We start from the raw sequence: 115875 nt of genomic DNA on the forward strand, positions 1-115875 counted from the left end.
GTATGTGTGTATGATGCTCTATGATGGGGGAATCTGATATTATTAAAGGGAAATGCCCCTTTTAGCCTTAGCATGTATACTCAAGACGGGTTGCAACACCTCACTACTCTGAAGGACTGGAAAGCAGCAAGGAGAAACATCATGGATACCCCTGGGGGAGAGTGGAGGCTCACAATTTGATACTGATCTGTTGACGTGAGATCAGATCTGTTGATCAGACAGTTGCTTTCACCACTTAACATGTTTTAGATCCTCAAAGTGGCACCCAGTAACTTTCTGACAGATTTAACCTGAAAGAAAAGACGAGACTCCAAGAAGGGACGTTTTGCTCTTAAATGGGCAGCATATAGAGTATTAGAACTGGAAGCAACCTTGAAGATTTAGTTAGTCCAACCTCCTCTGCCCCTGCTATTTTATGGGTAGAGATTGAGGCTCAGATAGGCGAAGGAACATGTCTGAGATCACACAACCTGCTAGTGGTAGTAACCAAATTATCTTAGCAATGATCCAACGCTCTTTCCATTATGCCAGACTGCAGAATAATACACTATAGAGTTGATGGGAAATGAGGAGGCTTATGCACGGATCCCAAAGTAGCAAACATGGCTTCATCTAAAACAACACTCTGACCCTGTGGAAATTCTGAGTCCATCATTTCCCAGAATGAAAATAGATGAAATAGTGAAATTATTATGTCAATATGCTTGAGGAGAAGAAGCACAAATTGTTCATTTTTCTAATGCCTTCCCACCTCACCCCAATCTCACCTCACACTTCTCTCAAGAACCACACCTTGCAGGGAATGGGGAGTGTGTGTAGAGGGGCATTGACTAGTATGCTGGGATCAAATATGATGAGTTAATACTAAGTGAGCAAATAAATGTGAAATAAAATAATGAATAAATGAATTATCTATATTTTCTTTTTACAATTTGAATTAATATCTTCCCAAATTCATAAAAATGAGTGAGTTTTCAAAATATAAATATAAGAAAAAGGTTTTCCACATTTGTCCATTTCTATACTGATATGTAACTTTTTTTACATATTCAGATGATATTTTATATTCTTAAATATTATTTTATATGTTATTCATATAGGTCATATAGGTTCATATATTTTATTATACTTATTCATAAGTATTTTTTTAATTTTTAAAAATTTCAAACCTAAAAACTAGATAAAAGGAACACCTAATTTGCCCTTCATCCTAGATTGATTGATTATTAACATTTTACCACTTATTTAGAGGCTTGTTTCTAGGTTCCTCAGGGAAATTCATGAAATATTAATATTAGACTAGCTTTGGAGAGGTCTGGGAGCTGGAGAGAAAAGACAATTCTTGTTTATTTAAATATATATATAACATAACTTATTTCCATTTTGTGGAAGTTTCTTGTTTTAAACCAAACAGAGCAGAACATCATGCAGACATATTTTTCACATTAATGTTGAGCACTTATATGTTCTGTTTTCTGAGGTGGCATTTCTTATTGAGGGTGCTAGTAATGCTTCTTCCAGTTTCCTGTAAATGCCACCATGGGCTCCACTTAGCTGGTTGTGTGAAACTACAACTGAGTGGCAAGGAAAGGCACAGTGATACCAAAGAGAGAGAGAGAGAGAGAGAGAGAGAGAGACGGAGAGAGACAGACAGAGAGAGAGAGAGCAAGTACATGAAAAAGCACACCAAAATAACTAAATTTGAAAAGGCCACAAAATGAAACAAGGGTTGGTCATTCAGTAAGAGAGACTAGCAACTTTAAAAAAAGTTAACAAAGTTGACAGACACAAGGAAGTAATTTGCAACCTCTAGCAAGCATCCTTAGAACACTCTTATCTTTGATATAAGCAAAATAACTGAACAAGAATTTAGAACAATAATTATAAAATTAATCTCTGGTCTTGACAAAGGCATGGAAGACATCAGAGAAACTATTGCTACAAAGACTATGGAGCTTAAAAATAGTTGTGATAAATTTAAAAAATGCTATAAATGAGATGCAAAATACAATGGAGGCGTCCAATGCACAGATGGAAGAGGCAGAAAGGAAAATATGTGATTTAGAAGACACAATTATAGAAAAAGAGGAAGCTGAGAAAAAGAGACATAAACTGATCCAGGAATACTAAAGGGGAGTTCGAGAGCTCAGCGATACAATCAAACGGAATAATATCCGTATCATAGGAATTTCAGAAGAGGAAGAGAGAGGGAAAGGTGCTGAAGGAGTCCTTGAACAAATTATATCAGAGAACTTCCCCAATCGGGGGAAGGAAACAGACATTGAAATCCAAGAGGCACAGAGAACTCCCCTCAGACATAACTTGAATCGATCTTCTGCACGACATATCATAGTGAAACTGGCAAAATATAAGGACAAAGAGAGAATTTTGAAAGCAGCTAGGAATAAAAGGGCCCTAACATACAAAGGGAAACCTGTCAGAGTGGTGACAGACCTATCTACTGAAACTTGGCAGGCCAGAAAGGAATGGCAGGAAATATTCAATGTGATGACCAGAAAAAATATGCAACCAAGAATCCTCTATCCAGCAAGCCTGTCATTCAGAATAGGAGAGATAAAAGTCTTTCCAAATAAACGAAAATGGAAAGAATTCGTCACCACTACGCCAGCCCAACAAGAAATCCTGATGGGGACTCTATGAGAGAAATGTTGCAAGGAACGCAAGATACCAGAGACACCACCACAAGCATAAATCCCACAAAGGACACGATGACTCTAAACCCATGTTTTTTAATCGTAACACTGAATGTAAATGGACTAAATGCCCCAATCAAAAGACATAGGGTAGCAGAATTGATTTAAAAAAAACACACCAAAATCCATCTATTTGCTGTCTGCAAGAAACTCATTTTAGACTGGAGGACACCTTCAGATTGAAAGTAAGGGAATGGAGAAATATATATCATGCTACGGGAAGTCAAAAGAAAGCTGGAGTAGCTATACGTATATCAGACAAACTGGACTTTAAAGTAAAGACAGTAACAAAGAATGAAGAAGAGCATTATATAATAATTACAGGGTCTATCCATCAGGAAGAGCTAACAATTANGCTCACTCTCTTTCTCTCTCTCTCTCAAAAATAAATTTAGAATGTATTTAAAGGGACGCCTGGGTGGCTTAGTCGGTTGAGCGTCCGACTTTCGCTTAGGTCATGATCTCGCGGTCCGTGGGTTCGAGCCCCGGAGTCGGGCTCTGTGGTGGCGTCTGTTTCAGAGTCTGTATCTCCCTCTTTCTCTGACCCTCCCCTGCTCACGCTGTCTCTCTCTCTCTCTCTCTCTCTCCTAGAAATAAAAATATATATATAAAAAAATAAAATAAAATAAAATGTATTTAAAAAACCACATAGGGTAAATTGGTAAATTGCCTGGAAAAGGTCATATGCATTTTATTTATTTTTAATTTTTTAATGTTTATTTTTGAGAGAGAGAGGGAGACAGCATGACCTGGGAGGTGCAGAAGGAGAGGGCGACACAGAATCTGAAGTAGTCTTCAGGCTCTGAGCTATCAGCACAAGCCTGACATGGGGCTGGTACTCCATGATCTCTCACCAACCATGAGATCATGACCTGAGCTGAAGTCTGACACTTAACTGACTGAGCCACCCAGGTGCCTGGTAACATATGCATTTTAAATTTTGACAGCCACTGCCCACCATTTACTCCTTCCACCAGTCTCACAAGAGACTACTGGGTAAACTTCACCAACACCAAATTTTATCAAGCTTTATTTGGCAACAGTACTATAAAGACAGCCATTTATACTGCATTGTTATTTTGATTTGCATCTCTTTATGAGTATAAAATCTGTTCCAGGTGAGGTGGCTATTTGCATTTTTATTGCCTTGAACTAGCTGTTAATAGCCTATTTTTAATAGAATTGTTTACTTTTTTCTTACTTATCTGACAAAGTTCATTGTACAGTAAGAAAAATAGAGGGGCCCCTGGGTGGCTCAGTCGGTTAAGCGTCCGACTTCAGCTCAGGTCATGATCTCATGGTTCGTGGATTCGAGCCCCATGTCGGGCTCTGTGCTGACAGCTAGCTCAGCGCCTGGAGCCTGTTTTGGATTCTGTGTCTCCTTCTCTCTCTGACCCTCCCCTGTTCACACTGTCTCTATTTCTCTCTCAAANAGGAAAACGAAAAAGTAAGAGAAAAGACGGAGAAGGGAGGGCGAATAATATAAAGTATAAAATACATAAAAGGGTCAAAAAGGAGAAANTGGTGTGATCCAAGCGTCAGGGGGGAGTTCTGCCTTGGCAGTTGTGGGGAGGAGAGTGGCGGTGCTCCAGTCCCTTCTTGAACCAAGCGCTGCACCTCGCTATTTTGGGTGTGTAAACTCCCCGTACCGGGGGCGCAGCCAAAATCGGTTGCGCTCTTCATCCCAGGCCATTCCTAGTCTCCAAATCCCAGTCCGCGCGCCCAGAAATTGCCTTAGACACAACTTCGCATGCAATCCCTCAGGGCAATTCCAAGCCTCCTGCCTAGCTTTGGGGGTGGAGTCAGAATTGCTGCTTCCTTCTCTGGGTTGGGCTGACGAGCATGGGTGGGGCTTGCCTGCCGTGTGCTAGGAGCCTCCTGGAGTGAGGAAAACCAGGTCCCTCTGTGTCTCGTCATCCGAAACACGAACTCGCAGGAAATCTCCCAGTTTTTAGCTCTTTGCCTTCCCTCTAGAGTTCCAGCCAGCCAAAAGCCCGGATGCCCAGTGCTGACGTGCGGCTCTTCCAGGGGCCGAAGCCCGCCAGGAGGGCAATGGCGGCAGGCACGCAGCTACTCTAGAAGTCCAGCCAGCCAGGAGCAAGCACAAAGAAGCAGTCCACGAGCTCAGCCCCTCCGGGATGAGTTGGCGTGTGGGGACCTGGCGCGCAGGTATTTGGCGCACATGGTCTTTCTATGCCCCGAGCGGAGGTTTTTCTGTTTCGGACTCTCTTTCTTTCCCCTCTCACTCCCCGCAGAGGGGGATCGCCCCCATCCCTCTGAGTCTCCGATCCCTGCCCAATTTTATCTTCCCCAGTTCGCACTCTCGTTAGAAGTCTTTCTCAGTGGATTCTGTGTCCTTTTTTTCCCCAATCTCTCGGGTTTCATAAGGTCTCCTATGGCTTCGGATCTTTTCCGTGTGAGGTATGGGCGCGAGTGCAAGTATGGAGGTCCCTACTTCTCTTGCCATCTTGCCCTGCCTCTCACAGGCAATTTCTACCAAACGTTTAAAGAAAATTTGATACCCATTCTTCTCAAACTATTCCAAAAAATATAAAAGGAAGAAAGGCTTCCAAATTCATTGTATGAGGCCAGGATTATCCTCATATCAAAACCATATTTAAAACACACACAGACACACACACACACACACACACACACACACACACACACAGAAGAGAACTACAGGCCAATATCTAATACAATGCAAAAACCCTCAACAAAATACTAGCAAGCTGAATCCAATAACACCTTTAAAATATCATTCATGGGGGATCTGGGTGGCTCAGTTGATTAAGAATCTGACTTCAGCTCAGGTCATGATCTCACGGTTCATGAATTCAAGCCCCGAATTAAGCTCTGTGCTGACAGGTCAGAGCCTGGAGCCTGCTTTGAGTTCTGTGTCTTCCATTCTTTCTGCCCCTCCCCAGCTCACACTCTATCTCTCGCTCTCAAAAATAAATGAACATTAAAAATTTTTTTAAAAATTATTCACCATTGTCAAGTGGGATTTCTTTATTCCTGGGATGCAAGGGTGTTTCAATATTCACAACACAGTCACCACAATACATCACACCAATAAGAGGATAAAAGCCACATGTTTATTTCAATAGATGCAGAAAAAGCACTTGGCAAAATACAACATCAATTCACAAAGAACTTGGTAAAAAAGATTGTGATTCTCATATTATTTCCAAGGTATTTGAGCAAGGAGAGAAGGTAATCCACCATTTTATCCTTGTGACAGGCTTAATTCTTTTGGGTTTTTTTCTTTTGTTATTAGGAGATGAATTATTTCCCCCCTCATTTACGTTAAAAAACAAAAGCTAACAACCAATAACAACAACAATAAAAATACCCCTTAAACTTGCATTTAAACTTCAGTGAGAAAAACTATTTTAACAAAGTTAGCATTTTCCTAGTATTGCCTCATCTCAGGATTTGTGTTTTTCAAAGGCCATGGGCAGTACATATCTTTGTAAAGACTTAGTAGCCTTTGCTGAATGTCTTTTTTTTCAACTATATCTCAACCACCTCTGCATTGTGAAATTTTATTTATCAAGCAGTATCCATTTCTAATCTATATTCAGTCTAGAAGATTTGATTGCACAGAAATGATCTAATTTTCTTAACTCAGAATGAATATCTGAATTCATTCTAAATGCTCCTCACTATTGTATGATTAATAGGACACCAAAAGAAGTCTCTCCACGACCTGGACTCTGGCTTGTGTTTTTACAGTTAACTGTGTACAACCTTGGGATAATTTTAGAAGTCTCTTACATTCTCTTGAAAGCTGTTGTTCTTTTATCTCCATGAAAATAATGCATGATTACTGATGTCTAAGGTTTTGAATGAGCCTTTCAAATTAATTGTCTATCTTCCTCCTTTGGCATTCCAAATTCTATATTAAATTTTGCCTTATTTATTTACTTACAAACTTGTTATTTGGAACAATTTGAGAATGAAGAAATAGCACAAAAGATCCCATATTTCCTAAACCAGGAGTCTGTACATGTTAATATTTTATTAGATTTATTTATGTTACTGGTTTTAACAAAGCAGTGATCTCTAGGGCAGATTACGGAACATGGGTTAATCAAGTGACAGGCAATTAGTTAACACTAAAACGTTAAGTGCTAACAAACAGCTTTGTTGCTATTCAAAACTCATTTCCATTTTTCTTTTCTTTTTAATGTCCATTTATTTATTTTGAGAGAGAGAGAGCGAGCGAGAGAGAGAGCGAGCTGTGGAGGGGCAGAGAGAGGAGAGGGGATCCCAAGCAGGCTTCACAGTGTCAGCAATGTGTTCTAAAATTCTTGTGTGTAATTCCAGAGATACTTTAGATGTTTATATACATATAAGCAAATATGTATTATGTGTGGTCTTCTCTTCTCTCTCTCTCTCTTTTTTTTTTTTAACCGAAAGCATACTATACACATTTCTTCACTTTTATTTTCTCACCACCATGAGAGAAAGATGGTGGTGTTATCTAGAGAAACTATCTAGTCTGATTACTCCTGAGAGGCTTTGTTATACCGCCATTAACAGTTCCGCTGGTCCTGCTTCCCTGTTGTCGGGGGTTGAGTGGAGGGTGGGGGAAGTGCCGCAGCCTCAGATCCGCTGGGGTCAAACAGCAATACAACCTGAGTGTGTCTGGGGAACTTAGCAACTTCAGGTCCACAGGTCCGCGTTGCCTCACCCCGCTGCAACCGCCTTACCAGCCGCCGCCGCTTCAGCAGGCAACTTTTCGCTCAAGCAGCTGCCGCTTCACCTGGCGCCAGCGGCACCTCACCGGGTCGCTGCCACCACCATTTCAGTGGGCCGATGTCGCGCGCACCACTGCCGCTTCACCTGGCGCTGGGACCGCCGCCGCAGGTGTTGCTGCTGCTTCACCGGCCACCGCCACTTCAGCAGGCAACTTTTCGCTCATGCAGCTGCTGCTTCACCCAGCGCCGCTTCACCGGCCACCTCCACTTCAGCAGGCAACTTTTCGCTCATGCAGCTGCTGCTTCACCCAGCGCCACTTCACCGGGTCGCAGCCACTGCCGCTTTAGTGGGCCGATGTCGCAGGCGCCACTGCTGCTTAACCTGATGCCGAGACCGCCTCCGCAGGCGTTGCTGCCGGTTCACCGGGCCACCGCCATGGATGGTGCCGGGCGCACAGCAGTTCAGTTTTTCCTGGCGCCTTCTGGGACCAGGGCACCTAGTTTAAAGTCAGCACCCCAGCCAGAGCTAAAAAACACTGTCTTTCCAACCCGAGGTTTTTCTCTTCTCCAGGGACGGTTCTATGAGAAATCTCCGCTTTTCTTTCCTTTCCCCTGAACTTGCTGCGGCTCGCCACCACTTGCCGGTTTATCACTCACCACAGCTGCATGCAAGCCTCCCCTCCTTCCGTGTTTCTGGGTCATGTCCCACTTTTATCTTCCCCAGTTCACACTCGCACACCTATGAGGTTTCCTTCCCAGTGTACTCTTGTCTCTTTCTCTTCCCAAACTCCGGTGGCTCAGTGTCCTACGACTTCTGCCTTCTCTGTTTGAGAGATCAGTGCAGGCAAAATGTACGGTGCTTCCTGCCTCTCCGCCATCTTGCCTCGAGTCTCCATACCACATCTTCTTGATCCATTTATCCGTTGATGGACACTTAGGTTCTTTCCATGTTTTCGATATTGTTGAGAGTGCCGCTATGAACATTGGGGTACATGTGCTCCTATGCATCAACGCTCCTGCGTCCCTTGGGTAAATTCCTAGCAGTGCTATTGCTGGGTCACAGGGGAGTTCTACTGTTAATTTTCTGAGGAACATCCATACTGTTTTCCAGAGGGGCTGCACCAGTTTACATTCCCACCAACAGTGTAGGAGGGTGCCCGTTTCTCCACATCCTCACCAGCATCTAGAGTCTCCTGATTGGTTCATTTTAGTCACTCTGACTGGTGTGAGGTGGTATCTCAGTGTGGTTTTGATTTGTATTTCCCTGATGAGGAGGGATGCTGAGCATTCTTTCATGTGTCGGTTGGCCATCTGGATGTCCTCTTTAGAGAAGTGTCTGTTCATGTCTTCTACCCATTGCTTCATTGGATTATTTGTTTTTCAGGTGTGAAGGTTGGTGAGTTCCTTATAGATTTTGGATGTTAGCCCTTTATCTGATATGTCATTTGCAACTATCTTTTCCCATTCCATCAATTGCCTATTAGTTTTATTGATTATTTCCGTTGATGTGCAGAAGTTTTTTTATCTTGATGAGATCCCAATAGTTCATTTTAGCTCTTGATTTCCTTGCCTTTGGGGATGTGTCAAGTAAGAAATCGCTGCAGTTGAGGTCAAGGAGTTTGTTTCCTGCTTTCTCCTTTAGGGTTTTAATGATTTCCTGTCTCAAATTCAAGTCTTTATCCATTTTGAGTTTATTTTTGTGTATGGTGTGAGAAAATGATCTAGTTTCATTCTTCTGGATGTTGCTGTCCAGTGCTGTCCAGCACCATCTATTAAAGAGGCTGTCTTTTTTCCATTGGATACTCTTCCCTGCTTTGTCAAAGATTAGTTGGCCATATATTTGTGGGTCCAGTTCTGAGTTCTCTATTTTATTCCATTGGTTTATGTGTCTGTTTTTGTGCCAATACCATACTGTCTTGATGATGACAGCTTTGTAGTAGAGGCTAAAGTCCGGGATGGTGGTACCTCCCATTTTGGTTTTCTTCTTCAATATTGCTTTGGCTATTGGGGGTCTTTTGTGGTTCCATACAAATTTTAGGATAGTTTGTTCTAGCTTTGAGAAGAATGCTGGTGCAATTATGATTGGGATTGCATTGAATGTGTAGATTGCTTTGGGTACTAATGACATTTTAACAATATTTATTCTTCTGATCCATGAGCATGGAATGTTTTTCCATTTCTGTGTGTCTTCCTCAATTTCCTTCATAAGTTTTCTATAGTTTTCATCATACAGATCTTTTACATCTTTGGTTAGGTTTATTTCTAGGAATTTTATGGTTTTTTTGTGCAATTGTGAATGGGATCACTTTCTTGATTTCTCTTTCTGTTCCTTCATTGTTGGTGTATAAAAATGCAACCAATTTCTGTACGTTGATTTTGTACGCTATTTCAGGAAATTAGAAAAAACACAAGTACAAAATATAACAGCACACCTAAAGGAACTAGAGGGAGAGCAACAAGAGCACCCCAACCTAGTAGGAGAAGAGAAATAATAAAAGTCGGGGCAGAAATAAACAATATAGAAACAAAAAGCAAAACAAAACAGTTGAATAGATCAATGAAACCAAGAGTTGACTTTTTGAAAAAATAAAATTGACAAACCTCTAGCCAGGCTTCTCAAAAAGAAAAGAGAGAGCACTCAAATAGACAAAATCATGAATGAAAACGGACTGATTACAANATGAATTCAACAGCATATTAAAAGAATTATCTACCATGATCAAGTGGGATTCATTCCTGGGTTACAGGGCTGGTTCAATATTTACAAATCAATCAATGTGATACATCACATTAACAAAAGAAAAGATAAAAACCATATGATCCTGTCGATAGATGCAGAAAAAGTATTTGACATGATACAGCATCCCTACTTTATAAAGACCCTCGAGAAAGTGGGGATAGAAGGAACCTACTTTAACATCATAAAAGCCATCTATGAGAAGCCCTCAGCTAACATCAACCTCAATGGGGAAAAACTGAGAGCTTTCCCCCTGAGACCAGGAACATGACAGGGATGTCCACTCTCACCACTGTTGTTTAACATAGTGCTGGAAGTCCTAGCATCAGCCATCAGACAACAAAAGGAAATCAAAGGCATCAGAATTGGTAAAGAAGAAGTCAAACTTTCACTTTTTGCAGACGACATCATACTCTACATAAAAAACCCTAGAGACTCCAACAGAAGCCTACTAGAACTGATCCATGAATTTAGCAAAGTTGCAGGGTACAAAGTCGATGTCTTCTGACTTTGATAGCAGGATAATGCTGACCTTAAAAGAATGAGTTAGGAAGTATTCTCTCGCTGCTTTTTTTTTTTTTTTTGAAGAGTTTATGAAAGATTTGCTGTTAATTCATTAACTGCTTGGGAGAACTCAACAGTGAAGCCATCTGGTCCTGGACATTTCTTTGTTAGAAGGGTTTTTATTACTGATTCAATCTCTTTACTTGTTATAGGTCTGTTTATATTTTATATTTATTTTTCTTTCAATTTATGTAATTTTTGTTTTCTTAAGAATTTGTCCATTTCATTAGGTTATTTAATTTGATGGTTATAATTATTCATAGTATTATAATCTTTTTATTTCTGTGAAATCTGTACATTATTGTGCCGTCTTTTTCCTTGTCAGTATAGCTAAAGTTTTGCAAATATTGATATCTTTTCAAAAAACTAACTTTTGGCTTATTGATTTTCTATTTTTCTTTCTTGATTTTACTAATCTCCACTCTAATTTTTATTATTTTCTTCCTTTAATTTTGCCTAAGGAAGTTTAGTTTTCTCTCTTTATAGATCCTTCAGGTGTAAAGTTAAGTTATTAAATATAAATTCTTCTTTTTAAATGTAGCCATTTACAACTACATGTTTCCCTTTTAATATTGTTCTTGGTACATCTCATGTGTTTTGGTATGTTGTATTTTTTTTTATTTACCTCAAAATATTTTGTAATTTTCTTTGTGATTCTTCTTTGACTCATTGCTCAAGAGCATTTTGTTTAATTTCCACATATTTGATTTTTCTCATTTTTTTCTTTCTTATTTTGTTTGTTTGCTTGCTTCTAGTTTATTCCTTTGAGTTGGAGATGGTACTCTGTATTATTTCAATTTTTAAAACTTATTAATAATTATTTTGTAGCCTAATGTATAGTCTGTCCTGGGAATATTCCATGTGCACTTGAGAAGAATGCAAATTCTAATGTTGGGTGGGGTGCTCTATATGTGTGTTAGATCTAGTTGGTTATAATGTTGTTTGAATTACCTATTCATATTCATAATCATATTCTTTCTCTATGTTCTATCCATTATTGAACATGGTATGTTGAAATTCAACTATTTTCATGGAACTAGTTCTCCCTTCAATTCTGTCCATGTTTCTTCATATATTTGGGCCTATTTTGTACATATATTTTTATAAATGTTATTGACCCTTATGCTTTTGCCGACATAGTGCTAACAAACTATCATCTCTGCCAATGTGATTGAATTTTTCTTATTTGAATTTTTCTTATTATAAATCCAGCTGAGCATCCTTTTTACATGCTGAAAATGTCATTTTTTCTTTTCTATAAACTCTTTGTTCATATCCTAAGCTCTTTTTTTCCTCCTCTTTTTGTACAATAACCAGGGATTCTTGACTCAAAGTTTGCTTTGAAAGCTCTTTTTCATTTAAAAATTTTTAGTACTTTCTGGCTTTATATTAAAAAAAACACACTTATTATTGAATAAGTTCTCTTAGGAATGCATACTGGTAGAAAATGTAAGACAAAAATCCATACTTATTTATATTTCTAGATGGCTCTCCAGTTATCCCAAACTGTATATTTACAAGTCTATCTATTCAACTAGCTTTGATGTGACCCAACTTTAATAATTTGATGTTCTGTCTGATCTGACAGAATTCCATTCACCACAGTATTACCAAATACAAGCTCTCCTGAGAATGTAGCTCTGTCTAATATTTTAGTACCAAGTTGTCCATAGAAGAAGAGACGTCTTGGGATCCCTATGGTAGATAATTTGCCAGCACTCATCATAATCTGCTGTGAGAATACCCCAAGACCAACCATTTATCTGCTTAGTGGTATCTCTGTATGTTGATTTCTCAGGCCTCTTATTGTGAAGCTCCACAGGAAAAAAAATATTTGTAAATCCTGTATTTGATAAAAGACTTGTAAGGAGGGGTCAAGATGGCAGAATAGCATGGAAGTTTTTTTACATCTCTCATTCCTGAAATGCAGGAGATCAACACTAATCCATCTTGCACACCTAGAAAACTGATCTGAGGATTAACACAACAATCTGCACAACCTGAACCACAGAACTCAGCAGGTACACAGTGTGGAGAGATGAACTAGGTGAAAGAGAAGCTACGGAGGGCAGGGAGCTGTTTTTGCTTGCAGAGAGAGGACAGAGATGGGGCAAAGTATGAGAAAAGCACTCCCCCATAAAGCGGCTGGAGAGAAAGTGGAAAAGTGGAAACAGCTATAAGGACTGAGCAAAAAAAGGGAGAAAGGAGAGGGTTTAAATTCCATTAAGACTCAATAGAGAGGGGGAGTGCAGAGTCTGAAACTCCACAGCTTGATAACTGATGGGGCTCTGGTAGGAAGGGCAAATCCCCAGGAGCAGAGAGCAAGGTCCTAGGGGTCCAAGGGGTACACAGGGAGTGGTTGATCCCCTGCCGAAAGGACATTTGGTAGGGGCTGTGCCACCTCCTCACAGGTAAAGATCCCAGAGGACCCCAGAGAACAACCTCATTTGCTGGTGTTGGAACAAGGACATTAAGAGGGAAGGCTGACACTAGATGTGTGTTGTGATTTTCCATAAACCCTGAAATGCTGCTGCTACAAGATTGTGCAAACTTTTTCTGGGGTGAGCTGCCACCCATCAGCAGTCTCTGGGCATTGGCAGCAGTATGGTCTCGTGAATAATCCTGGGGGCAAGCTGGCACTCAGACATTGCTCAGCAAAACCCTCCACTAGAGGATCTGAGTGGGTCAAAGCGGCAGTCCCTCAGAAGTGAAGGGTTAGAGGGAGGGGCCAACATGGTGGAGAAATAGGGGGATTAGAAGTTCCCTCGTCTCTTAAACAAAGCAATGTTGAGACCAAAGGACTTTGAACTCTAAGAATCTGAGAGGCAAAAACAAAACAAAACAAAAACAAAAACAACAAAAAACAAAAAAACCTCAAACAAACAAACAAAAGCCCCAAAGGGGCCGAAGGTGTGTTTGACCAAATCATAGCTGAGAACTTCCCCAATTTGGGGAAAAAGAAGACATTGAAGTCAAGGGGGCACAAAGAACTCCCTTCAGACATAACTTGAATCGATCTTCGGCATGACATATAGAGAAACTGGCATAATATAAATATAAAGAGAAAATTCTGAAAGCAGGTAGGGATAAATAGACCTTAACATACAAAGGTAAGCAAATAAGGGTAGGAGCTGACCTATCTACTGAAAGCTGGCAGGTCAGAAAGGAATGGCAGGAAATTTTCAATGTGCTGAATAGGAAAAATATGCAGCCAAGAATCCTTTTATCCAGCAAGCCTGTCATTCAGAATAGAAGGAGAGATAAAGGTTTCCCAAACAAACAAAAAAATGAAGGACTTAATCACCACTAAACCAGCTTTACAAGAGATCCTACAGGGACTCTATGAGGGAAATGCTACAAGGAACACAAAGTACCAGAGACATCATTATAAGCATGAAACCTACAGATAACACAATGAATCGAAACCCATATTTTTCAATAATAACACTGAATGTAAATGGACTAAATGCTCCAATCAAAAGACATAGGGTAGCAGAATAGACCAAAAACAAAACAAAACAAAACAAAACCAAAACCAAGACCCATCTATTTGCTGTCTACAAGAGACTAATTTTAGACTTGAGGACACCTTCAGAATGAAAGTGAGGGAATAGAGAAATAACTATCATGCTCCTGGAAGTCAAAAGAAAGCTGGAGTAGTCATACTTATATCAGGCAAACTAGACTTTAAAGTAAAGATGATAACAAGAGATGAAGAAAGACATTCTATAACAATTACAGGATCTATCAGGAGGAGATAACAATTATAAGTGTCCATGCACCAAATTTGGAAGTACCTAAATATATAAAATGATTAATCGTAAACATAAGCAATCTTATTGATAAGAATGTGCTGATTGCAGGGGACTTTAACACTCTACTTACAGCAATGGATAGACTAAGTATACAGATAATGACTAAAGAAACAATAGCCTTGAAAGACACATTGGACCAGATGGACTTGATAGATATATTTAGAAGTCTACATTGCAAAGCAATGGAATTCACTTTCTTCTCAAGTGCACGTGGTACATTCTCCAAGATAGATCACATACTGGGTTACAAAGCAGCCCTCAATAAATATAAAAGAACTGACAGGCGCCTGGGTGGCTCAGTCGGTTAAGCGTCCAGCTCCAACTCAGGTCAGATCTCATGGTTCATGGGTTCGAGCCCTGCATCAGGCTCTGTGCTGACAGCTCAGAGCCTGGAGCCTGTTTTGGATTCTGTGTGTGTGTGTCTCTCTCTCTGCCCCTCCCCTACTCATGCTCTGTCTCTCTCTGTCTCAAAAATAAATAAACTATAAAAAATTATTTTAAAAATAAATAAATATAACAGAATTGAGATCATACCATGTACGCTTTCAGATCACAATGCTATGAAACTTGAAATCAACCACAGGAAAAAGTCTGGAAAATCCCCGAAAGCATGGAGGTTAAAGAACACCCTACTAAGGAATGAATGGGTCAACCAGGCAATTAGAGAAGAAATTTAAAAATATATGGAAACAAATGAAAATGAAAATACAACAATCTAAACCATTTGAGGTGCAGCAAAGGCAGTCCTAAGAGGAAAATACATTGTAATCCAGGCCTATTTCAGGACACAAGAAAAATCCCAAATACAAAATCTAAGAGCACACCGAAGGAACTAGAAGCAAAAGAGCAAAGCCACGCCAAACCTAGCAAAAGAAGAGAAGTTCAGAAATAAACAATATAGAATCCAAAAAAAACCCCAAAAAACAAAAACCCCAACAACAACAGTTGAACAGATCAATGAAACCAAAATTTGTGGTTTTTTGAAAAATTAAACAAAACTGATACCCCCTCCCCAAGCCAGACATCTCAAAAAGAAAAGCGAGAGGACCCAAATAGATAAAATCATGAATCAAAATGGATTTATCACAACCAATCCCTCAGAAATACAAGCAATTATCAGAGAATACTATGAAAAATTATATATCAACAAACTGGCCAATGTAGAAGAATGGACAAATTCCTAAACACTCACACACTACCAAAACTCAAATGGGAAGAAATAGAAAATCTGAACAGACCCATAACAAATGAAGAAATTGAATCAGTTATCAAAACTCTCCCAACAAATAAGAGTCATAGGCCAGATGGCTTGCCAGGGGAATTCTACCAGCCATTTGAAGCAGAATACTTATCAGTCTCAAGCTGTTTAAAAAAATAGAAATGGGGGCCGCCTGGGTGGCTCAGTCGGTTGAGCGTCCGATTTTGGCTCAGGTCATGATCTCATGGTTCGTGTGTTCGAGCACCACGTAGGGCTCTGTGCTGACAGCTAGCTCAGAGGCTGGAGCTTGCTTCAGATTCTGTGACTCCCTCTCTCTCTGACCCTCTCCTGATGAGGGTCTCTATCACTCTCTCAAAAATAAATAAAACATTAAAAATTAAAAAAAAAAAAGAAATAGAATGAAAAATTCTGGACTCATTCTATGAAGCCAGCATTACCTTGATTCCCAAAACAGACAGAAGCCCCCTCCCCCCAAAAAAGAACTACAGGCCAATATCCCTGATGAACATGGATGCAAAAATTCTCAACAAGATATTAGCAGATCAAATCCAACAGCATATAAAAAGAATTATCCACCATGATCAAATGGGATCATTCCTGCACTGCAGGGATGGTTCAATATTTGGAAATATATCAATATGATACATAATATTAATAAAATAAAGGCTAAGAACCATATGATCCTGTCAGTAGATGCAGAAAAAGCATTTGACAAAATACAGAATCTTTCTAAATAAAAACACTCAAGAAAGTCAGGATTGAAGGAACTTGCTTAAACATCATAAAGCCATTTATTAAAAGCCCATAGCTAATATCATCCTCAATGGGGGAAAAATTGAGAGCTTTCCCCTTGAGTTCAGGAACACGACAGGGATGTCCATTCTCACCACCGTTGTATAACAGTGCTGGAGGTCCTAGCATCAGCAATCAGATAACAAAAGGAAATAACAGGCATCAGAATTGGCAAAGATGAAGTTAAACTTTCACTTTTCATAGACGACATGATACTCTACGTGGCAAACCCGACAGACTCCAACAAAAGTCTGCTAGAACTGATACATGAATTCAGCAAAGTCGTAGGTACAAAATCCATGTATAGATATTGGTTTCATTTCTATACACCAATAATGAAGTAATAGAAAGAGAAATCAAGAAACTGATCCCACTCACAATTGCACCAAAAACCATAAAATACCTAGGAATAAACCTAACCAAGATGTAAAAGATCTGTATGATGAAAACTATAGAAAACTTATGAAGGAAATTGAAGAAGACACAAAGAAATGGAAAAACATTCCATGCTCATGGATCGGAAGAATAAATATTGTTAAAATGTTAATACTACCCAAATCAACCTACACATTCAATGCAATACCAATCAAAATTGTACCAGCATTCTTCTCAAAGCTAGAAAAACTATCCTATAATTTGTATGGAACACAAAAGACCCTGAATAGCCAAGTTAATATTGAATAATAAAACCAAAACAGGAGGCATCACGATCCCAGACTTTAGCCTCTATTACAAAGCTGTAATTATCGGGGCGCCTGGGTGGCTTAGGCGGTTAAGCGTCCAACTTTCGCTTAGGTCACGATCTCGCAGTTCGTGGGTTCGAGCCCCGAGTCGGGCTCTGTGCTGACTGCCAGCTCAGAGCCTGGAGCCTGTTTCAGTCTGTGACTCCCTCTCTCTCTGACCCTCCCCTGCTCACGCTGTCTCTCTCTCTCCTAGAAATAAACCAAACATTGAAAATAAATTTANACCAAACATTGAAAAAAAATTTAAAAAAAAAGCAAAGCTGTAATTATCAAGACAGTATGGAATTGGCACAAAACAGACACATAGACCAATGGAATAGAATAGAGAACTCAGAACTGCACCCACAAATGTATGGCCAACTAATATTTGACAAAGCAGGAAAGAGTATCCAATGGAAAAAAGACCAACTCTTTAACAAATGGTGCTGGGAGAACTGGACAGCAACATGCAGAAGAATGAAACTAGACCACTTTCTTACACCACACATAAAAATATACTCACAATGGATGAAGGACTTGAATGTGAGACAGGAAACCATCAAAACCCTAGAGGAGAAAGCAGGCAGCAATCTCTTTGGCCTCAGTTGCAACAATTTCTTACTCGACACAGCTCCAAAGGTAAGGGAATCAAGAGCAAAAATGAACTATTGGGACCTCATCAAGATAAAAAGCTTTTGCACTGCAAAGGAAACAATGAACAAAACTAACAGGCAACTGATGGAATGAGAATAAATAGTTGCAAGTGGCATATCGGATAAAGGGCTAGTATCCAAAATATGTAAGGAACTCACCAAACTCCACATCCAGAAAACAAATAATCCAGTGAAGAAATGGGCAGAAGACAAGAACAGACACTTCTCCAAAGAGGACATCCAGATGGTCAGCAGACACATGAAACGATGCTCAATGTCACTCATCATCAGCAAAATATAAATCAAAACCACACTAAGATGTCACCTCACGCTGGCCAGACAGGCTAAAATGAACAAATCATGAGACTATAGATGCTGGCGAGGATGTGGAGAAACAGGCACCCTCTTACACTAGTGGAGGTAATGTAATCTAGTGCAGCCACTCTGGAAAACAGTATGGAGGTTCCTCAAAAATTAACAATATAACTCCCCTATGACCCAGCAATGGCACTGCTAGGAATTTATCCAAGAGATACAGGCGTGCTGATGCACAGGGCACATATACCCCATTGTTCATAGCAGCACTTTCAACAATTGTCAAATCATGGAAAGAGCCTAAATGTCCATCAGCTGACGAATGGATCAAGAAGATAGGGCTTGTATCTACAATGGAATACTACATGGCAATGAGAAAGAATGAAATCTGGTCATTTGTAGCAATATGGATGGAACTGGAGGGTATTATGCTAAGTGAAACAAGTGAGGCAGAGAAAGACAGATACCATATGTTTTCACTCATATGTGGAACAGAAGAAACTTAACAGAAGACCATGGGGGAGGGGAAGGGAAAAGTAGTTAAAGAGAAGGAGGGAAACCATAAGAGACTCTTAAATACTGAGAACAAAAAGGGTTGGTGGGGGTGGGGGAGAGGGGAAAAGGGGTGATGAGCATGAAGGACAGCACTTGTTGGGATGAGCCCTGGGTGTTATATGGAAACCAACTTGACAATAAACTATAAAAGAAAAAATAAATTAAAAAGACCCATTCGTTGCAAGAACTCTCAAAATTCAGCCTTTCTCATTTTCCAAGCCCATGGCTTTGGGGAACCATTCTCCTTGTATATTCCCCTGTGTATTCCTCTCTCTCTTTCTCTCATTCCCCTCCTCTCCCTTCTCTGCGACCATGTCTCCTTCCCCTCCATAGCACCTGTGATCCATTTCTCCCCTAAATGACATCTCCATACTTCTTACCATCTTCATTGTGGTCTCTTCTCTCCCTTTAGTTGTGGAGTTTGTTCTGTTAGTCTTCAGATCTATTCACGTGCTATTTAGGATGATATGATTGTTTTTCAGTTGTGTTCATGGGACAAGGTGAGACTAGGGTTCTTCTACTCCACTGCCATCTTCTTCACCCAACCCATTTCCATAACTTTTTATCATCCCCAAACAATAACTCCCCATACCTTCCTGCTCCCAGCTCTGTAACCTCTATTACACTATCTCTATGAATTTGTCTATTCCAAGTACCTCTTATAGGTGGAATCACACAGTATTTATACTTCTGTTCTGGTTTATTTTACTTATAATGTTTTTAAGGTTCGCCCATGTATGAAAATTGCCTTCCTTTTAAGGTTGAATAATATGCCATTGTATGTATATACTACAGTTTGTCTGTATATTCATCTTTGTTTTTGTAACTTTCTTCTAAGTGTTTATTTGAGAGAGAGAGAGAGAGAGGTTGCAAGCTGGGGAGGGGCAGAGAGAGAGGGAAACACCGAATCTGAAGCAGGTTCCAGGTTCTGAGCTGTCAGCACAGAGCCTGATGTGGGGCTCGAACTCATGAACTGTGAGATCATAACCTGAACTGAAGTTGGATGCTTAACTGACTGAGTCACTCAGGCATCCCAATTCTATTCATCTTTGATGTCATTTGGGTTGTTTCTATGTTTGGGCTGTGGATGTTTGTGAATAATGCTACAATAAACACTGGGGTACAAGCTTGAATGCGTACTTTCAATTCTTCTGTATATATACTCAGACATATAGTATCTATCTCTGGAAATGGGATGACTCTTCAAGGGAGTTAATTCAGGAAGTAGAGTCAATCTGGTCAGGAGTTGAGTTGAATTTGGGTTTTGGTTATTTTCAGTACACCACTGGCTTCAAATGCCTCTGGTATTACATTGTGCTTAGGGTGGAATCTCAGGTACTAGAGAATTTTCTTCAATGTTTCTGCTCCATCCTTAGGTTTGGGCCTTCCCTGGGACCTCCACACCACAGACAGATTCTCCATGCTTGCCACTTCCCAGTTTCCTGAGTGTGAAATCTGGCTGTAGCCATTTTTTTTTTCAACTTCTTTGAGCCTAATTTTCTTATCCATAAAAAAAAGAACACCATAAAAAAAGAACAAACCTTCCAGGATTGCTAGGAGGAACTAGAAATAGTAAATTTTAAAAAATCTGGTGGTGAAAACAATAACAACAGTAACATACATCTCTTACTATGGGCTGAGTAGTAATTGCTTTATTAATATTAACTCATTTATTATTCCAGACTTAGTTTGAGGCACCTCCATCAGGTCACCTTTCTTGATTTCTCAAAACTTAATTAAATGTCTTTGCTGATTATTTTCTATTTGTCCCTCGAGATCTTACCATTCTCTATCTTACAAGTGCCCTGGGAAACTGTACATATGGAACACATCCCTTGGGCACCTTTTCTGGCTTCCGTGAGGGTTTGGCTTTTATGTGAGATCAAAGAGCAGTTGGAGAACAAGGCCAGGATGCCTCTTCCCCATGGGCTTACTGATTGAGTTATGTTTCTAGTAATGGCTGTTTCCTTCTCCGTAAGTTTGCTAGGGCTGAAGTACCACAGAGTTGGCCAAAAACATCTTTCATTTCTTAAAACAACAGACAACTTATTGTCTCACAGTTCTGGAGGCTGAAAGTCCAAGACCAAGGTGTCAGCAGGTTTGGTTCTTTGTGAGGCCACTCTCCTGGCCTTGTAGATGCCACCTTCTCCCTGTGTCCTTATAAGGTCTTCTGTGTGTCTGTGTCCTAATATTCTCTTCTTATAAGGATACCACTCAGATTAGAGCCACCACAATGAGCTCATTTTACCTTGATTACCTTTGTAAAGATCGTCTCTCCAAGTATAGTCACATTATAAGGTACTGGAGGATTAGGGCATCAACATATACATTTTGGAGAACACAATTGAACTCGTAACACTTCCCAACTACAGCTCCAGTCAAGTGGCCCACTGCCATGGCTCCAGCTTCTAGTAGGCTCAATCAATCTAGTCTTCCTCTCCCTGATGCAGGCTTAGGGATGACAACAGCTTCCACTGTACTGGTCTCCAGCTACCTCAGCAGTTTTCTTGGGTTCAGCAGTTATCTTGGGTTCAGTTAACCTTGACACACCTTTCACTAAGAAATTCTTCACTGCAGTTACTTGAATAACCTGACTGGATTCCATTTCCTGCTGATATACTGTTGTGGTGCCTTCTCTGTGGATCTCCTTATCAACTTCCCTCTCCTGCTCCCAATACCTAACACATTATGTGCCAGTTGTCCAACTCCTTGTCCATGTGCATTATGGAACTGCAAGTTCCTTAGGGGTAAAATCCATGTATTTTCATTTTTGTATATGTAGGGCCTAGTCTGGTATCTGGTGTATACTAGGTGCTAAATGTTTGCTGTACAATTAGTCATTGACTAATGACTCACTTCCCCCCACTCCGACCATCACTCTCTTTCCAGCATTACATTTATAGAACCTTAATACATCATCTCTAGACTATGAAAACAAAACACCTTCCTAGTGGATCTCTGTTCCACCTTCAGAACTAATGACAGATTAATCTTCCTAATAAGTGATTCTCAGAGAGATGTACCATTCACTCAAGGCATCCAACTCAACCTTAACCTACCTTCAGTTTCTCATTCTCCTACTATGTGCATAACCACCACCCACTTCCCAGCTGCCAGACTTTGTGTTATAGTTCACATGAAGCAGTTGTTACTCTTTCTTCAGCTGAGATCTCATTAAGCCTTTAAGGGGTGGATGTTCATAATATCCCTATATCATGGTATTGTAAAAATTGCATAAACAGCTTGGAGTAGGGGCAGGGTTTAAAGTCCTAAAGACTCTAAGTTGTGCCATGGGTAAATCTAGTTTCTATGTAGTCGGAAGTTTGAGGAATCCCAGAGGAGGGGACTGGGTAATGAGAGGGCAACCTGGAACAGCAAATAATTTCTGCTACTGCTTATCTGTGTGCGCCTAAGAAAATAATTTAATGTTTTGATACCTTAGTTGCCAAATGTCTTAGACTAGAATCTGATGATATTCAAAGTCTCTTTGAGTTCTACAATTCAATTTTCTTTAATATATACCAAATGTGATTTGTTGATTTAGCTCATTACCAACATCTAGCTCTTGAGGCCAGGTTTTCCTCACAAAGTATAGGAGAAAAGGTTTCCATTCAAAAGGCTGAATATTTCCCAACCCTATGTATGTATGTATGTATGTATGTATGTATGTATGTGTATAAAAATATGTATATTTACATAGACACTTATATAGATACACACACACATATATAATTAAGCTGCTTTTATTTATTTGCAAATTCTCTGAAGTTCAAAGTCTTCCCTTAAAGATGTTACCTGTAAGAATGTGATAAAGGACAAGGTGAGAAGGTAGTAACTGGTGAGATGTGGGAAGCCACTATAATCAGTTTGGCTTCTAAGCAAGAGCACATTCTGGCACTGCCCTTATTATGTTTAGACAGAAGGCATATGCATCACTTCCTATAATATCACCTTTTGGAAATGACACTTTATGAACCAAGAGTTTCAGGACGTGGAATTAAGACAGGCCAATCTTATATTACTGGCTGTAAATAACCAAAATCATTGTGCTTGAAATACACATGAATTCATGTATTTGTAAAGGACTTGCATACCAGAAATAAGAAAATACAAGAGCCAACTAAGGCAGTTCCATCAGTGCCTTTCTATAAGGTCCCAAAGCAAATTTTACAAACTCAAGTATACCACATTACATGGAAATTATTTATATATAAGACCTTTCCCATGGACTTAATAAATAAATGTGCATTAAGTGTGAGGCAGTTTTGGGGAATCTAGGTGGCTCAGTCAGTTAAGTGTCTGACTTTGGCTCAGGTCATGATCTCACTGCTTGTAAGTTCAAGCCCTGTGGTGGGCTCTCTGCCAACATCTCGGAGCCTGCAGCCTGCTTCTGATTCTGTGTCTCCCTCTCTTTCTGTCTCTTCCCTGATTGTGCTCTGTCTCTCTTTGTCTCAAAATTAAATAAACATTTAAAAAAATGTTTAAGTGTGGGGCAGTTTTGTTTATATTTCTGTATCCTCAGCTTCTGACATAATGCCTAGAATATAAGTTTTCAATAAATGTTGGTTGAATAAATAAATAAGCCACCTCAGTTCTTGGAGATTGGGAATGTGAGTGAGGACATCCAAGATCATATCACCTGGAGAGCAGTAACTGGACTCAGGGACAGTAGACAGTGAGGGGACTTAAGCTATGGAAGAGGATTCATTAATGTATTTATGTACCAAAACCCTTCACTTTATGAAAATATAACCACTTTTAGAAGACTGTCCATTTCCTTTGAAATAATTACTCATTCTTTCAAGCATTGTGATATCTTCAATTTAATATCATAAGGAAAATCTATTAGGCTCTCATAGTTATTCTGAAATAGTTTGTAGGAATTATTTTGGGAAACATCAAAATGTATTTTTCTACAGGGAGAAATACTAACATTGGCTTTTCTTCAGCCAACATTTCCCTCTGAAAAGTATCAACTACCCATTACAAACCTTTAGGAGAACCCAGTTCTTGCCTTTTGTGCAGCTTTCAGAGCTAAAATTAGTCTGGCCCTACCCAGTGATGGGATGCATCTGCTCCTTTTCAACATAAAACATATAGAACTATTTTTAAATAAAGAAGAAGATGCTTAAATGATAATTATGTTATTTATTCTTATTTAAAATTAAATGATAATTATGTTATTTATTCTTATTTAAAATTAATTCATATTTCCCCAAAATACACCATAGCTGTGGGATAATTGGATGTCCTGCATTTCCCAGGACTAAAAGGCTTCTGGAGACAAAAGACTTTCAGTCTTTTTTTTTTTTTTACACATAGTTTATTGTCAAATTAGTTTCCACATAACACCCAGTNTGGTTTTGATTTGTATTTCAAAAGACTTTCAGTCTTAAAACCAGCAAAATCCTGGGAAACTGGGACAAGTTGATCACCTCACATGACAGATGCTTTATACCTATTCAGAGAACTCAACTGTCCCCTCTTTTTATGTGATGACGAAATATATTAGAAATAAGAAATTCTGCAGATTTAAAAAGAACAGAAAGTGACTAATGCAAAAAAAAAACACCATATATTTCTTAAAGAAACATGTAAAGAGGGCTAAGGGATTATTATCTTAAATCCACAAAACCAGTACACTTAATAACTGGAAGCAAGCATAGTCTGTTTCAAAGTAGTTCTGCAACCACTTGATTAGACATTTTACCTCTGCAGCTCTAAGACAGACAGCTATGTAATTCTGGCAATTAGAATCAACACTTAGACTGATTCTGAAGTTCTAGACTTGCTATTACTCAACCAAAGAAAAACCCACAAACATACTTTTATCCAAAAAGAAGGTTCATACATGGTTTGAATAAAATAACCACAACACAGAGAGCTTCCTGCCCCATATGCTTGGTTGTTACGACTTGAACAAAAATAGTGAAATTTTAGAAGCAAAAGTTCATTTTAAATTGTTCACATCTTAAAAATCATTGCAGTGAGGATATACTGAAAATATCCACATATCACACTGTCTTATATATCAGTTATCTAGCTATCTTTCTACCCATTTACTATACTTGTCCACCTGTTGGGCTGTCCAGAAAAACCTTACGAAGCAAGAAGAGGAACTGCCATTTAAAAGTCACAAAGTGGGGATAGATTTCATATCACCTTCGAGATAAACTATGCCTTTGGTAGGGAAAAAGCACCATCATGGACCTTTTTACAAGAGAGGTAAAATAAGTACTCCTTATATTTTGGAGCAGAATAGGAAAGAAACTGTCATTATAAAGCCAAATATAAATGTTTTCAGATTAAGACATTGTTCTAGTCTGTACAGTATGCAAGTTGTGTATCAGTGAAGAGGGGAAGCTTTGCCTTCAACTTTCTTGCCCTTTTTAGGGGTTACTGAGTGTATGAGAGGTCAAAGAGAAATATACCTTAACTTCCTCTGAACTGAATGTACCCATGCTACAACAGCTTGAACCTCTCTGCAGCTGTGGTTCTTGCACAGATCTGAAGCTGAAACCCTGAATAGAAAAGGCACACAGGTGTGACATCAATGGTAAAAAGTACAAGTCCACCAGCACTTGAAGGGTACTAGTCTTTGAATAACACGATGTGGCTCTAGGTGAGATCTTCTTGCCTGGGGGCTGGGGGTATTTTGGCTGGTGAAGAGAAGGTATAGTCTCCTGCAGAACAAGTTTTCAGTGAGAAAATATCCTCGCTTTGGTGCAGATAAGAAAGAAGATCATCCTGGTCTGTAATCTAGCACAAGCAGCTCTTTATTTACAATGGTTTTCTCATAATTCATAGGGTTTTAATGACAAATGACTAATCAAAATAATAATAAATATTACCAAATGTATAATCCAACAGAATGTTAAATAATGACACCATTATGTCGTATGAAATGGACTTCCCCTCTCACAATTAGTGACATTTCTCTTGGGACATTCCATTCTCTGAGGAAACCCCCTCCTCTCTCCAGCCCCCTACCCAGACATTTTTAAGTATCTTCAGGTATTGTTCAATTTCTGTTTCACACAAAAGGGTAAAAAAACAAACAAAACAAATCAATGCATAGCTCTTCACTAGAGAAAAACTCTGAAGTAATATTTAGCAGATGGATGTTATGTTTGCTGAAGAGAGCTGTTCTTGCCCAATCGTTCCTCAGAGTTGGGGCTTCCCTTGCCATCTTCCTTTATATCTTCACTTCTGGGCTGCCCCAGGCCCCTACAGGCACATGAAGAAGCAGAAGTGTGCCTTTAAGAGGGTGGCTGGCCATGCAGGTGTCATAAGTGTAGACAGATGGGATCCTTTGACCAGGGACATTTAGGGACCATCCCACTTCCCACTAGATATAAGGTCTTGTGGTCACTTTGAATCATGTTTTATGAAGATTTAGAGGCCATGAACACAGTACTACATAGAAGGTAACTGGTCAGAGCTCTTGGTATATCATGCCCAGGTGAGTTAGGGTAAGAAAACAAGGCCCAAGCTATATCTTATATCAGTACTGTCAGGCAAATTAAAAAGATGATTATTCTACTGAATCTAAAAAGACATTAGTGATTCAAATTTTAGTAGCTTTGGGCTTGTATCATCAACCATGAAAAAGCTTTTTATTTTAATCATGCAAAGTTTTTTAAAAAAATGTTTATTTATTTTGAGAGAGAAAGAGGCAGGGGGTGGGGTGGGGGTGGGGAACAGAGAATTCCAAGTAGGCTCCATGCTGTCAGCACAGAGCTTGATGAAGGGCTTAATCTCATGAATCATGAGGTCATGACCTTAGCTGAAATCAAGAGTTGAATGCTTAACTGACTGAGCCCTCAGGAGCCCCTAAACCATGGAAGATTTTAAAGAACCTGTTTGTTATCTCAGGTAGACCTTTCTTGGCAGATACAGGGAAGAACATAGGTCAAGGCAAATCATTCCATACAAGGAAAATAACCATAGCCAACCTGAAAGATGGGTGTTCAAAAACCAGGAATAGTTTCTTAACCAAAGCTCGTGATATCAAGGGCAAAACTGTAGAAAGTACTGGGCTCACCAGCTACAGCTATTGGCTGCAACTCAAGCGGCAGAGTACAAGAGTACAATGCTGAATGCATTGTATGCAAAGATTCCTCTCTCACACACATACTTTCTCTCTCTCTCTCTCTCTCACCAGTGTGTACTGCATTATTTCCAAAAACAAAGGACAATAGGACTTTGGTCATCCCTAGAGCAAAGAGCTATCCCACATGGAAACTATTCTAAAAAAGGAAAAACAGGTAGATGAGGTGTTGATAGAATATCTAGCATAGAAAAGAATGAATTATTCTTGAACCTCACATCTGGAAAAATGCAACAACCTCCCAGCTGTGTTTTCTCTCTTTAATTAAAAAACACCCGAAAGTTTCCCCACATACTAGGAACTATTATAGGTACTAGATACAAAGATCGATGACAACAAGTCCCTGCCCTCATGAAGCTTAGAATTTTAGAAGTTAGGTGTACTCACAATTCACATGCATCCACGTTATGACTTGTAGGCTGACAATAGTGTCACCTTCTACCTGATTTTTAGGAACCAGGGCTCTTATTTCCTCCTTTGCCTGATAGTACACTCTATAAACTCCTTGATAATCCCATTCCTCCAACACTAGTCTTACCTCTGCCGGCCCTCCCAGGAACTCTACATGTAGCAGAATTTATTGACTCCCAACTATGTTTGCTAGCATCTCTCCATTGGCCTCTTCCCAGATTCTCCAACCCCATCTCTGTGTCCTGCTTACCTACCTGCATGCCCATTCCTCTAGCTGTTCTTCCCTGACCTCACCAAATGTCTGTGTTCTGAGGTCTGGGCACTCCAAACCTCATAAGGGGAAGAAGGACACCAAGTTCATAGTCATAATAGTACTTGGAGGGATGGAAATAGGTGGCCTTTTAAAGGTTGAAGTCATTTAGGAGCCTATCCCTATAGCCAGGCTTCTTGGCATGGCCCCAGTCAACTGGGTACCCTCTTTCTGGACAGTTTTGGAGAAACAAAGAAAATGTTTTCTGCTCTTGCTTAGTAATTCTAGATTCCATCTTTCTTCTTTCCCGAATTCATTAGCTTTCTTTCACTTTCAGTAATGCTTTGGTTATATTAGCTCTTCATTTCAACTTCTTGTTCTTAGTTTTTCTTATTTGACAGCATGGCTGAAGAATTCTGTGGAGGATTTATATTATCTAATAGTACAGATTTAACTTGTAATAAAGTGAGAGAGAGAGAGAGAGGAAGAGTGACAGAAAGAAAGAGATTTCATCTCTAAAAGATCTTACCCCTGTGGCCCCATCATTCAGATAATGGCAGAGAGTGCCATTTGCTCTCCAAGGACTAGAGATATTTCTGATTGTCATGACTGAGGGAATGTTACTGACATATAATAATAGAGACCATGGATATTCCTAAATACTCCATAATGCAAAGGATGGCCCCACAAGCAAAAAAAAAACAAAAACAAAAACGAAAAACAAAAAACCTAACCCCAAATATCAGCAGTGTTGAGGTTGAGAAAGTCTAGACCAAGAAGGCCAAGGAAGATTACATAATTCCTTTTCACTTGGGCAGAGTTTATTTCAATTCTCTGAAATTATCAGTAACACTCCTAATGATTTGGCTGACTCTAATGACTGAGCTTCTGCTTGTGGGCTTTTGCATATTACTACCTTAACATTGAGTTACTGCTTACTAAATACACCATTAACTGGTTATCCTTCACCACATGTGTACAGACTCAGCTTAATAGACTACTCTCTGTGAAAATGTGAAGGCTTTACTTATTTGGAGTCATTACCAAAATTTGTGGTTTGGGTTGTGTTGAGAGACAGGAAAATGGCAAGACGGAAAGTGGAAGTAAAAATCTTACACGGAATGAAATTCCTCTAGGCTTATGATGACTTAAAAATTTTTATGAGAGAGAATGTACATGAATAGTTTCTGTTTTAGATGTGAAACTTGCCAGCTTAATCTAGGAGTCTTCTATCTTTCCTTCTTTCTATAATCTGGAGCTATGAACAATAAAAGAAGGAAGACAGGAAGGCACTTGGAAATGGGCAGATCACCTGTTCAGCATGAAAACTGAACCTGAAAATCTCTGAGGTGTTGCTATGAAAACGAAGAGAGAGAAAACCAGGATGTGTTGTCAAATTGGATAAGACTTTCCCTTTTCCATTTTAGCCCTAAACTTGCAAGATATGATAAACTGTTAATTATTGTGTGCTGATGAAGAAAAGTAGGGTTAGGTTCTGTGACAGGATGGAGAGTGCAGGGAGATAGTCTTTTGTGGAGGAAATTCCCCCTCCCAAACACACAAGAATACATTTTAAAGATCTGATTCTTCTTTTAAAGATCTGATGTTAATAGTCTCCTCTTTCTCATTTAACCAAAAATAAAAGCTTGAAATTTTGAAATGAGTTCTGGGCATGAGGATCTTGTGGGGCCACACTGATTGCAGGCCAGCGCACTCTTTTTGACTGTTAGGAGATAATCACTGCAGGTTCTGAGCCTTGGAGTGGTTTTAAGAAATGAATAAGAGAAAGAAATTTTCCAATTGGATTATAGTCGAATTGGGTATGGATCTGCCATTTATGGGAAAGTACCAGCTTATGAACTGGTTGTGTTCTTGAAAGTTCATCTGACTCCTGGAACAACAGCACCAGTAAAGTAAAGGGAAAAAGCAGTAGTTCATTGATTGTTGTATAGTATATTCAAAAATTCACAGTCCAATGCTCTCATTTTAAGGAGAAATAAAATGGTTCAGAAAAGTTGATTATTTTGCCCAAGATCATTCTGAGATTTAGGAACAAAGGTTGTTCTTGGGATTGCCCAGGCAGTCCGTTAACCACACTGTGTTACTGATGAGCAGGAAAGCAGTAAAAATAGTAATGGTGAAGAGCAGAGGGCTAGGAATGACTTCCAAGTGACTGGAAAGTGGAGGTGGTAGAGAAGGAAAACTCCAGAAGCAAGGGACAGGAAGGATGATAACTGATCTGGGTTCTATCCCACCTTCGGGAGCCAGTTTGGGTGTACGCTGAGTGGGGGCTTCCTACGTGTGAGGTTCTGGTCCCTGCTATTGCCCAGAAGATATGGAGTACAAGGAGAGAAATGACTTAGATGGAATCTGGGAAGTTCTTTTGAAAGTGTCAGCATCCCTCAGAATATAACTACTGTCTTCTCAGTCCCCTAGAATTCATTAATTTATTCATCAAATATCTACAGAACCCCTATTTTGTGCCAGGTATTGTCCTAGGCCACATGGCTATAGTAATGAATGGCACAGACAAGGGCCTTTTCATCTGGAGGCTGCTTTCTAGTGAGACAGATAAAACATAAGCAAACAAATACGATAATGTCCAATTATGTTAAGTGCTGTGAAGAAAAGAATACAAGGTAATATGACTGTGACTTGAAGGATCTACTTTAGATTGGGTGGTCAGGAAAAGCCTCTTTGAGAAGGTGACATTTGGGCTGAGACCAAAGCCAGCTTTATAAAGAGCTAGGTCTGTGTAGGAGGCACAGTCCATATAGGATGCAAGGTCCAGCCTGGCAAGTTGAAGAGGCCCACAGAAGGCCAGAGTGGCTGTAACTTAGTGAGCAAAAAGAAGCAGATGAAATGAGGTCATCAGGGGTGAGGCCGGCCATACTAGATTGGTGCATAGATTGGTTCATTTAACAAACACTTAAGCACATATTGTGTGCAGAGCACTGCTGAAGATATACAAATAAAGCTGAGAAACCCCTAACTCAAGGATTCCATCCCCAGGAAACAAAATAAAGAGTTTAGTAGGGGTGGGTGATAGAATTCTCAAAACAATTCTGCTACGGATTAGAAAGTGTTCCACTCCAGACAGAATCACGGTGCAGACATTACTACACTGTATCGCAAGGACAGGGGCTCTCCAGAGGCAATTATATCAACACAACCAGTCAGTTTACAATCTGAAGATGGGCACACACTAGACGTCCAAAACCATGGTAAGAAGTCTGAGGTCCCGCCATCTGCTCCCCCAGGGTAAGGAGGTTAAGTCATCCCAAAGATGAGTCACTAAGCCCACCTTTCCCCACCCGGTGAGCCTTCTCGGTCTTCGTGGGTGGGGCAAGGCCATAGGAATCCCCCAACCCGGGCCTAAATCTGTCGCACTCAGAAAACCCAGGCAGGGGAGCCGCGAAGACCAAGGTTAGCACCTGATTCACCGAGGGAGTCGAGGCAGGGTGGTGACTACTGGTAAAAGGCCCCCCGAATCTCCCCAGGGGAAAAGGTCTGCGGCAGTTTTGGTGACCCCATCCCAGGGGACCCGGCCCAGTGACGCGCTGCGGCCGGGTAGGGGCGGTGCTGCGAGACCACCAGACTCCGCCCCCGCCCGTCAGTTCATCTCCCGGAACGCGCACGGCCGCGCCTCCCGAGGCTCGCACTGCGCGTGCGCCTTGGGTTTCGGCTCTGGCCGCGGAGAAACCGTGGGCCGCGAGGGGCGGGGCGAGCGGTTGCAGCTGCCGGGAGCCAGACTACAAGTCCCAGGGAGCCGACCAGGGAGGGGCCCTGGGGCGCACCAGGGAGGTGCACTGGCAAAGCAAGACCATTTCCCGGCAAGGGCGCCAGTTCCTCAACTCTGCTCGTCCGGAAGTCCGGGGCGGACGAGCAGAAAGCCCTAGCGTCCAGCCCGGCTCCCTGGAGCAAACCCAGTGGCCTGGACTTCCCTGATTATTATTGTTGTTGTTTATACAGCGAGCACGAAATTCTTCCCCAGGGCCTCCTCCCCCACCCTCCCTACCTGCTCCTCCCTCCTGTTGTAACATGTCTTTAGTGAGCCTGCGACCTCATTACCAAGGGTGCTAGAGTTCGCATTCAGCCACCATGGGGAATGGGATGAACAAGGTAACGTGTCTTTCTTTCATTTGTGCTGGTTTTGCTTACACTTTTCAGCCTTCCCCGAGGCTGGTGTTTGCTGGGCAAAGAGAGCCTTCGATGAGCGTCCCGCTCTCGCTCTTTGACCTCTCTGACCAGGTTGAGTTCCATAGCGACTTTGACACTTGGTGCGCTTTCCTCTTGTGGCAGCGGGAGGGAGGGGCGGCGCGCCTGGCGTGGTGCTCGTGATGTTTTTGTTTTTGAGGTGCCCCCCATTTCCAGGCCTCCTACCGGCTTCTGAGTAAGAAGTCCCCCGCACCTACCCTGCCGGCCAGTGTGCTCTGCGACTGAGAGCAAGTGGTGCCCGTTAAAAGCGTTGACATTTGTTCTGCGGAGACCTCAGCTGAGCTCAGAGGGGTTGTGCTTTCATTTTCTCCCCTCCGCTCCACTCCCAAAGTCGGCTCTTGAAGCATCACCACCCACATTATTGTAAACTAGAGTAGATAGATGTCTTCTGTTATTTAATTTCCTGTTTCTCTCTTCTTCTTCTTCTTCTTCTTCTTCTTCTTCTTCTTCTTCTTCTTCTTCTTCTTCTTCTTCTTCTTCCTCCTCCTCCTCCTCCTCCTCCTCCTCCTCTTCTTCTCTTTCCTTCTTTCCTTTTTTTTTTTTTCCATGCGAACAAAGAAGTTGACAGAGACCTAAGTCCTGAGGTGTTACCGGGCAGGGGTGGGAGTTGTTGAGAAAACTGACTCAGATCTGATTTATCCTGGATTATATGGCTTCTGAAACAAGGGGAACCTGCTGGCTGGCTGCTTGTGCTGATTTTGCCTTAAGGAAAATCCGTTTCGGTCTCTTCTTTTCGTCTTTGTTTTGGCCCCACCCTCTACTCTCCAGTTTCCCCAGAACCCCCTCCCCAGGTTGTGGGATAGTCTGTGTCTTTGCTGACAGTGGAAGATAGCAGATTTTAGCCCTTGCAGTTGAGAGTTGCCTGGGGTTCATGTCACCCACAAGGTTAAGGATTTTGTGATCTGATACTGCTAATCTAAAGGAGAGACTTAAAAAACTTTTAAAAAGCCCTCACCAAAGAGAAGTACCTCTTCATAGGCCTTTAATGGTCTGCCTCCATTGTATTCCACAAACCCACATCTCCACACAGACTCAGCTTTCATATTTGGTGGATAACAGTGTCTTTCTTTTCTTTCCTTTTTTTTTTTTTTTCTTTGTGCACTGGGGTCAGCAGTGGTTTGGTTCTTTCAGCTAGAGTGTGAAGAGGGATGGGGAGTGTTAGAAGTCAAGGTTGGGAAGAAAAGTTCAGTCAGAGGTAATCCTGTGTATGCAGTTTTTTCAACTGCCTATTTCATATTTATTGTGTTCTGCAGACACAGTTTATGGAAGAACTACTGTGTGATTTAGGCCTGCATATCTGAGGCTTTTTGGTAACCAGAACTGTATTCCTCGTGTGTATGTGTTTTTTCTTGGGGATAGAGGAGGGGGGTGGACAGTGATCAAGATTGGAAACAGACTATTTCTCTCTTGGATAAATATTTGCATTATGTCCCCATTAGCACTGAAATCCATCAGCACCATGAGCCTTCTGCTTGTTAAATAAAAACAACAATAAAGGTGCTTCCATAAATTTGTGGGCTCTTTTTGCCTTCCCACTAATTGTAGTCATACCTTAGCTTTCCTTTAATTCCTTATAGTTTTTTTCCACTTATGTTCTTCACTCTCCACCTTCTTCAACATTTAATTAGTAGTATTTTAATATTATAACTCAAAGAACATACTTAATACCAATGATTGCCCAAGGGTTCAAGATTAATTTAAGGCTGTTCAGCTAAAACAGTCATATTCATGATTTTTAACTTTCAAAGAAAGTAATACATTTCTTTTTGTTGTTATATTAACCATGTCGTGTTGTAAATAAAGCCACTATATCTAATGTGCTGTGCTGTGGTAGTTGTGAGGGCAGAGGGAGAGTATAATGGTAAATGACACAAAGGTTCTTCATAGAACCATTGGTATAGACCAGCGATTGAACCAACTGATGTATTTGTCTCCATTGCTACAAGCGAGTTTCCCATGAAATCCAGGGATAGCTTCATTTCCACTAGGCAGGATGCTTTTGGAGGACACAGAGCACTGAGGAAAGAAGAGACAATCAGCTTGGGCAGCTGGGTTATGAATAAAGTAAATCAACCTTGACAGACAGTGGGGGGTTAAGACGTCAGAACCAGAGGGTCCTCACATCCTGCCTATAATGGTAGTGCTTTCTTCATCCCAAATTTAGGTCAGTAATTCAGGTTGATCAAGATAAAAACATGCACATGGAGAAGCATTTAGAGTGGATTTCTCTGACACACTGCTCGGTTAGAGAGACGGGATTTTTGTTTTTAATGGGTTATAATAGAACTCTAAATTAATAAGACAGGATAGGAATTTCCATTATAGGTCCTCACCCAAAAGAGTAAGGGATTCAGACCCTTGATAGAGCTTTGTGTCAACTGGGAGTTTTCAGAGACTCCACAGAAACATGACATTTTCATGCAACAGGCTGTTTAGTTTAACCCTAATCCCACTAGAGATGTTTAGTAGATTGATCTTTAGCAGCATAGTGAGGCAGTCTGCATTGTGGCTATGAACCAGACATCTGGCTTTGAGTCCAGGCTCTGCCACTTACCAGTTGAGTGACTTTGGGCAGATGATTTATCCCTTGTGTAACTCATCTGTAAAACAGGGATGAAAACAACAGCACTTGACTTCATGGAGTTATGGTGAAGATCAGATGAGTTACTCTGTATGGTAAAGTCTCAAAATAGGGCCTGACACATCAGAAACTCATTAGTGATTACAGTTTTGGCCAATTCAGAGGATCTGTTTGGGTATTGTTTTAGTTGCCTGCCTTTCTCTCCTTTTTATGAATATCAAACATGAAGGAAGAGAAAAGGTGGCTTTTCCTATTTTGCAATTAACTTGGAGCTCTGGGGAGCTTTATCAGGTTATTTTTCAGAGTCTTTAGAATTCACTTGGGATAAACTGCCATCCTAGCACAAAAGAAAGACTTCCACTACCTTCACAATCAATGGAAACTAGGTTCCAAACCTATCATTAGGAATTTAGTCATGTTACTTAATATCTCTGAGGGTCCATTTCCCAATCTGCATAAAGAGAAAAGACAAACCTCCCAGGGTTATAGTCAGGCTTAGATTTTATATGCTATAGGCACATGATAGGAGGCTCAAAACTAATAGATCACAAATGCTATGTCCTCTTTATGTCCTCACATCTTTAACTGGCCAGAATACAGAAGCCTCATTCCCTTATATTGCCTGTGTAATATGCTGTGTCCACCTGAGACATGACATTTACCACACAAGAGACAGGAATGTATTGATGATAACATCTTCCATGAGGACATGGAATGTAAATAAAAACTGCTATACTTGAAGCAGTCAGAAGAAAATCTACATTGTTTATTTCCTAAGTTTTCTTTTGCTCTGCTGTCAGCACAGAGCCCACTTGGATCCTCTGTCTCTCTGTCTCTCTCTCTCTGTCCCTCTCCCAGCTTGTATGCATGCACTCTCTCTCTCTCTCTCAAAATAAATAAATAATAAATATTAAAGAAAATAAAATGTGGCTAATTGCAAATGAGATGTGATTTAAGTTTAAAATACACACCAGACTTTAAAGAGTTAGTACCTAAATTGTAAACCATTTTATGAACAATTTTACATATTGGTTACAGAAATACATTTATGTGTTGGTTGTATATTATAAATATTCTAAATATATTTCAGTTAAATAAAGTATATTATTAAAATTGATTTCATCTGCTTTTTACTTTTTATGTAGCTACTAGAAGATTTTAAATAATATATGTGGCTCACACTGTATTTCCATTGGGCCACCACTGTGGTAAAAGACAGAGGGGCAGAGCTATCACAAAGCCTGATATGGGGTATCTCTACCACTCTACTGCTTCATGGGTATGATCTTGAACAAGTCACTTAATGTTTCTGAGCTTCAATTTCTTTACCTCCTTTGATTCATAGAGATGGTGGTTAGCTTATCTAGTCTCCTGATTTGCTTTAAAACAAATATGATGATACCTCCCCCAGTTACAACTGAAATTCTTGAGAGAAGCAAATGAGAATTCATTAGAAGACATTCCTGCAAACTGTAAAGTATAAATATGTACTGCTATCAGTATTCTTATATTTGTCCCATTAATAGTTATAATGATAACACTGATTTAGGAAGGCTCTGTTCTCCTAAAGATAAGGGAGTATAGTTGAGAATTTAGTTCAAGGGGAAAAGATCATAGACATGAATATGTCTCCCTAGGCATATGGCACGGTTCCTCAACTTCTACACTATTAACATTTGGACAGAGTCAATTTTTGTTGTGGGGGCTGTCTTATGCATTGCAGGAGGTTTAGCAACATTCCAGGCCTCTACCCGCTAGATGCCAGTTGTACCTTTCCCCAATGTGACAATCAAAAATGTCTTCAGGTATTCCCAAGTGTCTCCTGGAGGGCAAAATCTCCCCCATTGAGAGCCACTGGCCTAGGCTTCTCCACTCAGAGGAGGTGTGTGTGATCTAGAATTAGATTGTTATCAAAAGGTGTAATAGAGCCTTAAAAGTTAAGCTCTTTTTGTACAGTAAGGGTCTGGAAGGCTAGACACCCTTGTGCCATTAATGCTGCTGTTTCCATGTGACAGCATCTGACTTGGCCACCTTTATAATTTGTTTATCTGTCTATCCCCCTGCTTATAAAATTATATTATCGAACACCTGCTATTGTCAAGGCACTGTGCTAGAGTCTGTACTGGGAAGTGAATGTCAAAGACAAGAAGACCCTGCCACCCTGGCCCCGGCAGCTTTACAGAGGACTACCTGTGTAGTGAATATAGCATGTACACAGCTGTACAGATAAAAACTACTCTATGCTGGTAATCTCTGTCTTTGGTCCTCTGTACTACCTTCTGGATATTTTTTCTTTTCAACGTTAAATTTTTATTTTGTATTGAAGGAAAGATGCTTAAGTCAATGTTCTAAGTGCATACAAGAGTATTCTCAGTTTCATCCTTTTGTAAATGCCAACTGGTTAAGTCCATGGCCAAATGGCATTAAGAAAGTCTGTGAAATTTAACCCTTCAGAGAATCCACCAAAGCTCTCCCACTTTGAAACCCAGAAAGTTCTTTCTGACTTAGGAAGAATTAAGATTCTCCTACCCCCCACCACCTTGTACTGCTGCCTGATCGGGAATTTTATCTCTTAAATCTGTTCAGGTGGTGTTCTTAGACTCCAATGGTATCCTGAAGCACTAAGAGAAATGTTTAAAAAATAAACTCAAAAATATGTACTGCCTTAGAAGTAATAAATATTGTTCATAAGTGCTTTTTTGTGGCTAAGGATTTGGTTTTATGTATTTCTGTATGGCTAGTGTTACTATAGTGTAGGCGTGAATGATATTGATCAAGAGGAGCCATTAACCATGGAGAATCTTTAGCATAGTCTCAAAGTATTTTCTGCAGGAGTCTGCTTTCATTTTATATTTGCAGTCTTTTATCAGAAAACAAGAATCTTTTTTGACTAGGGTAGTGTAGACAGCATTTTCCATTGCAGTTCATGCTGTGCTCCATCACCGTTTATTATCTCTTCATGTGCCAGACTCTGTCATAGGCTTTTGAGACAGAGGAGGGAACACAACAGAGACCTTCTTCAAGGTCAGTCAAAAAAGCAAGCAAATAATAAAACAATTTTAAGTACTGATAAATAAATTGAAGAAAATGACAGAGGGGTGTGATGGAGGGCGTCAGAGAGTTTAATGGTCAGGAAAGACTTCCCTTAGGAGCTGTCATCTCATGGAAGACCTAAATGACAAGGAGCCACCCAGGTGAACAATGGGGGAAGACCATTCTCAGCAGAGGGAGAGAAAAATTATTTTCTAGGAGGCCCAAAGATGATTAGGATCAATCTGGTTCTTATTATTTTAGAGTCATAGAACATTCCCAAACTGTATATACACACTTCTTTCCTTGATCTCTGCTTTTCTTTCCTCCCAGTTGGTAATGATTTTCATGTCTCTGTGTTCTTGCTCCTGGCTTTAGCTCAGACTTCATGAATTAACTGACTAGTCAGCCACTTTGTCCCAGATGAACATTGTGCTCTTCCACGGTCTCCTCTACAAGCCATTTTTATGCTGGAAAATGATTGCATTTCATTGTTCTCTTTCTCTGTACTTAAGGATTACCAGCAACAATCATATCAGGGAAGTGGATGAGTCAAATGTTTTAAGTTTCAAGTTTGAATTATGAAGCTGACTGGAGTAAAATTTTAAATATTCATGGGGTTTTTATTCTTCTTGAAAACAAAAATATAATTTCTCTTTCTGCCAATGGCCAGTTCTGCAGCCTTCCTTTATCTTGTTTTGTAATTCTATATGGAAGAAACTACAGAAATGGATTGAGCTATTCACTTTCTGTTTCGAGCCCTTGAAACATTAGTTTACTCTCCTGGTCTTGAAAATGGAGTTAAAAGTTTACTGACTTATCTCTGTCACCTCTTTGCATATGTGGAATTTAAGAAACAAAACAGATGAACATGGAGGGGGATAGGAAGAGAGGCAGATCAGCAAACAGACTCTTAACTCTAGTGAACTAACTGAGGGTTGCTGGAGGGGAGGTGGGCAGGGGGATGGGTATTAAGGACAGCACTTATTGTGATGAGCACCAGGAGTTGTATGTAAGTGATGAATCACTAAATTCTATTCCTGAAACTAATATTACACTGTATGTTAACTGAAATTTAAGTAAAAACTTGAAAAATGGAATAAAAAGTTTAAATGCTTGCAAAAATGTGCATCTTAAATTATTTTTAGTAAGTTAGCTGTTTGATTTTAGTAACTTTAAGCCTTTGTCTGCCAGCTAAGCCTTGGCATCCCAAAGGCCTCCAACACTGGCCCCTATGCTACTGGTGTGGTCACCACAATCTCTGTGGAAACCTGTCCAGGACAGAAAGGTATAAAGCTTGATTTCTCAGGCTTTACTCACTATTGTTTTTCATCTCTCACCTTTTCTTGATTTGCCTCCTCCCACTCTATTCACGTTGTCTTTTTGTTCATTTATTCATGGAAGAAACATTTTCTTGAGTACCTACCAGTTAAGAGAGAATCGTTGAAGTTTAGAGAAAACATATTCACAAATATGATGCAGGCCACAGATAGAGGTCATCAACTAGATGTTCATGGGCTATATGTGTTTTATTTCTTCCTCACAATATTTAAGGTGTTGTTTTTTTTTTTTTTTTAATGTAGTTGATAGCAGTTGAAAATTGGGCTTTTTTCCTTAAAGCCTGGATGCTGGAATTGGGGGTTCTGCTCTGCATCTTTGTGTGGTCACCTCTTCAGCTATGGGGAAGTTTGGGTAAAGAGCAGGCATGAGGCTGTGGCTGAAGGCATAGCAACCTCAGTCTTTGAAGGTCTCTTTTGATGAAGTGCCAGATTTAGATTTCATGGTGATAGCTACTTGGAACCCTGAGAAGGTTTTAATCTGAAGAGTTTCATACTCAACTTTGTGCCTTGGAGGGAGGTTGAGGATTCCTTTGGAGGGATAAGTCCAGAGGTAGGGGGATCTTTAGGTGGCTGTTACCATAAGTTAAAGGGGAGGCGCTAGGAAGCTGAAAAAATGTACTAACCAGAAGTTTCAAGAGTAGCAAATAAATTGGGGGAGCTATTGAGGAGTAGAAGTAAATCTTAATGAGGTGCTAATAGAGTCCAGAGGAGGGAGGAATCTCCTGTCAGAGTGACCTCTAACTGATTGTGGGAGTGCCAATGGTGCTGCTATTTACAGGGTGGGTAGAACTTTGCTAGTCTGTGACTTGCCTAAAGGTCTGTGCAGCTCATTTCCATTTATGCATTTTGTCTGGATTGAAAGGCCTACATCAGGGGCTGTGATTGTAAGCAACAAAGACACATGTGGTTGCTTTGGGTATAATAGGTAGGATGGCCAGGAAGACCGGAGAACCAAATTGAGGCTACCCTACCAGAAGCAGATCCTAAAACTTGTCTGGGGAGAGCATTTCTGAGGCTACTCCAACATACTGCTGCTGCTATTGTTGGGCTCCAGATGCGGTACCAGCCTTGTTGCCCCTGTTGTAGGAGAGAATGCCCTGGATTATCTCTGGTTTCCAGTCTGGAGCAGCTGTGGAGACCTCTTGCACTTAGCTCACATTTCCATGTCATAGCAGCAAAGGCAAATACAAGCAGATATCTGGTATTTGCAGTTTCTGTAGTAAAAGCTAGGCTGTGCTTCCCACCACTCTAAAGTGTGGGTGGTGGTGGGGGGGTGGATTCCTCAAACATAAGAAAGGGCTTCCATGGCTAAGAAACCAATAAAATAAAATAATCGTCCATTACAGTGTTTATAGTTTTTTACTATAGCCAAAGGGAATGAGGGACCCGAAATAGGGACTATTTCTCCGTTTAAAGAGAATATTGAGAGCAAAGAAATGTGATATTGCGGGGTAGGACCAGTAAGGCATAATAGGAAAATGGGGGTTACTTGACTTGGCTACATATTACTGAGAAATAGGGAAAATCCTTCAGGGGTAAGTTGGAACCATCCTGTGGAAGCCAAGTTGAAATTTTCAGTTTAAATTCAGTTTTGGCTTTCTTTTTCTAGAAAAGAAATGTTTTGCTACTAAACGTTATCTAGAAAATGACCCAGTGAGAATATGACATTTAAAAATTAATTTGATGGGACAGAGAAGTTAGTTCAATGGATACTGCTCTAGCCTATTTATGAACTGAGGCTCTGGTCTGGGGTGGGGTCTTTGGGCCAAGGAGCCAAGACTCTTCTGGGACTTTGTAAGTCACTGGGGAGAGAGAGAGGCACTAAGGAAGGGAAAGGGAGGTACTGTAGTGGGAATAGCCTCTAGGTTTTCACTCTTGGTGACTTGGAAAAGGTGACACCATCAAGAGACTTGAATTGATCATGTGGGCAGGAAGATAATGTTCAGTTTTAGATAGGCTTGCAGGGGGAGTGGAAACCAGACTGGAGCTGGCTTCAAAGGGACAGATTTAGGAATCATAACACGGGGGCACTTGGGTGACCCAGTCGGTTAAGCATCCGACTCTTGATTTTGGCTGGCTCAGGGCATGATCTTGCAGTTTGTGGTTTCAATCCCCACATTGGGTTCTGCGCTGACAGTGCAGAGCCAGCTTGGGATTCTTTCTTTGCCTCTCTCTTTCTCTCTGCACTCTTCTACTTGTGCTCTCTTTCTCAAAATAAATAAACTAAAAAAAAAAAAAAAGCAATCATAAAACCATGGCTCTTAGAGCAAGGAAGAGAGGTGATCTCATGTCCTTGCTTTATTTTATTTAAAAAAAAATATGAAATGTATTAGTTTATTTTAGTAGAGAAAATAGTAGAAGTACAGAAAAAAAAGAAAAAGAAAAACTGGGCCATAATCTTTTACCCAAATAACCCCTCTTGACTTGAAAAGAAAAAAAGTAGGGGCACTGGGTGGTTCAGTCAGTTAAGTGTCCAACTCTTGATTTCGGCTCAGGTCATGATCTCATGGTTCATGGGATGGAGACCCATGCTTGGGATTCTCTATCTCCCCCTCTCTCTGATCCTCCTCTACACATGTGCACATGTGCTCTCATTCTCTCTAAAAATAAACTTAAAAAAAGAAAAGTAAATTGAAATTATTCTTTCATGCAGTTAGACCATCCAAACCATATAGAAAAGTGCAAACAGAAATACAAGTATCCCTATTTGGTAGCTATGTTCTATGGTTCCTCAGCTTGGCAACTTCTCTACCCCAGCACAGAAGCTAACCCTAGACCTGTATTGTTGTGTTCCAGCAGGCTGCCTTGACAGTGCCACAGTACCTTCCCCCTGCAGTGACTTGCACAGATGCCATCAATTTTTAGCAAGGCAGCTGGTTGTCAGGAAAATGCTCAAAGAAGCCTATGCATGTGAAGAATGTTACTACATGCTGCTTTCAGCTTTCTTGATGGGAGTGGATAAAAATAGGGAGTGTGAAGCAAATGGGGCTGAGTAGGGTATGGGGTGGTAGTAGTACTGACAGGAGAGTGTCACCAGGGCACCAAGGGTCTGCAGTGGCCAGTATTCTGTATGCACTTGAAAATCATGTCAGCATCCAAAAGCAGTGTCTATATTTGGATTTCAACCTCTTCATACAAAGTAATTCCAGACAAGAATTAGCTTTGTATTTTACAAAGTGGGGATTTGCATGTGAAAATCCCTGTCCCTGGTTCATATCTCAGATTTACTGAATTATTCTATATGGAGGCTGGGGCTAGGGCTTATTCATAAATCTGAATTTTTAACAGCTTCTGTTGATTCTGATGGATTGTCTTGTTTGAGAACCACTGCCTTAGGAGAAGTAGACATTTTGGAGCAAATGTAGGTTCTTATTAATGTGTACATTTGAACAGTTGATTCATACATTTAGTAATTCTTTGTTGAATAGAAACCATTGACCGAGCCCTGGGTCAGGAGCTGGATATATAGCAGCGAGTGAGAGGATGTTTGCTGTCCAAATAGCTTTTTAGCCTAGCAGAGGAGACAGACCTTCACCTAACAATACCCCTGTGACATCATCACTACAAGAGAAGTACTGAGGAAGGACTATGGGTGCTGAAACTGGGGCCTATGCCAGACTCTGGGCTCAGGACAGGCCTCCCCAGGGTATGAATCAGCGCTGAGACCTGAAGGATGAAGAGAGTAGGAGTATAGCTTCTAGATTTGGAAAGAGCATGCACCAAGACCTCAGCAAAGGGAGGTTTGCTGGAACTATGCAGGGGATGTTTACGGTGTTATGAGAAAAGGAAGAGTAGAGGGGGAAGGGTAGGGAGGAGTGGTAGAGGGCTGGGGGCCCTTGGGTTTGAGGCTGGACTCTCAGAATGCCAAGGAGCACTGAAGGGCTTAAGTGAGCAAAAACACATGGCTATCTGTGAGGATCTGTACTGCGATTCTGGTCTTTAAAGTCCCATGAGCTGATGAGCACCAACATGTGGGCAGTCATAAGCTATTTGTGAATGCTTCCTAGTGACTGTGGGCAGGGCCAGAGCCCTGGAAACAAGGATACAGGGTCATTTGTGCTGTCCATCTAGGAAGGTGCCGGGAAGTGGATATGGCAGGCAACAGGCCTGGGCTGTGCTCCCATTGCTATGGTGAGGGCCCAGCCTCTGTGTACTTCAAGTCTGTAACACTCACATTTGATCTATGTCTCCCCCCTAGATCCTGCCTGGCCTATACATCGGCAACTTCAAAGGTGAGTTATCTTTTCTTATTGTGATAACATATGCATAATATAAAATGTGCCATTTATGCCATTAAAATTTTTTAAAATATTTTATTTATTTCTTTTTTTTTTCTTTCTTTTTTTTTTTTTAATGTTTTATTTATTTCTAGGAGAGAGAGACAGAGACAGCATGAGCAGGGGAGGGTCAGAGAGAGAGGGAGTCACAGATTGAAACAGGCTCCAGGCTCTGAGCCGGCAGTCAGCACAGAGCCCGACGCGGGGCTCGAACCCACGAACCGCGAGATCATGACCTAAGCGAAAGTCGGACGCTTAACCGACTAAGCCACCCAGGCGCCCCATTTTATTTATTTCTGAGAGAGAGAGAGAGAGAGACGCATGAGCAGGGGAGGGTCAGAGAGAGAGGGAGATACAGAATCTGAAGCAGGCTCCAGGCTCTGAGCTAGCTGTCAGCACAGAGCCCAACGTGGAGCTCGAGCCCAAAAACTGTGAGATCATGACCTGAGCCGAAGTCGGATGCTTCACCAACTGAGCCACCCAGGTGCCCCATTTATACCATTTTTAAGTGTAGACTTCAGGTGGCATTAAATACATTCACATTGCTCCGCAACCAACCATCTCCAGAACTCTTTTCATCTTCCCAAACTGAAACTCTGTGCCCATTAAGCACTATTTTTCCTGCCCTCAACCCCTAGAAAACCATTCTACTTTCTGTCTATGTGAATTCGACTGCGTTAGGTACCTCAGTGAGTGGAGTCTTGCATGCAGTGTTTGTCCTTTTCTGTCTGGCTTATTTCACTGATCATAATGTTGATTCATGCGGTAATATGTGTCAGAATTTTTTTCCTCTTTAAGGCTATATATATATATATATATATATATATACACACACACATACATATATGTGTGTGTATATATGGTACATACATATGTGTGTGTGTATATATATGTATGTATGTATGTGTATATATATTGTTTTACTTTTCATCTGTTGATGGACATTTTGGGCTGCTTTCACCAAAGGTGAGTTTATTTCCTAAAAGATCAACTTGAGTCTTCTCAAGCATGATTGAGTCCAGGTGTCGACTCAGTTTATACAAAATGTGATCTGGACATAGCCACCACTTTTGTTCAGGGTCCTTGCTGGGCCCTCATACTTGTGCTCAACCCCTTAACCAATGACTGATAGAGTGGTATGGGGCCACATAGGTTCCAACTTACCTCTGATCTTCATTTTAATTCTGCATGCTTGCTGGAATATTATTATTATCAAAAGAATATGGCTAAAAGTCACATTTAGCAGCCATGTAACTTATCTATAATCTTTTATCATTTTTATTTTCCAGTTATTGTTAATAAATGTTCAGAAACCTGAGAAAAATAAGTGATAATTTTATCTCTGGTAGATTATTCCCTTCTTGTGTTGACTTTCTTCTTACACATATCTCTGCAGCTTGTTCAATATGTATTGATTCACTGTTAGCTACTGACTTTATTTTTAGTTCATCTGTCTCAAAATGGTCTTTAGTGGTAGAGGGGTGAACAGGCTATTGGCTTCCAGAGAGGGGCCTTGTTCCGCTTCCATGTGATGTTCTCAGTGTGTTTAAGTGAAAACACTGGTTCCTTAGCATTGGAGATACATATACTTAATAGGATGGAGTAGACCTAGGAACCTTGCAAAAACAAGCCTGCCTGTTGGAGAGAGCCAAACCTCCCCATAGGCATCCGAAGTTCCTCCCTCCTGGAACAAGCCAGAACACATTTCTGTCTGTTTTGAGGTTGTTGCTTAAGTGTGATTTCAAGTTCAAAATTGACTGTAAAAACAGTCTTTTTTCCCCCAGTATATTTTAAATTACTTTCATGTCATAGGAAATTAACCATTACGATAATTACTAAAAAATGCATAAAAGGACACCTACCTTTCATAGTCAGATGATGACTATGTCCACAACTCATTTAACTGTGAGATCTCATTACTGTATATCTATTTCCCTGTGAATCTGTATCAGGTTTTCTCTCCGCAAACAATTCTGCACTAGTAAAAAAAAAAATGCTATAGCATGTTATATTTACTCATCAAAACTGTCAAAAAAGAGTTACCTTTGTAAAGTAAGTCTTGGTAAAATAGTATATGAGAAACCAATAAAACACACATAGGAACAACCCAGAAAATTTTAAGTTCTGTACCCCTTGATTAATAAAAATGCCTCAGGAGAATCCACATTGAATGAGAAAATGCATAATGCTGATCTTTTTTTTCCTGCATAATGTTTATTATATTCTCTTCTCCCCCCAACCACCCCATTTGGCTCCTAGTGATGTTAAGTGGTCTCAAAGAAAATTGAGCAGAGGGAGCTCACAGCTGCTAATTGCTACTAGAACATTTTAAAAATAGTACTGGAGTTCCTAAATTAGTAAGCTTTGTAGTTCCGAAAAAGCAGCAAGGGCTTTGTGGTAGGTAGATGGTAGTACTGGAATACACTAAGGAGTAACTATTTTTTTGGGTTACTTAGGGAGTTATCAGCTACTTTCATGAAGAGAGGGGAATGACTTTGTGTTTGAGAAGAGAGTGTAGGATAAATTCTTAGAAGTAGAATTGCTACGTGGAAGTGTTTACAAATTACAAATTGTAATGAATACCAACCAAATTCAGTACTTCTGCCAACAGTTTATGAGGTTTTTATCCTTATTCATAGTAGGTTACTTTCTTCTAGATGATCAAGGGTGCATAATTATAAGGAGCATTCAAAACTCTTTGTACTAAAATCTATACCTATTTTCTAAGTATTCAGTGACATGGGAATCCCTCACAGTTCCTGGATTCTACTGTGGGTTTTACCAATTAGAGATGTCTACACCAGCCTATACCTCTCCTATTCAGATGGTTGATATTTTTTCATTGTCCTCAGTTATTCTGATATTAATATGTGGTCATTTTTTATTCACTCATTAATTCACCAAACATTTATTTCACACTTATAAGTGTAAGGCTTATCTTAAACAAAGGAATAATGATATAGTGAGGGACAAGAAGCTAAAAGGAAGTGTTCCTCTTCATATAGTTGTCTGTGAATTAACTCATTCATTTCATAAACATTTTGCAAGTGCCTGATGTGTGAGGCACTGTGCTGAGAATCTGATGTGAATATACATTTTGGTCCTCAGTGGTTCAGAGTCAGGAGGAGCAGGTACAGAACAGGGGAGAAGGTCCTACCAATGAGAGAAGCTGTGATGCATTCTGCCTTGGAATCTGGTTACCCCCCACCACACACAAGCCAGATGTTACCCTAAGACATGTTACAAAGCCTGGACACCAGGGGGGCTGTGATGAGGATGAACCAGACAGTGAAGTTGATACACTCCATTCAGTGTCTGGCACATAACTGGTCAGCAAGTGTCGGGCCCTCCTTGCCCTCTCTATCTGTGGAATAGAAACCACACACTTATTTCAGGCAGTTGTGGAAAGGAGATAGAACTCATACAGTACCCATGCCTTGTTAGGTGCACAGTAGGCATTGATCATCTTTAGCTACTAAGGTGGAAGACCAAGGTGGAAAGGATCATGACTGCCCCCTAGAAAGCAAATCCAGCTGGCATATGTGCTTTAGCATGATGTCTCATTTGTCATTTTCTTCGTTTTTTAAATTACAAGTAACACAACAATCAATACAAAAATGTATAGTGAAAAATTAATGGAATTTTTTTTTTTTTACCTCTCTGAGAGATCTTCATTGTTTTACAACATGGACTGGCACTGTTACCCAGGCCTTGGTTTTAGTGGCTGTGGTCTCCTTAGTCCAATCATTGAATGGTCTCCTGTCCTGGCTCCTTCCTCCCCTCCCTCACTCCCCCTTCTCTTTTGCCTCTCTTTCCATCTTTCCTTCCTTCCTTCCTTCCTTCCTTCCTTCCTTCCTTCCTTCCTTCCTTCCTTCCTTCCCTCCTTCCTTCCTTCCAGTGTGATCCTTTATATGCCACTCAGCAACTTCCTCTTCCTCCCCCCCTCCCCTCCTCCTCCTCCTTCTTCTTTTTTAACTTTGCAATGAATCACAAATGGTTTTCCAACACCTGGTTATTCTTCTACCTAGAGAAAAACCCACAAACCCACCCAGCTTCTGGAGTCTGGTTTTTGATGAGGGTCTCTCATTTGAGGTGCTGTAGCTGAAAGCTGGCTCTGCCCAGAAACCAGGAGAAAAGATAGGAGTGGAAGCTTGAAGATTAGCTCCAGGCCAAGAGGGTAGGGTTATCTGCTGCCTCACTATTTGGTAGATCTCAAAGTGGATCTGAACTGACAGAGGACACCCTCCTTGTTTGAAGATGTCCACAGACTTCTAGAAATGTGGAGAAAAAGCTCACACCCTATGTGTGTGCTGGTGATGTACATAGAGACATGTTCGAGGTCTCAGAGCCTTTGTTCTGTGTCTGCCAGTGAGAATGGCCATGATTCCCAGTGGTGGTTCCCCAGTTGTTCAGATAAGGCTGACCTGGTGAACACTGATATTTAGTAATCTGCTATTAACTTAGCCTAAGAGAGTCAGATGGTGAGTGATGAGCAAGACCTGGAATTTAGATGTCTTTGAAATAAGCATGTATTTGGAAACATTCAGTGGTAATAGAGATTGAAGCCCATACTGCAACCTTGAAACTTAATCTGGTCCCAATGATAATAATAATAATGATGGCAATGATGACATTTACTGTATGTCAGCCAAACACTCTTCTAAGCATATCACTTAGTATTTCCAGAAGCCCTTTGAGGTGGTACTCTTATCATTTTCCCACTTTAAAGGGACAAAAGTGAGGCATAGAGAAACTTGCCCAAGGTCAGCACCAATAAATGTTGCAACCCACATTTGGTAAAGAAGGGAACAGGTAGGAACTGCCCTATTTTGGCCCCCAGCCCAGATTGGAAATGTATCCACTTAAAGTTGAATGTTGAACTCACTAACAGCTAATTTATAACTCTAGAAGTTATTGTGACATATAATAATTTATAACTCTAAAATTCATTAAATTTCACAGTGGGAAGTAGAACTACAAAACAGATCAGAATCACTTACCCACCACTGAGCAGATTCTCAACTTGGAAGGCAAAAGTTGTTTGGGATATGGCTCAAAACATGGTTTGGGGATCAAGGTCAGAGCAGAGGGAATTGGGCCCTTTTAAAACAGAGACCTTTGTTCTCCTCTTCCCTCACTCATCCTGCATGGCCATGCCTTTGAGTCCACAAATCAGTGTAGCCTGTACTCTGAGTATTGCAAAGCCTTTACCAAAGAAGTTCTTTCCTGACAAAAATCTGTTTTTCTAGAGTGTTGTGATGATGATGTTATTTTCTAGTGCTTATTCCAATCTATAAATCAAAGGCAGTTAGAGGCAAGTCTGCCTGACTTTGATGGACTAGCTTATTTCCCATGCCACTCTGACATTTTTCATATCTTAGGATTAGTTACCCCTGTTCATCTTCTGTATCAGTATAAGATCTGAGAGCACTAGTTTCCCTTTCTAAGGAAGCATGTGGCTACCACTTTGCCTTTTGAAGACATCATCTTCCAAGAATCCACTTGTTCCCTTAGCGAGGTCTTACCAGTGATAGATGTGGTCTTCTGCTGAGGAAATGTGCAACAGCAAAAGAGAAAGATCAGGTAGGTGTTTCTACTTCCGTGCTCCCACTATGTGAAAATGACATTTGCTTCTCTGAAGGCCATATGAAGCCTCAGGAGGTAGTAAACAGAGGCAGGTAGCAAGAGTGGGCAAGAGTCCAGGGGTTAGGGAAGACGTTGGCAGAGAGAGGAAAAGAACATAGTTAGCTATTTTACCAATGAAGCATTGACTATTTGTTTTACTTATGAATGTAATTTATGTTGAATTTTGTGAATAGTGTTTTTTTTAAGTTTTCCTGATTATAAAAGTAATGTAGGCTCATCAGTCAAACTAAAATAAAAACTTTAAAAATCCAAATGTGATAGAAATATGTTAAATAGAGTGAAAACTTCCCCAAAGATAACCATGGTCAGTGTATATTCTTCTATATTTTTTCCATGTGAATTCTAACTTGTAATCATCCTTGTTGGCATTATTAATAATGTTGCATTTGTGATCACAAGTGGCTGTGAGTTGTTTTCTGGGTTAGAAATGGTATTAAAATACTATAGTGGGGAAGGGACATCATTGGCACCAAGTCGGATCTCACTCCCTGGAGGCCCTGCAGAGCTCCATATGTACATGGCACATAGTCTTCTGGGGTTCTTATTTAGATGCAGTTAGGTAGTGGGCCTGGGAGTCTGCATTTCCAGCAGGCTCTTAGGTGATGCTATGCTGCTGCTTGGCAGATTCTGGTTTGAGCAGCAAAGGACTAAGTTACACTCCTTCAATTTTGTGCCCAATGAGAGCTGGGGTATGAAGCTTCACATGCATATGAGGAGGCTGATAACCCCATGATCGTGCCTTACAGTTGTATTCACAGCTTGTTACCACAGTGCCTGTGGTTGTAAATAGTCATCCAGAACCATCAATAATTTGTAGTCCTAAAGAATAAGAAGTCTAATGTCATCATCCAAAAGTATTGATTAGGTGTTTTATACACTCTCCAATAGTTAGAGCTTGTGCTTATGGAATAAGGTAATCCCAGAGTGGTGTATCAGTACAGACAACACTATAATAAAACAGAAAGGAGCACAGAACAAAAGGAGCATTATTGTCTAAGAGTTGCTTCTCTTTTCTTTAGGGACCAACAATCTATTGTCTCATCTGTGGTGTCAAGTGGTTCTCTGTATTCAAAAAGGCATACTTTTATTACCAAACCACATTTTTTGTTTATTTTAATCTATGTTATAAAGGTATATTTATGAGGCAATGAAAATGCTTTAAAGTTAGACTGCAGAGGCACCTGGGTAGCTCAGAAGGTTAAGTGTCCGTCTCTTGGTTTGGGCTCAGGTCATGACCTCGCAGTTTATGAATTCCAGCCCTGCATCAGGTTCTGCATTGACAATGCTTGGGATTCTCTTTCTCTATCTTTGCCCCTCCCCCACTCTTGCTTTCTCTCTCTCTATCTCTCTCAAAATAAATAAACTTTAAAAAATCTAAAAAAAGTTAGATGGCAGCGATGGTTCAAAAACTCTGAATATACTAAAAACCATTGAATCATATACTTTAAAAGGGTAAATTTATAGTATGTGAATTATCTCCACTTGATCTTAGCCAAAAGGCCGAGAAGCGATAGTATGTGAATTATCTCAAGGAAAGTTGTTTAAGAAAAAAAGGAAAGAGTATATTTAAACAAATCTTTAAAATCCAAATCCTGGGCAGAATCATAATCCAGAAGGTCCTTCCCTAAAGTGTCAGGAGGCTGCTTTGGAGCATTCTACCAGCTGCTATGCCTCTTCCCACCCAGTGTTGCCCCACCTTGTCTGGACTCTTCCGTGAGCACCCAAATCTCCAGGCTGATCTTGCTATACCACTGGGCTAAAACATACATACTAGTGGTGATTGGAAAAATTCCATGTTGGTGAGAATGTGGAAGCTGGCTGCCAGTGAGATCCTAAATGATTCTAGTTCCTATTTAATTCAAATTCACTGATGCCAAAACTTGTGATAGTTGGGGGGCAAAGTGGGAGATGGTGATTGGAATTGAATCCCCATATATGTGGTATATATGGCTGCTGTGCACGTCTGAATTTGAAACTGGAGATGGTTGGAATGATGAAAAGAATCTTAAAGCTAACATTTTAATATTACTTTTAAAGATTTTTTTCTGACTTTAAAGTGGTACGTATTTATGAAAGTGCAAAATATTTAGGAAAGTGTTGCAGTCTCTACATAATCATCAAGGCTTATTAAAACTGCAGATTCCTCAGTCTTGCCTTAAACTAAATTGGAGCCCCAAACAAGTCCCCCGCCAGATAGTTCATAGACATATTAGGTTATTCATACTAAGCTTTCAGAACCAGCTATGTTGAATATATCAAAAAAAACTATAAAAAAGAAAAATATTAAAACATGTAATTCCATCTTTTCAAGATTATCATTATTAGAGCTAATTCCTTATAGCATTTTTCCATATATATGTTTGTCTTATAATGCTTTTATAAATTGAGCTCATATTCTACTTATTGTTTGGTACCTGCATTTACACTCTGCTTAACATTATATCCTAAGAATTTTCCTATATCATCAATATTTTCCAGAAACATAAACATTTGACTTTCAGTCTATTTTAACCTTCTATCATTTTACCCTATATCATTTAAAATTTGTCTCAGGTCAGGACATGGGCATAGGGGGAATTGTATCTTGCTGAACCCCTGTTTTGTAGATTAGCAGAACGGTTCCAACTCAAGGACTGAATTCAGTCTTTCTTCTACTTAAGTAGGAGCATTAGAAGAGAGTGTAATTTTGGTGTTTCCTTAGTTTTGTATGCACATAATTTAATAACCAACTGATAACTTGTGGAAAATTCTGTTTGGGATTTCCAGAAAATGTTCCATTTTTACTTTTGCCCTGAAGTGAATTGTTGATTCTAAAACACAGTCTTACCTGCATTTAAACCCATCCCTGCCTTTAACATAAGGGTAAAGTCATCCCTAGCAGGTTCCTATATGTTACATAGTGAGTAGGTCTTTTGTATTTTATTTTAACTTAGATTATTACTTATTAAGAGGTAATTTTTAATATTAATACATATTAAACAGCTTTATAGTTAATGTTTCATATAAGACTAACTTAAAGGTCTACAAGTTACCAAATGGCAACTATAAAATGATCTTAGTTTCACTTCCTTTAAACAGCAACAATCATGATTACAATGTTTATTAATCCAAATATATTTCAAGTTTTAGGTGACCATTTTGTATCAAAAAAATCTGCCAATCAGAAATAAGTTTAGTTGTCTGCAAAATACATTAAAGCAATAGTCCTAAATTTCCCTAGATCTAGATTATTGTAGATTGAGTATGACCAATTATGAAGTTTCAAGAAAGAAATATGCAGGTCATTTTGTATTTTTTCTGGCTAAACTTTAGGACTAAGTCATTTTCAGAGAAGCATAATGCTCGTGTTCTTTCTTCTATGACAGATGCCAGAGATGCAGAGCAACTGAGCAAGAACAAGGTGACACATATTCTGTCTGTCCACGATAGTGCCAGGCCTATGTTGGAGGTAAGGGAGAGCTACATGCATTTATCTTTATTTGTGTTTCCTGGGAGTGCATAGGACAATAGTGAAGACAACCACCTTCTTTCTGATCCAATGTGCCCCTATTCAAATTGTGCACCTGTGGCTGTATTAATTTTGTTGCCAGGCCATACTGGTGTCCATGCGCTGTCTATGGCATGGCAGAAGAATGTATTCTTTTTCTGATTATACTCCTGCTACATTGATAGCTTGGCTTTCTTAGCTAAATACCAATGAATAAGCTGATGCTGCATTTACCTCTAGATGTTAAGGACATTTAAATATTTGCAATCTTTTAAAAAAAATTTTAATGTTTATTTTTGAGACAGAGAGCGTGCGAGCGAGCAGGGGAAGGGCAGAGAGAGAGCGAGAGAGACAGAGTCTGAAGCAGGCTCCAGACTCTGAGCTGTCAGCACAGAGCCCAATGTGGGACTCGAACTCATGAACTGTGAGATTATGACCTGAGGTGAAGTCAGATGCTCAATTGACTGAGCCACCCAGGTGCCCCCATTTGCATTCTTTTCAATATTATCCTTAGTTTTAGAATCCAAAAGAATTCAGGCTGCTCATATCCTGTTTTTTTTTTTTCCATTTGAGCTCAATTATCCACCATGTACATTTAAGGACAAAAGACAATGGAAGATAAATTGTCACTGGGGATTTTCCAGGGCTTTTGGTACAGAGACTATCAGTGTAGAAGCTATTGTTATGGCTTAGGTTTTCAAGTAAACGGGGTGTGTCTGCCTGTACACTAATTCCAAAAATATCTTCACATCTTCAATTTTACCCTCATGGATGGCTGTTGGCCAGGAGTAAAATCTATTTCTGTTTTTTACCCTTGGCAGAGCCCAAGTTACCTCCTTGAGCTGTTGGCCAGGAGTAAAATCTATTTCTGTTTTTTACCCTTGGCAGAGCCCAAGTTACCTCCTTGAGCTGTTGGCCAGGAGTAAAATCTATTTCTGTTTTTTACCCTTGGCAGAGCCCAAGTTACCTTTTTTTAAAATAGAAAATAATACATATGTAGTTGTGTTGCATAGGTGTTCTTCTATTTTAGAAAGGGGTATTGGTTGTGGGGATGAGCACTGGGTGTTATATGGAAACCAACTTGACAATAAACTATTTAAAAAAAAGAAAAAGGGGGAGGTATTGGAAGGGGAGAGTTACTTGTTCTGGAAGAAATGGTCCTAGTTCAAGCTATTTTCATTTAATTCATCTTATGCAAGAGCAGGTCATACACCTTTTATTTTAAATTTATTTTCCTTATCCATTAGAGCTTCCGGATTTCAGTTAGTGTAAAAGACATAAGAACATGGCACAGCAATTCTATTACTCTGATTCTATTAAATGTTATAGTACCAGAGAACCACGGGTGGTGAACAAACATCTCTTCACTTCTCCAGATCTATGAGTTCATACTTCCTTCTGTTGTTTTGGCTCTGTTTTTTTGTTAAGGTGTTATAGTTTGTATTGCAGCATGATTTTATTGAAAACAGTAACAACAGTACATCATTTTTGGGAGATTAACAATTCCTTTGGAAAGAGCTACTCTGTTTCTTCATCTGTCAACATTAGTTTTATATTTAAAATATAGCCAAGAATTAAGTTAAATGCAAACTGGTCATGATTGACTTCCTCTTAAATCACAAGATGAGGCTTGAGGTTTCCTTTATTTTAATAAATAACATAGATGTTCTTTCCACTCTCATCCTCCAGGCCTGCCTCACTACTTTATACTCCATTTACTGGAACACACTGCTATGCATGAACATAGCCCTTAAGTCTGTTCACATTGTAACTTCTGTCCAGAACCCAAACCTTCACATGTTAGAAATAAAAGCCCTAGTCCTTATTTGTCCAATCTCCCCCACATTACATTTAGGAAACAAAGAGCTAGAAAGTAAAACAGGTGGGATTATAACCCAATATAAAGAGACACTCTTTGTGTAAAAACCTCAGAGCTGTGGGAAAACTGTGTTTTTCCATCAGTATTCCTTTTTCATTCCCTTACCTCAGTCTATAAGGACTGCCTTGGGGACAAAAAAAAAAAAAGAGAGAGAGAGAGAGAGAGAGGGAAATTCTGTGCCTTTTCTTCAGAGGTGGCTTGTATTTAGTGACATCCTGTTGTGGTCTTTGAATGCAATTATTTACCTCAGCTTGATAACAAGTATTTTCCTGTGATTTCATATTCATTAAGAGTTAGACCATCATTTTATAGCATAACATACTTTAATGTTTCTCCTCTTATTTTGTTCAGTTTTAACTTCAAAAGTGATTAATAAATACATTCTTATAAAAAAATTAAAACGGTAGTCTCTCTGATTGTGCAAGTGGGAAAACTCAGGCACCAAAAGTTATTTTAACTCATGTGCTTATGTTAAGTTACTGGATACAGGAGACTCGCTAGGGTTCCAGAAGTTTCAGAACTTTGTTTAGCCCTCTGCCTGATGTATAAAGGGACACTTCTGTCTTAAATTTTAAACTCAGTTCTGGAAGCCACCATCTTATCCACCTGAGATGAATCAGGGAAATTGTTTGGAGTTGGTAAAGGAATTGAGGGATGGATTTTATTCTTCACCAGCTCTGTGTTATGCTAGCCTTGATCGTAGGGAAGTAGAGCAGGGATGAAAGTGAGAGGGCATGGGGTGCCTGGGTGGCTCAATCGGTTAAGCGTCCGACTTCAGCTCAGGGCATGATCTCACGGTTCGTGGGTTCGAGCCCTGCGTCAGGCTCTGTGCTGACAGCTAGCTCAGAGCCTGGAGCCTGCTTCAGATTGTGTCTCCCTCTCTCTCTGACCCTCCCCTTCTCACGCTGTCTCTCTCTCAGAAATAAATAAAATGTTAAAAAAACAAACAAACAACAGAAAGTGAGAGGGCAGGTTGTATGCAGAGCCAAGCAACTGCAATAAGCTGAACCCAAACTGTTAAGGAGCCCTAATATAAGGAAAGACTAAGGTATGGGAGAGGAGAGAGCTGGGACCTTCTTTGTGATCTGAAATCTTTTTTTTTTTTTTTTTTTAACATTTTTTTCTGAGAGGNTTATCTGAAATCTTCAAAGCCATGCCTGTTTATTGAATGGCCCCTAACTTACTCTGGGCAACATAGTCTGGGGCTGGTCTGGGAGTGGCAAGGTTGTTATAGAAAATTGAAGGGTTTCAGTGCTACTAATTCCATGCAGGAGTTTCCAAGCCCTGCTGCCATGTAGCCACTACACTGTAATACTTCTTTTGTTCATTTCCAACAAATATTTGAATGAGTTTAAAAGCAATAGGTGCTTAGCATGAAGTATCAAAGACTTTTATAATCTTTAGGTATGTTCTTATTGTAATGGAAGCTAGGCGAAAGAGGGTAGTCATATTGTGCAATATGGGTTTCTAGAACAGAGGTCATAGGTCAAGGGCTTTGTGAAGATTCTAAAAGGGTAGATTGTTGAACAATAGGCCTGGGATGTGATACTTTGCAAAAAAATAAAGAAGTTTAGAGAATTTAGCACACCATAGGCTTCTCTGGAAGATCTATATATTTATTAAAAGTTCTCAAGTTCTACATTGAAGACACACACTTACCAATCTTTCTACACAAGGAACCAGTTTGTGTGTGTGCCTGCTTATGTAATACACTATCTAATAACATTCCATAGCACTATATTCTGCTGAATAGAGTCATGGACATTTAAATAGAGGAGGACTCAGGAAAGGGGTCTGCTGGCCATTAGAGTCCAGGGTGAGCCTGCTGGGTGAGCACTTGTTCAGAGGGATGCTTACAGAACTAGTAAGCTAAGGTGACTGTGATCAAGGAAAGGTGCCAAATCCAATCTTATTACCAAATGGGGCCTTAATATAGATTGTTGTGAGAACCTAATATTGGTAGGATGGGAGATTGCATAGTTTTTGTGCCTGTTGCATCCTCCGTGGTCACAATGATTTGTAACCTGTTGTAACACCTGACCAATGACCATTCTAGTGAACTTGCCATGAAAAGCCTCATGAATATGCTAAAGACATATTTAGTTATGCATTTATTGATTTTACTTTAGGAAGGACTTTTTTTAAAAAATAGTTTATTGTCAAGTTGGTTTCCATATAACACCCAGTGCTCATCCCTACAAGTGATGCATTTATTGATTTTACCTTAGGAAGGACTTTTAAGGTACTTGTGACTTGGTTGATTTCAGTTAAATTAGATGTAATTCTCTATTATTTAGATACTTTTAGAAGAATTTTCCAATACCATGCACACTGTCAGATCACAATGCTTTGAAACTTGAAATCAATTACAGGAAGAAGTCTGGAAAACCTCCAAAAACATGGAGGTTAAAGAACACCCTTCTAAAGAATGAATGGGCCAATCAGGCAATTAGAGAGGAAATTAAAAAATATATGGAAACAAATGAAAATGAAAACACAACAATTCAAAATCTATGGGATGCGGCAAAGGCAGTCCTAAGAGGAAAGTACATTGCTCTCCAGGCCTATTTCAAGAGATTAGAAAAAGCGCAAGTCCAAAATCTAACAGCTCACCTAAAGGAACTAGAGGCAGAGCAACAAGAACNGTGTAGCAACATGGATGGACCTTGAGGGTGTTATGCTGAGCGAAATAAGTCAGGCAGAGAAGGACAAATATCATATGTTTGCACGTATAGGAGGATTAGGAGGAACTTGACGGAGGAACAAGGGGGAGGAGAAGGGTGGAAATGGTGGGGTAAAGGGAGAGAGGCAAACCATGAGAGACTCTTGAATGCTGACAAAAACTGAGGACTCATGGATGTGGGGGGGAGGAGGGATGGGCATGGAGGAGGACACTTGTGGGGATGAGCACTGAGTGTTATGTGGAAACTAATTTGACAATAAACTATTTGTAAAAAAAAAAAAAAAAAAAAAAATTTTCAAACATAGTGTTAGCAAGGTTTTGTACTCTTTCTACCAACCCTATAGGCAGAAAAGAAATGGAAGAATAAAAGGTGCTGTTCTTAGGTTGGAGTGGCTGGGCCTCACCTCACCTCTGGTCATCTAGTAAAGCCAGGTGGTCTTTGGTGCTTCCTGGTGGATGATACAAGACTTATTTATCTTTTGAACCATGGGGGAAGGTGGTCAGCCAAGAGAAAGAGGTCCAAAACCCTAATTCCTGTTTCTCCAGAAGAGTATTTGAGGAGTAGATTTTCTGGGATGATGATTTTTAGAAACAGTAGAAACTTGGGGACATATATATTCACTTGAGTCAGCCCTAATGTTTCTGAAGAGCTCTGACTCCATTTCTCTGCCTACTGCTCCGTGTTTGACATAGGAATCCCAGCTGAATAGGGTCCCAGAGATCACTTACCTTGATTCTATTACTGTGTAGACAAAGAAGCTGAAGTTCAGAGACATGTGGGACTTGCCCACAATCCCATAGTTGGTCAATGTAGTTTAATAGGAACGTGGATTTTCTTTCCCAAGCCAGAGATTTCCCCAAGGTGTCTTACTGCCCGGTCCTCTCCTTGCAGGACTGATGCTTCTGAATCTGCAAGCAGTATTAGTAGATATTGCCACATCAGCTTTGAAAAGGATTATACCACTTGTGCCCTTACTGGCAATGTATGAAAGTTCCTGTTTTACCATACTATCACCAACACTGAGTTTTATTCTTCATTACTTTTAATTAGCAATATCTTTTTTGTTTTATTTGCTGTGAATGCTGTCCTCACACTGTTGAGTCTCTTTTCTAGACAATTCTTCTGTTTGAAGGCAGGGAGTGATTGATTGATTAATTGATTGAACTCCTGGTACATGCCAGGCCCTGGGACAGATGCTGGAGATAACAGAAGGAATTAATTCCAATATCTTCCCACAATGAAGCCCTTAGAGTGTAAACAAGATATATATTATGGATATTTTATAAATACCAGTAATAATTAAGTCCAGTGGAGGAAGAGCTCTGGCTCAGGGTAGGCCCTCAGTGCTAGGAATTAAGTAGAAACAGAGGCCATGGAAGATCAGAGAACAAGGTTCTTCCTCTGCCACATGAATCTGGAGACATTTTCAGTGACCAGGCATTTGACTAGGTTTTTGGAGATGATGGGGATTTGAAAAATCTGGTCAGTTTCATCCCAGCCAGGAGGAAGCTTGTAGGGTCAAGACATGACCTCTGGGAGAGCTCTGATTCCATGACAGTCACACTAATCTCTTCAATACTCCCAAAAGTCTGAGAGCCCAGAAAGGCAGATGGCATTGTCCTGGTTCCTTCATAGCATAATCAGACCTGGTGATTTGCTCGTATTACCTGCTAGCAAGTGGCAGCACCAGGGGAAAAATATCATTGCCATATTCATTAATTTCAAACAGAAATTAAGTCTAGACCTGTAATTTAAATATTTAAATGAGGGAAACCCCTTTGTCTATTTCTGTGTTTAAGACTTGGTTGGGGAGTTGATTACTTTTGCTGGAGGTATTTCCTTATCAGTGAGCTATGTCTTCAGTGTCTACTGATTGCTCCAGATTTGAGGGGTGGTAAAAACTCCTGTCACAAAGATGATGCTTTTTCATCTTAGGAACCCCATATTGTTTGTAGGTGCTAAGGAAGTAATATTGAGCAATGAAAGATTTCTCCCTTCCCCTGAAAAAAGAAACAGAACTCTATCTAATGTAAAAATTTCAGAGGTTGTTTCATTTTTCATTCTGTGTATTTAACCAGAGCACCTGCAGGAAACAAAACTATTTTTTGCTATTAACAAAAATGCTTTAAAAAGTATTCTCATTCTTCACTGAACTAATCCTCTAAATAATTTTAATTTTTAAATGATGTATATTTTAGGATTAACTAGAAGAAAAATAGTAGTTTATATGCATATATTCAAACCAGAGTATTTTACATATATCAGGTAGGCTTTTTGAGCTTGAGTTCTTTGGCTTTTATACTTTGAACCACTCAAGGTTTTTTTTCCCCCCAAAATAAAATGTTTTCATAGAAGACATTTATTCTTGGTGTTTCTGTGTTATATATTTTCTTTAACACTAAAGACATTTTTTGAGGTGTCCAGGCTCACAATTTCATTTTGTTAACTTTTTAGTTTAGTTGGCCACATCTTCTGATTCTGATACTTATTGTTATCTGTATGTCTGTACTTCTGTCTTCACTACCCACTTATTTTGAGGACACACTCACCAAGGTGAGACATTCAGTCTACTTGGACAGGTGGTGGCAGACTGAGGGGCTCCTTGATGTACTTCAGTTGTCTGCTACATGTCTGTCTGGTGACCTACCTCATTTCACTACTCAAAAGTTTAGTTGGTTTCCCAAATGTAAATCAAACCAGAAACAAGGTGTTAAGTGGCATTTAAAGTTTAAGAAACTGTGCTTCTATACGCTCTTCTTTCTTCTACCCTCTTGCCTGCTCAAGCCTGACTCTTCCTCACAGCTCAGCCCTAGCTCTCCTTCTTCTGAGAAGGACACTCCCAGTATCCTCCAACCTCAGGACTTCTTCCCTTTTTTCTATAATATTTGTAGTTTGTACTCTTAGCTGGGTTGTGAGTTGTATACATTCTGTGACAACCTCCATAGTCTATCAAATGACTATTTAATCTCTGTTTGATATCTAACTCTTTACTGCCTATGTCCAGGCTGCCCAGCTGGCCTCAAGCCCACTGCAGGCAGGTTTTACACTGGGATTTTTTGGTCTCTCCAGCACTCAACCTGGGTCTGGCACACAGGGATCCCTTTGCAGACACGTACTGATGAACTGAGAGCCACATGCATTTTCAACTCCATTCCAAAGTGGGAAATCATGTCTTTGATCATTTGTAGTTCATTGAGAGGTGTGAAAGAAGAGCTGTGCCAAGAATGATTTATTAACCATGAGTGATAAGTGAAGCCAGAGGATCTGGTTAATGTATTGCAGCCTCATTTATGTGGTTTGATCATTGTGTTCCTCACTTGTCAGTAAGTGATAGCAAAAATAGATGTACTGTTTTATGGAGCTCTTCCAGACTGTAGTTCAGAATTCTCTTTTGAGAATTGGTATTATAACCAAGAATTCCCTGCGATACTTCTATGATGCTCTGATTGATCTCTTATGGATCCTTCAACCACCTTGGTTTGCATTAGAAGCTTTGTGCTACAGGGAAGAAAGTACATCTTAAGACACAGACAATGAACGGACAATTAGAAGATTTTCTATGCTTGAAGTACAGACAGAGTTGGCTGAGGCATTGTCTCAGACTTCAAGGACTTACAGCCAGATCATGAAAAGCTGAGGCAAAGATCCTCGTTGCCTGTGGTCTTCCTTCAGCAGCCACATAAGCAGACTCAAAGGTTGTCACCCCCAGCTCTGCCTTTCTACCTGGTACCCATGTCACTCCTCAGCTCTCAGGACCCAAGAGCCCACCCTGCCCATGAGCTTCAAGTCACAGGAGCTATAGGCCACATTTCCCCTAGCATATTTCCCCTAGGAGGATAGGTAATTGATGAAAGCCACACATTTTATTTTATACCCACAAAAGTATGGGCAACGATGTTCACTGCAGTTCTGTTTGTAATAGCAAAAAATTGGAGTCAACCCACACACTCAGCAGAAGGGTAGTAGTCAGTTATGATACATCCATATTAAGAAATACTCTGCAGCAATTCAAAAAGAAGAGGAAGGTTTATATGTATGCACAAGAAAGGGCTAATTGTTAAAAGCAAAAGAAGCAAGCTGTAGAATAATATCCACAATATAATCCTATTTGCATAAAATTAAATATCAATTACATATTTCCATGTGTACATTTATATGCACATAAATGCACAGGTAAGGGTTTGGAAGGACCATGCTAGATTCTTCAGAATGGTAAGTGAAGTGTAGGATGGGAGAAGAGGGTAGGAAGGATGAATTTCACTTTTGTGTCTAGTTTTCTCTCCCCCCCGCCCCACACACACAATGGGAGTCTCTTCATAGTTTCTCTTTGAATGAAGAAAGATATGGAAGGGAGGTAGGCAGGTGGGTGGCCATACTCTTAGTGTCTGTAGTAGTGACAAGTAGATTGCATTTGGATGTTCAGGCTTGGTCAGAATGAGTTCTGTAGTAACAGTGTTCCCTATGGATTCATGTGTGCATTTTGGACATCAGACACACTATATCCTTGTTTTCTATGATCAGGGGATATAAACCATTCATATCAGTCATCTTAATCTTCAAAGGCAGAAGTTAGCCCCCCCAAAAAAACTTTCAACTGTCTAGATTTTATTTTCAGTATCAGTTAATTCTATTTGATTGTTTCAGTTAAATGAATTTATGTCCTTTCTTTTTTTTTTTATTTCATCATACAGAGTTTATTTTTTTTATTTTTTTTAATAGTTTATTGTCAAATTAGTTTCCACATAACACTCAGTGCTCATCCCCACAAGTGTCCTCCATGCCCATCCCCCCTCCCCCCACATCCATCAGTCCTCAGTTTTTGTCAGCATTCAAGAGTCTCTCATGGTTTGCTTCTCTCCCTTTCCCCCACCATTTCCGCCCNTTTCTTAAGATTCATGGATCCCCTAGTGCAGCTTGAAGCATTGGGTGAGATTTCTTATTGTATCCAATGCGGATGATTTTAGTTTATTGGCATTGCAAAAACTTTACACTATCAAATTGTTAATGAGGTCCAGAGCCTTTGAAAACAAATCATTTTTTGACCATGGTTTTCAGATTGACAATTGTTTCCAGTGAACCCCCATTGTTTTCACCTCTCTAGGAAAGTCTTTGATGCCACCCAAGTATCAGTGGCACCTACCATACCAAAGGCTTGCAGCAGCTTTCATGTGTTGAGGTAAATTTGTTTGAAGCCAACCCCAGACTTAAATAGAAATGACTCAAATAGAAATGATTATGGTAGGTATCGAAAACTGTCTAGTAATCGCTCTTTCTTGAATCAAGCTGTATCTGAGTTCCGTGTGTGTGGGCAGTCAAGTGCGTAAGAAAGTTCCATCTGGCTGCTGACCCTTATGTGACAAACTCACTTGCAAATGGAGTTATAAAACTAGAATTCCAGCATGAATGGACTAAAAGGGGCTTGAAATCTTCTAGTACTTCATTGATTCTAGAGAGGAAACAGTGCTTTTTTATCTCTAAATGAAAGAGATCTATGTTAACCTTTCTTTTCTCTGGATTTCTAGAGCACCCTGCATTTCAGATGTGGACCTTTCCTTTAGTACTCACACTTACTGACCAGCCTCTCCACGTGGCTGAAGACTATTGCAAAACACTCTACCAAAACTTTTCTCTAAATCAGGTCTCAGTTTTTTTAGTATTTCCTGCTGAGTACCCTTTCTTGTCCTTCTTTCCCTAACTCCCCTGTGTGATCAAGTCCTGAGAGCACTGTGTGCTGAGTGTTTCTGAAGTAGGCTTGTCTTGTTTGCATCCCTTCTTTTCCTGAATGGGTAATATACCAGTGACAAGATTTGTCAATATCTCCAAACCACGGTCTCAAGGAGAAGTATATAACTTGTGGTCTCCCCTGTGTGCTTCAGCTGAAATGATAGTATGCATTGATACAACTACATAAATTGCTTATAAATGTTGAAGCACATGGTAGAAACTGTCTATTCATGCAAGATCTTCAGCCTCATGGGCTAGGGAGTTTGGGGAAGACTTTATAAAGAGGGTTGTTGAGGCAGCCTTGTAGAACCAGTATGGTTTGGTTCAGTGGGGAGGTATGTCTCGACTAGGAGCAGCCCTTCCGGGCTGGTCAGGAAGGGGGAAATAAGCCCTGGAGCCATAAGAGATGTGTGGAGATTGGCTGATTATAGAGTGGAGAAGGTGGTCAGCATGGTGGGGTAAGGGTGGGGCCATACTCAGTTCTCCTTTTGGCTAAATTAGGAGTTATTCCTTCAGATTCAGCAGATGTTTGCTTTCCTTGTAGCAAGGATTGGGGATAAAATACCAAGAGAAGTAAAATGGGACCCAGCATTAAGAAGAGACAGATACAGAAATCCTTATAACAGTGCAAAGCTGTGAATGCATTACAGAGGTGAGAGTCTCTGGGGGCACTTGAGAAAATGGCTAACCTAGCCAGGTCAGCCACACTTTGCCAAGGAGTTGACACTTTGGTGTGGTCTCAAGAGATAACAAAGGTTTGTTAGGTACTGATGGTGAATACAGACAGTTGGAGTAGGGGAGTAGGATTCTTCTAGGCATGCAGAGGCACCAGATATGCAAAGGCAAGGCATGTTCTGTAACTTGTGAAAGGCTCATAGAGCAGAGTGGCCAGGCTGCTCTCAGGCTTAGAGCAGATTGGAAAGTTTTTATTAGTCAAGTTGAGCTTTATCTGTGAAGCAGAGACTCAGCAAAGATTTATGAACCAAGTCAGGTGGTTCATATCCAGGTTTCTTTTCCAGGGTATTGATTAGGGAATGGGATGAATTAGGGTGAAGGATATCAAGGAAACTTTAGGATGCTGTTAAAGTAATCCTGGTCAGAAATGATGATGGTTTGAGCTGGGATGCTGAGAGTGTATTTTGCTGTAGAAGTAGAAGAGTCATTTCCACAATGTAACATAGCAAGGTTAAAAATCAAAGGACAAGAAAAGATTTTACAACATAAATGAACCAAAAGAAATGTGGCATAGCAGCACTCTCAACAATAGCTAAAACATGGAAAGAGCCTAAGTGTCCATCAACAGATGAATGGATCAAGAAGATGTGGTTTATCTATACCATGGAATACTACATGGCAATGAGAAACAATGAAATCTGGCCATGTGTAGCAACATGGATGGACCTTGAGGGTGTTATGCTGAGCGAAATAAGTCAGGCAGAGAAGGACAAATATCATATGTGTGCACATATAGGAGGATTAGGAGGAACTTAACTGAGGAACAAGGGGGAGAAGAAGGAGGGAAATGGTGGGGGAAAGGGAGAGAGGCAAACCATGAGAGACTCTTGAATGCTGACAAAAACTGAGGACTGATGGATGTGGGGGGAGGAGGGACGGGCATGGAGGAGGGCATTTGTGAGGATGAGCACTGGGTGTTATGTGGAAACTATTTGTAAAAAAAATAAAATTAAATAAAATTAAAATTAAAAAAAGAAATGTGGCATAGCAATATTTTTATCAGACAAAATAGAATTGAAAGCAAAAGAATAAAATTGGATGAGGAGGAACTATATAAATGAAATAAAGGAACAATCTTTCAAGAAATTTTAATGGCCATAAACTTGTAGGTACTTCATAAAACAGTTTCAAAATATATAAAGCCATTTATCAAGTGGAATGAATAAGAATTGTTTATAATTAGATGTGGGGAGTGAAGCAGGGGAGAAGTTAGGGGTGTCTGAGGCCACAGCATGATGGGCTAAAAGGACAGATGGACCACCAATGGATGTATGTGAGGATTTAGGGAGGCAAGCTGGAATTGAAGAAGCAGCAAGATAAGTTCTGGGTGAGATGCTCATGTGATATTTCTATGTGAATAGAAATACATGTCCAAGGCTCAAGAGAGAGACCCAAGCTGGAGATGAAGGTTTCAGCATCATCATTATAGATTTATAGCTAAACCATTGGGATTGAATAAAACCATGCAAGAAAATACTTCAACAGCATGAGTAGGAGGCTAGAGAATGAACAGAATCTTGGGAGCATGGAAGCATCTGACTTTTATATGGTGTTAATAACACTGAAAGCATATAAACACATGCTCCCATCAGTCATCACATGTCAGGTGAGGTGGATACATCTAGATTATTATTCCTAAATTCACACCACTTGATGGGTGCTAGTTAGTCTCAACTCTTTTGAGTACAGTTCTTGGGGTTCTCTTTTAGGGGCACCCCAGAGCACAGAGGGCTGAGAGAAAGGAGGTCTGGTATGGGTATAATGTAGTTCTGCAGTTCTTTGGCTATCAACCCTTAACAAGAAACTCTTGTGCATGGCTGTGCTACATGCTATAAGCACTAGAAGGTGGGAGAATAAGTGACATAGGAGAAAAATCTGGAAAGCTTTAATAGGGGCCCAATTTTGCTAAGGAGTTTAAAAGGGAAGAGCAACTTAGTTTGGAAGAAACAACCAAAGTAAGTATCCTCAGAAGAAATAAGTTACTGGCTCCAGATTAGGACAGCATAGTATGTGGCTGGCAGACCTTTAGGAAACTGAACATCATGGTAATAGCAGAGGATGTGTAATCTCAAGGGAATTGGACAAGTTGCAGGCTCCTTAGGTGAAGGGCCTTTGAGTCTGCAGTCAGAAGTTGGAATGAGAAGTTAAAGGTTATATTGGTTGGTTGGTTGGTTGGTTAGATTAAGACCTAAAGCAGGGTATAATGGCTCTGTAGGCACTATTCTTTTTAGCTATCAGATAAAGAATATTTAAATGTAGTCTGGTTTACTGAAGACTGGTTTAAGCAAATTTGCCATTTTTAGGTGCTCCTAGTAATTCATTGCTGGTAGGCACTGCAGGTGGACTTTGTGCCTGCCACAGCTGCAGGGGAAGTGATCCAAACTGACTTTGAAAGCCCAAGAGTAAAGCAATGACACCTAGCTAAGTGTCATCATCTCAGTGGAGGTTAAGTGGACAGGTCATGCCCCTACTACTCTTTGAAATGTTCCCCCTCTCTGTGGTCTGACTCCTGAGATGTTTTACAGAGTTTTATGTGTATGCTGGGGCAGAGAATTGTGTCAAACCTTGGGTTTGAATTGAGAAATTATTTCTCCTTTCAGTTATCACCACAACTAGTACAGATGTTGAGTTTCAACATTCATTGCTGAGAAGCATCTTCAACTAGCTCTTATCTCCTTTTCTAATGGGAAAGCAAATGAAATACATGGTGAAAGTTTGAGCTAGTCAAGCCATACCTGCTTATAGCACTGGTGAGGGAGAAGAAGTAGATGTATCTAAAATCTGAATTAGAGCCTCCTTCTCTTGAGGGCCAATATGGACATGCTTATTTGCTTCTCAGGTTTTGCCCCAACTAAAGGGAAATGATCTATAAGATTCTTTGGTGAGAACCATAGCCAGCTGCCAGAGAATAGAAGGACATGTGGGAAAGTTGACACCAGGTTATGCCTTTTATTTTAAATGGCTGCAAAGAGACAGCTTTTCTGATATTGTGTGATCATGGGGTAAGGCATCCCAGACAAAAAGAGCTGATCCCAGACCTAGAATTGAGCCATTGAAACTATTCCTAAACAGAGTAGATTAGAGATCATTTCAGAGTGTACAGATCTTTAAAGCAGATGGGGCTTCAACATGGCAGAACTTGTCCAACTTGACTTTACCTGTTTAATGAAATACCTTGTCTTTTTTTTTTTTTTTTACAAATAGTTTATTGTCAAATTAGTTTCCACATAACACTCAGTGCTCATCCCCAAAGTGCCCTCCTCCATGCCCACCCCCCCTCCCCCCACATCCATCAGTCCTCAGTTTTTGTCAAGGAGACCAACCCCACAGCTACCCAAGCAGAAGGTAATTTCAAAGCTACTACAAATGAATAATTTAAGCTGCATCATAGAATGTTCTGATACTATGCCCTAAAGAACAAAAATTATCAGGGCACCTGGGTGGCTCAGTCAGTTAAGTGTCTGACTCTTGATTTCAGCTCAGGTCATGATCTCATGGTAATGAGATGGAGCCCCATGTCTCTCTTTCCCTCTCTCTGCTCCAACCCTGCTCCTATGTACATGCACACACATGTGCTCTTTCTCTCAAAATAAATAAATAAACTTCTTTTAAAAAGAACAAAAATTATGTCATTGGTAACAAAGAATAACATTTCTTTTTTAAAAAATTTTAAATGTTTTATTTATTTCTGAGAGAGAGAGAGAGAGAGAGAGAGAGGCAGTGTGAGCACGAAAGGGTCAGAAAGAGAGGGAGACACAGAATTGGAAGTAGGCTCCAAGCTCTGAGCTAGCTGTCAGCACAGAGCCCAACACAGGGCTCGAACCCATGAACCGTGAGATCATGACCTAAGCCAAAGTTGCACGCTTAGCTGAGTGAGCCATCCAGGTGCCCCAAAGAATAACATTTCTAACTACCTGGCTTTTTAAATGTTCCTTTACACTGAGGCTAGTCAACTTTTCTAATGGAAACCTCTCTTGCTTTTGCTCCTGCATATGTGGTGGCATTGTGGTTGAATAGTCCCAACCCAGTCATCTTGAGGTCCTGCTGACCCCAGTGAGAGAGGGACACCTGGCCTCCTTAGTGGCCAGTGCTAGATATCTCCTTGTGAGTCCTACATGGGCTTTAACAAAAGTAGCCTGGACTTCCTTCTGTGCCTAGTGCAAAAGGATGCAGCTGTCAAAATAAAAATAGCCCCTCAGATTGCTTTCAATGGCAGCAGTGGGGGAGGGAAGATTTGGTAAAATGCTGCCCTTTCAAAGGAAGGCCATAGAACGTTGACCAGCCAATCCTTAAAACAGAGCAAGGAAAATGCACCCTGCCATTATGTTTAGGTAATAGGACACCTCACACCTGTTGTACATGAATGTACCATAAAACAGAAATTTAATGCAATCTCTAATCCACATTAGCCTGCATTGTAGATGGATACTCTTCCTTATATTCAGGAGAAATGGGAGAGGTTCTGTTCTCTGCCCTGCTCCTCTCTACCCTTCCATCCCATAGCTCTTTCTCACTACTCTGAGCTCCATGGTCCTTCTTGTGTGGCTCACTGGCCTTTACCACCTATAGCCTTTGCATGTCATAAACATTAGCCCTACCCATGTATGACTGGCCACTTCTCAGGGTCAGTTTTGTTTCAAGAATGAAACGTGCTTCATGTACCCCAATGTTCATAGCAGCACTCTCAACAATAGCTAAAACATGGAAAGAGCCTAAGTGTCCATCAATGGATGAATGGATCAAGAAGATGTGGTTTATCTGTACCATGGAATACTACATGGCAATGAGAAACAATGAAATCTGGCCNAAAAAAATAAAATAAAACAAAGAAAAAAATGAAACGTGCTTGTTTTCATTCTTAAACCACTTTGAGGTCTGATCCCACATAAAGGATGTCATGTTAGGCCCAAGAGATTATGAGTGCTCTTTAGAAAAATCTTCTTAGGGGGCGCCTGGGTGGCTTAGTCGGTTAAGCGTCCGACTTTCGCTTAGGTCATGATCTCGTGGTTCGTGGGTTCAAGCCCTGCGTCGGGCTCTGTGCTGACTGCCAGCTCAGAGCCTGGAGCCTGTTTCTGAGTCTGTGACTCCCTCTCTCTCTGACCCTCCCCTGCTCACACTGTCTCTCTCTCTCCTAAAAATAAATAAAACATTTAAAAAAAAGAAAAAAAAAGAAAAAGCTTCTTAGCGTTTTCAAAGCTGCAGATTGTGTCCAAGACTGAAGACAAGTGGCAATCTACAAAGTCAGTAACTCACCCTTCAGCAAATTTGTTATTCTATCATAAGCGAAAGAGTCTGAGAACTCATTTGCTTAGTAATCTGCAAAAGAGGACACAAATAATGTTCGAAACAATGCTATGTTCCTCCCTGAGTAGAGAGATGTATTTAAGAAGGGAAACAGTCACCTTCATGCTGAAAAGGTGAGGATGACTCAGGCAGGCGTGCTCATCCAGGCCTAGTAGACAAACAAGAGTGAGCATCGCTCTTCCTACTGGTTCTTGTGAGCTGTTTGCTGACAGCATTCTGCAGTCTGGTCTGTGTGACACTAAATTTGCTGGTAACCTGGGGCTGCCATCAATATAGAGATGATTGACAACAAACCTGCCTTTTTCAATTATTGAGTACCTACCAGAAGCACTTAGTGTGTTTCATGTATTGTATCTAATTTCTTTGTTAAAAATGTCCTATCTTAGAGGAAAATTCCTCTGTCCCTCTCTTTTGCAGAGAAAGGAAGAGAACTGAGCACAACTAATGATTTAGAATATTGCAATTCTAAGAAGGTGCTGTCCTGTATCAGGAGCACCTGGGTGGCTCAGTTGGTTAAGCACCCAACTTCAGCTCAGGTCATGATCTCACAGTTCACGAATTCAAACCTACATTGGGCTCTCTTCTGTCAGTGTAAGCCTGCTTTGGATCCTCTGTCTCCCTCTCTCTGCCCCTGCCACATTTGCTGCCCCCTCTCAGAATTAAATAAACATTTTTTTAAAAAAGGGTGCTAGTCTGTATCAGATATCATTTAAATATAGAAGAAAAATTTGACATGCAAAATGAACTTGAAGCCATCAAAATGACTGTGAAATGTCACTGTCTAGACCAGGGTCGGCACACATTTTAATTAAGGGCCAGATAGTAAATATTTTGAACTTCATGTGCCCTAAGTTTCCTGTGACAGTACAGCACTAGTGGTCCCCTATAGCATGAAAGGAGCTATTGACAATGCATAGATGAATAGGCATTACTGTGTCCCAATAAACAGGAGCCTGTTTGCAACATCTGCCAGCATCTTCCAGGAGCCTGTGTTGGGTCTAAAGCGTAGGGACATTTAGTCCCCAATTTAATGCAGTCCTGAAAATATCTGAGCATTTTGCCTGTCCTCACCTTCGTTACTATTTTCCATTGTTAGTGAGACTGGTCACAACATTCTGCTGAGACCATTTAGAGCATGTAGTAAACTAAAGATGGAGACCTAGACCTTAAAGACCACTTGTGTCTGGCCTGTCTGCACTGGGCCATGACTTTGGAGCCAACTACAAGTGCCTCTTGTCAGCCTAGGGCAGGGATCAAGGGCATACATGGGCCATTCTAATAATTTTTTTAATATAATTTATTGTCAGTTGGCTTACATACAACACCCAGTGCTCATCCCAGCAAGTGCCCTCCTCAATGCCCATCACCCAGTTTCCCTTCTCTCCCACCATTCATCAACCCTCAGATTGTTCTCTGTATTTAAGAGTCTCTTATGGTTTGCCTCCCTCCCTCTCTGTTCATAACTATTTTTCCCCTTTTCCTTCCCCCATGGTCTTCTGTTAAGCTTCTCAAGATCCATATATGAGTGAAAACATAAGATATCTTTCTATGACTGACTTATTTTAGAATTAAAATTGTAAAAATAGATCTTCTTTCCCATGCATTTCTTCCTTTACTTAGCAACCATTTATTGATAATCTTTGAAGAGAAGAGTACTGGGATACTGAAGGAGAGATGACTAAGATAGGATTTAGGCATTTAAAGAATTTGAGAGAGACCATCATAAGACAATTATACTACTCTGTGCTGTGGCCTTGATACCTGTGTGCCAGCCATGCTGTGTGTTGTTGGGGCATTTAGAAAAGGGAGGTAGAGTCAGCCTAAGGTGGAGGGAGATGATGTCAGGGAAGGCTCTGTGCATGTGGCTAGTGGGTTACATCAGGGGAGGTTCCACTAAGGAAGTGCCCCTGGGAGGAGTCCTGAAAAAGACGGGTATTCCAGATATGAAAAAAAAATACTGGGGATAAGAAGGAACCCTGGGGAAAATGGGCAGGAAAGTACAGAACATTTGGAGAGACTCTCAAGCAGCCCAAGTACCTGAGGTTTGGTGAGCTGGGGGAGGTATGCTTAGGAGGTAAGCTGTAGAGAAGTACTGAAGGATTTTGAAGAGGATCTTGTTTACTTTGCATATAGTAAGGAGCCACTGAATACATTTTAGAAGGTGAGGCATATGATCGGATAAAAATTTATCTTTCTATCTTTTACAAGTGGTATTGAAGAATGCTCCTAAAATATCTACTGCTGATTTCTCCTGATTTCTAACCATCCATTTTCAGTCATGGTAATTTTTTGGATATGGTCATTTGTCATTAATATTCATTAAGTAATACTGCAGAATTACTTGGTTTGGAGAGATTGCTAAAACTGGCCCTGTTTTCATGAGTCACACTATGTACATCAGCAATGCTCAGATACAACTGAAATCACAGAAGAGGGCTTTCAGTGGTGGATTAGAGCTGGCATGAATCTTCCTCACTACCTTCCCATAACCCACCCATGTTGGCTCACTATGTGTGATGTGCTATGCCCACTTTAGCCTTCATTGAAATAGCCTGAGCAAAAATAAGCATTTGGGTCCTCATCGGTTGATCTGACAAGTCAGATGTATGTCATTTTTTGACTAACCTGAAAGAAGCCAACAGGTGTTGGAGGTTTCTCATTTGCATTTTTTCTCACAAAATCAAACCAAGGGCTAAATCTTGTTTCTCCACTCTGACCTTCCCACCCCTCCCCACCCTATCAAGTACCACAGAGTTCTTGGAAGTTGTTATTTGTAGTAGTGTTTCCTAAATTTAGCTGGTGCAGGAAGAATCAGTGGCAAGTGGGTGCCTTAAGAAAATGCATCTTCAGTTTAGAATCTAGACTCAAAACACTTATTATATAGCACAATGAAAGGATTGTATTTTCTGTGGTGATTTTCTATAGTAATTCCTATGAGATTTTGGCTATGGTATAAACAAAAAGAGAGATGGCCAAGAATCTCACCCCCTGGACCTTATATGTTCTTGTTTATTAATGCCGACTTCCAGTTCTTAGTCCACAGACATACATAAGTTTTTCCATATGTGATCTTTCTGTGGATATAATTTTGTATTATACTTTTTGCCTTTAAAAATGTTTGTGGTTTTGTGAAAATTCTTAAATTGAGAAGAAATAATATTCAAAATGTGTGTGCCATTTACTGGGTTTGACATCCACGCACACAAACTAGGTGGAAATCTTCATATGCTTTCTCTGGAGTGAGACACTTCTGTGAAGGAGATGGCTTTATAAAAGAGAATAAGGTTGTTACACCTACCATGTACATCTGAAAATAATTTCAAGTCAGCAATTGCTGTCTCTTGGGTCTGAGACCTTCTCAGTGTGGCTAGGCTAATTTTTTCAGAGTTTACTTTAGGTTTATATGAAAGCACAGAAGTAGTCCAATTCATAGAGACAGGAAGAGAGTGGGGCTTACCAAGCACTGGGGGAAGGGTTAATGGGGAGTTAGTGCTTAATAGGCATAGAGTTTCCATTTGGGAAGAGGAAAAAGTTCTCGAGATGTATGGTAGTGATTAGAATGAGAATATACATGATGCCACTGAGCTGTATACTTAAAATGGTTACAATGGCAAATTTTAGTTATGTATATTTTATGACAATCAAAAAACTGCAGAGGGTGACTGTCTCGAGTGGGAGAGACCTTTGCTTTTTGCAGTGGTATATAAGCTGTGCTCTTCTGATCAAGTGTGGGACAGTCAAACTTAAATCTTTTTAAATTTTGTGGGTTTTTTTGGAGTCAGATTCTTTGGTATTGGGTAAATTAGGTCTTAATAGGGCCCCCAACTTATTTTGCTCAATTTATTCATGGGTGTTAGATGATCAGTGTTAATGGAGTTCTGTGTGTAGGAATTACAGAGTCCCATATCAGCGTGCCACCCTGATATCTTGTAAATGTGATTGTCAAGGAAAAAAAAATGTCATCTCCCTCAGAGGACAATTCCATATTGCTACTGGTATTTGGATGGGATAAGATAAGAAACCCAGGTTTCTAATCAGGTCATTTTTATTAGCAGCTAAAGTAACTTTTCCATCACATAGATTTCCTGATTCTGGCCCCTTAGTGAACTTCATCTTCTATTATGTTTCCTCTTAGGTTGTGAATAAGTCCTTACAGAAAATAGTTATATTCTATAACTGGTTTTTTTTAGTTTTCCTTGGAGAAAGAAAACAGCTTCTGAAGGGCTTGATCTTTCTTTAGAAAAGTAGAATGTCAGCTAGGCTCTTCAGAAGCCTCTTACGTTTCAGAAAGAAAAGAACAGTGAATTTTAGAAATTGTACTTGAAACAAGCGAGAGTTTGATCTCTTTTACTAGTCCTGAAATCAGAATCTTGGCCCTGCTTTTCAAGTACTTGTCTATGTATCGTTTTAAGTGTAATCTTTAGTTTCAGCCCCAAAGAAAGGCAAAAACCTTACTTTTGGTGGTTACTATGCTTGTTGAAACAGAAAACAGAAAAATATTAGAACTTTTGAGAATATGGACTTAGCTTTAAACTTTGTTCAAGAAGAATATTTTGGAATACTTTCTAAACTTTCTTCTCACTCAATTGATGTCTATCGTGTCTTTCAAAACCTAACACAAAGCTTTACCCAAAAAGCTTTTTGGATGATCCCATTGAAGTCTAACCTCTTTCCTGTATTTTCTTAATGTTTTTTCCATACTATGTAATATTAATTGATGTATTGCTTGTTATTATGAATATTCAGTATGTTTGTGGTCAGTGTAAATATGAGGATTTTTCTTAATTCTTTGCATTTTTCCTCCCTCTGGATCCCATATTATCAGTATTAATAGCATTCTCAGGATGTGTTAAGCCATTCAAAAATGCCATGTAGTCAAGAGAAATTATCTGCTCTTTCTTTGTACCTCGTAGAAATCATGACAGTCTTAAAGCATAGACTGAGCCCCTTTCCTTTAACGGAACTGTTTTTATATTCTTGGGACAGCAGCCTGAATTGAAAATCTGAAACTTGATGCTTACTAGCTCCATAAAAATTTAATGGTAGTTGGCTTTCCACCAATCACTTTTTTAAAACATTATGGAATTATTTTAATAATAATTTTATTTCAAAGAAGATAATAAACTTTAGTTTTATTTATTTTTTTAGCTTTAGAGATAATATGTAGGAGTAAATATCACATAGTGAATGCTATACTAATGAAAACATTTCTGTTATTTTTTTTTAATTCCAGTATAGTCAACATAGTGTCATATTAGTTTCAGGTATACAATATAGTGATTCAAGAATTCTATACATCTTACTCAGTGCTCATCATTGATAAATGTATTGTTAATCCACTTCATCTATTTCACCCATCCCCCCACCTCCCCTCTGTAATATTTTTATTACTTATGATTTTTTCAAATTGTTCTAGAATTTTTTTACAGAATGAGTTGTTTGTTACTTTTATTTTGTTTGCTATGCTTTCCATAATTTATCTAAATGCATTGTGCCCTTTATCTCTGTCTCTACAAACCTCAACATTAGAAAATGGTTTTTTTGACGGGTTCTATTAATACTAGGATAATTTTAAGTCTATCCAGCTTTCTTGTAACACTGAGGTACTTAATAGTGTCAGCACTCTTGCTGCTTTCTGAATTACTAATTAACTGTCATGAATTGTACACATGTGCAGGCATCTGAAGGCTTTTTTCAGGTACTTTATGTTCTGCAGTCTGTGGCCTCCAAGAGAGATACTTTTCGTGCTTTGTTAATGACTAAGCCAAGATAAATAGATGTTCTTGGGTGGTGAGCAGCTGAACACTTTTGACAGTTTTGACTCCTTTCTTTATAGTATTTGCATAGTTTGTTCCCTATGTGGACAGGCAGGAGACTGATGTCTGGAGCTTGTACAGGGAGTGTGCCCTTCCATGGCATGGCTAAAAGTTCAGTTCCCTTGTTTTAGTGGTCATCAGGTTAAGGCATGGTAACTTTACAATATTTTTATTCTCTTGTAGTATTCTTATAGTATGACCTTCATGTTAATTGATTTTCGTCTTGTTCAACAGATATTTAGGGAGTGTTTACTATGTGCCAGAATGGGTTATTGTTGTTCTGTTTTTGAGAGAACATGATTTTGTGTTTTATATTTTCTCTGTCCTTCCTTAAGAGTAGGGGATCCCCAAACTTGTGGCTGAGAGCTACTTTGTTCCTCCTTAGAAGCTTCACAGATGGGAAGCTGTAGCTGCCACATGCCCATCCCAGTTAGTGAGGGTGAGGAGCCCAGCATGGCTGAAAGTCACCTCCTCATCATCTGTGGGCATGGAGGGAAGGATACCCTTTGCCATCTAGCTGCAATTTTCTCCTGCTTTATAGGGCCAGCATCTTTTTCTTTTTTGCATTAGGCACCAAAAAGGGGAATATGACGCCACTCACAGAATACCTAAAGGAAGTGAAATACTTTCCAGTCACACTGCTGTTGGCATTTATAGTTTAAGACCTGTTTAGCCTCCTCTTCTGTCCATTCTCTTTCTTTTCTTTATTTTTTTCTTTCTTCCCATCATATGGACTGGGCTGATTTTGGATTCTGTTAGAATTAGGTGGCTGTCAGTCAGCATGTGTAACAGGCAGCCATTTTTATATCCTATGTTAGAAGGAATCCACCTCAGCATCCTTGATTGATTGAAGTTACTCAGACTATGACAGGTACAGAGGAAGGAAGCATGGAAACCTGAGAATCCTTCGCATCCCTCTGGAAGTATTAGACTGAAAGAGATTGGAGGAAGTATGTGGGAGGAAAGAATTTAATAAGCTTCCTTGGGCCCAGTCCATGGACAACTCTCACTTAAGAGTAAAAGAAAAAAGTAAATGATGAGTCATCTCAATGACAGGTGTATGAAATGATCAGCATGTGTATCTATATCAATAAGCTTGTTAGGCCTTGATGGAGGGAAGGAGTTAAATTATTTTTTTTTTACAGTATCATTTCCTTTTCCATTTTAAATCACTTATTTAATATGTCTGGGTTTGGAGGTGGTTTAGAACTTCAGACAACTGCCTTAATATTTCCAGCAGAGCACAGTGCCCAGAGTCCAGGGAAAAGTGAGGATAGAGACAAAAGGAGACAATTAGGAATGGCAAAATGAAAGTTAAATGAGGGAGAAATTGCTGCTTCACCATCTTCTTCTAGCAGCTGATTCTTAAACTTTACTCTTGACATGTTAATGCATGTTTGGTCTCATGCTGAAGTGTTCTCTTATGGATTAGCAGTGGTAAAACTCATCTTTTTTAAGAGCTTTTGTTGGAAGATGTAATGATTGACTCAAAGGTGGAAAAAATAATGACTGTGTATAAGAATTAAACAGGGAAAAAAAATTTTCTGACCTCTCATAATAGTGGGAGACAGCGAGGGGAATTTTAGCTCTCAGATCTTAGTTACAGACAGCTGATTCTACTCTGAGCCAGTTTAAGCAGGAAGGGGTTTATTAAGAGATAGTTGAGAGCTTTATGGTCTCCTCAGAAGAGCTAGAGAAACAGGCTTTCAGCTGAAGTTAAAGGAACAATACTCAGACCACATCACACAACTGGCCCAGTGAGATCTGCTGCCACATCTCCCCGCCTACCCCCAGTACCACCTGCCTCTGCTACCACCTGCACCTGCCACGCAGGTGCTTTTTACCCATCTGACTCTTCCCATGTCCTGTTTCCAAATCCACCTCAAGTAGGTGTGTCAGGTGATGCAATCAGGTCCTGAGTCTACACCCTAATAGCAAAGGAGGTTGAGAAACAGTTTACATGGATTCTGTATTGGAATAGTGGGATTCACAATGTCGGGAATTATTGAAATGTGGAAGTCTGGAAGGGTTGGGGCAGCCACAATGTTCCTTATAAGACTACATTAGCAACTACAACATAGAAATGCCTCACAATATGAGTTAACAGTAAAATTTTCATCAACTGCAAAAATATTCCAACTCTAGAAGACAAGTTCCTTTATGGCTTTATTTGTTGAGGGTCTTGTGGTAGTCTGTACCATGATTCTACATATTTCTCCTTCATTTAGTCTCTTAGGTTGGTTATTTTTCTAGTGTTTGCTGTGTTTCTTCCCCTACTTATTATCCTTGACATGGTGGAAGGATCCCATCAAATTAGACTATCAAAGAAGGAAGGTTTTAAAAATCATTCATTTAAGTCCTCATAGAGCCATATTCTTTTGAAGAAGTTGCTGAGATTTCTAGATTTTGTACTTTTACTTAACTTTGAAGACCTTTGGAACTATACTTTAAACCCCTCTGAAGAAGAAACAGCTAGGTTTTAAATAAAACAAATTTAGCATGAGTTTTTATACCACAAATTTACACAGACTTTTTAAAATAGATTTTTATGGAGACCTATGCGAAGTTCATTTTTTTTTCAAGTTGGGCCATTCTTTTTAAAAAATATATTAGTTTAGTACACAAAATTTTACTCTTTTGAAAAGCAAGCCAAATATATCAAAATATTTTACATGTGTAAAGTTCCTACTAATGCATCAGTGAAATCGTAACTCTAATTATTAAAATATGATAGAGAAAACTGTAACATAACATTTTATGTAATATAACATAACAATTTTTAGTTAGCTTGTTAAGGTTTTTACTAACAAGTACTTCATTTTTTGGCCAGTCAGGATTCTAAATGAAATAGATTTTTTAAATGCTGAATATGCAAATAAGCATCTGAAATGATAGTTTTGAAACTTGTTGACACTTACTGGAAAGCATTCAATTATTTCACTTGTTTGATAAACCTTGTCTAAATCTACAAGCTGTTTGCAAACTAGAGCATAAATATTTGTAGGTATGGTCACGGAAAATAACTAGGAACCTTAATTAAATAGTTTTTCCCTGGTTCCTTGGCAACAAAAGATGAGTGAAAAACTTCTCCTTTTTACTTTTTATTTTTTGACTGGAGTAAATAGTTCCCTTAAATATTTTTCTCCACTAAGTATCGTCTTTTTATTTAATTTTTTTTATATCATTCTACAGGGAGTTAAATACCTGTGCATTCCAGCAGCGGATTCACCGTCTCAAAACCTGTAAGTTGCTTTTTTTCCAATATTTTTTGGAGATATTAAAAATGAATAAGGGACAGTAAAGTAAAGGACTGTGAAATCATTGGAACCAATGGGATGCTTGATGCCATGCGCAGCTGCTGCCCCACAGGGGAAGTAACAAGGCCCATAAGAGGTCTGTGATGCCAAGTTATGCAGAACTGTAGCTGGGGGCACGCTTCTTGTTTGCCATTCCTTCAACTATATAACACTGACTGATGGGATGTCTATAAAAGCCTAATGTCTAAAAAGGATGCCTCAAACTGAAATTTTAGCATGTTCATCTTTTTTCTAGAAGCAAACCCTTAAAGAAACTTTTGGGTTTTGTCAAAGAAGCACTGTCCAATAGAAATAGAATATAGACCACAAATGTAAGCCATGCAGGTAATGTTAAATTTTCTAGGAACCACATTAAAAAGAGTAAAAAAGAGGGGCACCTGGGTGGCTCAGTCAATTAAGCATCCAACTCTTGGTTTCATCTCAGGTCATGATGCAACGGTTCGTGGGTTCGAGCCTACTGTTGGGCTCTGTGCTAACAGTGCAGAGCCTGCTTGAACTCTGTCTCTCCCTCTCTCTCTGACCCTCCCCCGCACACATTAAATAAATAAATAAACTTTTAAAAGCGTAAAAAAGGAAACAGGTGACAATTTTAATAATGTTTTATTAAACTAGCATATCCAAAATACTGTCATTTCAACATGTGACTGATATAAAACAAAAGTGAGAGTTTTTTTACATCCTTTTTTTCCATACTATGTCTTCAAAATCTGGTTGCTTTTTTATACTTACAACACATCTCAGTTTGGACCAGCTTCCTTTTAAATGTTCAACAGCTGCATGTGGCTAGTGGCCACGAAATGGGACAGCATACCTCTAAAGGCCGTCTGAGTTGAATGAATAGGTCTTTCTGGTTTAGGAAAGTTCAGTCCTCTATTTCATCACAGCTGAATACATCTTTGATATCCTTATAAAGAGAAATTCATAATTGCTGTCCTTTCCAGATCACAGTTGTATGGAGGCCCATGGGGTCAGGCTTTGGTAAAATGGGGGGCAGGGCTTTGAAGACCCACAGCAGCCAGGCTTTAACATTCACACTCTTTGGTGTCCTCAAGTGGCCTAGAAAGACCATGATGTTGGGGGGAAGGAGGGATTGGTGCCTGGGTGACTTAGTCAGTTAAGTGTCTGACTCTTGGTTTTGGCTCAGGTCATGGTCTCATGGTTTATGAGACTGAGTCCCAAACAAAGCCTGCTTGGGATTCTCACACTCCCTCTCTCTATACCCCCTCTCTTTGTCTCTGTCTTTGTCTCTGCCTTTCTCTACCTCTCTCTCAAAATAAATAGATAAACTTAAAAAAAAAAAAAAAGACCACAATGTGGAGTAAAATTTTACTGAAGCATGAATTTGAACCTTGCAGGCTAAGACACTGGGGATAAATAAAGTACTTAGCCATTCAGTGCCTACAGTAGATACCAGCCTCTGCTTCTCAGGCTGGCCTTGTGCTTACATTGCAGGTCAAACATAACAACCCTGCTAGAATTATATGTTACTGCATTTTATCTGGAAAGTTATAAGCTATGGTGATGTTTGCAAATTTGGGAGCCCACATTCTTGTCAGGATTCGTCCTTAATGATTCTTAAACCCTATTGCCTACAAATTTTACATATTGGAATTACAGACCATATAATCTTATGTTTAGTATCTCAATTGTCCATCTTCTCAAAAGCTATCAAATACTGGAACATTAGCCAATCTTGATTTTTCATTGCTGGAGAGCAATGAAATCACAGGTTACATAATTATTTTGTGAAATCTACCTGTTTGAAGAAAAAAAAAAGGGGGGGCTAGAGTCAGATGGGTTGATATAGGGAAGGGTGGGGATGGTATAGGACAGGGGACAGATGGTATAGGATTAGATGAGAAAAGGGCAGGGGTAGATTTGAAGCAGGGACAAATATGTTCTACATAAGGCCTTTTTTAATACTAACTGTCCATATTTCACAGAAAAAGTCCATTTTTAAGACTGAGGATGATGGAGGAAAGATTTTACTAGGGTCACTAGGAAAACAGTAGTAGCTTAGGTCTAGGAGGAGAAGACGCACCAGAGAACTTCCTTGGTTACTAGTCGTGTCAAGAAACAGAAGTGGTTGGAAGGGCATGGTGTATACGGAAGGAAGTGAGCCACTGCCTTTCTCTGGAGACCACAGCAATCTTCTGCCCATGTTTTGGTGGCTATTTTTAGAATGGTTGCTTTGCTCTTATCTCAAACTGAGATTCTAACATACTGTTGAACTTGTCAATACCTGATTGGCAATATGACTCTCTGGGGGAATCAGATTATAACACATCCTGGGCATTTGTTGTGAAGGAAGGTAGCCACATGTACTTGATTGCCCCCAGGACATTTTAGCTTTGCTAGGAGCCAAGCACTGTGCTTGATGTCCACTGACTGCTTACCAAATGAAGATTGAGCATTGAGTGGTCTTGCACTATATAGACAAGTAAGTAGTAGACCTTTATGTTAGATATCTTAAATTTAAAGCTAGTAGCATCTACCTTGAGCAAGTCTTTTAAACCCATCTGAACTTGTTACCTCGTGTGAAAAATATGCCTTGAGGATTTTTGGAGATCAGATCACATGTGTGAAAGTGTTCTTTAGGAACTCTAAGCACTTTTGAAAATAAGAATATATGTTTACTCTCTTAAAAGTGTATTCATATATCTTGAGAGTTACAAAATAAGATAGTTGAAATAATAAAGTTTTGGTGCTCAGGAGGCCCACTTCAGTGGGAGATTTGGATGACTTGCTTACATGAAAAGACCAGATTGACAGAAAAGACTACATTGACAGAAAATGTAGCAGCAGCTTCTCTGAGGTCCAAGGTCTCATGGGTCAGTTCAGGTCTTCTGGCAAACCAGCTCAAACACAGTCACCTCGAGTCCAGAGGACTAGCCTGTAAGATTTGAATTTGTTCTCTTCTGTCCCGAATATGTGTGGAGGTCTTGTTAAGAAGTGTGATTTGCCTTTTTAACCATATCCTTATATCTTGGGGAAATTGTAGGGTGGGATATCGGGTTTCAATAGGTAGTTACTGTAGCACCCATGTTTGGGGCTAATGACAGAAAGAACTTGAGGAGAACGTGCCACTGCTGCTATGTTAAGGGAAGTCCTACAGCTATACAATCTCTGTTTCAATTGGAAAATAAAGTTAAGGCCATAACTCATTGAAAGGCATAAAAGCCAGCACTCACCCATTGAGAGTTATGGTCATAGGCACGCATGTGATTCTTTGGGACAACTTTTATTTTTAATCCATTAGTAATAGCAAATCTTATGCATAAGTAAGACTTTGGGCACATCAATGCCCATGAGTTTATAAATATTTCTTGCTCTATTAAAATTACATGGAATTGTGGAGTTAAGTTTAGAATTTGAGTGTACTGCGTATGTTAAGAGACAGCCTATGAAATAGCTTGAGTTTCTCTTTGCCTGTTACAAATGTTTCATTGGAAGTGTAATATACCTTTTAACAGCAAGCATGCTTTCAGCATATAATTAGACTATTAGCCATTGGCAAATAATCACTTCAGGTAGCCTGTGGTCATTACTCACCAATATTAGGAACATATAGCTGACAGTGAACCTTCACTTTCTGTACCCTCAACCAATGTAGATAGTCAGGAGATAAACACTCTGGTAAAAAAAAGCAAGAGAAATCATGTCCATCACTTGGAAAATATGTTCTGGGTAACTCAAACAATTAGAACTAGTAGTTCTTTAGTCTAGATGCCTGACTATTTTAATTACTGATGCCTGAAAATTCTTATATTTAATGACAATAAATTCTAGAAAATTGTATCGCTTGCCATTTTAAACAGATTTTTAAAATTATTTCCAACTTTATATGTAATTTAAAGTTTTATATACTAAATCTTACCCCACAAACCCCTATACCAACAGGAATTCTTCTTGCTAATTATGCTTAGTAAGAGGTTTGTGACCTTTTGAAACTAACTGCTTTCACTTGGCATTCAGTGCTTGTAAACTGCCAAGAAAGGTCAATTTGCTGTCTTGGCTTTAATCCTCACAAACTCCCCCTCTGATCTTCCAGGAACTTAAAATGCAGAAACCTGGTTGAGATAACATTAACACATTAAAATTTTAGCTCAGTTCCCCAACCACCTTGCCTTTCAAACTCAGGAAATGTGAAAGTTCAAGTTCTCATAGTTGTAATAACCCCACAGACCCAGGCTGGGGTGTTTTGCATGATTTGTCACAATTAGAGGCATCCTAGAGTTTGTATCAAATGCATAAGCTACATGATCTCTGATCGGCTGATGTGGGGGGGGGGTGAATTGAGGCTTTTAGAAATACTTGCTTTTGGTTTCTCTCTGTACTTTCTTATGCAAGTCACTTTAACCTCACTTCTCATCTTTAAAATACCTATCTCACACAATTCTTGTAGTATTAGGTTAGATAAGTGAAAGTATTTTTATGAACTGTAAGCAATTCCAGAAATCAGATTATATTTGCTAGTCAAGTAAGGAGTATTAATGTATTTTGAGAGTGAATTATTGGATATATAGTAAATCATTTATTAATTCTTATTTTAATATTTATTAAGTTGGTGTTTTGTATTTAGATATTGTTAAGGGAATAATTACCCTTTTTAAAATCTTCTAATGTCAAGTACAGGAGAGTTTGGTCTGTGCTGTAGAGTTGGTGGCATTGCATCATTGCTGTAGAACCTTTGTGACATTCAGTGGTTTGGGTATCGAGCAGGTCTCTAAATTTCTTGAGGTTTTGTGGGGAGAAGAGGTAATTAGCACTACAGAAAGCTTATATTTAGAGTACCGGTAAAACTTCCTTGCCTTATTCCACCTCTCTATCTTTTTGTGTATGTTTTCTTTAGTTTAGCTGATGTCTTCTGTATATCCAACTCTCTCTCTCACTTACAGTTTTTCTTTGTTTTAATTATTACAAAGAAGTTTTGCAAAATCAAAGCTAGATGGGCCCTTGAAGTGCTGAGGTCCTATTTCCAGACAGATGCATACACACTTGAGCATACACATGCACACACACACACGCACACACACACTCACATATGACTCCTGAGGACTTTGTAGCCCACAGGAATGAGAAATACACAGAGTACTCAGGGTATTGAGTTTTTTATAAGACTTCATTTATTGAATTTAACTATATTTTAGTCTTAAACTTTGTTTTCCTAGTTTTTCTAGTGTTCAATTATTCTTTGTGAAATGATGTTATAGTAGATGGTAGAGAGGTTTTTATTTTGTTTTTAAAATGACCTTATGTGGCAAAATGAAAAGCATGATAAAATAAAAATACCCTTCAATTAAAAAATGTTTAAGTGCAGGAAATATAAAAGTTGGGGAATCATTGATATAAATATGAGTTGGTTGTATGTGTTAAATGCTGTGCACTGATGGAGCTGCTCTGCCAGTGTCTGTACTGGTGGAGAATGTTCCTTCCTGTTTGCTTCTGGGTTGGGTGAGAGTGTTCTGGCTGAGGGGGCCTACATGGATTCTGCCCCAGAAGGAAACAGCTCTGTGATCTGAGTTCACCTTCCAGAGCCCAGGCTCACTCAGATAGTACATTCTACCCATTTACTTTTTGCTTTATCTTTTTAAGTATTCCTTTTTCAGGAAAAGAAGAAAATATAAGAGTGCTTGCCTTTCCTGTTTTTTCCTGCTTTGCTTTCATACACAATACATGTGCACAGACATGTACACGTGTATACAAATGAACACATGTATACATATGTGGGAAGGAGAAGTGTCCTCAGTCTCATGGCTTTGCTGTCAGTATAGCCTGGTCTGATACTGCTGGCTTTGGAGTAAGCCCAGTTCCCTGAGCTCCTGCTCATATAAGCAGAGTCCTCAGCAGGACAGAGCTACCTCAGATTCCACAGTGGGGAATCACAGCTTCCAAATCTAGCAGTGTTGGAGTGAACACTCACTGTTCAGCCTCAAAAGATGGTCATGATGTAGTGTAGTTTTGCTAGATCCCACCCACTAATGTTTTTGTGCACTCTCTGAAGGTCAGGAAAACCTGGCTGGTCCTGGCTCTTGGCCTCTGGACAGAGAGAGAGAGGAGGCTGCTCAAGAAGTACAGTTAGCATAGACTGAGGAAGAGGAGGAAGGGCAACAGTGGCAGCTGCAGGTCTGTTTGCTGAGCCCTCATGGGGGACATGTCTCCTCTGAAGTGCCCCTCTGCTCTACCCAAGGTGTCTTCTTCAGATTGTTGGCAGCAGCAACCACTGTTAGGTGAGTTTGTGACACACATGTAGGTCAATGAGCCCCCCAGCTTTCCTCCAACTGAACTTACTCTGTATGTGTGTGGAAGTGAAGGTACAAAATGAAGAGCAGGAATAGGGAACATGTGTTCATTGAAACAGTCTGTGGTGGGATGATGCTTGAGATATGTGCTTCTGCTTCACATCAGAGAATTGGGCAACAAGGGCCAGAGTCGCGGGTATTTCCCGCTGTGGAGGAGGGAGTTTAATGACCAGTGCTAGAGCTTATGTCATCAGCTTCCCTGGAAATAACCCCCACTCCCTGCAACACACCAAAGCAGTAGTGAATGCGCCTGCCTCCTGGCTTTACTTGGAAAAAGCATTTCTAGGAATGCCTGCTTGGTGTGGCCTCCTGCCTAATAGTGTTTATGAGTCAAGTTTTGTGGTGGGACTTTAAGTCATCCCTTCGCTAGCATCATTACATTCCTGGGCTGGGCTGTGAGCCACCCTCTCACAGATGCCTGCCGTGAGGTTCCTCAGCCCTTGCCTCAACACGGTGATAGACAGGTACCATTTGTAGGTTTGTCTTAGACTTAAGGGTGATGCAGTTAGAACTAAAACAGGAAAGAGTTGGCAGGGAGCAGAGTGGGGGTACCTCCTCATGAATTTCTTGGCCCCTTGGCCCTTTCATGTACTCTCTCTGGGCTCTTGCAGGTCTGCATGTTACTCTGCTGACCGTACTCCACTCTACACTGTTTATTCTGAGAAGAAGCAAACTGACTTTTGAACCCAGATACACCCTACAATATTTAAGACCCAGGTTTCATCATGCATGTGGTTTTTGACATGCAGGTATAAAAGCCAAATATAAGCAGTTGTTCCCACTCTCAGGTTTCAGTAAAGGGATTCATTTGTTGTTATTTTGCAAGTTCTTGGTGAGCTCCACAGCACTGCCCATGTTTCCCTAAAACAGTAAGTCCTACCCACTTAGAATGACACTGTTAACTTTCATGGCACTCAGGCTTTGCAGTGTGTTCTGGGGCAGTCTGTGGCTTCTTCACTAAACTGGCAACTGTCATTCATATCTAGATTTATTTTTCCTTTTCTGGTTACTGTGTTCTTCTGTGCTTCTCTTGTCTCAGATGCAACTCTGCTTGACTAGAAGAAGACCCATAAACAGGCATGAGCATGGGCTGCAGGCATGGAGAGGACTTTCAGTACCCTTGGATACCCCAGTATGGCCGACCTAGTGGACAAACATGTGCTCCCTCTAGCCATGCCCCTCAGCTGCCAGGCTTCAGTCAGGGGTGAGCCTTGGGTTCTGGGAAGCCTGCCCTGGTCCTGGGATCTATAGTCAGACCCACCCCACCCTCTGGAATGTCTGCCATATGCAGTGACCTACAGAAGAGGACAGGCTGCACTGTGTAAACCATGAAGCAAATGGCAGAAGGGCAGCTTATATCCACTCTGAGGCCAGATGAGTTGGCTCAATGTTGTTAAAACTGTTGAATTGGCTGCTGATACCAGGTCGATTGTATTTGACCATAAGTAGCAGAGTGTCTGATTGATAATGTTTTAAGTTATAAAGAGATTTAGTCTAAGCCTTGACCAGAAAACTTGGTAATGCTTGCTCCCAGGGCTGGGCATCAGTCCCCTGAGGTCTCTCTTTGTATCCTTGCTGCCTTTCCACACCAGGGACTTATCACCAGTGGTTACAGAGCAGCTGATATAGCTGTAAGCATGACACTAACTTCCAGTTTCCTAACAGAAATCTGAAGCAGAGATAGATAGCTTCCCTTTCATCAGGAAGGGAAAACTTTTCCAGAAGTCCCCACCCCACAACCTTTTCTTTAGTTCTCCATGGCTGGAATTAGAGGTAGGATGGACTATTCTGACAAACTACTGCCCCAAACAAAATCAGTGCAACTCAAGATGTCTGCTACAGTTTTCCTACTTCAAAATCAGAAAACTTCACTGCAGACTGTTTTTGCTTGAGAGATGGGAAGCTCTAACAGCACTGAGCCTTCACTCTTGCCTATAGTGCCTTGCCCTTGGGCCAGGCTTCTGCCAGTCGTATCACCGTGCCTGCATTTCTTCATCCTTCTGTGTACTCAGCTTCACTGCCTGGCTTCTATGAGCTTCTGCTTTACAATTCTGTCTGAGGTCTTCTTCAGTATTGACAGTTCAAATTTCAGGAATTACAGTAGAAATCTTTTCTTGCCTGCTTAATACCAAGCCAGTGTTTGCGAGTAGAGTTGCAATGTCTTGAGTCATTTTATAAGTTTATGTATGGGAGCATTTGTGCCTGGGAAGGTTAGCAAAGGCATGTCTTTCAATATGCTGATAGTTAGAAATTTTAGGTAAGAATCCGGAGTCCTTGGGTTAGACACCAAAAACTTTCCATGTTTAGTGACATCATGCCTTATGGGTAGGTTGTGGAATATGTATATGTATGCATGAGCATTGACACTTTCCTGTATTGCCTCTTTGTCTTAATCTAGCTGGGCACCTACACTTAAGTTGCTAAGCTTCTTCTGCTTTCAATACCTGGCTGAATTTGTTACCTGGCCACACCTGAATTTCTGCATTCGATACCTGGCCACACCTGAATTTCCCAACTTCATTGCATTCATTTGTCTTGTCATCCTTCATGAAACAGTAGACCTAGCTTGTGTGGTTAGAAACTATATCTAATTCTTCTCTGAATCTTCTGCAGCAGAGTTCCTGGTAAATAGTCAGCACTCAGTTGGTGTTTAAAAGAAGATGAATTTATTCCATGAGTAACTTTAGGTGTTTTACTGCTTTACAAGTCAATCAAAGGTAGAAGACCTCAAAAAGCATGTACTCTATAGGTCCCCTTGGAATATTTATAGTTAACCCACCAGGCAGTCCAGAATGTGCTCTAAATGGTTGGTGCTGGTGTACATATGCAGGAGAAAGGGTATTAAAAAATGGGGTCAGAAGAAATAAGGATCATGGTTTCATCATTATACAGGACTTTATAGTTTACAAAGCATATTGGCTTATATTACCTCATCCGACCCTGTAAGGCATTATTTCCACTTTATAAGTGAGGTTAAGGGAAACTAAGTGAGTCTTTCAGGGTCACACAGCCAGTAGGTCACTGAGCAGGGATTGAAGCTGCACGTACCATTTCCCCACAGCTCTCTGGTGACATGCTGACAGGACCTACCAAAGTCAAGGAAGACCAATATGGGAGAATATTATTCTTTTTTTTTTTTTAATCATTAGAAGTAAACTTCCTTTTTTAAAAAAGTTTATTTTTTTTTTTGGAAACAGAGACAGAAAATGAGTGAGGGAGGGGCAGAGAGAGAGGGAGACACAGAATCCAAAGCAGGCTCCAGGCTCTGAGCTGTCAGCACAGAGCCCAACATGGGGCTTGAACTCACGAACTGTAAGATCATGACCTGAACCAAAGTCAGATGCTGAACTGACTGAGCCATCTAGGCGCCCCAGAAGTAAACTACTTTTTAAAACTGGGATGCTTGCATGATATGGGTATCTTCTTCACCTGAACGTCTGTGAATGTGCACAACTGGTGTGCAGATCATCAGTGTGGTGTCACTGGTATGGTCTTGAGCATTCAGGAGCCCCAAATGACCACTGGGCTAGGCAGAAACCACCCCTCTACACACACACACACACACACACACACACACACACAAACTGGTCAGCAACAACTATGTGTTTCAGGGATTCCTTGCAGAGAAATTCTGAAAATCCCAGAAGAAGGGCTGTCCTTCCCAGGCCTCAGTATTGTGTATGACAGATTCTAAGGCTGAGGGCAGCTCCAGACCCAGACAGTATGACCACGGTTTTAAAGCTGTGGGACTCTGAGACCTTTTCAAGAAACCCCAGGCGGATTTTTTCTTTTCATCATATGTTGAGTAAAGTAGAGAGATGTCACTTCTCTCTTTTTTTCTCCCCCTACAGGACAAGACATTTCAAAGAAAGTATTAAATTCATTCACGAGTGCCGACTCAGGGGTGAGGGCTGTCTTGTACACTGGTATGTATGCCTCCACCTAATAATAGCTTAGCATTTCTGCTCAGCCTGATTTCTGTCAAGTGTTTTTCTGTGTGTGATTAATTATTTCAGTTCCTAATAGTTCTGTCTACCCTCTGAATCTTGAACATACACCCCATCTGACCCCTGCCATTTGTTAGTCATCATTTGTTTTTGATGAAAGAGAACCCTATGATTTTTTTTTCATTTTCACTTAGGATTTTCATTTTCACAGTAGGATTCATGTAGGGACTGTCAAGGTTCCTAGACAACATAAAACTCTTTTCTAGCCTGTGTCTATCATTCCCTCAAAACAGCCTCCTGTGGAGGGTACAGATTTTGTTAGCTCATCCCTGAAACTTCAGTGATGATCTTCCAAAACACCATTCTTTCTGGAGAGTTTTGATCACATATGTGGATATTTATTAGTGTAACACCAAAATAACCATTTCTTCTACATTTATATATTGGTGCTTTTATGTGTGCTTAGCTTAGCACTTTGCTTTGAAAAGTTCTGAATAGATTCTTAGAAACAGTTTATATATAGCTCTCTACCACATTCAGCTATATTTTGTGTGGATATGTATATACATACATGAGTACATACACATTGGAAAGAAAGCTGTTATAACACACATAACCCAAGGATAATACACATAAAGTTCTTAGCACTGTGCCTGGCACATGGTAAGCTCTCAGTGAATGTTGGCTCTCGTATTTAATTTTTTAATTTTTAATTTAAATATAGTTGACATTACTTTCAGTAGTACAATGTAGTGATTTGACAATTATATACATTATGAAATGTTCGTTACCACTAGTATTCATACTAATCACATAACTACTATGTCAAAGGAACCAGTAGCCAACATCCTGGTACTGGAACTCTGCTGTTCATTAAAGTGCAGTCTGAGCATTTCCCTCTCTATTTTGAATGAGGCTCTATATTGAATACTCACACACACACAAAAGATAAGACCTTGCTATTTATAGCAACATGTATAGATCTAGAGGGTATTATGCTAAGTGAAATACATCAGAGGAAGCAAATACCATATGATTCCACTTGTATGTGGAATCTAAAAAACAAAATAGATGAATAAACAAACAAACAAAAGGCAGGACCAGATCTATAAATACAGAGAACAAACTGATGGTTGCTAGAGGGGAGAAGGTAGGAGGATGGGCAAAATGGGTAAAAGAGAATAGAGATACAGGTTTCCAGTTATTGAATGATTAAGTCATGAGTATAAAAGGTACAGCATAGGGAATACAGTCAATGGTATTAGCATTGAATGGTGACAGATAGGAGCTACACTTGTGATGAGCACTGCATAATATAAAACTTGTAGAATCACCATATTGTACACCTGGAATTAATGTAACATTGTGTGTCAACTATACACAGTTTTTTTTCAAAAGAGACAATGTTATGTTGTAAAATGTATATATTTTTAAAAAGCTTAACAATCTTTTGAGTTTCCCCAAAGAAGTTGCTATTGCAGTGAAAGTTCTTTGGAAATGTAAAGTGATGTCTCCTGGGCTGTGTTGCTGCTGAGGCTGGTGATAAATCTGTCTTTACCAAGGAGATCCATTGCATGATATCCAGAAGAGCTATCCACAAAAACTAATCTGTTCTAAGGACCTGTAACCCATAATAGGAGAGCAGGGACAGTAGATCATTTGACTGCTTTAGGAAAAAATAGTGTTCTCCAGTTTTATGCAGTTCTTGAAATAATGTGATTAACTTTTTTTTTTTTTTTACTTTTAAAAAGAGTAGGGGCGCCTGGGTGGCTCAGTCATTTAGGGTTCTGACTTTGGCTCAGGTCATGATCTCATGATTTGAGAGTTCGAGCCCCGTGTCAGGCTCTGTGCTGACAGCTCAGAGCCTGGAGCCCACTTCGGATTCTGTGTCTCCCTCTCTCTCTGCCCTTCCCCACTCACATTCTCTTTCTCTCTCTCTCTCAAAAAAATAAATAAACATTAAAATTTTCAAAAAAAAAAGACATATAACACATTGTGGGTTTTGTAATGCTAATCTACATTTGCTTAAAACCACTTTGGGGAGTGCAGTTGGGGCCATATAAGGGGAGTTCTGAAATCTTGTGCCTGTGTTTCTATGGCTCCTGATGAATTAGAATCTCTAGGTTTGTAGCCCAAGAGGATGTATTTTTTAAAAGCTCTCAGTATTTCTGAAATAAAACCCTAAGAAAGAGCCACTACTTGATAGTGGTTATTATTGTTGTTGTTATTATTATTATTATTATATCATCATTATCATCATCATCATTTGAAAATGTATAGGCCTCATATTCTAGGAATTTGTATTTCATACGGTTGTATAAATCTGAAGATAGGCTTTTCTTAAAATGAGAAATTTTCTGAACTTCCCCATATTAAACCGTTGCTAGAACATTCTAAATCTGATGCAGCACAGCCTTCTGTGACCACCTTAATTTGCATATGCATTTAAAATTGGTCCCTTACTCAGCCTGCCTGATATAATTAACCATTCTTGACCCGTACATCCCAGAGCACATGGAATGTGCCCTCTCTTGTACTCTACTTAGTTATGTCAAGAAGAACAAATGTTTCATAAGAGCTTCTGTATTTAATGGGGTTTTCAGTTATAGATTTAGTTTTCATTTATCTAAAAAACCAGACTTAAAAGAAATGAAGTCTTCTAAAATATTGCAGTTTATAAATAGATACATTGCATAGATCCAAGACCCTTCAAGTTGCTTTGATATGCTTTAGTTAGTTATTTTTTCTGCTCTGGGAAATGGGGAATATCTGAAGAGAGGCTAAGGAACATAGAGAATCATAAAATTAAAGTGTCCAAAGCCATAGCCAGTAGGAAATCTATTTTAAAAAATGAGGCTAACACAGATACTGAATCCCTGAGATTCTAGTATATAATAAAGTAGAAGCTTATATGTTTCTGAATAATTTCATACTGGCTTGATGTCCACTCATAATCCAAGGCAGGAAGACTTTCTAAAATGGGATCCACAGAATCTCCTGCTTTCAGTGAATCATAAGATAGACTTGTGGGCTGAAACCCTTTGCCCATGTGGGTTCTTTTGGCCCTGCAGCCTGGCTGGTGTCTCCAGGAGTGTGACTCTGGTGATCGCATACATCATGACCGTCACTGATTTTGGCTGGGAGGACGCTCTGCACACTGTGCGTGCAGGGAGGTCCTGTGCCAACCCCAACTTGGGCTTCCAGAGACAGCTCCAGGAGTTTGAGAAGCATGAAGTCCACCAGGTAACCATGCTCAGTAGACTTTGGTGATGTAAACAGAAGCCCCTGGGAAGATGCCACAGTCTTTCTGTACGTGCCTAGCATCATGGAGGTTGGAGTTAGAGAGGCCCACAGAGGACATCTCATCCAAGAATGCCTCCCACCCCCGCAAAAGTCATCAGCTCAGAACATTATTTTTTACCATCTTCAGACCCCATATTAGCTTCTGTTTATCTCCCTTTGGATCAAGTAACATTTTCTTGGTTTGGCTTGCTTTCATGTCCTCAGGCCAAAACCTGGAAGAAGCAGTTATTTCTCTTGCTGGACACTGGCTGGCCAACCATAGACCTATGATTGCCCAATGCCCATTTATTCCTTGTTTATATGTGGCAAAATCTGTACCATTAAGTAATAGGTAAAATCTATGTGAATGCAGGGGTGTGTGTGTGTGTGTGTGTGTGTGTGTGTGTGTGACATTTTGGTTTTTTCAACTTCTCCAGTACCGACAGTGGCTGAAGGAAGAATATGGAGAGAGCCCTTTGCGGGATGCTGAAGAAGCCAAAAACATTCTGGGTAAATATAAAGAGCAAGGGCGTGTGGAGTCCCAGCCTGGTACGAGGCGGTGGAGCAGCTTTCAGACCCTGCCTCCTCTGGCCTACAGCAACTATACAACGGAGACCTAATAACAGAGTGATCTGGTGCCTGCCTTTCCATCCCTTTTCTTCAGTGCATTTCTGCCGGGTGCCCTGGAGTGCTGACTGCCCCCATGGAAGACAGGAGAGGGAGGGTGGCGAAGTGGATCCAGGCTCCTTCTCCATGAACCCTCCAGCCCTGCCCCAGGCCCTTTCACTATCCCAACTCCTGCCCTACCTGAGCTTGGGGAGTCTGCTTGGCTGCCCTATACCAACTCATGTGTTCACCTGTGTGCAGGCAAGTGTGCATGTGTGCCCATGCACGTGAATGTTCATATTGCAGCAACAGTCACAAAATCCATGCTGCCAACCTTGGTATCACCACCCTTCCTTTTTCCAAGACTCCAAATAGAAGTCATCTGAAGTTAACATTTTAAGAGCTGCTCAGCCAGAGGCAGTCTGTGGCTTTGAGCAGACAGAATCCAGGTTGGTCATGGTGAGGGCAGCAGAAGGCCAGACTCCCTCCTGAGTGTTGTTCCACGGGCCCTGGAAGGCAGAAGAGGGGTGCTCTGAGCATTGCCTCAATCTTAATGAAAGTGCCCCAGGATGTGGCTCCTACCACCTGAAGTCAAGACCTCCTTCTCAGCCCATCATATCCCTGAGTTCTACTTGGTGTTTGTTCTTGGTGGCCCTGACAATATTTCAGTTCCATGGGGAGCACAACCACTTCAGCCCAGGCTGTATGCCCAGAGGGCTCTTCCTTTCTATTTCTGTCCAGCTTCACTTGTTCTCACCTCTTGTTCTCTTGCTGTTACAACTCTGCAAGGGCCTCTTTACAACATTTGCATGCATCTTCAGGAATTGGAAAGAGCGTTTATTAGGCACTGTAGCAAGTTTGCATTTAAAAATACATTTTAAAATGCCTGAGCACTAATTAAGCACTTTTGTGTATGCTGTGGATTTGATATTTGATCTCAGCTACCTCATTAAATGTTTTTTGAGAAGGTGTTTTCATTATTGTAATCAACTCAATGTTGAAAATGTTTGGTCATGATTGCTTTTAAAGCCAAAGTGCAAGAGCATCAGTATCATTGGGCTTTAAAATTTTTGACTGGAGCTCCAATTATGCTTTCTTGTGGGTAAAATTTCACATTGAGGCCAAGGCCAGCAGGCCTGGAGAGCATCTGCAGTTTGTAGTGTGGGGCAGCAGGAATCCTAGAATGCTGTGAGCAATCTCGTGGTCCAGTCTTTTATACCACCTCAAATTGTTTAAAGCACACAAAGCCACAGAATGAAAAAGTATACTTGGCCTCTCCCAAAAAGGATGTTGCAACCTAGTTTCTCCAAATTCTACCAACAGAGCCCCTGAATAAGAGCAGTTTTCCTGTGCATATGGAAGGTATGTCACAGGTGAGCTCTTTGGAGGCCAGAGGAAAAAACTCTACATACCCACATAAGCCCCAGATATACACTGGGAAAGGGAAGCGTGGCCACAGAGTTTTCCATCTACTGCTGAAACAATTTGTCTATAAGGCACATTCTTTTCTTAAACCAAAAAGAAATGTAAATATGTTCACAGAAATAATATTTAGGTTATCAGCTGGAATCCTTAAATATGTGTGTACATTTACGAACATCTAAATATATTTCTGTAGGTCTTAAAATGTTGCTTTAATATTTGTTGCCAGTAATATTCTTTCTCCACAGCCGCTCCAAGAATTCTGAAGTACTGGGCCTTTCTCAGAAGACTGTAATGTACCTGAAGTTTCTGAAATATTTCAAAGCCACAGAGGTTAAGGCTGGTGCTGCCAAAAAGAAAAGTAACCTAGAGTTTATTTTTAAGTATCCTGAGTGATTTGTAAACTTGTTTTTCATTTTAAATTGACTACATGTGTGATGGTGTTGTTATATGTTGAGAACTAAGGATACTCTTTAGCAAGAGAAAATATTTTTACCTTAATTCCACTGCTACATCAATTTCTTTAACCTTAACTTTGATGTTTAAGCAATTTTAAGAGCCCTGATGCACTGCTTTGGTTACTGTTTAGTAATCATGATTGCTTCTCATGAGAATTGTGCTATGTAAACTCTGCCCATGTGTTCTTCAATTCTCCAGCTTGGGAAATATCTCTTAGTGTGTGTTTCACCCATGGTTTGCATTCTCTGTGGTGGAATTTACCAAAAGCTACACAGTTTTGTTAACAAAGGGCAACCTAGCATTTAACTTCATGGGGAATGCATTCTTCCTGAGATGAGGAGTGGACGCTGTATGTGTTCCTGCTTTTGAGAGTCATGACATAGGATTGGAGCCTGCTCTCATAGCAGTAATGCTGGTTTAATTTCAGAGGCAATGGTTTTCCTCTAGAAGGTAGTACAGAGACAGAAAAAGTGAATTAATTTCATCATGAGAGAAAAATTGACCCTCAATGTGAATAGAAAGAAATTCAGAAATTGGATTTATAGTTTACTTGCACACATATGAGATCTGATCATATGAAATCATATGAGATCAGTGAGAACTAATTATTAGGCACCACTGGAATTATTACACTTATTTCAGGGGTGTGCAGCCCAGGTACTCCATGATCATTTGCTGCACATTGTTCAATGCAGTTTATTCTGATTCAACATTCAGCTTTTAATCTGAAGAAACAAAGACTGGCCTAAAGAGCAATTTAAGTCAATTTCCTAAATTTCCCATGCCTAAATCCAGGAGAGAAAGAAGGAAATTTGACTTTTCAGTCTAAGGATAGAGTTGGCTTGAACTAAGGGCAGGTGAACACAGGAGCTAATATACATGGCCCTTTAACTGTAGGTGGCAGGCTTGACCTGTGTTCTGAGTTTCTGCTTCAACCAGGGGTTCAGGGAAGGGGCTGGGAGCTGTGTGTTGGGATGAAGAGGATCCTTTGTACTGACAACAGCCCCTGATGGGTGTGAAATGATACACACTGATCAGTTTGGGTCATTAAAATGCTTATTCTGACTCAGCAGGCCTGTCTGAATGTAGCACAGGTAATCTAGTTGTAGGAACCTCTGGATACTCCCATGTGTCAGACCTAAAAGCCCTGGGATGTCTCCACTTCCCACTTGTGAGGATGTGCCAGAGCCTTGTCTCTGTGGAATACTCAAGACAAAGGGCCAAGACTGAGCACAGAGCCTCAAGAAGACTTCTGTTTTGTGTGTAGTACATGAGGCAGCAGAATTAGGAAAACACGTTTTCTCGGGATGGCTCCAGTCCAGTAGGGTCACCCACCTCTTGCAGCCTGACATCCTTTCCTGTTCACCTCTTTTTGCATAAGACCAAATCTGGCACCATTAATAATCATCTAATAATTATCTGGTGTCCTGTGGGTTACAAACTATCACTATAAAGCTATATAAACCCAAAGAGAGGGTATTATTCATTTGAATCTCAAAGAAGCCAAAAAATACACTGAAAACTGAAAATGTTAGCACAGCTTTGCCTGAATCTGGATCTTTTGATCCCAAATCAGTGGGTAAAGTGAGAGAGAGGAGCTGAGCTACCTCTGGGCTTTGCACCTTGAGGTTTGTGAGGCCCTAACGAGGGCTAAGGGAGAATGAGCACCCCTGCAGCAAAGCTGTATGGCTGCTGAAGTCAGAACCTCTGTTTGTTTGCTTCTTCCCCTTTCTCCTTGGGGAGTTTGTTTTGTGCCCCACCAATGGTGTCGGCAGTTAGAAAAATTGACAATTACAGAGTAAGTCCTAAGGACTAGTATAGGTGATATGTGTGGGGAAGGAGAGGAGAAACACTATTCCAGTTTTGGGGTAAGTAAGGCAGTATTCAGGGAAGACACCTTGGAAAAAGTGATACCTAATTTGAGACTTGAAGCTTAAGTGCTAGAATTAGCCAGACATAGTAGAGGAAGGGGAGTCCTCCACTATGGACGAAGGGGAGTCCAGGCCCAGGCCCAGCATGCATGTTAAGTTGGTGGTATAAGGAAACACAGTGCCCCGGGGTGACCCCAAGTCATTCTGTGTGACTAAAGTAAGAACCAAAGGGTGGGCATTGATGGTAAGTAGTACAGACAGAGCTGAGTATATAAGCAAAGACTTGGTTAACCAGGTTGATACCATTGCTTAGTGCCTGGTGTATAATAACTGGTGTACTTCTTATACCAGCCCTTGGAGCTGATCAAGCTCAGCGGTCAGGTGTCCTGCAAGCTTCCCACAGGCTGATTCTTGACTTGGAGCCTCATAAGCAGCATGAGTGCCATTATACAGATGTAATGGGTGCAGGTAGGGACTTCCTGAATGTGCTGCAGCAAGCAGGTACCATGGTTGGTGTGTAGATGGAGAATTAAGAGGGGTGACAGTCAGAGGGGCAGCTGTTACGGTCATCCAGGTGATTGAAGCTGGTGCCCTGAACAGGGTCATGGTGGTAGAGATGAAAAGGGGCAAAGGAGGCAAATAGATTTGGGATTGAGGGAGGTGGGGGAGGGAGAAGCAAATGCTTTTAGTATTGGAATGAACGTGGGGGCTACGGGATTTGTGGCCTTGCCACTCTAGAATCTTGCTTCCAACACAATGGTTCTTTCTCCCAGTATCCTCCTTTCCCGTGATGGTGGTTTGTGGGCTCTGAAATGTCAAGGTTAGATTTTTTAAAAAATATTTTTAATGTTTTATTAATTTCTGAGAAAGAAAGAGAGAGAGAGAGCGAGAGCATGAGCAGGGGAGGGTCAGAGGAGAGGGAGACACAGAATCCGAAGCAGGCTCCAGGCTCTGAGCTAGTTGTCAACACAGAGCCCGATGCAGGGCTCGAACCCACAAGCCTTGAGATCATGACCTGAGCCAAAGTTGGATGCTTAACCGACTGAGCCACCCAGGTGTCCCAGTAAAGGTTAGATTTAAGGAGGCTGCCAGACCTAGGGCCTCCAAAGGTAGTCATATCACTTTTCTAGATTAGGGCCTCAAGTTTATCTCTGTACCTAGGACAGACTCCCCAGAATAGACTCATGACAATTAATGTGGAATTCAAATGTCCAGTTTCATAATTTATCATGAAAGATAAGAGAAAGTAGCTTTTTGAAAACCAATTTTATTCACTAGACTGTCTTTCATTATCAACGTTTGTGGCAGAAGCCAAATTAGTCATTAGGCATTGTCCTGTGAGACGAACATGGAGCTAAGAGCCTTGGTGGTATGTGGGGAGTAATCCTGATCTGGTATCCCCCATGATTGGAGTGCTATTCCCGTAACATGTTTGAGTGGTGTTTCTGCCAGGCTCCCACTTTGCTCCCTAAAGTCACTTATCCAGGGCCTAACAGACCACCCTGTTTATATACTCTTTCCTCCCAAGGTGATCTTTGGCTTAAGTCATGTTTTTTAGAGCATCTTCATTAATCTTGAGTATCCTCATGTGTCTTCAAAAGCATTTATGCTTTTCCATGAAGATGAGTTTCCACTAGTGGATTTTTTTATTTATTAGGTGCTTGTTCTTTCTAGTTTCGTCTCAGCAGGGAACCCCATTTCCAACTTTTAGAGCTGTTTCGTATTACTCATTCATAGAGACAGCCTGTAAATTCTGGTGATTTGTGTGCATATGTGTGTGTGCGTATACACCTGTGGTTTATTGGTTTTTAGTTTTATTTTAGATAGATCCTTAGCCTTCAGGAGAGTCATGTGTACAACATCAAAGGTACCTTGAACTCAGGCACCCTAGATGGCAGGTACCTGGAACACCCAGGGAAATGTCAGAGCTCATGTTGCACAACCAGAGCTGGTCACAAAGGGCTGCTCTGCACACCAGTATCTAGTCATAAAAATAGGGAACACACTAAAATTCAAAACCCTGTGATCCCACACTAGATGACTCCTCCCATCCTGGCCCTAAGTTATTAATAATTTTATTAAGAATGTGCTTTCAACATGCTTATATTTATATATGTACTTAACAAGAAATCACCAAGACTTCAGAGAGAAGTTCCTCTTCCCTTTCCTTTTTATTGCCCAGAGAAAGGGAGAAACCGAGAAGTAAAAAAATAAATAAATAAATAAAGCTGCCTTTGATTTGTCACTGGAAGTTTGAGCATGTCAGTCATTCTCTTAGGATTTAGTAGGGTCTCCTTAAGCCTTGGGCTCATCAAGACTGTTATGGACATGGGTTCATATAATACAATGGCCACATTTTATGCAGAGAGATCTTGACACTTTGCTCTTGTTTTCCTACCCCTGCTATAGATCTTGAGACCTGTCACTGCAATAACAGGACATAATTAGTTCAGCCAGTACCAAAATTAGTAATCAAAATTAGTATCTATTTTGCAGTTTAGGCTTAACCACCTAATAAGCATCTGACTAAAGGTTGCAAGTGCTGTGTCTGTGTCTCTTTCCATCTGGGGAAAGAATTGCCAGTACATTTTTGAACATTTGCAAGTTTGGGTTTATTTTGGCTCTGGATATCTATGCAAACTGTTGATCAAGAGTTAGTAATTTGCAATTAATTTTCCTGAAGCTTCTAGTTTAGTTATTAGAGTCTAGTGTCAAAAGAGCTATTTTAGCAGGTGACTGAAATTACTAGGCAGATCAACATTCTGAGTGTGGTGTTGACTATTTAGAAGTAGGGTTAAGAGAAGATGTTTTGGATAGGATTGTACCTGATCACAGCCTTTACACAAAGGCCTACTTAAGAAAACTAGATGATAGGGGAAAAAAATAAAACTGATTTTTATGGGGTTAACAATCCCTTCTAGGGATATAATGTCCCTTGCAACAATTTTGGGAAACAGCACTGATCATGCCATTTGCTCATTTGTCCAACTTGACCCAAGTTGGACGCCTTTCCACTTAGCTACTCAGTCCTCCAAGGCACACATCAATGACAAGTGAATATATGAATGGAAAGTTGCCATTGGCATGGTGTTGGCCCCTCTCTCCCCTCAGAGTCCATTTATCATTGAGTGTTTTGCCCTCAGCCTCTTGTCCCCTTCCCAGAAGTGGCCAAACCAGCATAAACAGGAACCATACATTCTGGTGAGCAGGTTTGCCTTTTGTTGGTTGGGTATGGGATTCCCCAAGACACTGATATGTAGCCTTTTGGAAAAATAAAAATCAAAAGGCCTCTGCATTGTGCACTAAGGAAATGTCACCTTCTGCTTTGCAAAGGGTGTGCCCTTCAAAGGCAAGAGACCTAAGTGGCACCGAGCTTCCTCAGTATGGGAGTCCCTAAAGAAACTTGTCATGTGCCAGGAGTCAGATGTTTGGATGATCCTTGGTTTGTGTTAAGCCACACTGATGTGGTGACAGACAGAAAGCCAAGAAGGTGGGAGAGGAGGGGCGCCTGGGTGGTTCAGTCGGTTAAGCATCCGACTTTAGCTCAGGTCATGATCTCACCATTTGTGTGTTCGAGCCCCACATCAGGCTTTGTGCTGACAGCTAGCTCAGAGCCTGGAGCCTGCTTCGATTCTCGGTCTCTCCCCTCTCTGCTCCTCCCCTACTCATGTGCAAATGCATACTTTCTCTGTCTCTCAAAAATAAATAAACATTTAAAAAAGGAGAGGACCGTTTCTTGATTGTTTGTAGAAGCCTTCATGGATCTCCCAATATCAGGTGCATCCCAGAGGTGTATTGCAGGTGTGGGCTAAAGCCCACATTTCATGCCCTGATATTCACTGCCCCACAGCACACAGCCCTGTTCTCTGCTTTTCCAGAGAGTTCCTTCCTGTCATCTTCCACCTTCCAAGGGGCAGGAAGGCACAGGTCTTCATAAAGCAGGTTGGGGGATAGAGATGGTACTTAGTAGATGAGAGACCAAGGTCTTGGACTGGTGACCAGGCAGCCAGGATAGTCACATGTCAGGCAGGCCTGACTAAGGTCCAGTTTCATCCTGGTTCTCTGGAATACCTTGGGGAAGTCCCAGAGGAGGCAACCCACTCATGTGAGGAACTTCTTCTAAGACTGGAGTAAAGGAAGCTCCCTAGGAAGGATGAGCAGCAGTACTACAGGGTACCCTGTGTCATGGCACAGTGATGTGGCCAGAGGCAGCCTCACAGCCTTCCTGGGTGGCATTTAATGGGTCTAGAAAGGCCCTTCTAATTCTGAAGACTTCCCATCTAGAAAACAAGACAATCTCCTGATAGTCAACAGTTATTGAGTACTTAATGTTGGAGAGAAGCTGGCATTGAGATTTTTTCTTCAAATCATTTCTGGCAACAATCCTATGGAATAGATTTTACTATTATCATCATTTTTCAGATGAAGAAACCAAGTCCTAGAGAACTTGATCATTGCCCAATCTCAGGGACAGAAAGTGGCCAGGTGAGAATTAGAATCCAAGCAATTTGACTGGTATGGGCCTAAACATCACCAATCCTTTCAAAATGCCACTACCTCTGGGGGGCTAGGCTAATGAAATGCTAACAGTCATGTGCTTTCGTGTTCAAGTTTTTTTTTTTTCTGAAGGTGGGTTTACATTAGATTACAGGAATAGTGGGGAGATTAAGGTGGAAGATAGGTAGATATATGTAAGCAAGCACATGAGAAAAGAGTTTCTTTTTTCTTTCCATCAAAGCCTCCATTGTGCATATATTATGGCTACCACACACACTTCTGACTGGGCATTTCTGACTTAGCTCAGAGTAGCAGACAGAGTACTGAGATGTCCTGGGGCCCCAGGAAGTGCTTTGCAGGTATACAGAATGGCTCATGTATGTATGGGAAGGGGGATGGGGCTAGCGCCTGGTACTTTAAGCAGATGTTATTTTGTCCTTGATGTACCATTATTACATAAATGTAGGAACTTCTGTGAGGTCTTTGCAAGAAGCTCAGGGATTTGCTGTCATTCAAGTCAAATAACTCAAATGAAGACACTCATTGAAGACAGGGACGTGGGAAGCAACAGTGGATGTCAAAGCAACCAGAAACTGACAGGACCTCCTTCCAACCCCTGGGGGTGAGAGCTGGGGCTGAGCGCCAGGGCTGAGAGATGGAGTTACTAGAGCCAAGTAAGAAGGGGGCCATGCAGGCCTGCCCAACAGGACCTGGGCAAAGCAGGTCTTTAAGAAGTATAGGAGGTTGGGAGGGAGCAGAGTAGAAATTTCCCATCTGATGTCCTCCTATCCTATCTCCCTGAACCTAATGGGAAGCTGGACAGCAGGGAATTCTGTATGCTGTGGTCTTGGGGGACAGAACAGGATGATTGTCATACAACAGGCAGACCTGGCACTCAGCCTTGGGTAGGGCGGAGACTCAGTGATAGGATGGAGGAAGTGCCACAAGCTTCCAAGAAGTATCTGAGTAGCTGATACTAAAAGTGGGTCTGAGTGGGGAGCCTAGTTCTCCTACACACTTTGTCCTGAAGAGTGCTATCTGGAGGTTGGCCTGTGACTCACTGCTTTCATCTTTAGAGAGCATTTAGAAGCATCCATGTCTGCCAATGTGCACCCACAGATCTGTACTTTCCTATGGCCTAGCTGAGAAATGGTACCCCTGAGGGAAGACCACCAGGGTTAGGTGGCATCTGAGCATCTGCTACAAACTGTGCCCTTGTGAAAAATCATCCTTCTGGACGACAGTGCATGAAGAGCAGGGAAGGATAGTCTGCAGTGGCTCAATCATGCTACAGTGCCCATGGCTCACCAGGAGAACCACTTCATGAGATGTTTATAGTGCTAGCACTGTGATGACTGCCATGAGGGAAAGGAAAAATTAGTCAGGGCAGCCTTGTCCTCATATTTTGAGTTGGGGATAGAAGAGAATCACTCCTGAATGTTCTGTGAACAACTGTTGAACATAGAAGCATAAATGCAGGCCAAGTGGACCACGGATGCTTCATGGAAAGTGTCCTGCTGGGAAAACTTGGAAAGAAGAATAAAGAGCATCCAGGGAAGAGGGTGACATGCAAGTCAAGGCACAGGCAGGAGTGAACCTGGTGTACATGGTAGTCCAAGACCTTGGAGAAGGTGCTTGTGAGGGAGGTGAGGGTTGGAAAGTAGAATGGTTAATCCTGTCCTGTCGTGTAAACTGTGGGCAGCCATGGGAGGGCCTTGGAATGATTTGGGCCCATCAGGATGGGCTAGAGGCAGGAAGGTCAAGCAGTTAGGAGAGGGAGAGGCTCACAGCCTGGACTGGATGCCCCATTGTACCTCTCCAGTGACAAATCTACCAAGCGAAGCAACATATATAATCACCACCTTGAAGTAGTTACAAGTAGTAACTTGAAGTAGTGCTTGTTTTCTTTCTCCAGAAGCAGAAACAGAGTTAGGGGTACAAAATATTATTGGCAGATAGCACCTGTGACAGGAAGGCAGTGGGGCTGTCACACTGGAAGAAAGTCCCATTTCCTCTCCACAAGAGGAGCCTAGGAGCAGGGATGGCTGGTTGTCTCAGAATGATGGTCTGAGCTGCCAGACAAGGCATCCCTGAGAGGCCAGGGCTCTCACAGTAGGACAGCCTGATGCTCTCCAGGGACACCTGGTGCTAAAGTGCAGCCTTGTCCAGATTTGTCTCCACAGTGTCTCACATAGCAGGGCTACCCAAAATGCTTCACCCAAACTCCTGTGCTGGAATGTCCAATGTGGTTTGGTCATATGGGTGCCTCTGGCACCTGGAAGCTCTCCTCCCTCTTCTCCTCCTTTCTCTCTTCTCTGCTTCTCCCCTTGTCCTCCTCTCTGTCCTCCTCCCTCTCTCTCTCCTCACCCCGCTTGCCCTCTCCCTCAGTTCTTAGTTTAGAGCTGGATGTAGAGAAGCTTGAAAGCAACACCAGGGGGTAGGGGATTCCAACTGTCCTCCTCACAATAATTGCAGCCACCAGGGATGCAGCAGGACCACTCCACTCCTGAGGTGGGAGATGTAGAGACACATTGGTTATATAGCATTTATTAAAAATAAATTTTAGCAACAAATAAGTAAAAGATCTTCTGTTTTTTGTTACCTGCCAGAGCCACAATCCTAAACCATTCCAGTGTTAAAAATATATCTCCCCACAAGAATTACTTTGTTGATCTAAGTTCTAAGTCTAAACAATGGCTGTCTGCTATAGAGTTTTAATAATTTATACATAAGCTTAAAATGTACATGTTTTTATTATATCCTTTAACTAACAATGTGTTCTATATGGAAGTGAGTGTGTAGAACTCCCAGTTAATGGGCATGACTGGGACATAGGAAATCAGCTGGTTAGTTGTGTTGTTTTGTTTTTCTTTTCTTTTCCAGTAAATTCAGAATGATTTGGAATCCAAGCTCCATGGGAGAAGTTTGGTATCCAGTCTCAGTGATATTACATTTCTGCACTTGCAGAGTAGATTTGAAATAACCGAGGATTTTATACTCAGTTTCTTTAATCTGGCATTCTGAGTGACCACTTGAATGTTTACTTGTCTAAATAATTTTGGCTGCAGAAATATTTTAAAACCACAAGAATTGGTCCCAAAGACCAAAAACACAGACACACTATTTATGGAATTTGATGTGAAATGGGATTTTTATGCATCTCGCCCAATCTTAGCTTTTTATTTAACACTTTTCCTAACTACTTATGTATCTATTATTCCACATGAAATAAATTTTTCAAAATAAAGTAAGTGTTCTATAACCAATGATGAGTGAATATCGATTGACAAATCTCATATAAAGACAAGTTCAGTTTTGACAAAATCATTGACAAATTTGTAGAAGTTAAGGCTTAAAAATTTTAATTATTCATTAATGTGGCAGACCAACATCTAGGTATATGTTGCCCCCATTTTTCAACATATGCATTATTGTAATTAAAAAGTATTCATACACGACTTTTTCCTTTTTACGATGATAGTTTTGTTTTTATTTATTGATATGATAATACAAAATTCAATAAAAAGATTTTTACAGCATGTGTAAAATGTCTCCTATTCTTTGTTTTATTTCATGGCCATTACTGATAGTCACAGAGAGGAACTAGGTGTCAAATGCACAGGTGTGATTCTGTGTTCACAAGGTCCTTCAGTGAAAAACAAAACTTTTTATGTGCTTCACTTTCTTCTTTCTGTATCAGTCCTCTTTCCTTAGTCAATATTGGAGGGCTATCTGATTTCACTATAGCCTGTGTTAGTGGATGCGCTGTTCAAATTTGGTTTTATCACATTTGCTAACACCTTAGACTTGGCTAACTGTTTCCATTTTATTTTCTCTGTAGAGACAACAGTGAAAAGATAATGAAAATTCTCCAGCTTTTCACATGTTTCTTTCATTATTTTTTCTGGTTCTTTCTTCAAAGATAATTAAAGATTACTTTGGTTATTTTTGAGGACAGTGAGTGGGAAAGCTGCTTTATTTTCCCTGTGCTGTGTTCTCCTGTGGGTATTCCTTCTATTAAGAGGCTCATTATAAGAGAGGCACCTAGGTGGCTCAGTTAGTTGAATGTCTGACTTGATTTCAGCTCAAGTCATGATCCAAGGTCATGTCAGGCTCTGTGCTGAGTATGGAGCCTGCTTAAAGACTCTCTTTCTCTCCTTCTGCTACTCTCACACTCTCTCTGTCTCTAAAAATTAAAAAAAAAGTAAAGAAAAAGTGTAAAAAAGTAACATTTAAATAAAAGAGGCTTATTATAGGAAATTCTACATTTCACAAGAAGTCAATGGAGGCTGAAGTTTCCCCTTTTCTCTTTGTCAAAGAATTCCCATTGGTGTGTCTTTAAGTTATCATCTCCCTTAATATATTTCATAGAGTCAGATATAAAATAACTCTATGTATATATAACTTATTAAGACTACTCCTTCTATTGCAAACATCACAGTACACCTCTGGTACTAATTAAAATACTTGTGAGGTTTTGATGACTCCCAGTCATAAAACATATCCTTCCTCTGTGCCAAAAGTCACCAAGTCCATTTCTCTAACATAGAAGTATAAGCCTCTGCCAGTGGACTTTTAGCTTCTTGAGGGCAGGACCTGGTCCACTGTAGGTGCTCACATTCTTTTCTACCATGAACTCTTGTTCTGTGTTTTTTTTTTTTTCCTTTGCTCCTGCCAGCGTTTCCTGCTGTCAAAGTCTCTTATGGTCTTGTTCTATTTAGGTGGTCACTGGACCCTTTGGCCAGCAAGCATGGATGCAGGGCCCCTTATGATCCCCTGGTTCCCCTCTCTGTCCTCCAGCCCCAAACTCCAGGGCACAAAATCTATGCTTTTACTACTACAACTTCTCTCCTGTTTCTTTACCAATGTACGTGCTTGGAGCCACATGTTTTATATCTCTTGTGTGCTGGCCAAACATTTTACCAATGAACAAAAAGCCCCTCTTGTTCACTGAGTCCTTCCTGCCCACTAACCCAATTTTTAGAAATACACTTGAGACCTACTTTGCCTACATACCGTTAGCACTTTGGGAATTGTAGAAACATGAGCACACTGTGGAATGGGTAGGACCTTGTTTAGCACCCAGAACTTCATTATCTTCCTTACATGTTGACATCATTTGTTTCTGAGACTTTCTTTAAAGAAATAAATAGTCAAATGTTTGAGAATTCAGTCTTAGCCTCTTAAACTTTCTTATCAAGGCCTTCCCACTAGCATCCTAATCTTGTTTTCTTTTGCTTTTTAAGCAAATAAGAGGTTAACATGTTCATTTCCTTTTTCTATGTTTAAGACCATCAATCCAAATTATTGGCAACCCCACCATGCATTAAGCAATGGGTTAGACCCCTGCCCAGCTGAGTCCACATGTCTACTCAAGAGCATTGAGGACTGCCTTTGAGTGCAGAGGAAAGACCTACACCAGAGTCTCCTTCTGTGAATTGCTTCTGCAGCCCCAACCAGAGCCCATCCACCCTCTTCTGGCTTCACATATCTTCTTGTGGCGTTGATTTTTAAAATACTATATATTTCTAAATTTTTTTAATGTTTTATTTATTTCTAGAAGAGAGAGAGACAGTGTGAGCAGGGGAGGGTGAGAGAGAGACAGCGTGAGCAGGGGAGGGTCAGAGAGAGAGGGAGTCACAGACTCTGAAACAGGCTCCAGGCTCTGAGCTGGCAGTCAGCCCAGAGCCCGACGCGGGGCTCGAACCCACGAACCGCGAGATCATGACCTAAGCGAAAGTCGGACGCTTAACCGACTAAGCCACCCAGGCGCCCCATAAAATACTATATATTTCTTACAATATCATTGACCTTGTCACCTTTCACTCAAATCCATGCAGTTAGTTACTATCTGATAGCCTTGTTCTGTTTCCTGGATTTCTTCATTCACTGCCTTTCTCACAATTTACACTCATTTCTCAGAAGAGTTTGATGCCGATTGTTTGCTATGAAATTACCTCTGAACAAAGTTCACAGTACAAGTTGAAACAGCGGTTTAAAGCAACTTCTCTTTTAGAGATACACAGTGTCTGTTACTGGAATCCCACACCTCTTTAGAAAAGAACTGAGCTAACATCAAGTAACATGAACAATGAGCCCTAAGCCAACATGCATGAAGACTCTTGATTCAGGTCTGAAGTGTCTTTGGTATACTACCATACACAAATAGTATCCAAGTATATAACTGTTTTAATTTACAACATATTATCTTCAGGTTGCTTTGGGGGAAGATTAGACTGTCTAGACTTTCTGTCCAACAGCTTCTTTCTGAGATTATGAAAATTTTCCCAACCCCCCTCCACCTAAATAAAAGTAGTCTACAATAAAATTCTGAAAATTACTTTTATTTGGGCAATTTTGTAATGCTTTATGTTTTCCGCTTTCGCATATATGAATTCATTTTACCCACAAACCTATGCATACATATTTAGGGGCTAACTAGAAGGACCAGATCTAGATAGTTCTGACTCTTACTCCAGTGCTCCTTGCACTACTCTGTGTTGGAGCCAATAGACAACAAGCTCTTCATCTGAGCAAAACACAAAGATAACCTGCCAAAATAATTTATAAACAAAGATTGAGTCAACTTTATCACATGACATGGTTCTCAATGGATTGATTTATGAATTAATGAAAAAGAAATGCATAGCAAAAGAGGCCACTGTTAACTAGACTATGAGGGAGTGTTGTCTGTACAAAATACATTTATGCTAGAAAATTCCTTTCTTCAAGAATAACTTTAATATGATATTGTCTTTGAGGCTTATGGACTTGAATTGGTTGTATCTGGGATCCACTGAAGAAATCTGAATGACCAGTGGGTGGAATCTGGATTAGGAGAGGCAGCAGACAGAGATGGGGTCTTTCTGGAAGGGACACTGCTGGAAGAGCCAATAAAAACCAAGATAGAGGAACTAAGAAAGACAAAGGTGCAGAAAAGAAGCAAGGGGCAAGGCAGAAGCTGTACAGGAGAGGGAGTAGAGGGTGGGGACCAAGAACTGAGCAAACAGCAGGGAATTTGATCTAGGTTAGGAAGAGTCATGCAGGGGCAGGTGCTCACACAGAAGAAGTACCCATGTGCTCCTGGGGATCTGTGAGGATGAGTGAAAGGATGTTCACCATCTATAGTTGGACAGGTTAAGTGCGTAGTTACGCTTTTTAAGAAATACAATTCTGGACCAATGACATATTCAGTCTAATATAAATCATCAGATGTAAGTTAATAATCCTTTAAGACCATAGAGTCAATCTCCCTTTGCCCAGAGGTAAGAATTATTTTGCACTAACTCCCCACCCCCCCAAAAAAAAAACGCCACACAGCTCTCAAGTTCATAGAAAAGAATCAACTTTTTCCTAAGAAAAGTTTGAGTAGAAAAAGAAGCAATGGGACAACTGAAAACTAGTTATGACAACCATTTTAGAAAGACAATGAGTAAATATCTAAAAGAATAATAATTAAGTATCGTAGTGACTATCTCTCTGACTTTCTTAGCTAGAGTAAACCTAGTCAATGTGTTGAATCAATATCCCCCACACTTTGGTTTCTATAAATTTAAAACCTTAAGTTGGAAAAGCAGAAAACCATGATGTTATTGGGAAGTAAAACACAACTTAGTATTTCAGGAAATAGCTTAACTTATACCACTTAGGTAGTAAGGATTTTATTTTGTCCAAATCATTTGCTTTTCAACCTGATTATGGAGCATGACAACTGTCAATACAGGGAAAGAAAAATTTCAAAGTTACTTTTGATGCTTATATGCACTTATTGACAAAAAGGAGGTAGGTAACATTTAAGGTAAAAAAAAAAATTTTGGATCTTCTCCAGCAATGTCACCTTTTTCTTATTTCTATATTTTAGGAGATGCTTATTTTTAAAATGTGTTTGTTTCCTGAATCCTGCTCAGCAAAATGGTTGGTAAGTTTCACAAAATATGCATGGGACAAAAATTGTTGTCTTGATAATCTTTCAGTGCCTGTTGTCCTAGTTCATCAGCAAAAATCAAAGAGAATATTCTATGTGACATTTTCTAGGAAATTGGTGGGATTTAATCAGGTAGGTCAGCATCCTTCCTGCTCTCATCCTCCAGTTTGCAAACTGGGCCTAATTAGAATTATTTATTGTTTCAAATATTTTTCTTGTAATGTTGGCAGGCATCTTTGTTGGGCATATTGCCTTCCTAGCTCAAGTTGAATATGATTTCTCTGGTCCTTAGTTTACTAGTCCTGAAAATAAAATAGAGGCAGAGTTTCTCAGAATTATCAAATGTAGACTTGTTTAAAAAAAAGTATCTTTTGTATGTGTGGCCTTTGGGGGAATCTTAAATTATTGAAATGATCTCATCTCTTTCACACAGTTTGCAGCTGAATGGGGGTGGGGAGGGGTGCAGAGGATGACTTTACTATCAATACCTTCCTTTACCCAAAACTGCCAGATTAATGTCTTGGGATAACTTACCCAAAAGGCCCCATTTCTAACCCATTTATCTCTTTTCCTGGCTCCATCAGAGCGAAGATTCTAGAAATTTCAAGTGCTGCCTCACTTAGGGTTGTGTATTCAGCCAAGTTAGTGTTAATAACTTGACCAGGGAAGGCTCCTCCACGCACTTTGCTAACACCTCAGACAGGCCATGAACCCCCTGAAATGTGTAGACCTCCAAGCAGAGAGTACATATTTTGTACAGTAAATAGTTTAAACAGCAGCTGGGCGTTCTCCAAGAAGACATGTGCTGTCCCATTTGCCCCCAGAATTTCTTTGAAGAGCAACAACAGCTGTCATTTAGTGCACACCAAAGAAGAGCCTTTTTTCTTTTCTTATCATGACAGAGGTTTGAGTAGGTAACAGGGGGATTCTGGGTGATTTCAGATATTTTTCCTCTTCACGTATCATGTCACACTAGCATGTTTCAAATTAATGGGAATTATTTTATATGCTAACAGAAAACATAGAATGTCTTACAAGACAAACCTCTGGTAATCACCCTGTCTTCTTTGCCATGTTGAACATGGGTGACCATGCATACACATTATTTTCCATAGAAAGATACACACCAGAACTAATTAAACAGCCCGTTGAGTTGCATCAGGTGCTAACAGACGTTGCAGCTGTCTGGCCAGCAAAAATATTGTGGCCTGCTCTAACGGTCATTTGGGTTGATAGAATGTGTGAAATCTGATCTCTCTGTTTTTTAGGAGAGTACTTCCCATAGTTAGAGGAAATCTATGGGATTGCATTTACTTTATGTTTCCTCTGCAACACATTTTATCCTCCTTTTTTTTTCATGTTTTTAAAAAACAGCTTTACTAAGGTCAAATTTACATGCCATAAATTCATCCATCTAAAGTGTCCAATTCAATGATTTTTAGTACACCTACTGAGTTGTGCAGCCGTCACCATAATCCAGATTCAAAACATTTTCATCATCCCAGTAAGATCCTTCATAATCATTTGCAGTTAACTCATTCTCACCCCAAACATGGACAGATATTAATCTACATTCTGTCTCTGTAGATTTGCCTTTGCAAGATATTTCATGTAAATGGGATCATACACTATGTAGTCTTTTGTGACTGACTTCCTTCAACTAGCATAAAGTTTTTGAGATTCACCCATAGAGTAGCATGTACTGGTGTTTCTTTCCCTTTTATTGAAAAGCCTGGTTTATTTTTCATTGGAGTTAATGGCTGATCGCTGGTGGATTGGACTAGTGGTTCTTCACTGGGGCTGATTGGGGGATATCTGGCAGCTTTTTGATTGTCACAATAGAGACAGAGGCTGCAATGCACAGGACAGCCCCCCTGATGAAGAATTACCAAAATGTCAATGATGCTAAAATTGAGAATTCTGAAGTTAGACTTTAATCATCGGTGTACATATTTAAATCCCAATATTGCATGATAGAAACCCTTCTTTTGATTATACTACGTGTTTTTGCATTAGGGTTCTGTTTGTCCTATTTTTATGTCTGTTTAAAATATGAACTCATTTGTGAAACAGATAATATTTTTTATCATTTGGGAAAACTGAAATCTCCTAAAATATTATTCAGTAGGTTGAACTGTCTACCAGATATAGAGACAAGAAAAAAAGAGTACAAAATTCTGGTTTCCTGGTTGATATCTCAATACAATCTGGCTATGAAAATTTAGCAACAGAAAAGAAGCAAATGATGTTCGTTTATACAGCGTAAGTTCCTAACAGGCTGCAGGAACTGTTGGAAGCCTCATAATAAAGGCCTTAAATAAAGTACAGTGTCTACTTAACAACAAATTGCACCATCATTTTTGTGGCATGACCACCAATATTACACACTCCAGTTATATTTTGCCAATTCAGCTCCAGAATTTTGTGTCTACTATGTTATTCTTAACATCAGTAGACAGTTTTCATGGAGGCACAGATTAAAGGAAAACAGATCTAAAAAAAAAAAAAGCTGAAGAGTTCTTATCACCCAGCATTTGATGCATAAAACTCCTCTTGGGAATAAGAAGAAATTAGCCAGAATTAAAATATTTTGTTTTATCTGAGACCAGGGACTTGCTGGCTGCTTGATTTTTTTCTCTGGGGTAGTTGAGACACCAAGAGGTAGAATTCTGTCTCTCAGGTTCTTTGAGTTTTGCGTGATGATGAATTAGAAACAAAGTACTCTATTTGGAGCTTAATAACATAAAAGAAGACTGATGTGATGTGAGGCAGAGGGTACCTTTGGGAATTTGACAAATAAACAGTGGGGTCTCAGCTGCCCCAGACAACTTCTCCTTGCTCTGACCTCTCTTTTGTTACAGTGAGCAGTTCTGCTCCAGCCCCACCAGATACAGGCAGGGACTGAGAAGGGTGAGAAGGCGGACAAGTGGGGGTAGGTGTACTGGCTGGGAGTAGAGAGGGAGCAGAATTGGGTCTTTTGGCAACTTTTCTGCATTTTAATGTCCTTTATCATCGCTGAGTGTCATTAGCACCTCTTGTTTATGCTAATAGTAAATCACATCAGAAATATATGATGGAAGTAAACTGAGGGCAAAATACATGCCTACACATAAATGTGTGCACAAATACAACATGCATACATAATACTTAGATACATATACACATACACACCTGTACACACACTATATGCCTGTACAGACATGTGCAAATGTCTGAACATACACAGATACAGATATATGAACATATAAAACATACAATCCATACATACATATATGTGTGTGCACAGACACACACATATATATACACATACCTAAGAATTACCATAAGCACTATCAGATAGATTTTATGTGTCTGTGTTATGTTTGGGGATACTTACACTCTGAGAAGTTAAGAAATTTGCTCAGACCCATACAGCTGATAGTAGAGACAGGATTGAAACTCAAATTTTCTCTAAATCCAAATTCCAAAGAGAGAAATAGTACAAAAGAAAATTTTGACTTTAAAAAGTTGTAACTCTGACAATAAAAAGATCGGTGGTTGCAGGGTTAGGGGGAGATGAGAACATAGGCAGTGAAGATGCTCTATATGATATTATGATGAAGGATACATGTCTTTAGACATTTGTCCAAACCCATAAAATGTATAACACCAAAGTGAACTCTACTGTGAACTATGGACTAAGGCTTTGGGTAGCCATGATGTATCAATTGATTGTAACATATATACCATTCTGCTGTGAGATGTTGATGGTGAGGTAGGAGAGAGGCCTATGGGAAATATCTGTATTTCCTCTCAATTTTGTTGTAGATTTTAAATGCCCTTCACTTGTTGGGATGAGCCCTGGGCATTCTATGGAAACCAACTTGATGATAAACTGTATTTTAAAAAATTAAAATTAAAATTAAAAAGTAAATAAAATTGCCCTTAAAAATTAAGTCTGTTGAAAAAAAGTATATAACTCCACACATAAGTGTTCTAGGTCAGTCATTCTAAGACTGTTCACAGATGATTCAACTGAGTGATCAAATAAACTACCTGAATTTGAAGTTCAAGAATATTATAAACCTTATTCTGTGTGTGCATGTGTATGTGTGTGTGTGTGTCTTAAAATAATAGAATAGAGTTTTTTCTGAAAATAAAATTGACATGTGCTAACTACTTAAATAGTGCATATGTATATGAAAATGTAAAGAAAAAGTGAAAATTTTCTCCATTTCTTCACCTACAGAAAAGCCATCTTAACATCTTTTGAACATTCCTCTTGCTATCTCTCTATGGTAGACAGAGTTTTATATAAATGAAACTATAGTATAGATACTGTCTTACATCAAAATTTTTTACTCAACAATGTAGATTGGCATTTCTTGTTACTATATCTAAATTTCTTTAATCACTATAAAGGCCACACTGATTCATAATTATAACCTACCTGACTTCTACTCTCTTTTTTTAAGCCCTATTGTGAGGTTGGAACAAGACAGGTAGCCCTCACAAGCCCAACAATGGGGCAAGGATGCCTATGAGAAAGGTATCAAGCCAACACTATCTGCATTAACTTGACTTTAGCAAGTCAAAACTTCTTGATTTCTTTTTACTTAAAATTCTAGAGCTATCTTCAACCTAAGTTCTTGAAGCCCAGCTGAGCCTTCTAGAGACTGGATTTGTATTAATGCAAAAGTTTGACACCAAAACTAATACAATGGATACCTATGACCTTAAGGGTCCACACTATCCCACGAGCATGCTTTCTATTCTACAGAAAGGCTCAGTCACCTCTTTGAGCTGCTCTCCTTTATTCTACATTGACTCAATGATACTATGCTTGACTCTCTTGTTTACATCAATGGATTCCTGGTCTGTGCTAAATGCTAGAAAATAGATTCTCTTTTTTTGAACATTGAGATTGCAGCCATTCCCCCCCACCCCCCACACCCCGGTGTTATTCATTTCATTCAACAAGTATTAACTGAACACCTATTGTATGCCATTAAGTCTTCCAGGTCCAGGGATACATCAGCACACAAGACAAACATGAATGCTAGTGGGAGGGGAAAGAAAGTCAATTTCCACAAAAGGGGTTTAGTGAGTACAGGAGGCTGGTAACTACAGCACCCGCCTGCACACACTCATGTACACAGTTTCACAAAATTAAGTGATTTTCTCCTCAAGATTGTTTTCCAGAATTGCTATCATGGGTCAATGGATCTATCTACATATTTAAATATTCTCCAGAAAATTTAAATATTCTCCAGAAATACTAGATCAAATTGTACTTCATACAACAGAACAGAACACTGGATTGTGGCTTTCTGTTTACTTCTCTCTCTTTCTCTCTCTCTCTCTCTCTCTCTCTCCTCTCCTCTCTCTCTCTGGGATAGGTAATTAAAATAAGGAAATGAAAGGGCACCTGGGTGGCTCAGTCAAACATCTGACTCTTGATTTCAGCTCAGGTTATGGTCTTGTGCTTCCTGAGTTTGAGCCACACACTGGGCTTTGTGCTGACAGAGTGGAGACTGATTGGAATTCTCTCTCTCTGCCCCTCCCCCCCAAATAAATAAACCTAAAAAAAGGAAGAAAATGTAAGTGAAGGCCTCCTCCCCAATCCCCCAAATTTTTAATTAAAAATTTAAAAACTATTCCAGGGATAAGTATTTTGATTTTCAATGATGAGACAAGGGAATGTTCTTAGAATTATTTGTGTTTATCTCTTTCCAGAACTGATTAATGGATGAAGCTCTCAGAATATCAGAGAGGAGCAGTTGTTGTTTGTTGTTCTTACTATACCCATTAAGAATGTGTCTGTTCTTCCATTAGGGTGCTACTCTGTGCTTCTGGGAAATGTTTGCCTCCAACAGAAAATAAAAATCTCTGGGAGTCAGAAACTCTCAGTTTATAAGGAAGCTGTTACCTTTACCCCTAAACCTGCATTCCCTGGATGCAGCTTAGCTCTACTTTGTCAATAGTTTCTCTTCCCCTAGTACCTCCCTCCTCTTTTCAAGCCTGCCTTCTGTGATCTTTTTTTAATTCTTAAGTCCTCTTTAGAAACATTTTATTTTTTAAATAAGATTTCAATTACTATTATCTTTAAAATGGTACTCAGGAAATGTTTATCCCAACTTTGGAGACCTGAAGTGCAACAAGGAGGGAGAAGTGATGTCAGTACTAGATGGTGAAATATTGTCGACTCATACAGTGCTTGGCATACTCTGGCTTCCTGCACCTCAAAATAAGAAAACATGCTCTTTTGTATTTATATGCTATCTCTTCTACCAAAAAAACACTAAACATTCTGACAAGAGTTTTTTACTTTTTACCCTCATAATACTGTCATTAGGAAGAAGAGTTACTTTTATTGGTCCTGAAGGGAAAGTAAGTCTATTTCATTTTTACTCTATCACAGAGAACAGGATGATCACTAGAGGAAGATGGTATCATCAACTTGTAAAGGATTTTATAAGCCTCATGTCATTCAGAATCAGATTAGTACCAATATTTCCATTCACAGTCTATTGGAAAACTTTATCAAGATCACAGAATTAGAAGTTATGCAGCCATGACTCAAACTAAATATGATTAGATCCGTAGTCGTGTTCTTGACCTTGTCACATACTACATAGGAGTAGAAGTGCTATGGTAATCTGAGGCAAAAATGCCCCACGAGTTCATGCTTTGCCCTGGGGCCAAGATGAGGCCAACAGGAATCCAGAGTACAGATCCTAAATGTGCAGGTTCCCATGGTCTCCTGAAACATGGGCTCTGTAGGCAGGACCATACAGGTAGCTTCAGACAGAGCACATGCCCCACTGTTGGTGAGCTCTCATGTAAATGTTTCAGAGGAGTTGATAAAGAGTTCTAGATTCTGAATCTTGAATGGAATGGGGCTGAGTAGCAGGGCTCTCAGCCACTTAAGGTCCTAAGCTTTAGTGTTGTTTTTTTTTTAAAGAAATTCAAAATATATAAAGTACAATATGACAAATAGCCAGGTTCCCACTATTAAGAATTGGTAATTTAATATTTTATCATATTTATTTTTTCTATAGAAAAGATGTTACAAATACAATTTCTAAAGCCTTTAAAAACAAGCAAAAATATTATTTACTCTTCACAGATGGGCATATAAAGGCTAGAAATAGGTAGGAGGCTTAGGGGCCCAAATCACAGTGTGATGGCCTTTGAGGAAGTTCTGGGGGTAAGACTAGGGTGAAAGAACTGCAACTTAGGTGGCTCTCCATGAAGCACAGCATGTTCATACAGACATGTGGCATTCTCCTTCCCAGGGCAATGGGATTCACTTGGAAACCACAGGGTCTATAGGCAATTTCTGGAAGGTTCATCTCACATTTTTTACAGTCCTTCAGCTCCCTGGGAGATGCTGTTAGACCATGGGCAATGGGATATGTGAGGGACAATTTAACAGTCTGGTAGCCATAGACATGTGCCCATCGTGATAACCTTCACGTTGCCAGGTTCTTTCCTGAGGCATTTTGCTGTCCCTTCAGTATGCTGCACATCCTAGAGCTTCCTCACCTCTGAGTGAGCTGGTCCCTCAGTAAGGGCTGCTTCTGTCTCATAGGAGAAGCCTGTCTCAGAGGGAGGCTGCTGCTGAGCCCCCTCTTCTCTAGGACTTAACTCCTCAACCCCTGAACCCTCCTTGCTTCTTCACCACATCCTTTGTTGCACCCACAGAACTTCATTCTGCAGGAGCCTTCTTGTATACCATTTGTCACACTATATTATGCAGCCCCTTGAGGCTGGAGATGGGTGTCTTATTCATCTCAGCACCCCTAAATTCCAACATGCTGTCTGGTGTAAGTGTTATAGAATGAATCATACATTCAGTGAATGTAGGGTTGGGATGATTCTAAGCCTGTACTTTTACATAATACATCTCTGTGGAGTGGTAAAAACTTAAGCTCACATTTTCCATCTCCTGTGATAAGGTTGATGTCAGTTGCTAATACCTT

The 115875-nt window shown here is 40.2% G+C and overlaps 1 protein-coding gene across 2 annotated transcripts; it reads left to right on the forward strand.

The window, feature by feature from the left end:
• Nucleotides 1-31347: 31347 nt before the first annotated feature.
• Nucleotides 31348-99214, forward strand: DUSP22 (dual specificity phosphatase 22). 2 transcript variants are annotated; one of them, XM_077755177.1, is made up of 8 exons: nt 31355-31685; nt 42931-42964; nt 52021-52103; nt 77477-77526; nt 87755-87829; nt 90922-91093; nt 91570-91642; nt 93409-99214. In XM_077755177.1, the coding sequence occupies exons 1-8, from the start codon at nt 31665-31667 to the stop codon at nt 93453-93455; spliced, it is 555 nt and encodes a 184-aa protein (XP_077611303.1). In that variant the 5' UTR covers nt 31355-31664; the 3' UTR covers nt 93456-99214. The 2 variants fall into 2 exon arrangements, with proteins under 2 accessions (XP_077611302.1, XP_077611303.1); XM_077755176.1 differs by lacking the exon at nt 93409-99214 and having other exon boundaries at nt 31348-31685; nt 91570-92705.
• The last annotated feature ends 16661 nt before the right edge of the window (nt 99215-115875 follow it).

The sequence above is a fragment of the Crocuta crocuta genome, unplaced genomic scaffold (genome assembly GCF_008692635.1).
Source record: "Crocuta crocuta isolate KB4526 unplaced genomic scaffold, BGI_CrCroc_1.0 scaffold515, whole genome shotgun sequence".
In the NCBI taxonomy this organism is placed as follows: Eukaryota; Metazoa; Chordata; class Mammalia; order Carnivora; family Hyaenidae; genus Crocuta; species Crocuta crocuta.

Excerpts from the sequence above, each read along its gene's own strand:
- DUSP22 (XM_077755176.1), top strand. The coding sequence starts at position 31,665 with ATGGGGAATGGGATGAACAAG. Across the intron at positions 77,527-87,754 it reads GATTCACCGTCTCAAAACCT|GACAAGACATTTCAAAGAAA; the intron begins GTAAGTTGCTTT and ends CTCCCCCTACAG. Across the intron at positions 91,094-91,569 it reads AGAAGCATGAAGTCCACCAG|TACCGACAGTGGCTGAAGGA; the intron begins GTAACCATGCTC and ends CAACTTCTCCAG.